Source organism: Echeneis naucrates, chromosome 9 (assembly GCF_900963305.1).
Source record: "Echeneis naucrates chromosome 9, fEcheNa1.1, whole genome shotgun sequence".
NCBI classification, from domain to species: domain Eukaryota; kingdom Metazoa; phylum Chordata; class Actinopteri; order Carangiformes; family Echeneidae; genus Echeneis; species Echeneis naucrates.
In genome coordinates, this window is record NC_042519.1 from 6,031,642 (window position 1) to 6,158,281 (window position 126,640).

Genomic DNA, 126,640 nt, shown 5'->3' on the forward strand with positions numbered 1-126,640 from the left:
CGTATGTGTGTATTTGATTGCGTGACTGCAATGATCTGACAATTTAATGACTTCTGGTTGGAAGAGCTGCACAGTTTCAGACATTATTTGTCTTATCAACCGGTTTTGCTTCTCATAAACGACTGTAGTGCAGCGATTAAAGGTAGCACTACTACACAAAAAGAAAGAACGAGGGAAGAATCACAGAGAGGATCTTGTCCTCTGGACTTTTGCATGAATTTATCCTCCTTACTTAAGATGATTCTCTCACCTCTAAAGTGATCAGTTCTAATTGACAGCGTAATATGCATTTTGGTTCACTGAGGTGCACGCCACTCAAACTAACTATATGTAAAACTCATGAGTCTAATCTCAGGACTTATATTTTCCAAATTGTATAAATCTGTCAGGTCCAGCAAAAGTGGCGTTGTTGATTTTCATAATGACTTTTGTATTGATTATTCCTATCATTATGATTCTGCTTTGTTTGTGTAATATGGGTACTAGCCATTCTGTGTGACAATGACTGTATAATTAAAAGAAAAAATGACAAATTGAAAAATTGTGTGTGATGAGAAAATCGACGTCTGATGCATCACATGGAGAGGAAGACATGACTTGCTCTCCATGAGTTGTGCTTGAGATATTTATATATTTCATTGGATTTGCTGCTGCGTGTGTGTGTGTGTGTGGGGGGGTGACGTGTTTTCCATTATTTGTCTTGTTTCCTGGCTCTCCTCACTTTTCTTGTCTCCTGGCACTCTGGTATCAACAACAGTATTGATCGTATCTGTGTTCGACACCTCAGACTCAGGGCAAGGGGGCCCCTTGCCTGTTTTTTAGTGCGAGCGGAGCCCAAGTGGGCGAAGCCATTCTTTGCTTGCCCATTGGACAAAAAGATGCTTCAGTCTCGATTAGGAACCTCTGCTGTTATATCACAGCCAATTCTCTGTCATTTTGGAAATATTGCTCATGTGCAGTGAAAGGAAAGAGAGGATAGAGGCAGGCTACTGAGAGACACTGTGTGTTACAGTTCAAGGCTGATATGCTATTAGGACGGTATCTCCGACCTTACTCCGGCTTCTCCTCATCCCCATCTTCTGTTTCTCTCACCTGTTTTTCCATGTTTGTTTTTCCACTAGCCCAATGGGAGGAGGAAACGTGAGCCTGCACCAGAGGACATATGCCAGTGTGTTAAGGCAGGCAGGATTAGGCAGTGCTGGTCCAAACACCTAAGAGCTTTCAAAAAGGCAGTTTTTCCTGTGTGAGACTTGTTGAAGACAATAAGCCACTGCTTCGTGTAGCCTTTCTCCACCATACATTTAAACCACAGCTTTGAGGCTTTCTCCCCGACCTCAGGTGAAGTAAATACACGCTTGCCTCCTTGTTGTCTGCCGTGAGCGCACTCATGCATCTTGTCCGAAGTATGTAGAAATTTTCTGTCTGGTCAAAGGTTGCTCCCATATGGATATACAATCTCCCACAATTCACTTTCTCAACATGACTCAGGCTTTCCTCATCCACAAGGCAGGCGTGGAGGCACCCTGCCAACAGTTTATATCCATATATTTAGTTTCCAGCCCTCGCATACATGATGAATTTGTTTTGAGGGCTGGTAGAAAAAATATGCGAGGACAGACAAAAATGTAATATGAACAGGACCGATGATTTGTTGATCCAATTTCGTCAGATATTGTAATTAGTGTTTGATTTGTCATATTGTGACTGATGAAAACCAATTTGCTGTGTTTTGAAATCTTTTGGTCTTGTGTAGCGTAGAAAAGAATGCTGATTAGAGAGCTGTGGACTGCAACTTGCAGATCATTATTGAGGATAGTCGTTTGGATGAAAAATTATAGCAGTGCACAGTACTGACTCAGAACAACAATGCACACACAGAAGAGAACTGAACTGGTAAAATCTGAAAGTGGGGAGAAAAGAAAAAGAAAATGAATAAAGCCCTTTGCAGCTGAACGGCACCTTATGCAGATGAAAGAGGCACATTTGGTATCAGTGTGCCTGGAAACATTGAAAGGTTTGTTTCTTGTGTGCCTCCTGTAAACTCAGTGTACGGTAACCGGCTCTGCCCTCACTAGCAGGCATGAAATTCGGATTTAGGTCTCTCACTGGGGATCTTTTTTGGGGTAACACGTGCAACGTTTTACTCATCAAAGGTTACGTTGGCAGTTTTAAAAAATTGACGGTGTTACTTTTATTGTGAATAACCTAAATACATATTTTCTTTTTATCTTATGGCCTGATTTGCTTTTAGTACATCAGTAATTTAAAGCATCAGCTCTGCTTTGCTTTCTTGAGTGATTGGCTTCTTTACATAAGATGGATATACCATGCTAATCAGTCATCTTTAGAGATAACAAGGTTATCTGCAAGGTGAGTTCTGCTGTCTCGGCTCTTCCCGTTTCCTGTCTTTCTGCTGAGAGAATCAGCAGACATGAGAGAGGCACTGAGCTTTTCATCCATCTCTCAGCAAGAAAGCTAATTTCCCAAAACATTGAACAATTTCAAGAGATCCTTTAAAATAATTACAGGGAAATCAGTTATGCAATTTTTTCCCCCAAGTTTTCGAAATTCTTGAAACTCTCTTCTATGCCATGAGCGTATTTAAATATTGCATTCCCCATTGCTCGTGTATTTACCAGCATACCATCCACTGGATAGAATTTCTTTGAGGCTGATCTCTGGCCAGAGATCTCAAATTGGATAAAGTCAACTCACCAGATAGCAGACTTTCTCTCTTTCTTAGTACTTACTGGAATCACATCTACTCTTATATGAATTTAGGGATCCAACTTGCTGTACCTTTAAGCTTGTCAAAATAATGAGTTTCAGACTGTTAAATTCGAGTGATTAACGTCAGCTGCAAATAGAGTCACTGAAGTATGAAGGCATTCAAAGACAGTTGTCAGAGTTGGGGTGAAGAAAAAAAAATAGGCTCCAAAATAGGATTCCTTTGTTAGTCCACCCTTTTGTGCATGTATGTCACCTGTAAAATTCATTTGAATACTAATGCTTCACAGCTTTTGTTATGTGTCCCAGTAAGGCCGCAGTGGAAGGAGGCAGGGAAAGGAGTGAAAGTACATGGTGGTCAGAAAGGCCTCTGAATGCTGTAAAAATGGGTAACATGGCTGCTCCAATGAGAGGACACTCAGCAGCTCAAGTGCCACAACAAAGAAATCACCTCCAAAAAATGATTTTCTATGATCATATATTCGTTCCCTTTCTTCTTTCCAATTAATAGTCACTTGAAACTCGGACACATACAGGATGCTTACTGAGAAAGAAAAAATTTAGACGGGTCTGCATTTTGTGTAAAAGCAATAGGAGGTCGAGACTTATATACGTCAGCAAATGTATTCACTGCTTGCTCCTGTCCTGTCCTGTCGGTGTGTGTATCTTTTTGTGTGATTTGTGTGCCCATAAGGATTTGAGTATTCACAAGGTTTTTCACAATAAAAGTAACTGTTGGAGTAAAATCCTTTCAGAAGCATTGTATGACCCTACAAGAGGTAGAAATATCTGAGTTGGTATATCAAAGTTTATGAGACATGCTCATATGCATGATGGGTGGCCAAAGAGCAGCTTTGGTTCATTTAGGATTAGGAAGACTTCTGAAGCATAAGCCCAACAGCTTCACCACAGCAGTTTTTTTTCCACTTCCTTCAGACAAAATGTCTGCTACATTTAAAGCCAGAAGTAATATTGGTCTAACTTGTAGGCACAGATTTAGAGCTTAGATGAAGTTGTTTTGCTTCTAACACATGTTCATGTTGACTCTATGATGTAACAGTAATATAGTGCTTTCTTTGGAGATTTTACCTCGTCGTTTCATTGTTTCGTTGATTTATTTCCCCAGTTTCTCCGACATCCTCTGTTTCCCACGCCAGGGAAATCAACAAAGGGTCAACTAAATGTATAAGATTTATAAGCAGCACATCCAGTCATATTGTGGCTTCCTGAGTAATAAAACGTCACCATGTTGCCTATAATAAAGACACTGAGGCAGAATCCACAGAGGATCCACTTTGGAGGTAAAAAAAGAAAAAGTTGTTCTGCAAAAATCACTTTCACTCTGGAAGCCTCACACACTTATTCACGCGAGCACGCACAAACACACTGTTCGTATCAGTCACCCATTACTTTCAGAGCAGGCCTTGTGATTTGACAGCTGCCTAAACGTCTGACAGACAACCTGACGTAACAAAAGCGTAAAAAAAATAATGACAAAAGATAAACTATGGCAAATATGCACAACCAGTTAGCATTCTTTATAATGCCATTATTGGACTTAAACTCAATATGGTTGATCATTTAGAATTAGGATTAATATTAGACCTGACTCAGAAACAATTCAAATATGGAAGTATTTACGCCTCGAATTGTTGTCATTCCAGTACCGGCTCATGTGAGAGCACAACAACACTGCCATTGTAAACAACTGTAAAATATTGCTCTTATTACGTTCTTTCTGCTTAAAGCCTCAGTTTGACAGAAATCCCTCAGGCTCAAAGCTGTGTGCTTCTCTGCTGCTGCATGAATGATGGTAGCATTAGTGCTGTAAGGGCACACAATACCATGGTGGTCTGAAACACCATAATAAGGATAAAAAGTACCAAACCCATCTTTATTACAGCGAAGACCGCACAGTGAAGGTTGTTAAAGGGAAGAAAAAAAAAAAAACACAGGTTACACAGGAAGAAATGGGTGGCAGATTGCTGTCGGAGCACCGGGGTTTGACCGCCTTTAACAACTTGCTCCTCGATACCACTGGGATTTCCCTTACAGGCCGCTCTCTGATCCCCCCGGCAGCAGATTCTTCTTCTGTCTCATCTATCGACCTCTATTGGCAACCAGAGAGCTGTGGCGGCATCAGCATAGGTCTGGCACAGCTAACAGCTGGCATAAATAATAAAACCACATTCTCAGCAATGCCTGTTTGCTAATTACAGCAAAGATCCATCAGCAGGAGCGGATGAGTATTATAATGGAAAGTAGTGTCATGACAATCCCGTATTATCACACAACGTTTTGTTGGCAGGTGAGTCAACGACTTTGTCCCGCCTGTGCACTCCGTTGATGCACCAGCAACGTATCGCACGTTTTTGTCCAGGACACTCACTTGTTGACAAATAATTTCAGCTGGCAAACAAAGCAATCTTGTATTTACATGATTGAAGTGCTAGGTGTGACAGTCCACAGACTTTCAATCACCATTCATTACAAGCATTGCTGTCGCAGACCAGCGTCCAAGCAGCTGATTCAAATTGTCTGCTTTTTCCACAGCTTCTCTGTAAGAGTAGAAAATGGGTCTTTTAGTGAGCGTCGCTGTTGTTTGAAACAGATTATTGTTTCTGTCAACAGGAAGGTTGTTCATTGTCCTTGTTAATTAAATTTCTCGGTGAAACTTCCTCTTCAAAATCTGTGCAAACATTAATTCAATGGGGCTACAATTTGAAATGATTATATTTTGATGACCTCACAGAACACAGATTTGGCAGCTTGAATGTAGTTTCTCAAGGGCCCCTTTCCTTTAGTACAAGGATTCACCGGGACCAAAGAATGAATTTAACTGATAGTATGGTACAATTTTGCAAGTCTTTAAGTTTAAAATTAAGAGATTTTATATTCAGAAGGTCAGGGCTTCACTGTGGCACCGTAATGTTCTGCTAAAACAACTCTAACACTGTAACCTTGGAAGGTTGCAATTGCAATTTGATGGTGAAATAAAATCGCATGGTGGTAATTCTAGTTTTCTGTATCAAAGCCCATTAAGAATCTGTCATCTGGTGAATACGCCTTCTCCACAATTCAGTCCAGGTCAATAATATAGCAATCAGGTGAAGTAATGATTTTTCTGAGCTCCCACAGACTATTCTATAACTCCTGATATTTATGAATAAAGGCTTTATTTTCAAATGTGTCTGGCATTGTGTTTCTCAAAGATGTAAGTAAGCGACTGCTGATCACCATCTATGTAGTAATTACTCCGACACCAAAAAGGGAATTAATGAGAATTTCTTTTTGTTGAAATCAGCACCATGCTTTTTCTCTAAATAATACCATCCAATATTGTTGAGAAATGATTTACTTATTTTCTTTGGATACAATTCACATCAATTCCATTTTAATCACTTGTGCCATTTGTAAATATTCTTTTATTAAAATGTTACTGCAATATTCATGCATTTTGTCCTTAATGCAGTCATCTCTTTAATAATATGATAATTTGTGAAGTGATGTGAAATGAGTGTTGTCGTAGCAAACTGCTTTGCCTGGTCACACTTCAGAGATATTTTAACATTTTAAATAGATGAATTTATTTATTTGAATCCAGGCACACATGTTAAAAAATGCATGTATGCAAGTAGGGGCAGCAAGCACGGTGACATTATATTTGTTGGACTGTGCGTGCGCTGACGTGTGTATTGCGCAAAGGTCTAACAGAGAACAACTACAGAGTCAGGAAGTTGCTGGGAGCTGTGGTAAATATTACCATAACTTTGTAACAAGCTGTTGTCTGTACATGACAGCTACAGTGTTCATTTGAATCACAAAAGCAGCACGCAAATAAATAAAACATTCCAATGTGATACATTTGTAAATTAAGAGCTACACTGATCTGCATATTTACAACAGTGTTAAGTTTCTGTCAGTAATGATGCAACAATTGTTGCCTCATGAAAAACTAAAGTAAAATCAAGTGTCTTAAATTCATGTGCACGCAGCATTTCTTTGGCTGTCTTCTCAAGTCCATGTTTCCAGCAGAGGATATGAAACTTTATTCGTCTACTTGAATGTTTAAACTCGACTGAAAGTTTACGGTGAAACGCGGAGCTCTGTCAGGCCGTATTCAGGCACAGCATTGTCTTGAGGTCGATGCTAATATACTGATAATTAAATTATGTATGGTGTTTACCATGTGCATCATCTTAGTTTAGTGTTAAAAGCTGATTTATTTTTTTTTCTGCCACTTTGAGGATTTTATTTGAGAGAGCTGCATGAAACTAGATATTACAGGAATGGCACAAACTGAATGGCCAGGGATGGAACGAGGGAGTCACTACTGGGAGCATCCACACCCTGGCATGAGCCTGGCACTGCTCAGCTATCAGGTCAACACAGCAACTTAGTATTTTGATGGGGTTACAGTATTGTAATTCATCCTGAGGGCAACATTGTGTGCCTGAGCCAACTTTCATGCCAATCCATGTAATAGTTGTTGAGACATTTCACGCAAAATTTCAAATGTCAACCTCATGGTGCTGCTCGAGGAGAAGTCAGGGGATCACTGAAGTCATTAGGATTCATCCTGTAGCCAACAGACTGACATTCCCATCCCTACTGATGGTAGCATAGCTAAAAAGGCCAAATAATTAGCTGAAAGAGCCTGGCATGAAAATGATTTCTTATTAAAAAAAAAAAAAAAAAAAAAAAAAAAAAAAGAGTGAATTAGTTTTGAGTCATCGTTTGAAGTGGATTAGGAGCTGTATTTACATTTCTTTGCAGCAAGAAAACTGACTACTACTTCTGCATGCTGGATTGACTCAGAAAGAGCAAAAAGAAAAGTGGCCCTGTTTTTTTGTAATGAAGCATGTCACCCAGCACAACAATATGGCTCATTAATATGTGTTTAGACAGCAATAGCGCAGAAGAATAAGCTTAATGAGACTTTGACTACATAGTCAGATACTTGTTAGAGAGATCTTTTCGGTGTTTGTTTATAAAAATGCAAATATAAAATGTCACCAGACCTTTATTCAGAGCTTGCTTTAATGTAGGCTTCGGAAAATACACAGCATGGTAAAGAAATCAAAGTCCTGATTAAAAACCATGCCTCCATGCAATACATCCAGAAATAAACTACACCCATCAGAATTCATTTACATGTAATATTATTTTGAACAAACAACATAGTTATTTGATTAGCACGCAACATGTAGCCACTCACCTGGATACAATTTTAATGCAGCATATCAATATTGCCAATTAGTATTGATTAAAAAGTCAACTGCAGGAGCAACGATCAATCAATAAGATCTGTAACAGTCAGATTCCAAAATAGCTGGACGCCTTTGCAATTTTATATCCTCATCAAAGACTCTCAGCTAATTTGCCCTCAGTCATTAAAACAGTCATTAAACATGCTGATGAGGAGTGACCTATGTAGCTGCTGGAGCGTACAGTTATCACATACACACACATATGCATGCACTGTAGCCTACATTAAACTCAGTGTTTCAACCAGGAAAGACCCCATTTTCTGCTCAGAGCCTTGTGTCAAAATATAAGACCTTATTCTTGATCATTCTTGATCCAATGTGTGGGAGAATATTAGCATTGAAGTGGATGAAAACATAATGGAGTAGTCAAATATATGAATTCATACACTGTTAAGAAAACAATGGTTGATTTTTAGTTTTTTTTTTTGGGGAGGCAGATTTTGCAAACTACAGCAGTGCTACATTCATTTTATCACCTGCTCTCCAAACCTGCTCTATTGTTCCCAACTATTCATCCGAAAAAAGGAGGAAACTGAGCAGATTGGCTGGCAGAGCTGCTGCCCACCTAATCCCCGTTGAACTGTGCAAGATTCATCATCTGTGTGTCCAAAGTGGAGTAAACAGAGAGCTTCTCGTGTTGGGGGTCCACGCATCAGTACAAAGACACAAACTGGGTATTTCTGTCCGATTTATTTCTCTTTGTTCCACCAAGCTCGTGTCAAAAGTCTTTTTTCTTTCCATTTCAAATAGGCTACTCAGCTCTGAGCAGGCACTCAATCCACAACACTCATTCATCTGGATAGGTGACGTGGCTGTGCTTGTGTGTTTGTGTGTGTGGGGAAAGAGTTTAGTCCTTCAGAGTCTTATGTGAGGTCATTTTGTAATGTCTTCTGGGCCAATCTTGCTTCTTAACAGGCTGGTTTATGGGTTGCAGTTTGATTTAACGTTACACACAGGATTTGACTGGGATTGATAATATGTTAAAACTGTTCTACTCAATATTTTTATATTAACAACAGATCAAACGACTGAGTGTAACATGAAAGGTCACTCATAATGACAGACCCGGAGAGGGCATGCTCTACGGAGCCTTTTAGCATCTTTCAGCTCATTCTTCAGCTTTTATAGTCCACAACTTCACTGGTTTAGCCCGTTATTACCACACATATTATCTTGTTTTCAGCTGCAGCAGGCAGATGTTGCGTGGAAACAAGCACTAGAAACGATCTCTGCACTATACCTGACCACAGCTAGAGAGCAAATAGATGAGGTTTTATGAATGTGAAGGACCCTTAGCTATGCCAATATTTGGTGGAGATTAAAACAGAGCTAAAAGAAGAATACATTTTGGATTTCCCCAGAGGTCAAATATACTCCACAGCTGTGTTCACTGATTTGAAGCTGTCACAGAGACCAAGGACAAACAGCAGCAGAAGAATGAATTTCTCCTCCAGAATGTTTGCTTGTGTTTTCAAGAAAATTTCCAATACTACCATGTTGATTTCAAACATCGTGAAGCACACATTTTCAACCGTGTTTGAATTCTGCAGACATTCTTCCTAAAGTACTGTTTGCTTATTTGTTTTCTTGACTAAGATCCCAGACAATAAGCAACGGCGTGGACACTATGATCACCAGTTTTCTGCCCTAGATCAGCGGACCAAGCTGTTATTCCACAAATATTTTTTTATATTATTTTAGAGACCTCATCATTAAATTACATCATTATATCATCATTCCTCAATGTGTGTGGGAAATATGAGCTACCATAGTAGCAGAAAGGGGGAGAGAGATCTGAAATTCTTTATCAGAGAATACAGTATCCATCCCACTTCTGCAAGCGAGGCTTCGGGGACTCCACTCTCCATGGACTCTCTCTGTGTGCCAGACTTCACTGGGTTTTAGCAAAAGAAGCACAACTTATTGGATTATGGGGTCCACCATCTTTGCTCATATCGCTAGAGGCTGTGTGTGTGCGTGTGTGAGCTTTTGTGTGTATGTGCAAGGGAATATGTGGGTGTGCAGCTCCTGAACTGAGGGTGGGGGGTGGAATAGTAAATACAGAGGAAAGTCCCATTTACTTTTCTACTTAATATACAGGCTTTCTTACAGAGCTGTACCTTTTCATGTTCATAGGTTAGAAGTTTAAGAAGGCCCGAGAGCTGCGCACTTTAAATGAAGCAAGAACAGCAAACCTCGTCTTGTTTCACATGGATTAAACTGCACCTGTTTAATTTCAGTCCTCTGGAAGTGTTGTGTCTGCATGGACAGGATAAGGTTTTGGCACACGCTCCCAGTTAGGTACACTGTCTGGTGATGATAATTGGCTGCATGCAGACAGAGATTCGCAAGGGAAGTGATTTGCTGGGACAAAAAAAAAACCCTCTCTATTTGTGTACTTGGTGTGTGTTTGATGTAGTAACCCTGCTCACCTCTCACAGATTTCAACCAAGGTAGTGTGAGATGTTTTATTTCAAGCTGAAGCTAGTCGTCCTCTCTTTTCTTCTTTTGTCCTTATTTCACTGTAAACGCTTTCTGAGCTGCAGACATAGAAATACAGTCATCTACTGTACATCACTAGTTTCAATATCAGAATGGAAGCATTGTGGGCAGCTGGTGGGCTCCTGGCCTGCTGTGTCCAGCATCATTTAAGCGTGCCTTGATGGTAGATGTGCCCTTTCCTTAGTGCTGGGAGGAATCCCTCTCTTTGGCTCCTTGTTATTTATTCTGCAGCACAGCACACTGAAAGCACACAGGGCAGGAGAGAGGCAGTAATGCAACCAGCTCCACTATATAACAAGACAACAGTTAGATTCAGATGATTACTGGAAATACTTCCAATGAAGCGACCTCTGTACTCACTCCCACCACCCAGCCCGCAGTGTGTATGCTGACGATGGGCATGCCTCCTTTGACCAACAGCTGATTGTTGAAAAGCAGACAAAAAATAAAAATAAATAAATAGATAAATAAATTTCACTGTCAGAGTGAACATTTAATTGCAGATATCCTAAGGTCATGAATATATGGTGTGTGGCTCTATTCCTCTCACGTAGAAGGCGTTCCACCTTAAAAAGACGAATATATTCGTCGAACTGGCTCCCTGACATTGACACACCATGACTCACGCTGCCGTGCCCAGCCCTTTCTGTCGCCTCTCTCCTCTCATGTTTAGGTCATTTGTTTGCCTCCCTTACTAGGCTGTTTACTTGTAATTTGGACATCTGTCAAGGAGGTTTGTGTGCTACCCTGCGGTGCGATCAGGCTACCTTTGCCAAATCTGGGAGGATAGATGGAGTGGTTGTAGCAAATCTTGGCTCTAAAGACAAAACCACAGTTTGCCTACTTGTCATCTATTGAGTTTAGTAGGCTAATTAAAAGAAGAAAAAAGGGACACTGTGAAAGAGATGCAACAAGTTGCAAGTCAGCGATCACAAGCATATCCGTCCTGCTTGTTCTCTCTCCTTCGTCTTGGTGGTCTTGTGCAGTGTCCCAGTATTGGCTGTTCAGTCCCGCCTTTTCCTGTCATACAGTCTGTTCAGCACCAGTGCCAGATCCTCCTCTTACACCAGAGAGAAGGAGCGGGGCAATTAACCACCTGCTGGCAGCACAGCTGACATGCCGCACGGCCTGACACACACCCTGACACACACCCAACACACCGCAGGATCACTCGTGAAAGTAAGATTTATAGATGTGCCGTCACTCATGCACTCTGCATGAAGGTGGTGCAACAAAGGAGCATGAAAAAGGGGGGGCTGCTCAAATTTGCTTGCTGATCATGTTTCATCCTGAGCGTTCCAAATTTCTTCATCTCCTTAATGAACATTATTGCCGGGATCACATTAACCCAGCACTTAAGTTTACTAATGGGCTGACGTTGTGAGCTCCATGCTCACATCACAGACTGTAAGCTCTCACACTCAGCTCATCTTACTTCACTCAAAATGTCTTTCTTAGAATTTTTTTTAAATGTATACGTTGAATCACGCAATACAAATATATACACCCCGAAAATTTCTCCAATGACCAATCCTCTGCAGCTACTTAAAACCCTCCAGGTTGGTAAATCATTCATAGCTGATAAGGACTTGTGATATTGCGAGCTGCTTGAAATAACACAGGCTATTTGTGATTCCTGTGATAAGCTTACTCAGCTGGTAAAACATCTGATTTACAGCCTGAACGCTGCAGCAGCTGCACAGCAGTTTCCCTCTGTCACTGCTCTGCAGACCAAATCAGCACACATCTCTGTCTGCCGTCTGTCTGCTAGCAACAGCTACAACAAAGTGTGTGTTTTACGGGTGTGTCTTTAGAAAAGAGAAAAAGTCATTATTTTTTATTTTTATCTGCATTGTAACATACAATCAGTTGATTTTACCTAAAAAAAATATTGAGACTTGTTGCCTCAGAAAAAACAAGTGAACTTGACATCTGTAAGTTTAAATAGCTTGTTTATTTTAAATGCATGGTAATTACATTAACCTAATTATTTTGAGTATTTAATACTGGTGCTAACTGTTATGTGTGCAAAAATTGTTTTCAATTAATTACTTTAAGTGTACAAAACGAACTAATTAAGTAATTAATCGAATACTGTAAAAGACTTCGTAATTTGGGTGTGCAGCACTAAAACTTTTAATGAGAAATACTTTTTGTACCTTTTTATTGAATGTTCAATAGATACAATAATTTGTTTACTTTAAAACTATATATATACTATTAAGAATGTGTAAAATCTCAAAAAATTTATAATACCTTTAAGCACATGCACAATTAACTTAATATTCTAAGAAGGAACTTATAAGGACACTTTCCGGTTGATTTGGCTGCCATAAAACATTTATTTCCTCAAGAACAGTTACAGTTACTGAATGAGTTATTGAATGTGGCAGCTGCTGGACAGTATGTGAAATGTTTCTCAACATGACTTAAACTCAGCCATTTCATTTTCAGAACACAAACATTACAGAGCTAGTACAGTTAAGTGCTTCGAAAGAAATCTTGACAAGGGTTGTCAAATTGAAAGCAAAAAAAGATTATCTCCAAGGCAACCAAAACAAGTTAGTAATCTTTGATTTTCAAACTGCACTTTAGAAAAAGCTTCTAAGCACATGGCAAAATTAAACAAAACAAACAAACAAACAAAACAAACTGTTGATAATGACTACATGACCATATTGCAAATGTGCACCTAGAGGACACATTAACATTTTCTCTGAATGAAACTTGCTAACGTATAGGTGTACGTAAAGATTCTACTCTCTTCATTTTATTAAATTCTTGTTCAGGACATATTGTGGGTGTTTGTGTAGCGACTGTCAGAAATCCACAGTTTAAAATAAACTTTCTGCAAACAGGCGACATAGATGTCTGTGCTGAACTTGGAACACCAACATTAACATAAACAACTTTTATGAGATGTAAAAGAGACATGTGGAGCTTATTTGCTGCCTGTTGAATGAGAGAAGCTAAGGATTTTGGATGAAGGCCAGAGCAGAGACACATGAGGCAGGAACAGGTACCTTCTCGGCAGCTGTTAAAATCCTGTGCCTTTCTGCATTTTTGTGAAGCGGTGTCAATGGCGAAGTTCTTAAACGCAAATCTGCTCCGCAAGAACCAGAAAAATGCTTGTGGTGCTACCTCTCTCTTCTTAAACTTAACATTCATTCCATCACTTTATGCTGTCTCTCTTCTCTGCTTACAGCAGCTTTTTAATTTTTGTGGGATATAAAGATATTTATAACCACAACAGCTATAAAATAGGATTAAGTGGTGGTGAGAACACATAATCAAGCTTGCATTCAATAACTGCAATAGTACGTCAACAATTGGCCCACTACATTGACTCTGTTATTTCCTTTCATAACTATAACACTTCAATCTTTTTTAACCGAACCAACAAGTCACTTTGATTGGAACATAAATATACAAATCAACAAGTGCCCCACCCAAACAGGGTGATTCTGACTTAGTGCATAAGATCTTCAGTGTGTGACGTTTTGGAGTGTGATTTTGTGCCCAACCCAAGTATCATTCTTTGAATAAAACATAATGTGTTTGTCATGCAGTCTGGTTAGTCCAAATGTAGTGCTGAAGTGAGGCCAAACAGAAAGAAAACTGCTTGAGGCAAGTACTTGTACTGACAATTCGTAATTTTCACTTGACGTCACACCATTGTGGGAATGCCCCCCCCGGAGGGCAAAAGACGTTACTTCCACTACCTGGCAGCTGCCCACAAGCTACATTTTTTATTGTTGTTAGTTTTGGCTTAACTTTTACCAAATTGCTGGATAGCTGCTGCGCAATTGGCTGCACAAATTGACGAGGAGACAAGCCTGGGCTGTGCTTTTACAGAATCCCGTCTGAAAAAGAAAACCCAGAGAGGAGGAGATTGTGGAAAGACGTGCCTCTGTTTCTGGGGAGGGCAAAGAATGGCTACCATTGTAGTACACACGTCTTTGCAGCGAACACACTTCCCCCAAACCAGCCATACAGGTACAGTGGCCAAATGCACAAGCTGCCAACTGTGGGTCATTTAAACTGGAGGAAATGGTTCAAAGTTTTGATCAGATTTATGTTATAAGGGACTGTGTGAACCCAACCAAAATATTCATGCATTGTCACTACTGCCCCAGAATGCTGACTGAAGAAGTGAGCTGACACTAGCGACCCATATCAACGTTAGCTAATGCCAGCACTCACCTTTGCTTTGACAACGTGTCTTGTCCTTGACCTCCCAAACGGCAGCATTATTGGCCCATCCAGATTGAAAATAGTTAGAACTGTCTGTACTTTTGTATGCGCACATCCCAGCGGCAGTGTAAAGGGAGGGATACTCCAAAAGATAAATGGAAACGTCGCTGAATTGGAGGTCGGGCAGGGACCTCGCTTTTTTTGACGGCTGGAATATGTCACAAGTGCGCAAAACTTGCAGTTTAATGTTATATCTTGTTTAGAGAGCTGATCTTAATATTCGTGGCTTGAAACCATTTGGAAACTGACAGGTTTGCGTTGTTGTTCTCCTGCGTTTCCAGTGTCAGCCGCCATCTTGGACACGATTTTTTGCCCTCCTGAAAACTATGAAGGTTGAGATGGGCTGAAGGTCTGTCGAGCTTTGATCCACCTGAAAATCATCTCTGCTGAAATCAGCCACAGCACCAAGTGCTGCAGATGACAGGGTGGCTTTGGTTTAAGAGGGCTGATCCGTTGGTAGCTGCTGGGACACAAGGCGGGGCCTGATCAACCCTGGCTGGGTTCGCCTGGGCAAGGGTGTATGCTGCAAAAAGTGAAACACCTCAATCGCCCTCCTCTTGGCTGCTCATGTGACACCCAACTGAGTGAGGACCTTGCAGAAAGAATGTCCTACAAATCCTCTCCAGCCAACTTCCATGAGCTTGTCGAATGTTTTCCAGCCTCATCCCCTGCCCGCCTCCTCCACTCGTTCCTGGCACTTGGCGCTTTTCCTCTCATTGATTCTTCCTCGATGCACTCTTCCCAAGACACTGTCAATTCCAGCATGATCAGGCGTTTCAGGGCCGCCAAGGTGATCATGTCTGGACAGAGTGACACTGTTGCACTGTGCTGTGGGAATGTCAGCCTGCAGCTGCCAATCAGCGTCTGTGCGGAGGAGGCCTATTGTTGTTATTCTATGACATGTAACTAATAATTACATGTCACAGAAGAGAATTCCCATGGTGAAAATACAAAAAAAAAAAAAAACAACCAGAAATAAAGTCACTAGTAATTCAACCATTATTGCAAAGTTTGTGTTAGTGATATATGTTATTAGCAAATAATTAATCACACAACCTTAAACTAAAACTTTTTCATTTCGTCAAAGCGCCTGTAAATTGAGATAACTTAGGTTTTTTATTTTAGCTGAGTAGGGTTAGGGTTACTGCAGTCAAACCTTTGCTAACACATCAGGTCTCCTTTTAAAAAAAAAAAACAAAACAAAAAAAAGAAACCTGCTTACATTTAAAACTTTGCCCACCCCCCAAAACTTTGTAGGATACACAGTGCTATATTAGAGGATCTATATTTCTTTAAAAATATATATGTGATATAATTTCTTTGGCTCTCACTGATGCAAATCCAATCAAAGGACATGGACGTGTTGTGTGATGCCTGCTCGCTTGCCCCAGTTCCACCAACTCTAAATCTGATTGGTTACTGCAGCTGTATGTTTCTGTTCACTTAAAGTGTGCAGGCCCCTTCACTGTTGATTCTAAAGGCCTCAGGGCAGATTTCTTGGAACCTGGCAACACATGATAGCTGAAAATTGATTGGATAAAAGCTCTAACATAACTGGAAACTGCGCAACCAAGAGGAAAGCTATAAATAGGCTATGGGGAACAATTTAATACATATTTATTAAAAATAAATACATTTTAAATGTATATATTTTCTCCTGACGTTTAGGCCAGCAGACAAAGCCTTGCCGGCCCTGACGGCCCACCACCGGCATTTATAATGTGTGTGCATTATAGTCAAACTGGGGAAATTCATTCAACAAATTAAGATCTCAACGCTGATGTTGAAATCTATATTGTATATCCGCATTAAAAAAAGAAAAAAAAAACAGCCCAGCAACATAGTTGTTGAACAGCTTGACAGAGGCAGGTAGGCAGCTGCTGATTAGGAGATTAGAAAACACACTCCCACAGTAGGACAGAGAAAACCTATTTCTGATTATGGTGGTTAAAACAACAAACATGTCACTCGAAGTGAAACCTGTCTTATGGTGTGGGAGGTGAAGAAGGTTTGACAGTTTGCCAACTATTCCAACCTTAGGAGTGGCCCCCACATGGACTATGGACAAAGAGGGTGGGGCCACAATTACTGCAGCCAGTTTCACCTGAGAGCAAAGAAACCGAACATACTGAGACACACAGCAGGTCTTGAAACACACGCTTTGGCTTATTTCTTCACTTTAAGGTGAGTCTGAGCTTTTTGTGTTTTCCGTCCTTATGCCTTTATTGCTCCATTAGATTTCCTCAGTAGTGTGTGCTGTAGAAAGAGACGGGGTTTCTTGTTTCACACTGATATCCACACATTCTCCCACACCAACATAGATCCAGTGTAACTTCAACAGCTTTTCACATGTGTGAAATTCATTTAGAGGAACAAGATACGAGGCAGTTTCTTGACATCATGTCACATTTGTTCTCAGGATTTAAAATGGATCCTGTAGTCTCAGATGTGAGGCTAAAGGTGGCTCTGCTGTTTCTGGTGACACTTCAGCTGAAGACAGGTGAGTCTAATTCCATATCTCAGACCAAATCTAATATTGTACCTGACAGGTATATGATTATCCTTGTGTACCTGTTGAACACCTTTTCCATCAGTCTTAAATATTATGAGCAGAAAATATGTGATCACTGACAGAACAGGCGTTAGGGTTTTTTTTTTTTCCTGCTGTAATCTGTCTGAACAGTGATTCAGTCTGATGTGCTCTTAACTAATGATCACCCATACCTCTACTGGTGCTCGGAAGGGCCATGTTGCCTTCTGTGGCGTAATTGTGGAATGAGGCCTTTTGAATTCATGGGGACTTTATGAGGAAATGCAAAAATGTGCTGCTAAAAAGAATATACATGTAAAGAGAAGTGACATTGAATTGAATGAAAATGAATTCCGAACAGCTTGAAAACACAAAAGGGCTTATTTTAAGGGTAAAGTGTGAAGAGCCTGTTGTATGTACAGGACTTAAATATTGCAGTTCTTTGTATTCATCTTAGAGACTAGTGTTAACTGGCAAGTTAGGTTAGTTGTTGCCTTTCTACATAAGAAACATGGCTTCTGTAGATCAGTGTTTTGCCTAAGGGGACGTTCACAGTGTAAACATTTGAGTGACTAATGTGAGCTTTTTCTAGGCTCCCCTTCATCACATCTGCCATTTACACGCTGTCATAAATACCTCAGGCATACTTGATTTTGTTGCAGTGACATTAAAGTGCTTTCAGAGAGTTATACTGGCTTTAATGAGAGGCTGATTTTCTTTATTAGCATGCTTTATGTAGATATTTAGTGAAGGTTAAAGATCTAAAAAGTTGTATGACCGAAAGCGACAAAGATAAATAATTGGGATATATTTTTTTTAATATGCTGCTTCTTAATAATGATTAGCTCTGGGTCCTTTCTGTAAATGACAAGCTATCAGGAATTATTTAAATCCATGGTCAAAAACAGTGAGTCAGCAGGGTGTGTGTCATCTCCTTCACAGATTTTAACTGCTCATCTATTTAGTTTTCATCATCTTTTACCAATACATTTCTGACAGTAAATACATTTTAAATGAATAGAGGGGTAATTTTAACTGAAATACCACTTTTAATCTTTTCTTTACTCCAAACACAAATCTTCAGTTTGACTTAAGAGGGCAATTAGACACAGATCAGCAGTTGTACTCCACTCTGAGACTGTGTATGAGTACAGGCCTACAGCTTGAATGTCATTAATTGGTAAAAAAAATATTAATGCATTTGAGAGAGAAATTAGTCAGGTTTTTTTTTTTTTTTCCCAGTTTTGTCTTCTGGCCAGGGTAGATGATTATGGAAGGCAGAGGGTGGGTAAGCTGTAGCATACATTACAGGAGCCTGAATATATATTTTTTTCTTGGCCCAGCAGATATTACAGAGGCAATGCGGATAACATCTTCAGGGCCACAGACCATTCAGAAACCTCAGTGGGCCACAGTCACCCTGGGGTGCACCTACACCACCGACCCAGGAGACACAGGAGACCTGGACATCGAATGGTCCAACGTCAGCCCGGATATGACGCAGAAAGACACTCTGGTAGGTACATATTTGAAGATGGATAGAAAACCTTTGTGGGAGGCTAGATTTCTGATATCAACAAGAATTAATCACGTAGGAGTGTGGGTTTATTTGTTAAAGAGAAAAGCTGCTTTTCAGATCACTCAGTGCATCCTTTGCATCTCAGCTCTTATCATATACAGGGGGCCAGACACACCACTACGGCAACACCGACCTCTCCAAACGGCTGCGCTTCATAACAGACCCCACGCAAGGAGACGCCTCCATCACCATCTCAGATGTGAGGCTCTCAGACACAAACACCTACCAGTGTAAAGTCAAGAGGGCGCCAGGCGTCGACATGCGAAAAGTCACGCTGATGGTGATGGGTGAGGAGGAATCCCTTCATACCGGTTTTACCTGCTTGTGTTCATGAGACATTCCTCTTTTAAACACTACTGTCATTTAATAGGAATGTCTGAGCTCACTCTAGTTTCTCCTCTCCCTCTCAGTCAATGTTCACACCTTTCTGTTACTAAAAAAAAAAAAAAAAAAAAAAAACAATTAAGCTTTATCACCGTCTGTTTCTTCATTTCCTTTGACTAGTACCCCCATCAGTGCCAAAGTGTTGGGTGGAAGGTGGTGAGGAGAAAGGTGGCACAGTTACCCTCCGATGTAAATCTTCTCAGGGATCCATTCCTCTCACTTATGTGTGGACAAGAGAGAGCGGTGGTGCAATACCCTCCAGTGCAACCCAAGGTGAGTAAGAACTTAACAAAATTATGTAATATACGCACAATACCCATGCTGTATATCAACAATGTACTTTTACTGAATGATCGTATCTTTTATTCAGACCCAGAGTCTGGGGAGCTTTTGATAAAGAACCATACAGACAGCAACACTGGAACTTACATGTGTGAGGCAAAAAATGCTGTTGGCAAGGAACAGTGTAAATATGAAGTGCATGCATACAACTGTAAGTCTATTATATCATCTTCTAAATTTACTCTTAAGTACATAACAGTCCTATAACCCAAAGGGAATGTTTTATTCTGCTTCTGCATGGTTTGAGTTTCTGCTTCAGTGTGTGATGCAAGTAGCAAAATCACATGTAAGCCTCTTGTTAAAGCTAGAAATTTTGAGTGTAAGGAATGAGAGCAGTCTGTTTGATCCTAAAACACCATATCCTTCTACCAGCTACCAATAAGACAGGTGTCATCGTTGGAGCAGTGATTGGTGCTATCTTGCTGTTCCTCCTCCTCCTGCTCCTCATCTGGCTCCTGATCTGCTGTTGCCATAAGCGTCGCTATCAGAAAGAGGTCGCAAATGAAATAAGGTATTCATTCAGTGCTGGAAAATTTCTGAAATATCCATGAAATCATCCAAATTTCAAGGACGCATGTGTTTTGATACCCGGGTGCCTTGTCTTCTCAGGGAGGACGCCCCAGCACCGGAGAGCCGACCCTCCAGCAGAGCCTCGAGCCTCCGCTCAGTGTTGGGGTACCGCACCCACCCTGGGGTGCAGTACACCTCCGTGATGAACACCATGCCGAGTATCCGTGAATCTGGACACAATGCCACCTACGCGGGTGGGAGTGACAGGACTTCACAGCGAAACACTGCAGGGGAAAACCCAGCTCCCTCTCCATACAATTATGACCACCAATACGGATACCCTGTGTAGCTGGAAACACTCTCTTCCTAAGCTGCACCACCCGAAGACACGACTTTTAGTTTCAAGATAAAATATCTTGTAACTGAAATGAATACGCAATATGCCTGCACAGTAAAGTATGCCTGTAAAAAATGGTACAATGCCACGTATTTAAGTGGAGGACAGCGGGAGTGCTGGGATGTTGGGGCCCTTGGACAAATATAGAGGTTTACTAGCTGACTGCGATGAAGCTCTGAACGACATCACTGCTGTGGTCAACAAGACTAGTATCTCACAATCAAAGTTATCACTGCTCTGATTTCACAGCAGTGTATGTAAATGTATATAGTAAAAAAAGAAGTATTTTAATTTTTTTTATCCATGGTGCATGTAATTCAGTCTATTTACAATTTTACTATTTACTTTTTAAATAAAAGTATTTACAATAAAACATATTTCAATAAGAGGAGCTCGATGGTTATCCTGTCAATAATCAGATTTTTGTGGTTAAAAGACACAATAGAAAAATACACTTCTCCATCTCTGAGGATGCAAAATAGCATATGTACCCTCCTGAAACATATATACCTTAATCAAGACATTTTGTTAGGGCTTACAAAATGAGGTATTGTCTAAATGCTTAGAGCTTTGAAAACAACTTTGTTAAGGAAAGTCATTGTGTTGAAATTTGAGAGATAATTGAAATGGTGCAAACTGGGTGTCAAAATTCTTATTTTAGTACATCAACATGCTCAGACAAGCAGAATCTGTTTTCATATCTCACAGCGAGGGGTTTGGATATTTCCCCGGTTGTAATTGGACCAATATATATTCAACTTTGAGCTGCTCGGTAGTCAGAATATCAGGAGGAAGTGAAGGCAGTGAATCTGATCTTCTCGTGCATTTACCCTTAAGAAAATTTGTTATATGTACAGCAAATGCGCTGCAGAATTTCCTTGTTTGTGGTGAGCATTTCTCTCCTTTTATGCAAAGCGGCCTGTAAAATAGTAGCTCGTAGCTGAGGCAGCGTCAGTACTGTGTCTACGACCCCACCTCAATTCAAAAGAGCCTCTATTAGCTCACCCATCTTCAAAAGCTGTATATTGAGTGAATAAGTGCTGTTAGACCTGTTTGAGGATTTCGGGCCTCCAGTTTAACTGGAAGAATTTCCCTTGTGTTGAAACAGTGAGGGGTTTTGGAGCGACTGCAGCCACGCTAACACACAAACTCCCATTCTGACAAACTGTGAGTTTCTGCTGTGTTTGACCTTCTGATCGGTTTGCTTCGTATGAAGACAGGTTGAAAACTCATTGTGATTACAGATCCGTGACTGTATCTTTCAATCAGAAAAGACCAGTTCGCTGTGAACAAAAGCTCTTTTTAATGTAATCGCACAAGTCTGTCCTTTGATCCATGCATGAACTGGGGCAAGAGACAATAATTAATTTTAAATGCTTGTCCGGCAACTTCAGTTAGAAAACACATAATCTCCTCTTTTAATATATTTCTCAGAGGGCAGAACTTTGAACAGCATTAGCAGGGTAATTATTTGAAGGGCTTCCTCTGCAAAGTTTGCATTCATACAGCTTTTGCATGAAAAAAAAAAACAAAAACCTTTTTTTTTTTTGCCATTGTGCAAAAAAGCAAAATATGGCTTTGGGAATTGGCTTTGGGTTGTTTGGTGTGACATTAGTGCCTAATTTCATTAACAGACTACATCCTTAAGTAAATATTTAAAAATGTCTATGTAAATAGGACCAGATAGTAGTGTATGAAAATCAAGCAAAGAACAAATCTAAATTAACATATACTGAAAGTCAGCATTTTGATAAATGTCTGTCGACAAAGTTTGTGTCCACCACAGAACAGACCACAGCGATAAGGTGCTGCATTAACAAGCCCCTGAAGGTGATTCAAAGGTGATTTGCTTTTCTTATCTGGCAAATAGGAGTGTGTGTGTGTGTGTGTGTGTGTGTGTGTGGTTTGGTGTTTGTAAATATGTGACCATGCAGGAATCATAATTTTCATGTCATGCTGCACTGATAAGCATACAGTAAAGTCACCGGACATCCACAATGAGCACATATCCTGCCGACTTTGTGTCAATGCAAATACGCCCCCACCGCCACCTGTGGTCTGCAATGATGCAAATGACACCTCATGTTCATATATAAAGCTCAGTCGAGGTACATTTAAGTCCAAGGACTTCACCTGTGACTTCACCTGTGTGCGCCACGCAGACAACTCCAGGCAAGGCTTAATGGGAGGATAAACCAAACAAAGGATTCTTCAGCTGCAGCCAAAGGTATTGAGTCAGGCGTCGTATTGTGCCAATAAGAGAATATAAGCAGGAACCTTGAGTAGCTTCATCTGACCCAAGGGAGCTGTGAGTTAAAAATGGAAAATTTGTCTTGCTCTAATTGCTCTAACCATCTTAAATGGAGTGAAAGGTGGATGCTGCATATGACCACCTAAACTGTAGATTTTATATACATATTCTAATCACAGGAGATATTAATCATGTCTTATTGTATTTGTTTTATGTGTTTCAAAAGCTAAATGCGTGAATCTCTTTCCCAGGCCCCAGTGACAGACGGTGTGACTGATTCCATTCTGCGGCGGAAATGAGGAATCGTCGGGTTTGGAGTGTGTGTGCATAATTTTCTGCTTTCTTGTCATCTCTTTGAATAGAGCAAAACAAAGCACTTCAGAATACCACACAAACGTATGGATTAAGTTGTTCTCATAAAGGTTTGCACCGCAGATGTATTTTGGGTAAAGATTATCATTATGTTGAGGGCACATAAATTTGCACTGTGGGTAATGACAGGCGTGTTTGCTGTTACCACAGCCATTTTTAATGCTTATATCTTCTTGATGAGTCTGTGGAACTACAAGCAGAAAAAGCAGTGGAGTCCCTGTGACACCATCATCGTTGCTCTCTCGGTGGCCAACATGGCTCACCAACTGGTCTGTTACTTTTGGATGACCATGGAGGAGCTGGACAGAGAGTGTTTAATCGCTCAGGGGCCCTACACCACCATGCTGCTGATTATCTTCAGCCTCAAGTTCACCATCATGTGGGACACTGGCTTCCTCACTTTCTACTACAGCACCAAGCTGGTGAGCACGCCCAATCACTGCTACACACAGATCCAGGCCACCATCCTCAAGCACGTGACCTTAGTAGTTTTTCTGATCCCCCTGTGCGGCCTGGGCACCTGCATGCCGATGCTCGTGCTGTTTCACACTTACAACGGCAACAACACTAGTTTGAGTAAGGATTGTGGAATCCTAATGCCCGACACTCGCCCTGGCCAGATTTATGAAATTATTCATCTGCTCCTCGCTGATGTTCTGCCAGGTGTGCTCATGATGAAATGCTGCATCTCCATCTCTGTCCACCTGGCCATCCACCTCCACCACATGAAAGCCAGCACCAATGGCGCCCACTGCCCAATGCTGGGTACCCAGATGAGGGTGATCAAGATGGCGTTGTCTCTGGTGGTCATCTTCATAGTCTTCATGGTGGTCGACCTGTATGTAAACTACCAGATTACTGTGAACCATGAGAACATCATCACGCTCACATTACTCTCATTGTCCATCTACACGACTGTGTCCGCCATTGTGCTGATCTATGGGAAAAGGACGCTCTGGAAAACCCTGATACACGACTTTAATGTGTGCCTGAATGAATATCAGTGTTTGGCTTGTCTGAAGGTGCCTGAACAAAAAGCTAAACCCATCACTGCAGCAAAAGTTAAAAAGTAAAAAGCCAATTTTCTTTGCACTGGAAGTCTTTGTGTTGAAATCAATTGGTCCTTGTCTGAATTTAGGAAAAACTTTGAAGTAGCTTATTCTTTTATCTTCTGTGCAAGCAATTTCAGTAATGACTGCTGTCCTGCTGTATCCCCATTCATTACAATTTCCTACATCCATAATGTAATTCAGTTGTTGGTAAGAACAGGGAAGGCAGAGCCGCAGCAGCAGCCAGGTAACAAGTGTACAGTCCAAATCACAAACTCATCAGACTGAGTATAAATATTTCAGTAGTACAAATAATAGTTGGGGCTTTAAGATATATCCCAAAGGATGAGTACCTAGGAATGATGTAACTCAGGACCCATCAAAAAATGTTAAAAAATACATGTGCCTGTGGTGTGAGTACAGAGCATATTAATAAAACAAGACAATATGCACAACCTGAACTCTTTTTTTCCCATAGAGATTTTAAGAGGTTTTACCTGAGTTGGGATGCAAATGGTCTCAACTGCAACCTGTCTCAGTGTGTTTGTAACTGGAGGGCTGCCGAACTAAAGTCAGAAAAATGAAAAAGTAAACTTGGTGGGGAAAAGCACGTATAATACCCACTGTTACTGTTACTGTCTATCTGTTCACCGGCGCTCAACAGGAGTGTGCGTGCCTGCACTCAACAGTGTGTGTGTGTGTGTGTGAAGCTGGGCATTCCTCAAAAGTGCACTCCATTCCCAGCAAAGCTACCGAGTAAAGAGAGGTTTCAAAAATGCTGCAGATCTCCTCGCACTGCTCCATTAGTTCACACCCTCTGGCACCACCTAGTGAGGTTCAAAGCAGAGATACAACAGTGCAGCTAATCCCACTCTACACTGAGGCTTGGGATCCCTCCAGCAGCTAAATGGACAAAGTGACACAGGGCATACTTTCCTTTGATGCGGGGGAGTTAATTCCTACTGAGGGCTTTGCTTCAACCCCTTCTGTCTGCCTCGCTCACTGGGAGGGATTTTTAGCATGAAAGGCGTCAGAATAAGTCAATATGGCAAAATACAGGGCGATGTGGATGCAACACTCATGGCAGATATAAATTTTACCTCCTTGGCATTGAAAACTTCTACTTAAATGAAACCATCTTTAAGTCTAAAGTGAATGTTTCTTTAGTGGAGCAAGGTGAAACAAGGTGAAAACTAGATTGCTTTTTTTCTAAGTGGTCACAAAGCAGAAAGGTTTTGACTCAGTGGTTTAATCTGTACCTGTAATAACATTATTTTTTGTGTGTGAGTTCTTCATAGGAGATTAGTGGTTGGACAAATGTAATAAATAATTCTCTCAGAACTGTAGTGCATCAGGGAAAGTACATAAAAACTGGTTTTCAATAAAAACCTAAATTCACCACAGGGAAATGCTACTTAAGAGTTTGTCACCAACTGTCTGAAAAAAACAACCAAAAAAAAAAAAAAAAAAAAAATTTCACAAAGTGCTGTGTGAAGGTAAAGCTCAGACTCCTATAAGACATAGATGTGTTGTCTTATTGACAGTAAGACGAGACTGAACAGAACATGTCAATGAAAGATCAGTGAAAAGAAGGAAGCTGTTAGGGTGGATGTCATTGGATCTCTATACAGAATCGATTTACGGACATGTGACATTGATATGTTTTCTATGGAGACGTTTCAGAGCTTTGAGCTGACAGTAGCAGTGCTGCTATCCCTGAATGGGTGAATGTTACTTCAAATAGCCATTTTTCCTGGGACATGGGGAGAGAGTGATATCCTGAACTTCACTATCTGACAGGAAGGAACAGGCCATTAACAACTCAGATTAGCGAGACCAGAACTCACACAACTTCTATAAACATCTCATATACTCCTCCCTGCATACACTGTCCGCAGATAATACCTCTTCAACTTTGTGTATCGGTGTAAGATAAAAGGGCATCACTTTCCTACACCTACTGTAACTATACTTGAAATACACAAACCAACTGGTTCACACCAATTTGTCAGATCTGTTGAGCTTAAATGGGTAATTTTCACACCAACAGCAGCATCCAAATGACTGTGTGAACAACAACTTTCTAGTGATGGCACAGGGAGTAAAACCTGCATACACTATGTTGATGGGAGCATACGCCATTGATGAGACACAATATGAGACCAAAAAAAAAAAAAAAAAAGTTTTCTAGTCTTTTCACACATCTTTATTTTTGTTCAGTCAACAAGTTTGCTCATAAAAAAGATCATTATACATCTCTTGAGGCATTGTTTGTATAAAGTATCTTTGATCCTTATTAAGAAATGTGTATTGTACAAAAGACTTTATCCCTTGTAAAACAATTTTACATTTAAAAATAAAACTAAAATACTGACATCTTAATTAGGAATTTAAATTGATCATTTTCAAAAACAGCTTACATGCATAGATTTAGCACTCTGAAGGCACATAAAATTTTCAACAGTGCACATTAGAGCAGTATGGTGAAATTAGACCCAAATTACTCTGCATACAAATAAACTATCTCTGTTCACACCGGGTGTGCAAAAACCATGGAAAATATTAAAATTTAATGAATAACAATAATTTAAATCTCACTAATGACGTGATGATAAAGAAAATCTATCTACACCTGAAATATAAAACTAAAGTGAACTTCAAAAGGTACTTATACTGGACCATATAGCGGTCAGCGCTTTTAAAGGACAAGGTTTTTGTAAATCTGCTTCTCTACTTCCTTGCTCAGAGTTATTTGTGACCATTGCCACCTCTCATGTCTGGACAGTAAAGATGCAGCTGAAGGCAACAGCCTATGATCTTAGCTTAGCTTAGCACAAAGCCCTTGGACATAGTGGGGGAAACTCAGAGCTTGTCTGTAGCTACAGCAAACAAAATATTTTACTACTACGGCTACTAAAGCTAATAACTAATAATCAATATAAAAACCAAGATGTAAAAAAGGCCAAGTTATCTTTTTGACTAGCAGTTTCCCTCCAATCCTGGCCTTTATGCTAAGCTAGGCTAACCAGCTACTCATTGCTGCTCTATATTTATCATTCAGACATGTGCATCTCAAGTGGTATCTGTTATCTAACACTCAGCAAGAAAAGTGTATTTCCCAAAATGCTGGACTATTCCTTAAAGGAGAAACATCCACTGACCATCAACATCAATGTGATGCAGTTTGGAAGCATCTGTTACAGTATTCAGTTCATCATAAACATAGAAATGAGCATAGTCTACCACATTCAATAATGCCATCCAGTGTTTCTGAAACATTGTGGTGTAGAGAAATCAGGGTTTGATCAAAGTATTACTCGACACCATCATCGAACGCATAATAACTACATTTCCAAACATCTATTACATTCTGTGCATTGTGTTCCTTGCTCCTGATCAAGTTTGACAGGCAGCTTTTTCCCGGTCAGATAATGGAATGCCAGTACAGCAAGGGGGGAAATAAGTCATCCAGTGTCACTCCAACACATAAAAAACAATATATTGCAACGTTGGTCAATCCTTTTCCCTGCAAGTGATAAGAAAAAAAAAAACAAAAAAAAAACACCATAGCGACCTTTCTTCAACAAGAGCAAAAAATAAAAACTTTTAATCATTTTTGTTACCTCTTACAAAAAAAAGGGGGCTGAATGTAAGTGTGTCTGCAGTGACCTCATGCACCAGTTATATGCTATTATGACAATAACACCATACATATCCTTCCTTGCTGCTTGAAAACAAAACTGTGGAAAGTCAAAAAAAGGACTGATTTGAATTTTTTTTTCCCCCCCCAGTGAATATCTTGCATAAAGCCAACGTAGATGGTCCCGCATCTGTACCCCACTGTTGCGTTTGCACAGTTACACAAATGAAAGAGCATTCTTCGTTGCAGCCAAATAAGAGAATGAGGGACTCTTTAAGGCCTGTGCATAGGTGTAGCCCTACTGGAGGGTGTGTTCGTAAGAGGGGAACATTGACTTCCGTGTTTTTGGAGGCGGTGGAGGAGGTTTGCTCTCAATTTTCATCGGCAGCGGAGGAGTGAACTGTTGGGAAAGAGAGTTCAGGCTAGGACTTCAAATAGAAATAAAAACATAATATTCAAACATTTACATGGTATTAAATATGCATCAGTGTGAGGGTGCTATTTTCTGCAAGCAGATATACCTCTGAAGAGATCCTGGGGTTGTCAATCTCGTGCGGGTGTTTCTTCGGAGGCATGGGTGGAGGGGTCCCTGGAGTGTCAACTGAATTGGCATCATTGTCGCTGAGAAGTGATGAGTAACCTGCAATAGGAGACAGGAAATAAAAGCTTTTTGGACCACATGCATCAGTGAATATGTGTATGACCTGATTTGGACTATACACCAGAATGTGGTTACACAAGGTTAGCAGGAAGGATGTTCCTGCTTTTGTGCAGGGAGGATTTTAAAGAGAAAATGAGATGAAGACATACAGTGCTGCATTTGTCACAAACAGTTTTTTTTTTGGTACATACTGGAGCTGCGCGGTGTGTGGGGTGTGTGAGGTGTGTGTGGAGAAGCAGGCAGCGGGCTGAGAGGGTTTGACAGGTTGAGCTGGGATGAAGCACCAGGAAACAGGGAGAGGGTAAGTCGGCGGTCTCCTAATTGTAAACTCTTGGGCCTCTGCTGCTTCTCTGGAGGTGTCTGGAACACAAAAATAGGATAGGTGTTTGTTGAAAAACAACAATGGAGGCAATTTTTCTTTAACTACAACTAAAAGAGAGAAGCATAATAGTCTCTATAAGCAAGCAGCTCATAATTACCTCAGTGAAGGCAAAATATGTTTAATATAGGAATGAAAAGATGGAAGATATGCATATAGATTGTACCTCATCTGTGTCTGATTGTCTCTCCAGCAAGACTTGGGATTTGCTTACACTCCATTCCTTCCTGTTCTTCCTGGCAATTCTGTTGTCCTCCTCTGAGCGGGACAGTATAGAGGCCCTGCGATCGCTGGGATGGGACAACAAGGAACTGCTTGTGAACAATCAGAGGAGGAGATAGAAATGCACAATCAGAAAGACAAACTGTGCTTAGAGCCTAGAGACAATCAACGTTTGAAGTGAACAATCTGCAATGTGAAGGCAACACAGAAATACAAACTTAAAAACAAGAGAGGTGGCACGTGGGGGAGTATACAAGGGAAGCAAAGCAAAGATGAAGGGACTGACTCTTGGGAGGAAATGCAGGAGGGCCCTTCTGAGGATGCAGAGCCGCTGGAGAGGCCTGAGGAGGCATTGGAGAGGGTCGAGACAGTGGACATACGACGCAGGGTGGAGGACAGAATATAGGGCATCACCACCGAGCCCACGCGACTCTTCTTCTTCTCAGTGAGAGAGCAGGGCTGGGACACACAAATGGGATTAAGCATCATTTGGGAATCTTGGCAGGGGAGGAGCACAATGACAGGCAAAACACGGGTCGTATTGGACTGGCTAAAGGAAGATTTATGGCCTCCTGCTAATATAATGCACACTCTGCTTTGAATGAGAAGAATTTGATAGGAAGGCAAGAGGGCCAATAGCTTAAGTTGGCACCCCCGTACATTAAATTGAGTTTGCAGTTGGCAACGCACCAGCGTTATGACACCATAATGCTTCTCCACTTTTTCCCGAAGGTCTTGAAAACAAGTAACCAGACGATTGTGTAAGGGCTTCAGCTGCTCTGTTGACTTCTCCCCGTGGATGCGAATCCCATCTGCCAAGAGAGGGATCTGGAGGGGAAGACGGGCACTTGAGCGTTACAGAACTTCTTCTGCTTAGAGGGCAGTGTAAAAATGATGACAGTGTAGACTCACTTGCAGAGCAATGAGATGTTTAAGGACCTCGATGTGCTCGTGGTCTTGTGGATGCTCTTGGATATAGGCGTCTGTAAAGAATGCCTGCAAAGGATGAAAACAGGATGAGAACTGGGCAGCTTTTTGAACGCACTTTAACTTAAAATATGGCTGTAGGCAACAATGAAAAGGTTTTCACAGTGTGTCAAAATAGGCCACTGTGGCTTCCTCATAAATAAAACTCAGCTGCTCATAACAGGCTTGAGGCCAGCCAGATGTCACATACATGAAAAAGAATTCACAAATTCTTATTGATGTTGCAGTTTTATGATTTATTTGGTATTATTATAGTTTGTCAATGTTTAAAATCAGTTAATATTTCAAAATCAAAGACTTAAGAGCTGCCTGCATATACAACCTGAACCTTATTTAGCGGGTGCAGTCTGCTAGCAGCTGGACAGAGAAATCATTTTTGTGACTGATGGCTATAATAGATTTAATTATCTTATTTCTCTGCGTGAGGCAAATAAAGTGGGACAGAAGTGTTCATCTCTCTTCTGTGTATGTGTTTGCTCCAAGGATATTGTAATGTCATCAGAATGGCCTACTTGGATGCAATTGAATATTTCTATAGACATAAGTGTACAAAAAGAAAAGCCAGATTAAAGACAGACCTTCTCATAGTTGGAGAAACCTCCCATGACAGCTGGGTCCACGATGCCGCTGAGCATCATGGACAGTGGGTTGACAGACAGTGAGCGATCACAGGCCTGATGTTGCACAAGGTTACTCAGCTTTTCGTTGGCCATCTCCATTGTTTCTATGGCGTTCTCCAGAGGACTGATCTCCTCCTGCCCATCCGGAGAATTACATGAATACAATTACACAAGGACAATGTGAATTTGAGGATTGTTCGAAAAAGAAAGAACAACAACAGATTTGAGCATCACGATTGCTTCTTACCACTGAGACAGATTTGACCTCAAACCATTTTAGGATCCCTGGGAAACGATAGGCGCTAATGTAAGTTGTTCTCTCAATCCACATGGTCTATAGGGCAGAGTAAATATCAATAACACAATAAAAACTGATGTTAGGCTTTTTTTATATTTGAAGTGAGGTATGTGCAAATGCATAGTTGTTTATACTTCCTTAGCTAGGTGATTAAATGTAAATTAAAAAAAGTTCCTCACTGCAAATTCATTGTCAGGGTCCTTTTCACCTTTCCTAAATGGCCTGGAGTACTGGAACTGGTCCACTTCATTGGTTCTGTAATAGCTGCAAGATAACAGGGAAGGACAGCAATGAGTTAGTGGTTTGACCAGAGAACCATAAATCCCAGTGTGTTCACAAGAAAATAAATCAGAATTTAAGTGTTCTGTTACGCACTTTAATATCTGCTCTGGAACCCCTTTGTCTTTAAACTGGTGTGGTACAGTGAGAACAGGCTTGACAGTAAAGGACTGGATGTCTGCAAAGTTCAGCTAAGGACAGGACCAGGAACAGTGTGGAGCAGATAAACAGTTGTAATGGACTTTTTGAGGCGCGCTTTAAAAAATATATAAATAATAATAATTAAGGGCAGCACAGCGGCGTAGTGGTTAGCGCTGTTGCCGCACAATAAGAAGGTTGTGGGTCTGGTTCCCGGCCTGGGGCCTTTCTGTGCAGAGTTTGCATGTTCTCCCCGTGCCTGCGTGGGTTTCCTCCCACCGTCCAAAGACATGCATATCTAGGTTAAATGGTGACTCTAAATTGTCCGTAGGTCTGAATGCGAGTGTGAGTAGTTGTTCTTTGTATGTTGGCCCTGTGACGGACTGGCAACCCGTCTGGAGTGTATCCTGCCCTCGCCCAGAAGGTTGGCTGGGATTGGCTCAAGCAACTCCCGGAAATGGAAAAGTGGTAGAAGATGGATGGATGGATGAATAATAATAATAAAAAAATTATTATATCGATTATTTCATTTATTTATTTTGGCAAACAGAGTCCACAGCCATGTTAGAAGCATTGCCACTTTGACAGGCTGTGTTTAAGCACACCCATACTTTGACCTAAGTCCAAGCGGCAACCGACTGTGATGTCACCCCTTAGTGAAGCGACAGGTTTGTAATTAAGCTTCTGCCATCTTCGCCAGAAGAAACCATATTTGGAGGAGAAGGTTGGTGCTGAGGAGGAGTGACAGATTAATCTGACCTGCTTTGTACTCTAATCTGAATGTCAGGCAGTTTCCCATTTCTGGCACAGCCTGCCAATCACACTGTTGTCATGCCCTAACACATAGTCTTCTTTATGGTATATTTTCCTCTAAATGGGACTCTAATTTAAAAAAATTCACTTCATGTAAGACTGGTGAAGAAAACTGGAGAATTTAAACTCAATGAGAAAGAAGGTGAGAAGTCAGCCATTTTCTTATATACATCAATGCAGTCTAATTTCTTTGTTCATGATTAAGGCACTTAAGCATTTGGCTTCACTTCTCACTAGTCAGAGTCAGCTTCCACTTTTATACACATTCAGTGTCTAAATGCTAACCTCAGCATGCTCAAAACAGCAATGCTAACATCCCAATCTTAAGCAGGCCGTACAATCCTAAATCATCCTAAATGTGTGTACTGAATTTCATTGTGTCAGCATCACTGCCGTCGCCAACATGGATAAAAATCCTATGTGGGTCATTAGTTAAGGATACGCTGTCCAGGGGAGTTGCAGATGTCGTCTCCAGGGGCGGCTGTGCTGGTCATCCTGACTGCGTTGGGGAACTGAGAAAGCAGCTTTAAGCTGAAGTCTTCCAGCCACTCATACTCTTTGCCTCGGTAGATGAACATCTTGTTCTGCAACAGACAGTATTTAACACAGGAAATAAAATAAAATGAAAAAAAAAAAAAAAGGTTTTTGTGTAGTTATACAATGTTTCATATCAGTTTATTCTACGTGCACTAATTTTCTATGACATATGACAGGACCCTGACAGGACTATATTCATCCTGACATTCTTACATCATTACAGAAAGGCAGTAACCTTTATTGGCATTACTGCATATTACCCTGAGAAATTTTTCAAAAAATCCAGCACACTGCATTGGCACAGGCGTATGAGGGTTTTTTTTAAGTCTCTATTTATTAAAATAGGTAATCATTTTCTTACCCTGAGGAAAGAAGGGAATCCAAGGCCATAATATCCCACAGCAAAGTACTCCGGTTGTGGCCGCATTGCATGCATTATATTTTGATAGAACTGGGCTTGTTTTTTCTGTGAGGCCCAAAAAAAAATGATGTTAAGGTTGCAATCCACACACAGTTTGTTGTAATTAGTCTGTAGCTACAAAATGAAATTTTCATTATGAATTAATTCCAAGAACATGGAAAAAGCTGAAAAACGTGCTCTCATTTCTCTTTTCTTATTTTCTTTTTTAATTTTGAAAGATGATGAGAAGCACAGTCATATCAAGCAATTAACAAAAACACTTAAAAAATTAATCTTAATACACCATTCAAATTATATATCATCATCAGACACTATCAGTGTAGAAATGAATTGGATAAACAGGCAAACAAACACTTATTTCCGTTCCCCTGCCTTGAGCTGTTCTTTCAGCTGTTCTCAAGCTGAAGCTGGCACACAATTCCAATCCCATATCATCAGTGGCAAATTACTAGGCAGGAACAATGAAATCATTTGCATTAAAGTTTTTCCTACACATGTTTATGAGGCTGCCTTTATATGTTTCGGGAGTGACAGTGTTTTGTTTTTAAGGCTCAATTGCATGTATTCTCTTACCAGCAGCTGGCTGAGCTCCATGAAGTCAAACATGTGGCTCTCATGCATCTTGGCCAGCTGTTTTCCAAGCTCAATGGCCTTCTCCCACATCTGGGAAGACATGCATGTTGCTCAGTTAAAGGGGGACATAAAAAACGAGCACAAACATGGGAGCAGAAGGTAGACTTTGCCATCTGGCTCTCTCGTCTGCTGTGAAAGCCCCACCTCACAGCTTCACCATGCAGCAGCCAGTTACGAGATCTAAATACTTACACAACTGAACAACCTGTGGCTAGTGTATGAGCTTTAGTAACTTCCTCTGGAGTGTCACAATCTTATCTGAGAGCGCAGGTTTTAGACATTATGGTGGGTAGTTTACGCAATATGGATTAAAAAAATAGAATCTAAATTCTGGTGCTAGCTCACAGATCGAACAGGGATCACTCACTTTGCCCTTGTCCAAGTAACATATGATCTCCTGGAAGAGCCTCTCTTTCAGCTCCTGTTGGGTCCACACATGCTCCCCATCTCGAGGGATCAGATGAGCAGCGCAGGGTTTGTCAGACCACTGAGGAAGACAAATATAAGTATATAACATATAACAATTCAATATTCAAATAAATAACTAGAAGCAAGTGGATATCAGCAATGGTTAAACAGTTCAAACGTAAAAAAAATATATATATTTGATGTTTAAGATGGGAAAAAAAGACTGATTTGCTAAAGACCTCCAGTAATTCAGCATGCAGCAGCAGTGTGTAGGCTGCCTCTGTGTAGTTCTCACAGTCCAGGTGCAGATCTCTCAGCTTATACAAGTACCTGGTAACGAGGACATCAGTTATATGCAGGTAGCAATTTACCCCACAAACCACACATTCCGCCTTTCCATCTCCCTCACCGGATATAAATGTCCTCCCTCTTCTTTTCTTTGTAGAAATTCTGCAGGAAAAAAAAAAAAAAAAAAACAACACAATTGCATATTTCTGACAACATTCTCACAGAAGCAAAGTGCATGGGTAAGTATGAACACACAGTGTTAACCCTTTGGTAAATACAGGCTCAGAGCATACCAACACATTGACGGTGCAGCTCATGCGGTGCTCTGGACTTTCATCATGTGTTATAGTGCGGTACGCCAGGAGATTCTCCAGCAAGCTGCTCAGCAGCAGAGCCAGCTCCTCTCCCGACTGTGACAGGTATCTGTGGCGTCTGCAGTGTTCCAGTAACCTGCACATACAAACAAATGTCCTTCACGGACTACTCTCTATCTGTAAAGGGCTAATTATGCTTTATCAGTTTGCCAAAACCTGATGAGGGCATTCAAATTCATTTCTTTACTTGTCTGGCTGTATGTTCTGCCCTTAAGTGTTTACTATTGATTAGAAGTTGCTTTCAAATCTAACAGTCCCTCGTGTCCTTTCTGGTTCCTGGAGGACAATCAGAAAAGCTTTTGTTGTACTCTGGAGGCAATCCTATATGAATTCCCTATTACACAGAACTGATCAGTTTGTTGTACAACTTACACAACCCTCGGAAGGAAAGACATTTTTTCTGTTTGATCTCTTCCTTTGCCTTACGTTTTTTCCAGCAGGGCTTTGTACTGCTCATCCCCTTGGCCCCCTTCTACCTCTTGATCCAATTTTGTTATCAGTTCATTTTCAAACTGCAAAGATAAGAAGGGAATTAAACACACCATCACACAAATCACAAATGTCATATTTAGCTGGAAGCGACTTCTGTCAAATTCAAACAGAAAACACGAGAATGCTGAACTTCTGAGATAGCTTTTTACCTTTTCAAATGTTCTTCCAGGGCTGAAGTTGTGCTCACACTGCATCATATCAAAGAAGATTGGGATGGTTGCTTTCCTCAGCTCTGGCTGAGGTACAAGTGTGACCTCCAGAATGGGCCCAACCATTGCTGGGATGAACTTCATTTTGTGGGGGCCTGAGGGACGACATTATCACACTGAAATATCATAGTACGATTTGGGAAGGCAATATGCTGCATTTTCATCTCTCAACAAATAGAGGCCAAATCTAATATTGCAATAAAGGAAAATAAAAGTAGAATGTGAAACGGGACAAAAAATAAAAATTGCATAACTGTCACATACTGAATAAATAATTCCTGAACCCAATGATAATAGTGGCATTATCAGATGGTGCAAAACACTCACCAAGATTGTACCACATATCTCTGATCTTAAACCCAATGGTTTTTCTCATGTCTCCATATCTGTGGCAGATTCAAACCAAATTACTCTTGAAATAAGTTTTCTCGATTAAAATGATATTTTTGATGCTTGTAAATGATCTTACTTGTTCAGTATCTTATTTCTTTTCTCTTGAGAGAAGGATTCCAGTTGCAGTTTCTTGTGAGTGAGAAACGCCACAGTCAAATGAAAGTAGTTATTCCACAGCTGTGGGGGGAGCAGGGTTTTCAAATATTAATGTCATAATTAACTTCTCATAACAGAAGCTTTTGGTTTTCAGCTTAACCAAAAATGTAACCTCTACTGAGGAAGGGGAAGGACAAGACACACCTGTAGATGAAAATGTGCCTGGTCCAGAAAATACATGTTGAGGACATCTGAGTACTGGTTAATGGCCCTCAGGAAAACCTGCATCTGCACCAGGTTCATGACCATCCAGTCAACAGGGAAGACATTTCCCATGAGGTCTTTAAACATGATGAACGTCTCCATGAGGAAGTCCTGTGGGCATAGAAGAAGCATTCAAGCAAATCCACACTCTTACATGTCAGACACGCACACAACGTTACCACAGCTTAATGGTGGCTCAATGACATTCTCATCATGTCCAGTCCACTATATGAAAAATCCATAATCAATATTCCCTTCAAGAGCAGTAAGTGGCCTGGTTGGTTTAATGCCTGTTATTGATGAGATGTTTCAGGACACGATGTAGCCAACTGGAGAGGAACAGGGACACTTACAATGATATCCTGTCTAGTCTTGAAGGTGCCGATGTAGTGGGCGTAATGCATGTCATCCATTTGCTTCAGGATAGCTGTCATACAGGCAAGATAGTGTCCCTGCCACAGAGAAGTCCACTATTAGTCTCATAACTTTACAGAAGAACAACCCTAAAAGCTCCCACCCCCAGCAAATGTTCTTTCTTCAAAGTGCGTTAATGATATATTGATATAATACAGTATTTAGCTGTTGTTGATATCAGTATAAATATTAGAATGGATGCTGAAGGTAGTTGTGAGGGACACATTTCAGCTGTAACATCACAGTGAGCCTCACAATAAGAGGGGAGGATCTGTCCATGCTGATGACAGTGCGATTAACCCTCCGAAGAAGTCGCTCCATTATCAGCTGAACATGCCCCCTCGTTGGACCCTGCAAAGACAAAACAGCCTCAGATACAATTACCAGCTGAAACACAGGCACACTGAAACACAACACACTGCTGTCAGCTGGTTTTATTTGCCAGGGGTCTAAGGCATTTGACATTTAGATTTCTCTCTCCAGAGCCCTGCAGACATTTAAAACAGCAAAGAACTAAGGCTAATCAAGTAAAAAACTGCTTCTTCTGTAAAAAGAACAAACTGAGAGCTGAAACCATTTGTCAAGTGACAGGAAATCAAACTGCATCTGATGACAATAAATGAATTGCTTTTGTCACTTTTCAAGTACAACTGCCATCCATACCACGCAACATCTACTAATCTGTGAAAATTATGTTTTTGCTTGTCCGCAGACAGAAAATATAAAATAAATATGCCCTCTAGTGTTTCAGGGGAATAGTCTTGGCCATTTGTCACTATTTTCCAATGTTTTAATGAACAGCTAACAAAGGAAATTAATCAGCAGATTATGCAACATTGGAAGGTTAGAAACAACTCCCGACTGCTTTCAGTGAGGTCTGTGGATTATCCAAACAATCCAAATATTGACCTCAGGGTAGTGGCAGAAATCCCTAAGATCGATAAAACCCGGGCAAATAAAATCAAACTTATCTAAATGAATAGATGTTCCAACCCTTTCATCCATTTTACTCACACATCCGCTGTGACCTAGACCTACTCACCTGGGTCGCAGTCACAGCCTAAACTGGGGTTCGGATGTTCCCTCCCTCATCTAGCCAGTTGCCTTCAGGAAAATCTCAAGATGCTCTCAGGCCAGATGGGACCTGAACATCCTTCCACAATGCTCTGGGTTTGCCCCGCAGCCTCCATCCAGTTCCGAATGCCTGGAAAACCTCTAGTGAGAGGTCCCTAATCACCTCAACTGGCTCCTTTCAACACTTCAGCTACGAGGTCCCTAAAGATGCCTCAGCTTTGTAGTCTAATCTCTAATGATGAGTCCTGTCACCCTCCACGGGAAACTAATTTGGCTGCTTATATCCACCATCTCATACTGACCAAATGTTATTGTTCTGTAATTTGAGTGTAATGATCCTTTAAACTCGTTATCTGTGTCTTAGTGTCTGAAGGCAAATCTAGACTCCATACCACATCTTTGCGGTCCAAATTGTCCAACACTGTACTGAGCAGTTGGACGCAGGCCTCATAGTCGGGCTTACTGGAGTGATCATCCAGCTGCCCACTCAGCTGGTCAGTAACAAGTGGCAGAAGCACATCTCGACAATCTGTGCCAACAGAGAGTCAGAGAGAGAGAGAGAGAGAGAGAAAACACACTTCACTAGATAAAACATCCCATTTTCTGTTAATGGAGCTGACCTGACAAACTTCTTTTTTCCCTTCCTTTCTCTTTCATCTTGTGCAAAATGGAAATATGTGGTTTTTGAGCTTCAAGGACTCCTACCTGGCTGCCTGAAAAGGTCACTCTCCACCATCTTACACATGCAGCCCAGCTTCTGACGCACAAGCTGAGAGTCTGGAATGCTCTCAATGAACTTTGCAAGGAGGATGCTGAAAAGAGAATAAAAGAAAAATGTTTGACAAGTTTAATGCTATCCACATTTCACATCTAGCACCTAAAACTCCACTCACTATGATGAGCTAATTTTACAGCAAGAATTGAGAATAATACCTCCCTTACTCTGAAGTAAATATGATCATTTGCACTGAGACGTGCAATTATCATTTCCTGCTGTGCAAAGCCTCTGGGGAGTTACCTGAGCTCCACAGGATCAAACACTGTCTGGATGTCATTAATGATGCTTGGGAGGTACTTCAATATTGCCCCCTGAAAAAGAAAAGAATATGGCCTGATAAGGATAAAGCCTATGAATGTTTTTCCATTCATGAGTAAAACAAGCTTTTCACCAAATATTTCTTCTTCAACTCACTAAGGCTGCCAACAGGGAGCCTGCACAGTTGCCACAGTTCATTTGCGAAACTTTTCAATAACTTGCATGGAAGGATGCAACACATTTTCACAGCTTCACTGTTACTGCCATTTACATGCAACTTTGAGCAATGAAAATGTATATCTTAGAATAAATTGACATTTTCTACAATCTGACAAGGTGACAAAACTATTTTATTTTTTTTTTTCAAGCTAAAATAGTGGTGAAAGTTCCTAACATAAAATGTTCATATTTAACTCTATCCCAGTTTGGTACAGTATACCTTGATCTTTACTCCCTCATCAAGTGGCCTGTCCATGAGAGTGTTAAAGGACAAGAAAAGGGTGCGAATGGAGTTGAAGAAAGCATCTCCATCTTCACTGTTCCCATAGAATCTGTTAGAGACCAGGAACTGAATCAGTTGTCCATAGAATATGAGAGTGAACTGCGAATTTTTAAATGACAGTGCTTTCAATACCTGAGATACAGGACCCGGGACTGTACAATGAACCTAAACAGGTACTTCAGAGCTTTGAGTGCTACGTAGAGCCTCTCAGTCAGGATGGGCTCCTCAGCATGGCCCACATAGTAGTTTAGCACCCCAGTTAGCTTCCTGAGAAAGTGAGTGAGTCAGGCATCAAGGTCTGCCGGTAATTTGGGTGTAGGTGGAGAAGAAGAGCAAAAGAACCTCTAAAAATAAACAGCGCAAATCATCAAAGATGGGATATACAGAATGGAGACTCACATGTAAGCCAAAGTGGCACTGAAATGCTTGTTGATGTAGGTTTCCAGGACTGGGTTGAAGTGCTGAAATTTGATGTCCCCAATGAGTGTGATTATAAATACCTGGTTAGAGACAACAGGAGGAAATAAAATTTTAATTAAAACATCATACAGTCCTGCATGTTCGGGGTTAAAGATTTTATTTAAGAGCCCTGTCAGACAAAGTTATCATCTTTAGCAATATCTGGCAGTTTTTTTTATTGCTTATTCTGTTTGCACAGCACTAGAGCTGTATAAAGCTACTGCTAACACTAAACAGAGCATTATCTCCCTACTGCTTCACAAATAAGGACTGAAGGGTTTATTCCAGAAAAGAAAAAAAAAATAATGTGAATGACATTATGTCAAAGCATGTAAAAAGGCGAAAGTGGTTACAGTTCTAGAAGCTACTGAAGCAGCCCAATCATGTGAGCAGCAGTTGTGAGTACTGAGTACCACTTCCTGCACTGACTTGGCGAAATGCAGGGCTGCAGTATTATCATTGTGACAATTGCTAAGGCCAGTACTGTTTGTAACTGCCAAAACAAGTCATGAAAGCAGTGTTTACAGAAAATTCTGAAACACCGACAGTAGGCAAAAATAAAAAAGACACAGAATTTAGTTACTGCCTGACTCCTTAAACGAATCGTGTGACCCCTGATTAGGTCACCTTAGGTGGAGGACCATTTCTGTTTTTAGACAGTATTCAGTTTTCTCACATTTTGTTATATTGTAGCTTTATGCCTCTCCTATTCTCATCTTTCTCAATTATAAGAATTACGTTTTCTTGTTTTTTCTAATGCCATAAAAAACTGAATATTTGCTAATTTACTTCAAGAGAGAAACTGAAATTTCACATAAGGTATTTAGGTCCTTTACTCAGCATTTTTGAAAAACCTCTGATAAAGGTTACAGCCTCATGTCCTCCTGGCTATAACACATCAGAATTTTGAGATTTTCTGTTATTCAGCTTTGTTGTTTGGGTTGGAATTGTTAGTGGGCAGCCGTATTCAGGTTTCTCCAGAAATTCAAGCTGTGGCTCTAGCTGGGTCATTCAGGGACATTCACAGAGTCCATCAGCCACATCAGCACTGTTCTACTTGTGTGTTTAGAGTCATTGTCCTGCTCGAAAGTTAACCTTTCAGCCACACTCAGGTCCTGAGTGATCTGAACCAGTTTTTCATTAAAGATTTTTTCAGCCCTTTCTCAACCCTGAGCAGTCACCCTGTCACTGTTCACCCCACCTTTTCGATGCTGCCATGACCATGCTTTGTGGATGGGTTGGTACTGGGCAGTGCCTGTTTCCTCAAAACAACATTTTTAGTGAAGCCAAACAGTTCAGTCTTAGCTTCATCAGACCAGAGAATCTCACACAGTGTCAGCACAGAGGGCTTGGGAGCTTTTCTCTTTTTAAAAACAAAATCCAAGCAGGTTTTTTTTAAATCACATCTAATCAGCTGACTTCAGTCAAATGACTCCAATCAAGGAATTATCTTAAAGATGAGATTCATTTCACTATTAAGTGGTCATACTCTTTTGAAAACCTAAAAATTACCAAATATGAAATAAGTAATAGGTGCTGGGGTCTGAACTCCTCAGATTGCCATGGCACATCATGAGAAATACTGCCAGCCACCAAAATTGTGGTTTCACCAAGAGCTAACCAAGGCATTGAAGACCAGTGTATCATATGTGTCCTTCTCTGAGGTGTCCATCATGATGTTGAACAGAGCGTCAAGAGTGTCCTGAAGAAACTGCAAGAAACAGAAACCCATTACACAAGTGCCATTACAAAGAACTCTTTGCAACATCTATAAAATCTAGCAGAATGTTATACATTTGGTGTAGCATTTGTGACACAATGGCAACTCACTTTCACAATCTCCCCTCCCTCAACCTCCATCAGTCTCTGCAGAGTCTGGTGCAGATCTTCAGGGTTAGACCTCCAATTTAAAAGGCCAAGAAGATCCACTGGAAAAACATCAGCATCAAAATAAATACAGTGGCAGCAACACTTCCTCTGTTACAATATTAGCATGGGTAATTGATGTTAAAACTTGTGTAATTTCAATAATAATTTAATTAGATCTGCATTCATCAACATGAGCACCATTGATGAGCTTGATTTGATTTTGAGGCAATCTGAGGGGAGGAAAAAACGGTGGAACCGAATCTCTATCTCTATCTCTATCTCAGATTTTTTTTTTTTTAAGATAACTTTTTACAGGACGTTCTTTGAATATCACAATTTTAGCATAGAAATGTGTCCTGCAGATACCGTTCTGTGTGAGTTTAGTGGAACAGGTGAGCGTTGCAATCTGGAAGCTGTCTTTAGTCACAGGAATCACTCCTGAGTGGTGGAACTGCTTTCCCGTTTGCTTTTCCTTTTCCTCCACTTCATTCCAGGTCGCTGGCAAGGTGAGATAAACCTTTGCATCCTCAGCCTTTTTCATATCAACCTAAGAAATTCATAAAGTAGGAAATGAATCATGAAACATACTGACTGATGGGAATCTGATGTGACATTTTTTCGGCTGAGGATGGATTCACTCATAATCCATGTATTGATTTTCAGCTATTCCAGAGACAGGTCTTTATGTAATTAGATTAGATCATTTGCTTATTTAAAACATAAGCCAGATTAATTCAATTTCAAACAAAATAAACATCCTAATACAATACCTTATAGACAATGGGTTCATGTCTGCCATCTTTTAATGTGGTTCCATCTCCTCTCATTAGACGGACAAAGGCCATTCCAAAGGGCTTCTCTGATTTGTCCCTGGCTGAAGGACGCACATGAGCGCAAGATGGTAACATACCCAGCAACAGTCGCCTTAGCTTTATTTAATATGGTGCTAGGATTAAACATGGATGTCTGCAATACTAATAAGGCAGCGGCACTCACAGTCCTGAGAAGATCTGTGTCGAAACATCACCCTGAGGTGACAGCGGCACACGTCTTCAATAGGAATTGTCACCTTGCAGGGAGTGGAGAAAAGTCAGGGGGATTGAGAAGATTGTGAATACAGGATTAAACATGGAAAAAGTTATTTGTATGAGTTGCACATTCTTAGCTGGTGTTTTCCCCAGAAGATTATTACATTATATTGAACCACAGAAAATCCATTTGAAGAACTAATTAGAGAAGATAAGACATCATGTTTAAGGAAGTGAGCTGTGGGTCTTTAACAAGAGCTTACCTTTACTGTTTCATTCCAGCAAGGCTGCTTCACCTGGTAGTAAATGACAGACTTGTACTCTGTGATGCCATCGTAACCAGCTCCTGGAAATATGGCTTTCTAAAGAATGAAAGTAGGGAGATTAGAACAATGTCAATTTCCATTTTTATGTGTTGCATTTAAAAAAATAAAAAAAAACAACTAACTTCTTCAACTGTTTGTGTACCAAGTGATAAGAGGAAATGTTTGAGAAACTTTAAATTTTTTGAAAACTAACAAACAAAAAACAAAACAGAAAATAGGGCCATATCTCACACCTGGTGGAAAGCTATGCAGGGCAGAAATCAAGTGTCTTTGCTAGTGTCAGACCAAACTGGTTTTCATTTTCCTGTCCAGCACCCACATCTTTTAAAAAGGCAAATAGCCATCCGAGTGCCCACGGCCATGAAGTGATTGGGCGATTACCAGCCAAAAAATAATAATAATAAAAAGACATAGTATTTTGCTGTTGTTTTATGGGCACAATACACCCTTACACTGACAGGTGCACAATGTGTGTACACTCTGTCTGGTAAAATGCACCACACCTTCTTCATTACTATCTGTTAAATACACCATTCTTTCCTATTCATTACCTAAAATAAATTTGCCCAGTCACAGTTTCATAATGCACCAAAAATGTATTTATTGTTGCCACAGTAGAACATAAAATATTTTAGAGATTTGTGGCTCTACTTCTGCACCTTATATTGATTTTTTTGTGTTTGCAGGCGCTGGGTTTACTTGTCAGTCAAAATGTGTAATGAACTCACAATAGATCACATACATCACATTCTCTGTTAAGTTCTTGATGATTAAAATAAAAACCGACAAAAGGTTCAAGCATGTCTGGCTTTCAAAGAGAATGGGAGATGGCACGCTGATGGGTTCATCACATGTTATGCCCAAACTGCGCCCACAAGTAATTGAGACACTATGTACAGTGCTATGCACCTGGCACAGTGACTGTTTCTCCACTCTTACATTATCAACAGTGCATATAGTTACAACTTGTGTTCATGCAGCATGCACTTTCAAGAAGGAATGAACCTGTGAATCTACAACCATGCAAACAGCACAGGGAGATATACTGAAATAAATGTCAACCTCCTGGAAGAGGAAAAATTAGTAAGCACTAAAGTCACTGGGATTTCTCCTCTAGAGACTATGAATGCTGGTGTAATATTTAATGGGAATCCATCCAATCATAAAAAGGTTACTTCACTGATATTGCTCTCCATGGAACTATGGAGAGAGCAAGGCCAAAAAGAACAATATTTACAGCAAAATCACAAGAATTGTTGGAGAATAATGTTGGCACAGTTTGTCCATGTCCATTTTGCCTTCAGCACTTTACTTTACCTCCATGGGATTGCCTTCATCATCGTGCACAGTCAGTATGACCTCCACATTTTTTGGGGTCTTCTTTTTACCACGGTCAAACTCCCCTTGTAGTAAGGTTATATAAAAGTCATTCCTCACGTTTCCTGGAGAAAGGACAACAGATTAGTTAGATGTGCCAACAGTCTATGAACCGTATTCTCAGCTTTATATGAAAATAGAATCAACATCACCAAGGCACATGCAGAGCCGTTTCCAGCAAAAAGACTTTAACCAACCTGGGAGGATGATTTCTGGGAAGCCCATTTTCCTGACAATAGCTGTGCTGCGGTCCACAAAGTGGGGGTAGTCCTTTCTGACTTGGGCAAGATCCCCTGGGAGGAGTTTCAGGGTCACAAACAGCCCTGCCAGGAAGCATGTAAAGAAATTCAGTGAGGCAGACATCACAAGTATGCACCCTATAAACCCCTCACAAATCATTTATTGCACTCAAAACAAAAAGGTCAGTTTAGAGCAACCCACTAAAATCATTGGGGGAAGACAGTGTCTGTGAGCACTTCATTTTACCCTGGCCTTTGTGATTGACCTCCCTCGTGGCAATGACTTTGTTGAAGACAGCAGTGAGTGGCTCATTCTCCCCTATGACTCGAGATGGCATGAGTGGAGACATGATGAGCTGCCTCTGACGGATGTAGGTTTCCATAGCTATTCTGAGTGTAAAGCATAGGATAAGGGGGAAATCAGTCTTTGAGGAGCAGCAAAGGCATCATGTGGAAATGTTATGGGCAATTGCTATAAAAAATTTCAACCTCAGTAATTTGGGATTGTCATAAAAAAGTTAGTGTAAAGGCATTCTACTGGCTCTGACAGCTTTTACTTTAAGCAATTTGATGCAAGTGTGGTTACAAGCTAGTGTGAAATGAGAATCTAGTGCGAATCTTAGTTCAGCATATCAGCATGCTAAGCGGTAAATAAGCAGTAAGAAAAAGTACATTTGGGACTCAAGACTGTCATCAGTGTTGCATGTGACTTGACCAGTTTTTGTGCAAATCATCAGGTTTTCAAATTTTGATGCCAGGTGCAACTCATGCAAGTCAAATTTATAATAAATGGGGTGAAACTGCACTTTCCGCGCCACAGTTAGTGAACATGGATGACGCAAAGATGAAAGAGGGGCTAGTTATTCATGCAAAAGAAAATATATAAAAGTATTAGAGTAGTCAAATGGTAAGAGGAAGACGTTAAGACAGAGGGAGGACAGAGTCCATATATTACTTATATGGATGTCACAGCAGAAGCAAAAAGTGTATAATGTATGTGTAATGTGTAATATAAGATGCAAGGTAGACGAAATGCAGCGGTCAAGCAGGAGCATTTTCAAAATATTAACATTAACATATGTTTGTTAATGGAAATGTGTATGTTATTAATATATCTACTTCACTGTGTAGACTAGTCTATAAATACAAGAAAATACACAAGATTATTTTAGAGTTTTTAGAAATACCATTTAAGCTTCTGTTCATATTAAATTAGTCCTATTAAATGTCGTGAAAATGGAGATTTATGTAATTTCAATATTGAGTCAGTTGGTTTGTTTTTCTCTGTACTGTCTAAAAAAAAAAAAAAAAAGCACAAAGAATGATCTTCCACCTAGGGTCTTTGTGAATGTATTATTGTCCTCGTCCTCCCATTGTGGAGGTGCTTTGAAAACACAACCTTAAAGGCTGTCTGTGTGAAGAGCTAACTCTCAGCATTGCACACTATTTTTTAAACTTGCCCTTGAAATGCAGCATAGAAGAATGCATCCTTGAAAAAGACGTGATGGAATGCAGTAAGCAAATATAACCCAGAGCCTATTCCACTTCTTTTCCATTATTAGTTTGTGTGAAGTTATAAAACAAAAGTTAGCCTGTTAGTAGCAAAAGAGCTGTAAGAACATCAAAAGCCTGCTCACTGTTGAAAGGGGATGAAATGCTGTTTGTCCTCATCGTCAGTTTTGCCATGGGCAATATCTGTAATGTCCATCACTGCAATGAGAAAGACGAAGAGCATCACCAAGCGCCATAGACAAGGGTAAACTCCTTTACCAGATGTAATGTAGTTTTATACTTTCTGCCCCCCCCCCCCAGAAAAAAAAATTGAGAATTTCCTAACTTCAATAAAAGTTAATTTATTCATTATAACTCTGGAGAGTGTATGTTCCTCTTTTGAAACAGAAGCTGAGCCAGGTGTTGGCTCTCACTCACCTGTTGCCTGGCACAGCACACAGCCAGCATCAAAAGACAGATTGAGGGGTTCTTGATCTCCAGCTTGAAAATGCCTTTGAATCATTTATTCTGCCCAGCTCTTTTCCTAAACTGTTTTTTTCCCTGCCTAACAATAATTCGACTTCTGACTTAAACACTCTTTCGGACTCTGGTTTCAGTCCATCCGTTCGAACAGCAGAGGAAACCATTTCTCATCAAATCCACTAATCATCTGGCCAAAAACAAAAAGACCATTGCTAAACCAATTTCCACTGACTCCTTTGCCAAGGCAGACTGGAGGCATTTTCTAGGTCAGAAAGCAGGTGTTCCCATTTCTTTCAGCGCATGGATCCTTCATTTCTACACATCGATGGAACTATTCATGCAACTACGCCATCGGAGTGGCTTTTTTTGTGTGTGTGTGTCTTGTGCTAGATTCACTTTTTTGTTGCTTGAACAAATATTGGGACATTTGAAAATCTGCTCACCGGCCACACCGAACGGTCTCCTCAGTCCACCAGTTTGTTTTTTGCCCTCTTTCAGCTCCATGCTGCCAACTCTGATGATCTGACACACCAGGAAGAGTCGCTGCCTCATTAAGTCACTGCTGCTCAGATCCTAGATGCAACGACATGCACAGATGATTTATAATGGGATACTGAGTGATACGGTAGATACAGAAGGCAGTTGACTGTACATATCACCGGCCTGCCATTATGTGTATTCACTGGGCCGGAGCTGCGTACCAGATGGAAAATATGACAGGATGAAAACATGCAGTAAAACCCTCACACATATCACCTTTCCAACATCTTAATGCGTTTATTTCTCTCAGTGCTTTTTTTGCTTTTTCAAGTAAAAGCAGTCCAGTATGCTTTGGAAAAGCAAGTCAAACTACAACGTTTTCACTGTGATTAATGTGGTTTTATCAGATTTCTGAGACACTAATTCCTGGTGGCACTGATGCCTGGGAACACAATGACTTGTTGGCGGTGGAACTGCTGCCTCCGCTATTACATAAACAGCAGCAATACAATGGTGGCAAATGCATTCAAATTTTAAACGATGTGCCGTTAATTTGAGCCATTCAGTGGAACTTTCAGTAAATTAGGAGTAATCCAGGAACAAACTGTCCTCTTTGTCTGTAAATTTCAGGCGCTGTTTTGATCGCTAAATCCGTAGCAGAGGGAATACAGGAAGCGGATTGGGATTTAGTTACCGTGAATAGCGCTGGCAGGTTGTTGAGTTTTTCAATTTCCTTAGGCATCCCCATACTGTCCCAGCGCACCAGGAAGTTCTCACTGTATGAATTTAAATCAGAATCACAGTTAGAGATCACATTATCTAAGGTGTCAGGAGAGAAAAAATATGTATAAGAAACTAATGTAAAAACACTTTCATCTGATAAAACTGATGAAATACTGCAATTGGCTGTTATGTGTAATTGCAGCCTCCAGCCCAGGGAGGTGAGAGGTCAGCTGCTGAGTAGCACCCTTGGGACTAGATGGAATGGACTGCTTTTAGAGTAGAGGTTTAACCATTACCATTAGCAAAAAGGAGCCCCTAATCAAATTTATCACTTCCATTGTACGAACTGGCACCATTTTTACCAAGGTTGGAATAAAGATGTTACTTTGTTGCTCCAGCAAGCAGAAGCAGCAGTTTAATAGAAACCTGAAACAAGCAGCCTTCCAGCTTGAAGTGTTCCTTTCAAACCGTGCTGAAGCTTCTACATCATCAGCTGTGCAGCACCGGTTAGGCACAACCTCCAGCCATTATTAATATCCTTCATTCCCATATTAAAACTAATTATAGTAATTCCTAATTCTGATATTTACACCATAATATGACAAAATACGAATAGTAGCAGCTTTAACTTTTTTACCATTTTTTAATACAAATGATCTGGTAAGTATGGTATAACAAGTCTGTGTCATTTTGAGAGAAATATTGAAATTTGTTATTTTCTCTTTATATCGTGCTAGAGAAAAAATTACATTTCCATCACCTATAATGTTATGTAAACATTCTGGGTTCAAAACTGGAAATTTTGCCTACTCTGCCCTACAGCAAGTGGCTTAGATGATTTTAAATTAATTGTTATTACCCAAAACAGACAATTAACCTGAACTTGATACTTAATTGTGATATGAAGAGAAAAGTAAAGAGCTAACCTGATGAATTCGGACTGGTCTGGGTCATATAGAGACATGAGCAGCTCCGCATCTTCTCCAATGTTGCATACGAAGTTCTTCAGGTTCATGAGGAGACTGTAGGTGTGTATTGTGCTGAACAGCGTTTGACGCCTCATTTCCAGGTTTTGCAGCCGCGTCTGCATGAAAACAAAGCCCCAAGCAGTGCATAGCAATGGGTATTAATTGACATAGGAAGGTAAAATGGAGTACAGAGAGTGATCGCATAAACTAATCCACGTCATACCTTCTCCTCTTGTATCCTGTCATCAACACTGCGGGATGCAGTCTCGTGCGCGCGGAAAAGACTGACCGTGCTTGTCTGGTCAGGATCCAGTGTGTTCCCTGCCTCATCTCGTACCACCAGGTCCAACCCCAGAATCCTAGATAACAGAGAGGATGAGAAAGTAGATGAGTTTGCAGGGACAATCTCGGGGCCATGAATCAAGATTATAAAACTTTACAATGGTGTTTATGTCGATAGGCATTTCATTACAGTACAAAAAGGCGGCAGGACTCATACCGGTTTCCATAATCAATCTTCGCTGTGACTTTCTTTTTCAACTCAACAAGGTCATCTTTGGGCAGAGTTCCTGACACAATCTGAGATCGATATTCGATGAGGCTGTAGGCCATCTGTTGAACCCCCCTGAACAGCGTTGTCTTGTTTGCCTAGATAAATAGGAATATACTTAGAGCAACTTCACTGAGAGAAATAAAAAAAATACTTGAGTGATTAAAAGTGGTCAGAATCAGGGAGGAGCATACCGCTGTTTGTACTCAAAACAGATAGACTGATAAGAGAAAAGCAATCTACACATACCACAAAAAGCTTGTGCCATATCTGTGCCCATTCCCTCAGAGTTGCCCCAAGCTCCTGCACCAGGGGTAGATCTGCTGGAATAATTATTTCCTGCTGGCTACCATCCACAAGAAGAGAATAATAAGATAGTGAAGAAGTGGCTCATCACTCACAGATCATGTCACATAATTTGGCCAAACTCAAGTGCATTTCTATACATGATAAATAGCTGGAAGGTCTCCTTACACAGCCAAGTAAAGCATTACTGAATCCTCACTTATGATAATTACAAGTACACTGCTACATTATTGGCAAATGACAAGGCAGGGAACAAATCAAAAGCAAAATGGACTATTATCAAGATGATATGTTTACTGATATGGGATCTCACCCTAGTCCCTCAACTGTAGCCTCCTTTAAGTGGATGTAGGAAGCTGGGAAAATGCCCTGGGGAAACAATGAGGTGCTATCAGCATATATACACACCTAAATGTATAAATTAGAAAATAATACCATAATAACTAAGCCCTTACCTTCTGTGATTTCTTGCGTAGCACATAGCCCCTGTACCAGCCTGAGGATATAGAAATGAATAGAAAAGTGTCAGACAGTGAGGGAAGGTAGCAGACAAGATAGGAGTGATGACAGTGCAACCTGTCAGGACAACAATGGGATAGACTCATTTACATCATTATGTATTGTACATTGATTGCCAGTAAATTCAACATTTCAACTAAGTTCCTGAGTCAGCTTCCATAGAAAAAAGAAAAAAGAAGGGGATATGTTGGGACGTGTTGTGTATTCAGCTTCACTCACCTTCCAATTTCTCAAGTATGTGCACTGTGTCCCCCACCTGTAGACAAAGCTCCTGCTCACCACTGGGATCATAATTGTAGATTGCTGAAGCAAAAAAGAAGACTTTCTCATTATGAGAAACACACAAAATCCAGTAGGTGCTGTTAACAGAGCCAATGCTTCAGTGGGCAGTTTGACTGACAAGTTTTCCTCCTCCTCGAGGTCAAGTGGATTAAGAAAAACCCCAAATCCCTTTTCAATAACTCCTAACAAATAAGAGAAAGCGTGTTTTTTTAAAAAGCTTTGAATCAAGAGGTTTTTCCGTCCCTCAATGGAAAAGGAAACCAATTCACCTCCCTTGTCACAGAACTTTGACTCGCAAGCATTGAGGATCCTGATCTTTGATTTATTCCTCATCTCAGTGCTCTTTCTCATAGTGCAAGCTGCAAAAGAATACTATGTGACTCAAACCTCTAAAGCATTTTGATGACTCTTAACTGAAATGGAAGCCCTGAGGCTGTGTTTAATGTTTCAGCAAATGGACTATTCTGGAGCAGGTGTCCTCAGTGTCAACAGTGAGAGGCAGGGCTTAAAAGACGATAGTATCACACTCACTATAATTCTGACATCATCATACCTCTTTGGCCTTATGTCACAGGTTACGTATCAGCTGAAAGGATCACCTGCCAACTCCTTCCCTTCCCTACATTCAGTTTGGTAACCTAACAGCTTTCCTGGGGGCAACTTCTGTCCTTTTCTTTCTAAGTCACCAAGCAGCAAAAGCACGTTGGCAGATCACACTAGCTAACACGCAAAACCAGACAGAAGTTTCAAAAGACAAACCTTGCCTTACAATACTGTAGCAAAGGTCTTTGTCATGACTTGATGAAGCAGCAATAGAGCAGAGCCACTTATTCTCATAGTGAGATAGAGAAGCCATGTGCGGAGCTTTGCCCTGACTTGCATGGTGATCGTGCTTGTTGCTCGAGGCCAGATTTCAGAGCACGCTTCAACTGGCTCAGCTTATCACACCTCAGTCTGAATACCAAAACTTGACAAAACAGTGAATGTGACGACCATTTTCTTTTCGTGGCTTCTTCCTCAATAACATCTTTTTTTCAAACTTTTCAAAAAGAAATTTGAACATACGCTTCCGTTCAAAGGTTTGGACACACTTTCCCATTCAAATGAATAGGAAAGTGTGTCCAAACTTGACTGGTAGTGTACATCAACACAGGCAGATGTACACTACCTGATTTTAGTCTGAGACTGTGTGTATAACCGGCCCTTGGGCTCTGAAAATAATAGGTTATACCCATACCAGTAATGTCGTTACAATTGTACAGGCTCCTGTGAATAAAACCTTACTGTGAGATCTCTCAAGGAAAACAAATGCCGAAGCTTTGCCAATACAAATTAGGTCAGTTTGTTTTTTTTTTTTTACTTTTCTTCCCCTTCAAGTAAAACCACTGGGTTTCTTCACATGGTGCTTATCAGTTCTTAAGCACAAATCACAATATTATGAGCAGAAATCAGTCTTGCAGCATTACATTCTGTGTTGCTTTATCGAAAAATAAAGTCACCAACAAACTGCAAGTCCCCTTGAAAAGAGTTGTTGTTGTCACCAGGATATTATTTGTGCAGCTAGAACAATATTGAATAAAACGTGAACTGAAGAAAATGGCATCTGGCTCTTGGCATGCTGAGAGTGACAATGGTCCATTCACCAACTTGACCCAGTGTCCATGCCTGGCAACAGCATGGCAATAAGCCAATGGCAGGCACCCAGTTGAGCATGTTGTGATGCCACACTGTCTCAACTGAAGTCAGCAGTTTGGGTTGTGGCAGAACAGCTCATCTGTATAACTCTGAGACACATCTTCCTCTTAAACTTGAAATATTGAGGCTTTAGCTGCTGTTGTAAATTCCAATAAGGACTCTATCTGCTCAGGTTCAAGTTAATGTGTATACTAATATTAAATCAAAGCAACAAGAATCTATCGTTCCCATCATTGGTTTGGTGTGAGAAAACATAAACACAAGTTAATGCCGTGATGGAAAAACCAAGTGAACAAAAGAAGTGCGGTAAAAATTTAAAATGACACAAGACAGCAAAATCAACATTTGAGCGTGCAATTGTACAAAAAGACAGGTGTACTCAATTATGATTCTCATCTGAGGAACCTTCAGTCCCATTCATAAAAGGAATAATTTAGGCAGTAATGGGACAGATGTGTGTCGGGCTGCAAAAATGGGCTCTAGTGGAACAAAAAGAGCCTTCAGTTTAATTACAGAAATGTTTGAAAGCAAAGCTGTTCATACACAAGGGTATTAAATAATAAAAATCATTACTATTGAAGTGTTGACTTCAAGCCAAAGGGACACTGGTGTTTCATAAAAGCTGATTTCTGTTATGAATTTGTCAAATTTGCTAGGAAGATGCCGCTCAGTGATGTATCGTGTATTTCACAAAAATCTTGTATCAAAGCAGACAAATTTGTGCTACCACAATAGGGTCAGGTACAGTTTCTCTACAAAAAGTCAGTCTCTAGTTCCAAGCTAATAGTGCAAACAGGGACAAAATTAGACCAACAGGCTCATTTTGATTCTAGTTAAAAACCCTGCTGCAACATTTAACAGACTAAAATTACAACTGCATTATGTGAAGGAGAAAGAAGAAAAAAAATCCTTAAAGACTTTTAAAAAATTATGCTAAAATTGAAGTTTTAAAAGTCACACACTGACCCACCATCTGGCCAGTCCAGCAAAACTGATAATAAGGTCAACACCTCCAATTTCCAAATCACCTGCTACAATCAGGTTTGACATTGTAAGATGAACAATCACGGCTGTAGCGATTGCAATCGATGGCAGCTGCAAAGCTTAACCTCTTCAGATTTGTTTTACTAATAAGACACCATGAAGCCTGTAGCACACGCACAGAAAACTAGTCAAAGCTGTGTGTGATATGTTTGCAATTTATTGCATAATTTCATCAAGTCAAAGATGTGGTTGACAACACCCAAAGTAAATGCAAGCAGAGGTGAATGTTTTTGACGTAAATGGGTTGAAATGAAGCCCCCTGAAGACAAATAGTGGTAATAAAGTGAGGCAGTACAGCTGTGTTTTAGTAAGGCATTGTAATCATTATTATTATACAATATATACAAGTAAACACTACAGCTTTGCAACTGTGAGTCAAAAGTAATGATTAGAACAATTATACATTATGGTCTCGTTCTATTCAAACTGTGCCTTTTGTTCCTTCACTTGGATGATTCAGATGTAGCTCATTGTGCAAAATGATCAAAGTATGTTTTCCCAGTCGTCTGCTGACAGGTGAGCACCTTAAATCTCAGTTTACAACCTTTGCATACAGGAGGATTTATGATGTTAGAATAGTATTTGGCCCAATGTACTCCTCTGTAAAGCATGAGTTTAGCTTTTAAAGCAGCCACTCTTTAATATTGATATGAATGTATCAACCACTAGTAGTAATACAAATTCCTGACACATTGTCAACAGAAAGGTTTTGAAAAACAGGATCATTACTCCATATATTTTTGTCAAATTGGTCTTGCCTACATAACCAAGAATGCTAGTTGGGACCTTTTTAAACTGGAGCCTTCGGTCTAAAACAAAGATGAGTAGCAAGTTTCAGCTGTCTGGTCAAATCCTTTACTGAATGTTTTTTTTTTGTTGTTGTTGTTTTGTTTTGGGGTTTTTGTGTGGCTTTTTTTGTTTTGTTTTTTTTAATCTTGTAATCTTCAGACTCAACTGACACTGATTGAAATCACAGTATTTGGAGGTGTCCAGCTCCTCCTGGACTCAAAACAGGCTTTGCACTTTTTTTTTACATAAACAGCAAGATTCACAAACACCTTCAGCAACGCTTGATTTGTTAAATCATCAAACTCCACCTTTAATTTCCTCAATTATTGGCATTTATTTGGGGCATGTAAGGGATGGAGATGTATGATGTTGCTCATGTAAGCTGTCAAATTTGCCAGCTTTATCTTGGTTTGTTAAAATTCATGTGGGCATTTACTCCTCATTAAGAAGACCTTGCCTTGAGAGCTAATAATGCCACAAGATGCCATTATAGATGAAAATAATGTTAAAATAGATGTTTTACACCTGCTGATTTCAGAGCTTAATTTTAGCCTCTAGGACAGTGCTTCTTGTCAGGATCTGAAAAATAGGAGGCTATCACATTACTCAAGTGTTACAAATTTGCTGTAAAAGATAGTTCTATCTTAAGCCCCATAATATCCATATTTCCCTGTTAGCTAGCATGATATAACTGATATTATCAGAAACCTTGCAATCTCTTCTTTCATCCCAAAATGTAGTTCCCTGTATTTGAGCGCAGCCTGGGTTGACTAATCGGATTAAAAATGTAAGACCTTGTACAAGGTCCGATGGTATTTTAAGGATTAAGCATAGTGTTACCGACTCCTGGCCTGTTTCTAACATGAGCGTCAGGAGAACAGCAGTCTACAGGATCATGCACAGCAACGGTTGTGAATATCATACTAGGATTCCAAAGGATTAACATAAAAAAATAAAAAATAAAAAAATCTCTCAACATCAGCTGTTTACACAAGGTCACATATTGACCATGCGTGCATGCTGCAGAACATGACACATTTATCTGGGTTGTGAGTTGAAGAACATTTTGTAATTTCAACAGCAACGGAGCACACAACACATTCTTTAAACCCTGAGATGAAGTCAGTGAGAGGACCCAGCATAGACAAGATATTTTCAGTCCTGGGCTCTGATTCACACCTACGCCAGAAAAACTACACACTAGGTGCATTCACCGTCACCGCATGGGGGATTTTCTTCACGTTAACACATCTGCTGCACACCAGGAAACAGTCTGCTCAATACTTTGTCTCTTTAAGGTTCAGCTTTGGTGAGGTGAGTCAGACCAGCAACCTATCACCTGTGGTGGCTGTAAAGCAATAAAAGTTGGTAACTCAGACAGGGATTGAGCCAAGAGCTGTGCCCATTTGTTTTCAGGGTGTGGAGGTCTACCTGATAGCAAGATCATGCATGTACAGAGGTCTGCAAGCTCACAAACACATATGCACACGCAGACCTAATGAAAAGGGGCACACCTTATTTAAACTCATTGTCAAAATACAATAATAAAAGTAAAACTAAACTATTGAGAGATGTACTTCATGGTCAAAGTCTGTTACACTGAGTTAGGGAAGTCCTCGGCAAAACACTTCTCTATAAAAAGGCTATTCAATATTTATTGCTTTCTACCAAAAACAGTATAGTTACAGCAGTGGCTCCCATGTGGGGCCCTACAGGAGTCCCACGGGGTGCTTCAGGGGTCTTTAAAGCAAAGTGGGGGCCCATTTAAGTTTTAACTACCAATCAGTCAGACTGAGTGCAACAATGAGTGGTATGCCCATTCAAGTTTTGGCTCCTTTCCACCTTTCCTCAGCACCTATCACGGACCCTATTACACAATTTCTTCCTTATCCAGCCCAAATATCTGGAGTCTCCGGGACAAGGCGGACAAAGTAAATATCAACTTGTCTGGAATTGGGAATTAAAAAAAAAAAAAGTTTGTGAAGGCATCGCCGTGCAGCGGGGCTAACGTCGGCCATGTGTTAAAAAACAACCACCACAACAACAACAACAACAAAGTGGCCAATAACTTTGTGTTTCCCAACCACACCAAGTCCCTTTTCCTTCTGAAGCAGTTACTGTGAGTTCACTCGGCGAGTCCTCCACCAACAAAAACACACCAAAATAATTTAAACAGAAAAGAAAAACTCACCGACTCCGTACTTCTCCTTTTTAGTGGGAATCCACCGGGTCATTGCGAGGAAAAGGTGTTGGCTGAATGAATAAATAACTATATACAGTTGCTAAACGAGGGCGGGCGGCGCACTCCTGCTCATACCGAAGTCTACAGTTCCGCCATCATGACTTGTGAACGGGGAGGGGAGACCAGGGCAAACACTGCGGAGAGGGAGGGGAGGTGGGGGGGGGGGCAGGAGTGAACCGCGAGCTGCCCCAACTGCCCCCTCACTCACTCACACTCACACACACACACACAACATCAACAATAACAACGACACATGTCCAGCGCACGAACTTCTCCAAGCGTCTGTCAGTGAGAGGCCGTCCCTGCCGCTGACAGAAATCCTCCAATAACCTGAAATTCAATTCTGAGAAAATTACTGAACTGACTGAACCGGCCGAGCTGTGGCTGCGCTCACCGACCTGCCACAATCTGAAGGAGAACCATTCATCCCAAACCGAAGCATGCATCGCTCATACGTCAGATATAAATGAGGTTATTGCTTTTAATGTCAAGTGCAGTCGGATTGCAAGTTCCTTATTGCTGCTGATCACTCTTGAGTGATTTAAAGGACACTTATGTGACGAGAACTTCCACTCATATCCTCAAATGAGGACACCTTTAACTGATCCGCGCAGAACATTTCATGCGGGCAGCACACATTAATGACACAGCTGTGTTGATAATCCATCAGCTTGAATTTTGAAGTGGCTTCACCGTGGTCAGTATATCCCTGATACAGCCCATCGCTCTCCTTCCCTGCTCAGCAAAGTAAATTACAGCTGCTGGCTGACACCTGGTAGTCCACTTAGCCTTTTGTTTGTGTATGCCCATCATACGTGTAGCGTGTGCGCATTTGTGTGTGTGGCCAGCCAAATGGTGCTGTCAATAATGTTCAGCCATCCAATGCTTTTGTTGTTCACTTTGACAAGATGATGTCCATTTTCCCCCCACCTATTGTGATGCGCCTGCTTTAAAACAGCTTATGGTGAGTTAATACAAACAAAACAGCACAATGTGATTCAAAGCCATTATTGAATCTTATAAAAGAAAAAAAAGAAAAAAAATCAGAAGACAAAACTATTGAGGGTTCAAAAACATTAATTTCTCACCAAAACTTAACATTGGATAACTACTATATATATATATATCTAATATATATATATATATATATATACATATATATCTTACACATATATCTTTTTTTTCTTTTTCTTTTTTCTTTCTGTCTTTCCCTTGTCCAAGAGTGAAACACTGGAGTCAAATTACTAGTATGTTAACACATACCTGGCAATAAAACAATTTCTGATTCTGATACTTCTGCTTTTCAAAACCAGGAGTGTCCTCTATTGTAGCTTATGTTTAACAAATGTCACACAGCCTAATGGTTTGAAACCTAGTGACTGATCTCATCTCTTGTGTGCAGCTTCCAAGTTTAGGATTTGAATTGTAACATGTGATTATCGTGACCGATCTCTGAGCTGAGCTGTAGGTGCTTCATACCCTTGGTAAATTTGCTCACACTCCATATCTGATGATAAGAATTACTTATTGGCTGACATTTGTTAAAAACAATCAAATCTGCAAAAAGGAATACAATATTGCCATCACCTGACAGCTTGGCGGTATTGCAAAAATGGAAGTGTTACCTTCTGTTGTGGTTTTTAATGTTTCCTTACATAAGGTAATTATGGTTTCACAGAAATCTGGAAATTCTCATGTCAGCCGGCTGGTCCTTGTGTGTGGGTATATGTCTTGCATCAGTTTAACAGAACTCTGTAAGCAATAATAGACAGGCCAAGTCTTCACAGAAAAACCTAAAGCCCATCATCTTTTTACTTAGATCAGATTGTGTTGTGTCATATTCGATATTCTTCTCCTCCATTTAATTAAAAGTTCATTTAAAAAGAGAAAACGCTATAACTGCATGTGTAGATAGGTGAGTTGAAGGTGCATATGAGAATAAAGAGTCAAAACAGCCAGACAGTCATATGGATGCTTACGCTTTATGCATGAAAGAGACAATGATGTTCCTGTGAGGGTAGACTACAGAAGAAAAAAAAATTGTGAGTGCTTTTGTCCTTCAACAATAGTATCCTGATTGTTTACTTTGCCTGAGGGCTCCACAGTGTGTCAAATCAGACACACTTTTAGCATGATAGACAACTGGAATAATACCTTCCTGTGCTCTAGAGTATTTGTAGGCATACATCCATGTGGGCAGGTGTGTATATGTGTATGTGTGTGTGTGTGTGTGTGTGTGTGTGTGTGTGTCTGTTTTTTAAGGTTAAGCATGCTTAGCTGCTACATGAAATGTACCAAATAAATAAAGCTTGACATGACTTGACTCCACTGTTACTCGGTGGCTGACATTAATAAACTCGGTGAACTGTGAATTCTATGATGTGGGAACTACACTCCTTTAGAGTGGTAGGGCTCTGGTCAAAGCCCCCACCGAGGTGTTTGTTTCCTGAGACAAAAGCAGACAAAAAACCTAATGGATTTATGGGTCCACTGCCAGGGCCACATGACACCAGAGGCAAATTGGGCCTCATCATCCAACTGGCTGTCTGGCAGCGGAATCAGGTAATAGCCTGGTCCTGCAATGCCATGCAGATAGATCAATGTATTATCTGTAAGCACTGATTCATTCTCCTGAAGCAAGAGTAGATGCTTTGCTGACTTTTGGTGCTGCAAGTTGTATTTAAACTTTTATAGCTCTCCAGAATGTTAAACAAATTACTTGTTTTTCTTGATCTTGCTGCGTAAAAGTCACCATGGTCACTGCGTAATGAAACAAGCTGTCAGTATTTTTTTTGATTCTCTGTGCATTTGCTCTGCTTGTGATCGATCTTCTGATGCTCTGGTCAGGTAAACAGAGTAATTAGGCACAGAAGCTTTTCACTTGTAGCCCAGCTGAAAGAAATAGAGACATGAGGACATATATAATGTTATTGCATGTGGACACATAATCAGTCTGCATGTAAGTTAGGGTTAGCACATTCACACCCACGCATCTAATGCACATACCTAATTTCTAATATCTAGGCTGTGATGCATGACAAAAGATATGGCCTGAGGCTCCCCTGTTTGTCTCCATCTGACTTAGTGAAGCATCCTTTGTAGCGCTGTAGTGGATATGTACACTGGGAGAAGCAAATGTCTATTTTTAGAACAGGAGTGCCACATCCTTAAATGAAATAGACTGCTGTCTGCTTCCAGGCTGATGCAGAGGCCTCGTTCCACAGAGGCTTTTAATTAGGTGGTTCGGCGAGATCAGTAGAGGGAGCCACAACTCTTATCTAAGACTTCTTTTCTTTGTGGAGACAAAGCATGGCTGTGCGACAATGAAACAGCAGACTGCAACGTGACCACCCTGCCTGCACCCTGGACCACTGCCTGAGCAATCCAAGAAGAACAGACACACCCAGTCTATAATTTCAAGAACACAATTGGGATGTGAACTGCTTCTGTCAAAGTGACACCATCTTCAAGTCCAAAGGCATGGAAAAAGAAATGACTGGTTTTTGATTCCTGCCCCCAGGTGTTCATTAAAAGTAATGAATGCAAAAATATACTGTCTTGTGCAATATATTATATTATCTGTATACATTAAAGTGTAACATTTCACCTTAACAACACCTCGGTTATAAATTTAAAGGGTGCTCTGTGAGCCCAAGTACAAGACCAAATAACAAGCAGTAATTTTCATGATCTGAGCTGCAGATTAGATTCCTGACAATGTGCCTGAAAACAGCGCATGACTTTGCTTTTCTGAAATGTAATATGCATTGGTTGTTATTAGAAGCTGATACTCTTGTCTTTATATAGATTAAGTTTAGTCTGTGAAAGAGCCAGTCTGCAGATATAGTTCAACAAAAAAGCCCACTTTCTATCTATCTTGTTTCTTTTTTCTTTATCTTATGTTAAAAACACAGGACTCATATTTAAGTGCAACTGAAACCATCTTGTATTGACTTATTGGAATTGTGACAGAAGTAGGAGTCAAAAGCAGAATCTTACATTGGAAGGAATCATATTTGTTTTGGGATAACTGTGTAATACTTACTATACTGCCCTTGTTTGTTGTACCTTTTCATAGGAAATTCAGCTGCTGCCAGTATTTCCTGCTGCAGTTTCAGCTCTTTGTTTTCCATCAAGAGGTTGGGGGGTAGCTCCTCAGCAGACCTCTGCGATGCCCATCATAAGTGTATATGTGTGTTCCATGTTACAATGTGCATGCAAGCAAAAAGGAGAGAGTTATGTACCACTGTGTTCACAGGCAAAATGAGACAGATGAGACACGGGGTGAAGTTCAATATATAAAAAATGTGCTAAAAACAATACACCCTTTTTTTTATTTTTTTATTTTTTGGATATGCTTCATTTACCAGGGATCTGTTTTCCACTGTACCCAGAGATGCGCAATACACACAAACCCACACAGACCTGCAATCCCAACACTGCAGCACGTGACACTTGTGATACATATGAGCACCTGAGGGAGTATCTGGCTACAGTGCATATCCTGCTGGTGGTTTACAGCATTTATTGTAAAGATCTCTATTACTGCTTCTGCATTCTCTCTGTAGGCAATTTGTGTGTTAAAATCCAGCCAAGAATACATCACTGGAGCACTTTTAATCAATATGAAAACGTTTACATTATTGCTCTTGCTCTGAGTGGTGAAAGGTGTGTGTAAGTGAGGCCAAATTCATTGCAAAGTAGAATTTCTAATGATTAAACTGAGTGCTCTGCTGGACTTGCTCTAGTCTTTCTATAGCAGCTGAGAGCAACAGAGGCAGGGGGATAATGTAGTCTCGCTCAGAGGGGGTTAAGTAGAGGACAAGGAGGATGGAGAGGGAGAGGAGATGGAGATTGCACATAGTCAGATATTTTGCACACCGATCGGACATGTGCCACATGCGCAAAAAGTGCAGTTATTAGCATAGGTTACAATATTTAAGGTGACACAATATGTTTGTTGTTCACACATACACCATAGACTGCTACTTCACATCCACTCTCATGTGGGTTTTGGTCTAAATCTGTCTGCGCAAGAAGAGAAGATATATATGGAGTATGTGTGTGCTTGCTGTTCACTTGGATCTCTGCAGATGCCCAAAGGAAGCCCCTCGGTCTCTCCACCTATTTGCTGGACAAAAAAACCTGTCTGTCCTCTTCCAAGGTCTAGTGCAGCCAGATGCCTCTCTCCCCCCATTTCATACTCAATCTCTCTCTTTCTTCCCTTAATGAAATAATGAAATTGCTCTTTGTCTCTCTTTGCCTTTCTCTTGCTGTCCTGCATGAGTTGACACTAGGCCAGATTCTTTGGTGCAGCCGACTAGCTGAGTCATAAAGATTTCAGTGCACGCTGATTTATGGACAGTGATGTGGATGAGGGTGAGGCAGCAAGAAAAACACCAGAGTCAGCTCACTGATCACACTGAAACTGTAGGCACATCAGAACAGCGACAACCTGCTGACTTTAGATAAAGACAAAAATGCCAAAGTAATTCATCTCTTTTAGTCTAGACTTTAATATAGCAAAGTAAAGAGAAATCTAATGTCAACAACGTGATGCTCAGTTATGTCTGCTACACGGATTCTTTCTTTCTTCTTCTTACCTTTTTCATTTTTTTTTTTTTTTGCATTGGCTTGGTATCATTTAGTGAAAAATTATTTTAAAAATCCCAGACTTGCTGACTTTGTTGTTTGCTGAAGACCTCCCTTACAGTCAGATTTATCGAGATGGTTAAAAGCAAGAGCTCTTTGGCAGCAATCTAGCTACATTTTCCATTAACATTCTCCTGAGAAAGGAACATTTTGCTATAAACAGTGATTGAAAAAAGGAGCCTTGGCTTAATTAACAAGTACAAATATCTGAAACAATGAGTCACAAAGCATGGACAATGAATATAATATTTGCTAATGTGTTTATATGTGCTTAGTTTGACTTCATTTGATACTTCAGTACAAGTATTCCCGTTTATAAATATAAATGAAAATCCCAGAGACAGCTCAAGGTCTTCAAGGCTTCAAGGCTTTATTTGATTTCAGTGCAGCACATTGCTGATTAAAAGCACTCAGTGATTAAGGCATTTTAAACTGGGTATTACACATACAGATGGTTGTACAGGCATATTTTGGTGGCAATAAAGCACATAGGTGTTTGCAAAGACATCTCCACAAAGCCGATTTTCTACTCCAGACTAATCCTGTCTTCAGTTAATTGATTATCTTTTAAGTTATTAAGCAATGACTTTGCTGGCACAGTGGTCATACATGCTGGAAGTCCCCTAAATTGATCATAGCTAGACTTCATTCAATGACAGCTCAGACTTCAAGAGATTCTCATTTGGTACGAATGAGACAAACATCTCTATATAGAGAGCACCAGAGAGATTCTTTAGCTAAAGGCTAGCAGGTGTGATAATATAGATGTTCAAACTTTTTTATCTGTAGGTTTTCCATTTTTCTCTTCTGCTTCCACCTGCTCTTCTTCTTCAGCTTCTTCTTCCTCCCCCTTCTCACCATCCTCATCATCCTCCTTTTGCTCAGGGTCATCCTCCTCTTGAGGTTGGCTGTCATCTCCTCCTTGCTCCACATCTTCCTTTGCGTCATCCTCTGTGTCACCCTCTTCATTTTGTAGATATTGTGAAAATGGATAAAGGTCAGTATTAGTTTACAACTGCATGCAAATGTTAAGTAAACCAAATGACCAAACTAACCTTGTCCATCTTGTTCAGCCTCTTCCTCTCCCTCTTCTTGTTTTTCCTCCTCTTCCTCCTCTTCCCCTTCTTCTCCCTGCTCGTCCTCAGCCTCCTCCTCTTCCTTCTCTTCTCCCTGCTCCTGCTCCTGCTCCTCCTCCTTCTCCTCCTCTTCCTCCTCCTTCTCCATCTCCTCCTCTTCCACCTGCTCTTCCTCCTCTTCTTGAGGTGGGCTGGCCTCTGCCTGCTGTGCTTGGCTGGCAGATATTGTTTCCTCTTTGGAGAAAGATGAAGTATACAAGCGGGAGCTCAGAAGGTAGGGTGCTGCAGAGCTCAGTGGAGCTGACATGGAGATCTGTGTTCTACCATAGGATGGGGTGGGGTAGACAGGCTGGGAGTAGGCAGTGACAGATGTCAGACTGGCCACATTTAAACGGTTCTCTTCACCTTCAAGGAGCTTCCTAATGGAACGAGATATAAATAAAAGAAGAGGAGGGCAGTTATTGAAGTATGAAAAGCAAGCAACTGGTTAAAATCAAGGGATATATGAATTATACTGTAAACCTGTAGGCTGCAATTTCAATATCCAAGGCCATCTTCACATTCAAGAGGTCCTGATAATCTTTCAAGTAACGAGCCATGTCATTCTTGTTTGCTCTCAACTCTTCCTCCAGTTGATTTATTGTATCCTGTGCAGAAAAATAAGGCATTAGTAGCACATCAAGGCCTTTGTACAAATTATAATGATCACTCAAACCGAATGTCCAATAACATTTGTCAAAAAACAGACACTTCACCACTTTTGGGAATTTTCAGGGTTTTTTTGTGGTATTTGCACCCTTGTTCTGAGGGTGTCTCTGTTCCTTACCTGAAGTGCAGATATCTCAGCGCTCTGTTTTTCCTCCACTTCCTGCAGTTGGTTTTCCAGAGCTTGGTTCATCTCACGACAGGCATCAATCTCAAGCATCCTGGTTTTGAGGAGCTGGCGATATTCACCAACCTCATCTTTGGCGCTTTTTGCACTCTCGATGTTGCGAGTAGTGCCAACTGTCATCACATTCATCTTGTTGCAGAACCAATCTTCAGCTGATTTAAGGTTTTGTTGTGCCAGCTTCTCATACTGCACTCGGATGTCACGGAGAGCAGCAGATAGGTCAGGTTTGGTGACCTCCATCTCCACAGACACCTCTGCTCTGTACTGTATTTGGGCCTGCAGTTCTGCAATCTCACTCTCACAAAGACGCTTCAAGAACTCCAGCTCATCAAGCAGGGTCCTAACTTTTTTCTCGAGCTCAGCTCGGACCATTGCAGCTTCATCTGCTCCCTTCCTGGCATCTATAAGCCTGCCCTCTGCTTCTGCTCTGCAGAGCACTTCATCCTCATAGCGCTTTTGCAGGTCTCTCAGCACATCTTCCATCTCATCCCTATGATCCTGGGCTGCTTGCTTTTCATGGCGAGCTTCTTCTACAGCGGCATGGAGCTGGCGGATCTCATGCTCGTACAGGGCCCTGAGGTTTGATGGTGCAGTCTGCCTCTGCCTGAGCAGCAGAAGTTCGGTCTCCAGTAACTTGTTCTGTTGCTCTAGTTCATGGACCCGCTCAATGAAGCTTGCAAATCGGTCATTGAGGCCCTGCAATTCAGCCTTCTCATGGGTCCTTAATGTTTTGAACTCAGAGCTGACCTGGGCTGCTTGGTCAAGGCGTAGCTCAGCGGCAGCTGCAGACACTGGAGCAGAAAGCACGGAGGAGTAGCTGGAGCTTACTCTGGTATGTGTTGGATAACTTCTGCGAGAAGATGCATAAGAAGTTAATGGGGCTGCCTGGCTAGAATAGGCAGACCTTGAGCCTATTCCTCCTCCAGCTCCATATCCTGAACTGCGCAACACCACTCTCCTCTTGTAGGTAGAGGGGAAGTAAGGGTCAAAGCCGGAGGAAGCCATACTTCAGAAACAGGCTGCTCTTTGTCTTGGAATACAGCTGGGTTGACTGCACAGTGAATCTGCATTACTCCAGCTTTTATAGAGCCAGTAATGACTGTGACGTCAGCTTTTTTTTTTTTTTCCGGCATGCTGACTAAAGAAATTGATAATCGTGCCAGCCAGCCAGCCAGCCAGTCTCAGCCAGGGGATAGAGAGGGTGGGGTAAGAGTGAGTGTTGAAGATGGTGGAGGCGGGGATAAGCGGTAAAGTAATAAGGGACTGCAACATCCAGGGTCATTGGGGACAAAAAGCATATATTTCTTAAAACTACATAAGTTTTTGCAAATTCTCAGCATATATCCTGAAAAAGACACTATTTATCCCTCATGTAATTTCTGAAAGGCTGCATGATGGGGTGGGGGGGGGTCAGCTTTGTAAAAGATGACACTGCTTTGCACCACTTTCAACGCCTGCCTGCTTTTGGTCAGAACCATAAAAAACAATAACCATGTATTATTATTATTAAAATAGATTGTGTAATATTATTATGATGTTAGAATCCTAATCAAATATCAAAGGAATTCAATTTTAAGGCAAATGAAGGCAACACGTTTTGCAATATCCTGTAAATAAAAATAAAAAAATCAATCTCAGAGAAAACATTTTACAGTACTGTAATAAGTCTGCCCTCTAGTGGTCGTCAGTTTATCATACAAGTTACACATAAATACTGATTATATTCGATTCTTTATTCTCCGTTTAAACCAGCATAAACTGCATATTTATTCGACTGAGATTATGGCTGTTCTGGAGTGATTCTCCGTATGCTGTTGAAGCTGTTTAGATATGGCCGTCTAGATGTTGTAACATGATTGCATATTAAAAATAAATAAAGACATTTTCACGCTTTCTTAAAATATCTGAATTGATAACAAGCAACAGTGAAAACTTTTCGCCTTTGTACTTGAAATCCTTTTAAGAAACGATTTAACGTCATCTTTGCAGGTTTGAAAACGTATTTTCACAAATGGAATGTGGCCGAGTGAAAAAAAAGTATCCATATTTTCCAAAATTGTGCCCGTTATTTATTTAAAAAGAGGAAAAATAAAATTAGTCACCCAGAAATATTTACCTTTGTGCTAAGTGACATTTCAGTGCTGAGTGTTGATTGTGTAGCTCAACATCATGACATTTGATTGGTCACGTGAATACACATTGTCCAATGAGTGATGGCATTACTACCTGGCGGGTAGCAAACGTCTTGCAGTGACGCAAACGCTCCACACGCTGACAACAACAAAGGATGATGAACAAATGAAGTGTCAACCTTGTTCTGTGCTTCATGTCCACTAATTTCCGAATTGTGTTGAGGGAATTCTAAGTTCTGCTCCAGCAATAACAACGTTAAAAATGCAGATGAAACAGGGATGAACGGTAGGTCAGTCGCCCGGTTTTGCAAAGTGATGGTCACCCCGTGAGACAGTAGCTAACATTAGCACATACAATGAGTCAAGCTATTAAAAGCTAACTGTGGCAGTTACTCGAACCGTTAGCCACTTCACCTTCTTAACCCGGAGGGATATTTACCACCACCTGTCTGCTGCTGGGGTGGATTTATTCCCCAGTGAGGCTGCAGTGGGTCGGGGAAAAACTGCAGCCATGTACCTCTGCACAGCTAGCTAAAGCGTAGCAGGCTAACCAGAGTGAGATTTTGGGAGGATTGGCTGGTCTTTCCCGAACCTTTCTCGACAACTTAACACACATCTGGCGTTGTTCTTCTCTCTGTTGATATGGGGTTAATTTGGCCACAAGGGCTCACTCAGTGTTACGAACTCAATGAATGAATGAGAGGCTTTTCGAGGCAGCCGACTTTGCTTTGGTGAATGAGAGTTGGCAACAGCCTATTCATTCTTTGTTGGTGGCTGTCTGTTGATGAGCCAGACGGTCGCCCTTTCTCTTTATTATCTGCTTTTTTATTTTTCCATACATTTCTGTAGGTCCATTTAAAGGCAGCTATTCTTGAGAGTGGAAGAGTTGCTATCTTGATATCAAAATGGTAAGGCGCTTTTGTCATTCAGTGGTGGCTCTTTGTATAAATAAGATAAGATAGTCCTTTATTCGTCCCTCAGTGAAACATTTGCAAATAAACGCTAAGATGGTGCACACTGTTCTGTTCTTGTTAGCTCCCCTCTTTTGCCCCCTTTGTAAGGTTTTGCCTCCTTGCAATTCTGTTGCAGATTCGCATAGCAGCACTGAACGCTGCCGCGACAGCTACAGATGAGTCTCAAGATCCGTTGAGAAGTAGCAAGAGTCAGACGAAAGAGGCTCAGGTATGGAGCATAATGATTCAGCAATATCCACCACCTGCACTGATGCAGTCTTTTCAGCAGGAAAATCAATGAGTTCTTTGTCCACAGGAAGCAGAGGCGTTTGCTTTGTACCACAAGGCTTTAGATCTTCAAAAACATGACAAGTTTCAGGAGTCCAGTAAGGCCTATCATGAGCTTCTCAAAACTCCACTGCTCAAAGAGGTAAGATTTCAAGTATACTGCTGCATTAAGGTTTTCAAATGTCTTTGCTCATCTCTGTTTACAAAACAAATTGCTCTGCGTTGAGGAAGTAATTGACAGCAATGTCATGAAAATCACAAATGTCACAATGTCTCACAAAATCGAATAGACAAATTTTCAGTCAGCAAGGACAGTCATGCTTTAAAAGACATCTGCATTACATTGTGGTTTCCAAATTTAATCTAACCCTTAATATTTTAGGCCATGCCCTCCGATGATCAGAGAGTTGGACTCAAGCATCCCGGGCTGATGTTAAAATATTCAACTTTTAAAAACTTAGCGACTATGGCTGCATCACGGGAGGACTTGAAGACTGCCATGGAGTTTTATTTGGAGGTGAAACGACAAAACAGTGCCAATTTTATACTTACTTGTTATTCTTGGCATCACAGCACTTTATGCAAATTAATGCATTTTGTCAAGCATTTGAAAAACACCGATGATCATACCATATTTTCACTTTTTTTTTTATTCCCCAGGCTGTTATGTTGGATTCCACTGATGTGAACATGTGGTACAAAATTGGTCAGGTGGCTGTGCGACTGGTGCGCATTCCTCTGGCTCGACATGCCTTTGAGGAGGGCTTGCATTGTAACCCAGACCACTGGCCCTGCCTTGACAACCTCATAACTATTCTTTACACACTCAGTGACTACACCTGTATGTAATACATCATCATAAACACTTTACCTTGTCCTTGCTATCATTATCATTATGAGAGCTCAAGTAGAGTAAGATAAGTAACCTGTCATCTGTGTACTTTTTTCCTAGGTTGTTTGTACTTCATTGCCAAAGCCCTAGAGAAGGATCATTGTTACACTAAAGGCCTGGTGCTGAAGGAGAAAATCTTTGAGGAGCAGCCCTGTTTGAAGAGGGACACGATGCAGATGTTCATGAAATGGTGACGGTAGCACACATTTTAATGCTCGGTTTGTTGTAGCTGTGACTCCATATTTTCCCATCCCTGATGGACCTCTGTGCTGTGCTCTGGTTTATTTGCAGCGATATGTCTATTCACTATGTGGAAGTGGAGGAAGAGGAGCGCAAATCAATTGTTGAAGAGGCTCTGGAAATAAGAAAACGCAGACAGGCGCTGTCTTACTGTGAACCAAAATCAGACCTGATCCTGATTCAGCCCATTCGCTGCTTCTCGTGAGTACTTCTACCTGTCTGAGAATTTTTTTAGCAATTTTCTTGTTTGAGTAGTTCATTTTAAATTGGTTTGACACTTTAAAATAATATTCAAATAAGATTTGAACTGTTCAACCTCACAGCATAGTTCATATTTCTTCATCACTGAGGTTGTTCTATCAGATTTTGACCATAGTGATTTTGTTTATTTGTTAAGACAGGTAATTGTTATTAATAATCAACAGCACTCTTATTTATCTCAGATGGAAGCATGTGGGTGAAATCTTTCTTGCAATGTACACACATCAGACCATGTGTGAGCCACCCCGTCCCAGTCTTGGCCGCAGGATTGATTTGTCAGAGTATTCTGACCCAAACTTCCTCCAAAGTCTGCCCCAGCCGAGCAGTCCTGTCGGTATAGGCCAGACCACAGTGCTGAGTAGCAGCCCAAGTTCATCCCTGCCTCCAGTGGCTCTTACTGAGCCAGTATTGGTGCCCCAGCCTGGCATTCAGCCTCACATCATCCACAGTCACACCACTGTGGAAATCATCACTTCTACTCCTCCTGTTGGTTAGTTCATAAAAATACATTTTCCTCATACCTGCCAACATATCGTTTGCATTATAACTGCATAAGTAGTTATTTAGAGATGTTTTTTTTTAATCATGTTGTATTTTCACAGCTACAGCAGTGGATGTTTCCCTGACAGATAAAGTGAAGAAAACACCAAAAAGGAAACGTGCGATAGATGATAGTGGCGAGACGGCCAAGCGACGCTCTGCACGTGTTCGTAACACAAAATGCAAGAAGGAAGAGAAGATTGATTTTCAAGAACTGCTTTTTAAATATCTACCTTCCAGGTAGTTTTATCATAAGATATGATCTCTAAATGCACAACTTGTTGCAGTTCTTTAGATTCAATTGCTATTTTGCTGGTTTGTCTTTAGGCTAAAGAAGTTTGATCCTGATAATGATGAGGAGAGTCTGAGTAATCTTGAGACACAATGTGATGGAAAGGAGGAGATAAAGCCTCTACATGGGAGTTGCTTGCCTGTTGACTCAGTTGAATACATGGAGTCTGGTATGTCGAGCTTCATGGATATGAATTCACAATACTCTTTTACGCTGTTTTTCTTTTTTCTGTCATAATAAGAAAGTCTATTCCCTTTTTAGAGCAACATGATGTCCACACCTTCCTGCTCAATAATATGGCCAATGGTGGTATACTGGAACTGATGATGCGCTATCTAAAAGCAGTGGGTCAGAAGTTCATAAAGGAGTGGCCTCGAGGGCTGACTGCTGTGGTCCTGGAAGTCTACCAGACATGGAGGAAGCACAGTAGTGGCCTTCCCAACCCTTTACTCCGGGACTGCAGCAACCAACACCTCAGGGTAAATAAACTAAAGACTGAGCTGATTTTATTTATTTTTTTAAATCAGTTTAGCCATTCTTGACAGAAAATATCAAAAACTGTAATTAGGCCTGACTTGCTAGGTGACTAATGGGCACCCTTAGATTTTCTTGCAAGTCTACAATTAGCATTCCAAAAAAGAGGGATCAGACTTTATAGAAATAGCCTGCCAGAGATTCTGCAACTCATTGATTCAAAACAATTTTTAGACTTTATTTAAAATGTTGTCATACATGTGCTTTTAGCAATCATTTACTTGCTATAATATAGGTTAGGTTAAATTTGGTGTAAATTTGAAATGGCACAACGTTGTTGCCATTATAGGGACATTAACCAATGTTTTGAATATGTGTTCAAATTAACATTGACATTTTGGATATTGAGAAGCTCTGTGCATTCCAGGGTTTACCTTTAGTGTGTGTTTTCTTAAATTTGGATCAGCAACATAACTAGTTTTTCATCAAAATTAGCAACAATGATCTGTAATAAGTGTTAATATCTTCTGTTTATCTTATCTTTACAGGAAATGCTGACAATGAGCTTAGTGTGTATGGAGTTGCAGTTGGAGCAATGGTTGCACAAAAAAGGGAAGACTGGTAAGCCAGCCCATGTTATTAATGATTGAATGTGGGAACAGTTTTGTTTAGTGATGCATTATTCTACTGTGCTACATTATGTTTAGACCCAAAGGTGCTTCAGTGTCTGAAGTTATGTCAGTAAGTCAGGTAAATGATAACATGTTAACTAAATGTATTAAATGCTATTGTTTTTTTTTCTCCTAAAGATGCACTGTTTGGCGTAAATGTGGCTTCAAAGACAGCTCTAAATATAATCACATGGATTTGTTAAAGAGTAGTAGTTCACATGTCTGGAACAGCGTTGTAACAACTTTTTTTATTGGTCTAGTGTCTCCAAGAAGAAGCAGCGTTGGTCCCAGCAATGAAGCAGATGACTCAGAATTCCCTGGGCAGTATTTCCAGGGGGATTTATTACTGTTGGCCTTAGGCTCATCCCAAAGGGACCTGTTTGAGGATGGCTGGTTGGATGTCATGGTGCGTGTCTACTGGCTCAAGGCACGGTTCTTGGCCCTACAGGTAGGAGCACTCCCCTTTTCTTTAGTATTCCCTGAGCCCTCACCAATTGGCATAGCCAAATGTGATTTATATTACTGTCTTGTCTTCTGTTAGGGAGACATGGATTTGGCACTGGAGAGCTATGATGTATGTATAGGCCTCTTGCAGAGCAAACCAAAGTCCCCTGAAGGGAAAAATTACACCATCAACCTTCCAAACCTACGTGTAGATGCAACAATCTCTGTGGAGGAGGTTAGTGTTTTCTTGAGTCATTAAACAAAACTCTTTCAACTCTATACATTTCCTCACTAGACCATTAAAGAAAGTAATATACAAACAAGTGAAATTTTTCAAAAATATTTAGCTGCTTTAACTGTGTTTTTTTTTTTTTTGTGCCCTATATTAGATTGACAAGAGGTTGAAGTCTCTGGAGCGTTGTCAGTCTCTGGAGGAGATCCAGCGACTCTTTGAGTCTGCAGACTTTGAGTCTGTTGTGCGTCTGCTGCAGCCCACTCTGAATTATGGCAGCAGGAGTAAATCCCTGGAGTTTGTAAGCTCAGCACCGGAACGGCCTGCTCAGCTCATGTTACTGCAGGTTAGATAGGCTGCATTAGTATTGTAATGTATCTCTTTTGAAACGCACAATGGCTGATGCTGTGATTTGTATCTCTCTGGCTTAGAACTCGCTGTTGAAGCTGCAAGACTACCAGCAGTGTTTGGAGTGCAGCGAGTTGGCTCTGAATGAAGCCCTGCAGCAGCTCAACTCTTCTTCAAGCAGCTCTCCCCCTAGTAAAGAGGAGTGGGTCAGTACCATTGGAACATTGCTAGATGGTATTGAGTTCTGCTTCAATAAAGACACAGAGCTTCTAAGCAATATCCCCCACTTCTCAAGTATGGCTCGACTGGCGAACAACCTAATACAGGCAAGGGATACTCTTTTTTTTTCTTTTCGCAAAGAAAATGACTGATACTATAGTTAGACACTGATAAATCTCAATGCTATTGATGTTGTTTTCAGCTGATTGATCTGAGCATGACCATTTCCGATGATCCCAAGGAGCCTTATTTCTTCTCGGTTCTACCTTGGATTATATTGTATCGCATTATCAAACACGAAGAGGCCGCATTTGACTGTATGCTTCGACAGCATATGTCTGTAGGGGACGATGAAGGTTTGTTGAGTTCTTGTTTTCTTGCTTTGAGTTTTCCCTTGTTTTTCCATGTCATGGTAGCTGTTACAGTGAGTGACCTTCCAGGCCTGTTTTCAGATGACTCAGACACTCCTATGCTGCCATCTTCCCTGATGCTTCTGAACACAGCTCATGAATATCTTGGTCGCCGCTCCTTGTGCTGCAGCTCAGATGGTGCACTCCTCAAATTCTTTGTAAGTTTGTTTGGAATTTTAATTTAAAGATTATAATAACTTATTCAACATGCCATGCAATACTGTGGACTGATGTATTTTTTTTGAGGTATGTGTGTGTGCGTGTCTCAATGAATATGTGTAGTCCATTTGAATAGTTTGACAGAGCTTTATTGTTATATCTTGCTTGAGGTTCGAGTTCTGGAAAAAGAGTTTTCAGCCTCTTCCAGCAATGACTCTCATCCCTACAAAGAGGAATTGGAGATGGCATTGGAACAGTGCTTCTTCTGCCTATATGCATACCCTAGTAAGAAGAGCAAGGCCCGCTATCTTGATGATCACTCATCGCCACAGGTAAAATGCATTGATGCTTCATGAAGTCTGTCGTAATGATTCATTTGAAATGACTGCTTATGTATTTCATTGAAAATGTAAAACTGAAAAGTTCCAAAACTCCCAGCACATATTCAGATGGTATTGAGACGACGAATGAGTGTGCAGAATCGACTCAAGGCTTTGAATCTGCAGTTATGATTTCTCACTTTATGGCTGTGTGCTATGACGCAACCATGTCCCTCACAGACCCTCACATCACAGAGGAAGTCTGCTTTATCCATTAAAGCTCTTTTGTTGGCTTAGATGGTCCACACATCAGTTGTCATTGTAATGAATGAAGGCCCTGAAATAGCGTTAATGGCATAATGGCACTAATTTCATGAGTGCAAATGTGAACACATTTAGAGAAACCACAAAACCATTCCCACAAAATTTTCTTCTATATTCTCTTTTTTGTATTTAGTATTTGTTGGACTCTCTTTCTACCCTTTGGAGACCTTTCTGCTAAGAAATTCCAGAGATTTAAAAAAAAAAAAAAATCCCTTTTATTAGTCTAGCATATTATCACTGTAGGGACAATTTACATTAAGGATTATTTATGAATATCAATAACTGAACTTGCTGTCAATTGAAAAGTAAACTAAAATTCAGAGCTAACCTAACAATGTGGGAACTTGGAGTCCTTAAACTCAGAAGGTCGTGGCTACAATTTGTGGTCTCAAATTTTTGTAGTGCATGTGTCCAGCCACTAGGTGGGTGTCATTCCTACAGTGCATCAATGCATTTAAATAGCTGGCAACTTGATTGTAATTATGCAATGCCACACAGTCAGAGAGTCCTCAGAGACCTTGTTGCCACTAATTTGCTCTGGTGCTGTGTTGCACTCTAAAACAATTGACTAAGATACTCATGTTTCCTCTGGAATTAATCTGTGTTTTGCAGGTTGAGCTGTTGTGGAGTGAGGCCCTGTTCATCTTTCAGTATTTTAAACCAAAGTCATTGCCGGAGTTTGATAGCTATAAGACAAGCACAGTGTCTGCAGAGTTGGCTAATTTGCTGAGGAGATTTGCCGGCATTGCCCCCCAAAGTGGCACCCCCATCCTCACCATGGAAGAGGTGGCAGCATACATCGAGGGCGTAGCAGAAAAGGTCAGGCAGTGGGCGTACACTGCATCTGAGGGTCCCAGTGCCGCACATGCCAAACAATTACCCATTTTCAATGGAGTTCAGCTTTGCAATTATGTTTCCCTTATATCATCATCTGCAAGCTTGATCTGACATGTGACTAGCTTTACAATATTGACTTTTTCTTCTTGAAGGCCCCATGCCTTCCTGAGGGGAGTGCTCCTGCACCTGCTATCATAAATGAGATCTATTACCTCCTGGCTGATTACCATTTCAAGAACAAGGAGCAGTCCAAAGCCATCAAGTTCTATATGCATGACATCTGTGTTTGTCCCAACAGGTAACTTATTTTATCTGCATAAATGTCAGTTCTTATGAGCATTACAAAGAATAATCTTTTGCAGTGACTGTACTTTTGTGTATTTTTCCTAAGGTTTGATTCCTGGGCAGGTATGGCTTTAGCAAGGGCCAGCCGCATCCAGGACAAGCTCAACTCCAATGAGCTGAAAAGTGACGTTCCTATATGGAAACACTCCCAGGCAGTGCTTAATTGTTTTAAGAGGGCCCTGGAGATAGACAGTTCCAACCTGTCTCTGTGGATTGAGTATGGCACCATATCGTATGCACTGCATTCTTTTGCTTCACGGCAGCTCAAGCAGTGGCGCAGTGAGCTCCCCCCAGAGGTTGTCAAACAGGTGAGGCACAGGTTAACATGAGTAGAATCATCCTGTTTGTCATCTCTTATTTGTTGCTTCATGTGAACTGAGCTCAAATGGCAGATTTTCTGTGCGTCAAATTCCTGTTACATTTGCTTTTTACGTTTGTGAAATTTGTTATAGAGTAAATTGATGTCACCTCAAGCAAAATTACTCGTTAAATTTCCACCACATGTTTGTGTGTGCTTCAGATGGAAGAAAGAAGAGACTCCATGTTGGAAACATCGTTCCAGTGTTTCCAGGGTGCTTCCCGTTGTGAGGGTGACAGTGATGAAGAAGAGTGGCTCATTCACTACATGCTGGGGAAAATAGCAGAGAAACGAAAACAGCCTCCAATGGAGTATCTCCAACTTTACAAAAAGGTAAACAGCTGTGGAGACTTAAGGCATCACATTTATCCTAGAATTTAGTCTGAGATTAATTATTAAATCCTCCATTTTCTACCGCTTATCTGTTTCTTGGTCACGGGGGGTGCTGGAGCCAATCCCAGCTCACATTGAGTAAGGGCTGGGTACACACAGGACAGGTTACCAGTCCAACATACAGAGACAAACAACCACTCACATTCACATTCAGACCTACGGACAATTTAGAGTGACCACTTAACCCAAACATGCATGTCTTTGGACAGTGGGAGGAAACCGGAGTATCTGGAGGAAACCCACACAAGCACAATAACATGCAAAACAAAAAGACCCCAGGCCCAGGAACCAAACCAGCGACCTTCTTTCTGTGGGCAAACAGTGCAAACCACTCTGCCGCTCTGCTGCCCTCTGAGATATATTTTTTTAATAATAAACTTTGATGTTGAGGTGTACATTTGGGTAGCAGCAAAAACCTGTCACTTTCTAATAACATACCAGAAAAGTGTGGTTTCTGTAACCTGGCTTATCCTAGGCTAACCCTAGCCCTAACCCTTATCACCATTCTTTCATTCAACAACTTACCGGAACTGAAAGTATATTGTTCCCACCATTCCACCATTATCACTATTTGATTTTTTATAGTAGAAGTACTTTAAAATAGAAACAAGTTTAGAATTAATTTAATACAATACTTTAAAACACATCTTTAACTCCTTTGAAAACCAAGGATATTTTTTCAAGCCCTCTCTGGAGTTATTTCATAATGTTCCTGTAGAGCAATCACTGCCCTTTTACCCTTGCAAGATGTTTCTTCCCCACTGTGAAGAGCGGCGTATAGAGTTAGTCAGAGCTCTGTAGATTTGATTAGATCCGTGGAGGCATCTGAACCTGAGTGAAACATAGTGTCACGGGGGCAGTGCGAATGCAGTGGACTCTGTTGTAAACATACTTACAAGCCTTCTACTCCTTATTGGCCTTCTCCTTAATCCTTTCTCCATTTAGTTGAGCCATTGATTTTATACATACCAGAAAATGGTGTCTATGGCGTCTAAATTGTTGACTTCTTTTTCTTTATATTTCTAGGCAGCGCATTATCTGCATGAAGAAGCTGCCAGGTACCCGCGGAAAATACATTACCATAATCCTCCTGATCTGGCCATGGAAGCCCTGGAGGTAAACTATTTGTGGATGGTCTCTTAAATAATATATAGCTACATTAAATCTAGTCACATGAAAGGTATGTTGTGCAACACAAATGACAACTGATACTTTTTCATTTCTTCTGGACCAGTGAATGTCTTTTCCTGATTCATTTTTTCTAGTTACATTTCCGTTTGAGTGCCACCATCTTAAAACTACTGGAAGCTGTTGACCTTGATCTTGAACATGAGCTTTTGTTCAGCTTGCTGGTTGAGGCAGCAACAGGGCCATTTGCGAGGGGTGAAGAAAAGAGCATGCCAAGCATGCCAAGGTCCCATGAAAAGTAAGCTTCATAAGCCCGGTAAAAAGAAAGAAATATATGATGTTATGGCTGGAAGTTGATTTTCTATGTTGTTCATTCATTCTATACAGGGAGAAACCTCCCTCCATGATGGATGAAGACTTTAATTGCTCATCAGTTTGCATGGGAACTGTCCTCAGCACATCCCTTCCATCAGCTGCCACCCCAGGTCTGACATCTCCTCCTTATGTGGCCACGCCGTTTGACCACGATTACGCCAAACGCAAAACACTTCGACGGCAGCAGTGGCAGCAGCAGCGGCATGAAGAGCAGCAGGCTGATGGTACAGTCCCAGTCCTAGACACTGTCTCTGGGGTTGGGCTCTTTGACCTTTCTGCACTGGGACAGGAAGCCCACTGGGGAGTGCTCAGATTGCTAATCACCATGCTTAATGGCTTTGGTTTCAGTTACAATGATCTCCATGCACTGGGTGATTGTGATATGGTGAAATGGGCAATATGGCTACTGATTATTTGACTAATTTACAATACCTGACAAAACAGCAGATTGAGTTTTGCAGAGTGCATTAAGGCCGGTGTGTGTGTATGTATATGTATGTGTGTGGGAACATCCATTTGTAGTTGCTTCTTTGTTGCTGCTCTTGATATCTATCATCTTACCTCCCCTAATATGTTACAGCTGTTGCTTTAATGTAACTTCTGAAAGCTTATAACCTCAGAGACATCTGCTCAGTATTGCAGGGTTGATTTTTAGCACTAATCGGATGCTTGTTTGTTTAACCACCTGAACTAAACAAAGTGAAGTAACAGTCATTTGAAACGTTTTTGGTGTGATACCAAAGTGTTTTCCTTTGTCAAAAGTGCTTGTTGGGAGTGCTTTTACAGTAATAATAATGTTGCCAGTGATTACACCAAGTATCTTTTTTTGCTAGAACAGTTATTGAAACAAGTAGATTATGGAAATCTAACCTTAGCATGAAACCAAAAGAAAGCACAGACAGGACAAAGTCATAAAAGTCACAATTACATACAAATCAAAGATCGCTTCAATATTAGACATCTCTAAAAAGATTCAAACTAACAAGTTAAAATTCATCTAACTGGATGAAGTGTTTATAGTTTAAAGTAGTTAGTTATATAGTTTAAAGCCCTTCTGTGAATTAAAAGTCCATTGAAATGAGAGGTGATATAATACAATCTTCTAAAGTGCAGTCTAACCTGGAGGTATATACCAAAAATAAGACAGTTATGAAAGTGTTGCACAATGTGCAGAGGGTTGTGAATTTTTCCTACTGGACATGAAAATCACAGACTTTCCATTATTGCTTTCAGCATAGTATCTGGCACAGTATACATCCAGTACATTGCAACAATATACATTATAGTTGAGCTGCTGAGTCATGCACATTAACTATTTTTAATCTAACCACGCGTTCTTGCAGTGTTGCCACCATATCTGTATTGTATTTTTCCGTTGTATGCCTGAGTTGTGTTTTCTTGTATCAGAGTTAACCAGTCCTCCATTCTTGGACATTGACTGAATGTATGCAGAGTTAAAGCAGCCTGGATATAAATTTCAGGAAATGAATTTTTCATTAGCCATAACTGTGCAGGGGTATTGTGAAACAGAAACCATGATGCTGTTTGGTGAAAACAGTCCTAGCCATTCTTGCCATATGACAAAAACAGGTACATTTATTCACCCAACCCATGTGTCATGTTTAGCTTGAATGTACAAATAATGCAGCCATATTGCCCATGTTGCCAGTTTTGTCACCCTTTCCAGATTCCTCTCTACCTACCTACCTATCTACCTACCTACCTGCCTGCTACCTCTTTGCCTGCTTGCTTTTACCACCTGCTTTGCCATGTATATGCATGTAGTTCAAATGGGGTGAATGTCTTCACAACTGGACAAAGTCAGTCCTTTATCGCAATCCACTAAATTGTCTGGTGTATCATGTGGTCGAATTTTATTTGAGTTTGGTGTGGGCTTAATTTGACAAGAACATCAAATTCCCTGGAGTTATTTCAAAATTGTGCCTGAATCATGTGTTTGATATCTTTCACTAATTGGATATAATTTCTAATTATGGCCAATTAGTGTGAAAATGTCAAGTCGGGAAGAATGTGGCTGGCCTAATACTGCCATTCTGAAGTCAGAAAATACCCCACCATGCACATTTTTTCTTGTAGGTGTCCAATTTCTCTGGTATGAGTCCTGCTTAAAGCACTTCAAGGTGGTAAGACTGTGGGGCCAGATTCAGACATACATTTATCAAATCACTATGAAGGAAAACTTTATTTCCATGATCTCCTTTTAATCAACTACTTCTACCTTTGAAGTATTCCCTCTGTATTTTCACCATAGATTTTTTTTTATATTGTCTCCCTATTGGCCATTAAAGGAGATCAGTCATTGGGCTAAGAAACTGTAGGATATGAAACACAACTCTTAAGTGTCTTTGTCACATTGTGGCCATATTTTTTTACTCACTGGTTACATCAGATAATGTCAGCTTTGTGAGGGAAATGTTGATCATAAGAAGAAGAAAAACTTGTAAGACCATTGAAATATTATCAAAACACTGCACAGCACATCTTGCATGGTCTCATGGAAATGAATGGGTGTCTGAATCAGGTTCTACAATTTCAAGGGAGTGGCATTAAATCTCTACTCCTTTGTCAAGAAAATTAAATGATCTTTAAGATAATTGCAGATAATTTTTAACAAGTTTGGAGGTGCAGTTTTGCTTGATTATATTTTAAAACCAGCTCCCCATATCTTCAACAGCCTCACCAGAGTTTGACCATGATTACTGCCTGCCCAGGTCTTCAATGTGGCTGGCTTCCCTGAATGGTACTGATCTTCAAACGCACCAGACTCTTTAAGAGGCTATGTTTTTAATCCAAAATGAAGTGTATTCTCATAGGAAGCACTGAATACACAGTTGTCAATTCATACATTTTTTTTTTTTACGGTACCACAGTAACTTTGCTTTTAAGTCATGATTGTAAATTTTTGAAATGTCCCGTGTGTGCATTATTCTGTGAAATAACAAGAACTTGTTGCTTGATTCTGTTATTTACAATTCCCTCCCAAGGACTATTTATTTTTGCTGACATTGCCGAACATGGCATTTTAGAGGAATGCTGGCATCGTGGTTTTCGACCTCACAAAAACAAACTGTATAGCATTATAACAATGAGTCATTAGTAATCCACTAATAAGGATTTGTGACTCATGACATTTTTTTATCCACCCCCCTTGGCAAACTCACCAACACACACAAACATTCATATAGCTTACAACTCATTTTGGGGCATTTAAAAGCCATTCGCTAACCAACAGCTACAAAAGGCCTACACAGATCTATTAAAGTATGCAATTACCCTTCCTGGGTTATTGGTTAAAATGTATCCGTTAATGGTATTTCATCTTTTTAAGAAGATTATCCCTGAAATTACTGAATTTTTTTTTTTTTTTTTTTTTTTTTACGTAATCCCAACTTTTTGGCAAGAAAGTTGTTTGAAACCCTCTGTAACCATGCAATTGGCTGCATGACCCATGTTTTTTTTGTGTTGGCAGAGCGCAGTCAGGACAGTGAGGTGGTGATGCTCTCTGACTCCAACTCCACACAGGATGCCTTCACAGATCCTACCAGCTCACAAGACAGCACCCACAAAACTGCCTCAGGGAAAGTCAGCTCATTATCATCAGAGAGTACAACCCCTGTGAAGGATGGGCAGCAAGCATCGGAGAATCCAGGTAAAATATATTGATTCACAGACTGTTCCCAGTCTCTGCCACATCTGTATTCTTGAATGTCTTTCCATCAAAAATTGTTAATAACACTGCTTCCATTTCAGTCTCCACACATTGTAACTTAAAACTGTATAAGATATGCACATTTTATGCTTTTTCTGTTGGTCAAAGCAATGGTTCCTAACCATTTTCTTGAAGGACCTGTATTTTCACCATTGTATTCTTTGGTGCCCCACGATTCACTTAAGCTTATGTTACACATGCCCGTATCCTTGCAATTTATATTTTATCAGGCTGTAATTTTGTTAGTTGGTTGAGATTTGGCTGTTCAATATAAAGATTGGACTTTTCGTTCCTTTTTTTATATAGATTATTTGAATCAATCAGAAAATCTTTATTGTGACCAACCAGAAACCTTGGTTGCTGCTACAGTGCGACAGACCGGCTCCTCTTGTAGGGCTATGTTAAATGCAGAACTGCAATCAGTGTCTAACAAAACAAACCCCTGATATGTTTTTGCACAGGGCTAACATCAGTTTTATCATCTTATTGTAATGCAGACTGATTTACCAAACAACAACAACAAAAAGAAAAAAGAACACTGCTTGACTTGAAGATTTTCATTTGACTGACAAGTCTGACAGATGATTCGAGTCATCGACTTTTGGGAGGATGTCCGCTTAATTTATTTTTGATTAAATGAATAAGCTTTTCACATAACCCTTAAATTTTGCTATTTGTTTTTGACAATAAATGTAAATGAATAAAATTTTGACACATACACATTAAAATCATTATACCCCTTTAAAATCAAGGTGATCCCCCACCCCAATTGGATCTTGCGCTCACCAGTTGGAAACCACTGACTTAGAGCCTCTCCTAATCTCTTATGCGCAGTGTGGGAAGCAATGCACTAACTCCAGATGTTGTTGCTGCAGTTTTGTTGATATTTGAATGTATGTTTGTCTTTTCCAACTCCTTAAGTCTCAAATTTAAATCTTACTTCAGTGTCACATGGGGAACATGCTGTCATCCAGACTGAGGAGAAAGTTATCCAGGAAGTCGTCGAAGCTGTTGTGGTGACTCTCCCGGAGGCTCCAGCTCTGAAGGTCTCCGTGGATCCTTGTCCTCTTCCTGTCCCAGCCACCCCTCCGAAGCCAACCATCTCGCAACAGTCTGTTCCTCAGACCGCAGCTAGTGAGGGTAAGAGGAAGCCAGAGCCCCCTGCTGAGGTGATTGAAGTGCCCAAGGCCCTGCCTGCAGATCGTACTGACCAGAGGCGGATGCTGGTGGAGATGTGTATACGTGCTCTGTTTCTCTGCCTAAGCCGCTTTCCTCAGCACTACAAGAGTCTTTATCGCCTGGCGTTCTTCTACACTAACAGCAAGACACATCAGGTTGGTCCACCCCTGATAACAAATGGTTCTAGTCCATTTTCAATGCATTTCAAAGGTCAAGTCATCCTTCAAACCAGTACACATACATTTGGTATCCCCTGCCAATCCCCTGTAATTTCCTCAAAAGTCACATGGGTCTTTTATATTGAGTGTGTCAGTGACAACCATATGAGAGTTGTGATAGCCATACATTACATATTTCTTCCTTGTATTTTCCTGTGGGCCTGTGATCTCTGCTGTGTGCGTGTTGCTGAAACAGCTTGTGATGGCCATGACGCTCTGTGGGCAGAGGTGTGTGTGGGAGGAAGCACAGTGCTCCCTCAGCCAGTTTGGCATGGTGAGGTTGTGTTGAGCTTTACTGTGGTGGCATCCTTCTGTCAGCACTCTCTTTGTCAAACCTTTTAAATTCGGCCTTTGTTTCTACTCTATTGAATAAGGGTGAGTAGGGCATGGAGAGGTCCTAAAGGTCCTCAATTTATTCTGTCTTACATTTTATAAGCAGTCACAAGCTCTAAAAAAAAATCAAAAAAGATAATTTCCTCCGAATCAACTGAATGGAGAATAATTTTTGATAAAGCTTGCATGGTTGGTATGACTTCCCTCAGTTTTTTCCCTCCAATTGAGTTTTCAGCTGCCTGCATGGATGAAAGCCAACGTACTCTGGCAGTGACTTGGTGACACAACAGCTTGATGTGATCCATTTGATAGCGGTTGTTTTCTCACAATCTGACACATCCAGGGTTAAAAGTTTCTGTGCCCCTTTTGTTCTCAAGAAAACCGCTTCACTCACATTGACTGGCCATCTCTATTCCTCTCCAGAGATGGCGCGAGAGTGAGCCTGTAATTTCATGCTATAGGCTTACTGGATTGTAAAAGATACCATTAAATGGCATTCGCTTGCTCTCTTTTCAGACAGGGCACTTGTGTAGACACGGATCTGTGAGTCATCGTGCTGAGAAAAGGAGACTTTTTTTCCCTGATTGCAAATGAGGACAATTGTTTTTTGTTTTTGTTTTTTTTCTTGTTATTATTTAGCATTTCTGTCAGTCTATTCTAATGAAAGAGGGGTGTCCCTTGGGTTTTCACATAAGATTCTGTTGTGTTGTGCATATAAAAATGTACATATGTGGGCTTTTTCATTTATTTATTTATTTCCCAACACAGAACCTACAGTGGGCCCGTGATGTGTTGCTAGGAAGCAGTGTCCCATGGCAACAGCTGAAGCACATGCCAGCACAAGGACTTTTCTGTGAAAGAAACAAGACAAACCTGTTCAATGTAAGTCAGAGTTTAGCGTGCCTGCACATTTTTCTCTAAACATGTCATTAACATCACCAAAGCTTGCTGGCACTTGTCAATCGTGAACCTATTGGTATAACCTTATAGTAACACTTTTAACATTAACATTAACATTTAAGTTCTCATGTTCCACATGATGCAGAAGTAACAAAAGGTCTCACTTGACTAACATGATATATTATCACAGTTGCTGCCATTTCTCAAAGACCATGCCAGAATTTATTCAGTGTAATCCAAGAAATCCATAGATCACTTAACGCTGCAAATTATAATGAGAGACCAGTACGTTTAGGAGCATACTAGGGCAAAAGCCCAATCAAAATTAACCATACTAATAGCTGACGGAAAAGCCTACAATTGCTTTCATTTTAGGCCTTTCAGTCAGATACCAAAAAGATATTTTTGCAGACCCTGCTTAACTGTAGTATCTAATGTATTTCTGAAGCCCTGCCCAGATCCGTCATTAACATGTGTAGCTGCTGATCTGGTCTCAAGGGAACCATTCTAAGTTATACATTTCTTCGTATACAAGCTCTGTTTAAATGGTCTGTCATCTCTGACCAACATTGCATGGATGAAGAGTCATTGCACACCTAATAGAGGGTTTGCAATTTATGTGGTGTTAAATAAACAAAACGCTTATTTCTCACACACACACACGGAAGCACTCATGGTAATGTCTTTAACAGAATCAACTGAATGGAGAATAATTTTTGATAACGCTTTAACTGATAAATAAGTCTATTATGAACGTGAAGTTGGCCTTTATATAATCATCAATCATGTTATATGGGAACAGCTAATGTATTGTCAAATCTTGTGTTTTTGGTGACTAATAATCTCTGCATATTTTCTGTGAGTGAACGATTGGGTGGGTTTACATTGAAGAAAAAAATGGGTCTTAAATATGGATCAGTAGATGCAATTGCTGCGATAACGGAATCACAGAGATTGTTGAATTATCTGCCTCCCAGTGTTACAAGGCCTCTGTTGGGTTCCAGGGGAGGAGATTATGGTGTGAATCTGTCATCTGTTTTGGATTTCTGTTTATTTAATTCTTTCCACTTGAGGAAGATGTGTCCTTTCAGTTTGTTCATAAATTGGCTTCTTAATTTGCTCAGCCCTAAATGTTTTCTCTTTTGTTACAGAGGATCTAATACAAGCAGAATGTCCATCACATCAACACCTCATACCAGTTAAATTTGCACATTGTTGTGGTTATGTAGGCATTCAAGTCAAATGCTGACTTTAGAATACTCCTGGTAACAGACTGCAGAAGTGATGTGGGCCAGGTCTGAGCTTGAGGAGAGCTATGCAATGCTCTGGCTCCCACTGGGTTCTCGCAGAGCCCCTTCTGGAGGCAAACCTGCCACCATGATATACCAACTGTTGGAGCTTTACTGTTCCTTGCAAACCAAGTACTCTTCCACAACTATAGGACAATGTAAACCTTTGTAGAAAATGTCTGTTTTAATCTGTGAGGAAGTGTATGAGTCGATGAATTTGAGGCTGTCAATACATAATTACATAACATCATTATTTTAACATGTTGTGTTTTCAGCTTCATGAAAGCCTTCCTCAGGGTTTAATTCAACCCCTCTACATGGGTCAATCACTATCAGCCAATAGCTGCATTTGACTCTAACGAATCACTGTATTTGACAAATATGTTGTGTGTTTGAGTCATTTGCACAGTGACAGACTGACCACATGCATGGCCTGGACCTACCACTAATCAAATTAAACATATGGCACAACTTATGGCACCTTGATATAAAGGAGACTCGAATGTCAGCTGAGGAAACATCGTTCTAAGCTTGATGCTGAATATTGCCCTACTTTTTCCTCTTTGCTTTGGCCTGGGTTACATTAACTGGGACCTGTGTTAAATAACCTATATACTGCCATTTAGAAATGATCTGCATGAGGTTGTGTTGCATAATTTATTTATGGGGTAGCCAGCACAAGTGCTTTGTAGGGGGCCCAGCTTATAATAAAACTCACTAATAACAGACAGGCAGAGTTGTTAAATTAAAATTATAATGATGTAGATTGAATCAAATTGGTATTTGAATTAACAGACATGGGACAAATGATTGATACTGAATTAAGTTCATGACAGTGTGTGTGTGATGACACTGAGACTGAAGTGGTTCTTTGGATAACTTTACCAATCTGGCCATTTCACATTTCTCAGTGTTTATGATCCAGTTTGGATGTTCACGAGTCTCACTGTTGACTGATTTGTTCATGAAATCAAACCCGCTACTGTTCAGTAGATAAAACCAACATATATTTGCTTCTAATGTAATTATTTTATTACCCTCTTAAACTACAGTATTTATATAAAATGACTATTGTAATTCATCATTGTGGGCAAATTATTTGCAATGGAATTATAGAAAAAAATATTCCCCTTTAAATAGAATCTCTAATGCTACTGGTTCAAATGTGGCCATTATGCCTGTATCTCTAGCTGTTCAGGGCTACTGTTGAGTGATCGTGAGGAGTCCCCGTGTGTTCACTCAGCTTTGGCATTATCTCCTCCCTACACCCACTCTTCCAACTCAACACACCACACACACACACACACACACACACACACACACACACACACACGCACACACGCACGCATACTCTTGCTTACATATACTTCCACCCACTCTCCCTTAGTCTCTACAAAGCCCCAGAGAAAATGGTTGTCCAGGTTGCTGCATTTTAGATCAACGAAAATCAGTCCCAGTCTTGTAACTTTGGTTAACAAGATTTGAGTGATACTGTCTAATCAGAACAAGCTTTCGTTTTTGAATAGCTTATTATAGGGCTCGGCCTCTTGTTACATTAGGCCAGGATAGTGGCGGACTATGACACATATTGCTTGTCTTGGGTTGATATGTGCCTCAAACACTTGTGTGTTCAGCCCTGCATTTTGCTGCAGGGGGAGCTCCACTCATCCTTGCTTTTTGTTTTCTTTTTCCCGTAGGGGAGGAGTACTGGCCCAATGAATACAGTTTACAGAAGTTGATATTTTGATTTGCACGTTGGAGGGTTAAGCCTAGCTGTCTGCATGTTTTCCACTGCCTTCTGCTCTATGTCTAGTTGAGCTTCACATTTTTCAGCAGGTTTTTCTTCCCTCACTCACACAACAGGAAGCAGGAAAAACAAGGTGTGTTTGCATAGTTTGTTTATGGTGACCAGCAGGAGAGGCACAACCAGAGTTGAAAGAGAGAAAAGGAAGAAGGTGAGGGCTGTTGTCACTGTACTTCTGTTTGAGGAAACAATGTGTATTTGTGACACAATTGGATCTGTTTTAGCAGTACTGTTATTCACCCTGCTTTATCTTTGGTTAATTAGGGATTTTTTTCTATGCAATGTAGTTTTTTCCCTTTCAAGTTCTTGCTGGTTTTTTCCACAATTGGTGTGTCATCCTCTTGACGCATCCCACTACATTGATATTGTTGCACTGGGTTCATTTTTCTGCCAGTTTGTTTTCTAGTTCTTTTCCTGTTGCTCAGTCTTCATGATGATCACGCTCTACCCCTCCCCCTGGCTTTTATTCGCTCTGCTCATCTCCTCTCTCTGTTGCACCCGCTCTGTTTCCTCATTACTCTCTCACTCACTCCTCTGTTTGTGCGTGTATTGTGTGGGTGTGAATTAATGGGCAGGAGTTTCTCTGCTTGCCTCTGATTGGCTGGCAGACGCCAACAAGGATTGGTTGGATGCTGTGTATAGTGCAAGAGAAAGCAAGGGAGGCGGGTTGAAGGGGGAGAACTCCAGCAAGCTGGGGTCAGGGGAGAGCGGAGATAGAGTGCGTGGGTGTTTTTGTTTTGAGATGGCTGTGTTTGAGCGCAGGAGAGGAACAAGTCAGCTTGTCTGTCAGTGGCATACTGGACCTATTAGGCCTTGAGTTCTCCGTAGGAGCTATTTCTACTCTTGCAAAGGCAGATGCAATTCTCCTCTTCTTGTATTGCTGTCCTCCCCTGAGCAGCTGTGCTTCACTCTTTTCCTCTTCTGCTGCTCTCGCTGCCCAAGCATCCAAATGCAGCCCACTCCTTGTTCTCAGAGTGTGAACCTCTTTCAGGGTGGAGGTACTGCTAGGGCTGCTGGTGCGGCTACCACCAGCAGGAACCTATCCAAAACAATACCATCACAGGTGCAGTGGAGTAGCTTTCTTTGGTGATGGTGAGTCGTTTCTGCTCTTTCTGTATAATTCTGCAACATTGGGCAGAAATTTTATTTTTTTGTGTTTAGTGTCATTCTGGGAAAGAGTTGTACTAAAAGTGGTACTCCTTTAGAATTATACTGTACTCTGCAAAAGAAAAGAGGCATTCTGGGGCTTAATTCCATTTCTCATGTCAGCCTTTGTGAAACATTAATTTAGAGAGGAATGTAGAAAGATGGAAAGTTATACCCCCAACTTGGTGGTAGCATTAGCAGATAACCAGCCATCTTGGATGGTTAATCAAAAGCTGTATATAGCAAGTAGAAGGGAAAAATTGCAGTCACCTGACACCTGTAGTAGTGACAACTGCTTGCTTCACTTTATATTAATAGTTTGTGAAACTTTCTTGTAGTTAATATTTTGGCCCTTCAACTTTCCTGTCACTGGTGGCATGTTCAGGCATGAAAGATGAAGTAGATAAAGCAACAGGTGGGTGGTTTTCCTTCCAAGGTAAAACCAACAGCCAAAATGTTTTGGCACGTAAAGAAGTAGGGGGAGAATCCATACATACTTCCTGCTCTCATGTTTTTCTCTGTTGTTTTTTGTAATACTTTTGTAATACTCTTTACTTTTGGAAAGGTATAGTCTACTATCTTACTTTTTCTCCTCACACTTGTGAACCCACAACTCTGAAAATAGTTTGAGGAGAGATCAGATTTCCTTTTCTACCAAGGGATTCTCTTGTCATGTATCTGTCAATTGTTTATACCTTGTTTACTGTCCATCTTAATCTTGTTCTGATTCTTCCATAACATATTGGCCACAGCTGTACCAAAGCTGTTGCAGTGGTTATCAAGCAGTGATCATATTTTTTCCCCCTGAAAAAATTAAAAAAAGAAAATGCTTGAAATCATTGGAGTGAAATTCTTCCAAATCTGCTTTAGCTGTTGTGCTACAGCATAATCTGTATAAAGCCGTGGCTCTGCTTTCCCTAAACAGATTTGCTGTGGTTGGTTGGTTGTCTGATGGAGAACAACCCTCCTCCATTAGAGATGTCTTTCTAAGTGAGCAGAGCCCATCCCCTCATCATACTTGTCCTACTCCTGTTGAAGGCTTTCAGTAATCTGTGCATTGAAAGGTTAAAACCATCCCAAGCCCTGCCTGATTGCATAATCATGTAATAATAAATCTTCTAATTTTTATAGGCATTGGAACTATACGGTGGATCTCCAGAACAACTGGCTGTGAATTATGGTCACTCCATACTCATAAATTGGGTCCTATAACATTTTATAACATTTTAACAATTAATGAACATATTCATTCAGAAATTAATTTTAGGAAATGTTGTTAAAGATTAAAGAAAAAAAGCTGTCTTCCCTTTAGCTAAGAATGGAAATTGCTTCCTTGTTTTAAGATTTGTGAAAGTAGGCTTGGAATTGCAGACAAAAGACATGGACTTTCTGTGAGGAGGTCTGTCTTCATGAATGTATTTTGGTTTATTTTGCCTTTCATTCCTGCTCTGCTGTTCTCCAGTGGCTTTGAAAATGCCATCTGATAATGTGGAGCTGTCTATTAGGAAGAGCATCAACCTCCCTAGTGCCTTCAGCAGCTGATGGAGACATCTCATTTGTTTTGTTACATCCTGATATATTCCTCTTTGTTTTGTCTCTAACACTTTTAGCCCCACTCTGTGCCATGTGCTTTATGTGGTTACTCAGCCTAGGCTACCATCTGCACTCGCATCAGTAGCTTCAGAGTGCAGAACCTTGCCTTACCTCACCTGCTGAGAGGACATGTGCTCAAAGAAAAAGTGGACTTGTCCATCAAAAAACATTTCATCACGCTTTCTGTAAAGGAGGACTGCTTAATGGCAGCCAGTCTGCTGGTCTGTTGCATTTCTTGGACAGAACTGAACACTAATGAGGCTGCCTATCATGTTTGCCCAGTGAGACCTCCCCACCCCCACCACCACGGACTGTCACTCCCTCCCACCTCCTACATGGCCAGCTAGACCACAAGATCTCTCCGGCAGCCTCTCCATCCCCTCATTAAGACTCCCTTCTTTGAATGCCATGTTTTTGCTCACATTTATTCCATTCCATCACTCTTTCTCCTTCCTGTTTTTCCACATCTTCTATTAATTGTTTCTGTATGTCACTCTTTCTTTAGACTTTTTGAAAATTAGCAGCAGTCAGCTGTAAAAATATAAATCCTCAGAAATCTGCAAAGTAGCTCCTTCATGTTTCGTCAAACAGGAATCTAGTAACATGTTGACAGTTCCTCAGAGAGACCATTTGGCTTCCTTCTCAAATTTTGCATCATGTTTTTTAATTGAACAATGTTTTCAAATCAAGTTCCTGTCAAACTTAAAGTTACAGCCACCCAGAACAGAGTGTCTGTGCCATGTCTCTCTAGCATTTTATTGAAAACATATTTTTCCTTTTTGTTTGTAGCACATTCTAACATAACCACCCAATTCTGCCCCCCCCTCCTCATTTTTTCCAGGGCATCTGGCGTATTCCAGTAGATGAAATTGATCGGCCAGGAAGTTTTGCCTCTCATATGAACCGATCCATTGTCCTGTTGCTGGAGGTGCTGTCACAGCTTAAGGATCACGACACTCTGTTGAAAGTCTCTTTCATGCTTCAGAGAACCCCTGACCAGGGAAAGTAAGGACCAGTGTTGTGTGATACTATTGTTTCTGTTGCATGTTATGTGTTTGTTCCATGACATCTCCCTTTGCTTCTTTTTCTTCCATGAAGGAAGTATTTACGGGATGTTGATCGCCAGGTTTTGGCGAAGCAAGCTTTTTTCCTAACTGTAAAAGTGTTGGAAGACAATCTGAACAGTCTCACTGGGGTAAGGAAGAACTTACTGTACACACATACATGCACGAAGAGCTGTGAGCTGCTCAGTGTGTTAGACGTCTGGCATGCACCTACTTCATGTTTTGACAGGATCTGTTCTGTTTCAGGTGTCGGAGCAGCTTCTCAAAGCGTCTGCGCCCTCCATGGGGGAGATGACCACAACCGACACATCCAACAGGCCCAGTTCAGAGGACAGCAAGCATGTACTGCCTAAGAAGTCTGGGCCCACAGAGGGGGCAAGTGTCAGTGACACAGGAACCAGAGAAATCTCACAGGCACAGCTCACCCCTCACCTACCACTATCCACAGACAAAGGAAATAACATTCAGGAGGGCTATCCTGGGAAGGTGGAGCCTGCTAAGATTGAAGAGCATAAAGCAGGGCCAGATGAACCCATGGAGTTGGACACTGGCAACTGGAGGAAGCCCTCTACCACCACAGATTCTCAGGGCAATCAAACAGAGGCTGAGACCTCCCTGAGTGCTGTGGAGCCTCAGCAGAAAGTGACTGACAGCAGCCGGACAGCAGAGCTATCTCTGGAGGAGCTAAGTATCAGTTCCAGCAAGCAGCAGCCTCAAGCCTCAGCACCCAAAGTCCCTCTGGCAGCCAGTGGAGTTGATCAGGGTATACTACGAAGACCAAACAGGAAAAGGAAGCTTCTAGAGGATGTTGAGTCCGGAAAAACCCTTCTGCTCGATGCTTACAGGGTTTGGCAGCAAGGCCAGAAAGTCATGACCTATGACCTAGGACGCATTGAGAAGATCATGTCAGAGACTTATATGCTTATAAAACAGGTATACTTTTTCAAGATGTACCACACCAGATCCCTGTGCTGTACACATATGACCACATTGTTGCCACTGAATCTGCTGCAATAATGTTTTGTTATTTTGCAAAGTCACTTTTGGCTAAATGAATTGGTAACACTACTCCCTCTGTAGAATAGGGACTTCCCCTGCTGGTTTAGCTTTGACTCTCAGAAACCCACATCCAACCTGTTTTACTGTGGTCTTTCTGCTTTAACTCTTGAAACAAGTTGCTGACTCTAAATGTAGCCCCACTGAAATATATTTTTTTAAATGTATGAAATGTAGGTGAGGAGCTGCAGTGGATCAGTCATTGTTAATGTAATGATGTAATGGCATAGTGCCATTACACATACAAGTTTCTGGCTCATTAAGATTATATAAATTATTATATAATTTTGGTTTTGCAATCTTTAAAGCATATATATTTTTAAAATTTCTATTATAAATTTTATTGTATATTACAATTGCCCATAGTTTGAAGTAGAAGCAATTCTTTTTTTTTTTTCTTTTTTTTTTTTTTTACATTTCATGCATAGGAGACCTCTACAAAGTCTCCACAGAGCAAATGTGCCTCAGTTGTTAAAAGTTTAACTTCAGTGTTTTCTATGACACCTACATGAACTTATATAGGCGTATTGAGCTAAAAACAGTGCTGGGCCTAAAGAGGTTGCTTTGTCACTGGCTGTGGGCAGTAAGCATGGGGCAGTACAGGAATCCTGAGGGCAGCAGTTATTTTAGGGGTTCGTGTTAAGATCTTTTTTCTGTGCTCTTTGAGAGAAGGCACAGACACACCCTGAGCCACCAGAATCAGCCACAACTTGTTTACTAATGCCAAACAAGTGATGCGCTTTAAGATTTGTGGACATTTACCAGAAGCATCTTGTGTTTGTGCACCTACGTGCACAAACAGCACATGCTTTGTGGTTTTATGGTCTGTTGCATTGCACAGCTGCACACAGTCAAACTTAAAATCTGTACCTGCCTCATTTTCATTTTTGTTTGTTTTGTCAGCACCTCTGCATATTTCAGTCTGATGATTTTACTTTATTTCAGCTCACTATTAGGGTGCTAAAATTCAAAGAGCCAGTAAGTCATGTGCCTCAGACACTCAGAGCAGTTTCTGCTATCAATGTATTTTCAAGTTGATAAGTGAAGCAAAAATGCAGTACAATATCCCTCACAAAGGGGTTCAGCTATCTATCATCATTCCAGCAGCCCCTTCACATTTTACAGCTTTGATCAGAATGTGTTGAAATTACAGCTTTCAGGTGTTAGCAAACAGCGGCTGTTAATGACAACATAGCAGTTCCCATTTCTGAAAAACCATGCTGATCCTTTTATTAAGCCTCAGCCATCTAAATTTCTTTAAATAAAACTCAGTTGAATGGGGATTTACGAAAAATCACAAATATTATTTAAGACAGTTTAGTTGTGATATGTGTGAGAGAAATGCCTTGATGACATTGGCCCCATTACAATGGCATCACCACAGTCAAGTGTGTATTGATTGAAAGGCAGGTTTTCAGTGGGCTAGAATGGAGCGAAAGCATGTGACGTGCTGAAGCTTGACTCAGTCCATTTAAAAACTGGCATGATTTGAATTCTGGATTGAGACTGCTGAATAAAACTCTCCCTTTGGGGGATCCTTGAACCACTGCTTACAACTGGCTGTTGGAGAGAAACATAACAGCTGTGTGAACAAGATTACTGCTAAGCGTACGAGGTGTTGTAGCTCAGTTCACCAGCCCACTCACTGAACTGGGCTCGAATGCAAAGCGTTCTTCACTGGTGCTGTGATTAGAGGGAGATGCCCAAAACAAAATCCCACAGGTTCTGACACAAAATCAGAAGAATGTGTTGTTAGTTTGGCATCATCAACATCATAGGTTCATAGGGCAATGCCCTCAGAAATATAGGGTGCATCAGCAGCAGTACGACTACTCCCTGCTTCATTGTTGAATGGGAATATTTCCTTGACAGGAAAGAGAACATTTTATATTGGAATATAACCACAAGCATATGAAGACATGCTAATGTCCTTGTTCTGCATGCTCTCTCTTCAGGTGGATGAGGATGTAGCTTTGGACCAAGCTGTGAAGTTTTGTCAGATACAGTTGGCCACTTCTGCCCAAAGACAGGTAAAACAATGTAACTGCTATCTCTGTTTCATCCAAATTAACGTGTTTTTCCCCTCATGCAATTTCATTCAATTTTCATAGTAAACCCTCAACAAGAAAAGGCTTTACTCAGTTGATAGACTGGTAATACCATATTTAAATATAATGGCAAAAGAAAAATTCTCTCATGAAATTATCATAAAAAACAGAATTTTTTTATTGCAGCAGGTAAAAGTATAAAAAAAAAAAAAAAATGAGTCTGTTCTCCAGCGTGCTGATGTTGGCAGTTTGAGACCAGCATTGTGTGGGTTGTATTGTGATGAAGAGACTAAGACTAGGATATCTTTGGAAACGATCTCCATTTTAAATCTGACAGTATGTTAGTACACTTCACAGTAAGTTTCAACTCTGACATCTGTAATAACTTCATGCAGTTATTACATTTGTGACACATATTACTGCTGTGTAATTGACTGATATTGTCTCACCCATCTGCCAGGTTAATTTTGCCTGTCTACAATGTTGCTCTTAATATCCAGTTTAAGGATAGACGTTTTGTTGTGTGTATTTGGAGAAGTAATGACATCTCTAATAGAAATGTGCCAAATGAGTAATTTGGTAACTCCCAAACTCTACTCTAGTCCGCCAGTACTAAATATAGCCCAAAGCATGATATGAATGCACCCTGTTGTCTTTTCTGTCTCACATGCTAGTTGCCAAACTTGTCATCAGTTTTAACTGAGCACTGGTGTGCATATAGCTTATTTGCACAGGCAATGTGCATATGATTTACAAAATTACTATGAAATATAAAAGATTAAATATGGATGTCTAAATTTGATAGTGCCAGCTTGTGTTCATATTTCATCAAATCATTAATTGCATTGCCTCATCTTGTGCCGGTGACTCCCCCTCCTGCCCACACAGTCATCAAGGGTCTCTCTGCCCACATCCTGTTGTCACGGAGATGTTCCCTGAAACCTCAGATTCATGAGAAGAAGCTAGGGGAAAATAAATCTTTTCTCCTTGTTTGTTTGTAATATCATCATATTTTCCACGATTCTTTCGTTGACTTTGTTCACTTTGCCTTTTCGTGCCTTTATTTATTTTTCATGAATTTGTAACAGAGAGATAAGGCTCAGCGCTATATTTTAAAACATGGTTGGAGTCTGGATCTCTAATGAAATATGTAATGATATACTTACTACTCATAATAATAATATATTGAACAATTTCAACAGAGTTGACCATAAACCGATGGAAATAAGAAATAAGTGGCAATCAATTAAATCAAAAACTAGTGAAAGAAAACACTTTCACGTCACTGCTGACATGTTAGAAAAGGAAATAAACATTGTTTGTGATAGACAATCGCCTCAGCCTAACCAACACCAAAATTGAGTTCTGCATGTTTATGGTCAGATAAACATGATTTATGCTCTTTCTGTCCAGTGTTCCATGGGTGTTGTGGTATTTAGCCTCCATGTGGTGGTTTGTGTTCTTCTATGGCACGTTGCTTCTACAGCCAAGCGCACTCTGCAGGCTAATTGAGCTGCTGTTTGTATGTAATTATTGTGCTACCAATAGCTAATTTCGTTTTTTGTATTTACTTGCTTTTATATGCAGCAGGAAATGGCATATTGGGGGTTGTCAGTTTCTGGACATTTCTCCAGCTGCTTCTCCCCCAGATTCACACATTCCTTCATACCCCCAAATGTGCAGCACAAAATGAGCCAGTTAATGCTGAGACGGAAAATCAGCTGTGTTGTGCCTTGTGTGGTCTTTAATACCACATCAGGAGAGGAGAGTGTTTGGGCGACATGTCCTTAGTTGTTAGTATTGGTCAGAATATCTGATATATTAATACATTTGTTATTTATGACACAGAATATGCACAAATGTGACATTTGCTTCGCAAAACAGTTCCAGTGTGAGTTCCTTTCCTTTCATTAAAATACTTGGCCAGTCTTTAAATTCTATTGTCAAAATTACCCAACCTGTAGATGGCTTCTGCAGCTGTTCTAATCTGATATAAAGCCCAATCTGGATAATTGCAAAGAACCATCTTTCAATACTCATTGCGGGACCTCAGTTTGGTTGCCAGCAGCCCACTCAGCCTAGAGATTGGCTCTATGCTAGATGCTGCAATATTCCCAGGTATAGCGTTATTCTAATGCACATAGACTGCTGGACTTATTGGTGTCTTTCTACACAATGTTTAATGCATGAGATATGAATCATCAGAGCTTCTCTGGAGCTGGTGTGTGCTTGAAGCTGCTGTGCTGCCCAGCATCGAATTGAATGATCTGTTGTTGTCAGAGGTTTTGGAAGGCTACTTTTGTTTGTTTGGCCTGCCAGTGTTATGCTGTGTAAATCCTGTGGGAAGCTCCATCATACAAAGCTCTGATTCCAAGCACAATTTGACTTCAACTCCCAGCAGAGAGCCTGAGAAAATGCTATGAGAGTCCTGCTAGATTATCTTGTGCTAACATACTGCGTCTGTCAGAAGTTTCTGGTCTTGACAGATTCACAATGTGGCCCTGAATGTTGCCTTAAGGCTTTTGAATTAGTTTTGCAAATAAAATGGCTTTCTAACGCAAAAAATCTGGGAAAATGTGATGTAATTTTTACTTTTCAGCAGCTCTGTGTAGTCTTCCTGTAGATTAGCGTTAAAAAGACTGTTCCCAACCAACTTTTCATTCATTTTAACGTGAAAGCTAGAGGAGGTGTATTTGCTTCTTTTAACTGTGCTCCTCTGTGTTGCCATGACAGCGGCCGTGGGAGCAGGGCGGCTGTTTGTCACAGGTTGTTTGTGCAGCTCTTGTGTTTATAAGTGGTCCTCAAAAGGACACCCAGGAAAGTGGCTCGAGGGGGATGTAATGTGTAGAGCTGTCCTCCTCACCAGCACCCAACACATGGTCCTGTACGGAAGTAAACCTCTGAGCCCCCGGATGAACAACACTGCAGCTCTGTAAAGGACATCAGTACTTTGTGCAAGAGCCCAGACTAATATTGCTGACTTCTATCGTTTGAAATATGCAGTGGTATCGACTGAGGGTCCCTCTGTTTTGCTGGATCCCTTTTCCAGGGAAGAGGATGCACACTTGTCAGAAATCTACCTGAGCAGAGGATGGTCAATGCTGCAGATTAATATCCAAGGTCAGCCACACTTCTTCACCACCTCTGCTCTTCTTCTGTCTCCAACAGTCTGCAGCCGATGCCCCTACCACACCTAAGTATACCAAGGACCACCGAGACATCTTCTTCCCTGCTTCCCTGCAGACACCCGTCCTGCTCAGTCACTCAGCCTGCCAGCCATTGTCAACCCAGGACGGTCAAGCCAAAGTAGTGTACGAGCCTCTGAACAAGCTGTCCAGACCTCAAGCCTCGAGCTTCCACGAACCACAGCACAGGAGAGCAGCCAGCCACCCTGCTGCGCCAATGGCCTTCCTACCACACACAGGTACCATATCTCCTTCTCACCATCTTTTACCAAGATATGGCTTTTTTTCTGCAATTAAAAACAAGGCTATATGCACTGTCCTATGCAGGAGTAATTTCAGAAATGAAAGCCTCAAATTGTACTGCCCAGTTTTCTGAGAGGCCACTAGGGGGCGGCCACAGCTCTGTTACATAACAGCAGACTGGCCTGGGGATATTTTGCCTTTTAGGTTTTTTTCAGGCCCCCAACAAGAGTTTTAGAAATCAGTGTCCACCAGATTTTGACCCATTTTCTGCTTACATCAGCTTCTGGAGGGGATTGGCATAATCATTGCTAATCCTTATAATGAATATTCTTCTGGATGAATATGCTGTTTATTTCATATTTGATATCTAGAGATGTGTATTCTACACTTAGTGTATTAAACCTGATTTCCTTTGTTATTTATGGTTTGAAACAACACCTCAACCAAAGAGCATACATTTTCATATTTCAATCCCTTCTTGTCTGTTACTAGATGTAATTGATATTGTGTTTTTATAGTCCTTTAGTTTACTGTATGATGCCAATATAGCCATTAGAAGTAGTAAAAGAGAGCAAACAGCATTTCCAGACAGTGAAGTCTACCTTGTTGTTGTTGAGGCAGCTTTCCTTTCTGACAGATAAGGGCTCAGTATGTGCAGCTATCATTCTTGGCTCTCATCCAGATTTTTCTTTTTTCTTTTTCTTTTTTCTTTTTTTCTTTTTTTTTTCCATTTTCAGCTAATGGAAATAATCTTTTTACTGTTATCTCTTGAACCACGATTTAAGTTTTCCTCTACACCTCCTTCGTCTCCTATTAGACATCTCCTGGTGTTTAGTAGGTGACAAACATTGCACATGTACTGCTTTTGCGATTGAATACACCACATTGTTCAGGTACACAAAGTCTTTATATCAACCGAACAATCTTACCATGTTTATTTCCATGCAAAGAAAAACCCAAGAACCAATAGAATCATATGGGGTCTGTAATAAAGTGAAGGACCAGTTATTTATTATTCTATGGATAAAAGAAAACATTAAATATATTCACATATATAATGAAAATATAAAACATGAGTCAACTGTCACTGGCAACAAGATAATGCCCTTATTGGGTTGGTTTTATTCACATGGTATATTAAGCTCTTTCAGTATAAGGTTGCTCTTTATGAACAGAGTATACAGTAACTTCGATGGTTAGGGTTAACAATCACTTTAGTGACTTGGTTCTGTGTCCTCTTGAGCAGAATTTACATAAAGATATTTATGGGTGAAGGTTCCACCCAAGAAACCAAAGGGCATGCCTTTAATAAGCTGTCAGAGCTCAGCAACATGACACAGTCAGTGAATCTTGTTTTTGTTCTAAATTGGAGACCCACAACACAATTTCACCTTTTTCGAATAGTCCATTTTATCTTCTTTTAAATCTTGCGATGTGATAAATTTACTGAACCTGCTACCTTCATGTCTGCACAGAGGAAAGACCATTGCATGGTGTAATTATAAGTATTTTATTTGAAAATCTGTAAACAATAATTAGTTAAATGTGTGGATCTCCCCAGAAACATACAGCTTACGACCAAGCCACGCTGAACCAAGGTGTGTTATGTAATGGTTTCCTAGGCAACATTAATGGAGAAGCCTGAAAGAGCATTAGATCATTCTTGTTTTCATTGTGTCAGCATGAGCTGCAAGGGGATTTACTTTACATCCAGTCATCACAATAGACACTGGTAAACTTTATAAACCAATTTGATGGCGACTTGAAAGTGAAAAGTGCCACCCCTCTTCAAAAAAAAAAAAAAAAAAAAAATACAAGAAGTTTTTTGTTTTGTTTTGGAGTTTTCTTTGGATTTTTCACATCAAATCTTCTAATCTTTACGTCCCAGGAGCAGTCAATCCTTATGTCATCTGCCACACTGATAATGCAGTTTATTTAAAAAGATTGTATTCAGCAGTTCTGTTCCTTCTTTCAAATAAATGCTTTCTATTATTTATGTGGAAACATCCACTCAACCGGTTTGTGTACTTGACATATTTTTATGTCTGGGAAGTCTTCCTGTTAATCATGTCCAACAGACAGATGTTAATAGGGGTTCTTGTCATTCATTCATTATCATTTTCTCTTATTGAAAACATTGTTTTCAAATCGTAGTGTTTAAGGTTCTATTTTTGTGAAATTTTGTGATTAAAAAAACTGCCTGATGCCCAAAGGTTTCGATTCTAATAGTATGGTTTGAACATGTATTTTGTTGGTGTTGCTTTTTTCCTCCCACAGAGGAGCGGGAGGAGCCTTCAGAGGGACTCTCATACCGACAGCAGGAGTCGCACCTTTGCCAACAGATGAAACTTGCCTCTGTATCTCAAGGGCAAGAATCCGCAGCAGGCTGGTTCCAGGAGGAAACTGCAACATGTAGCACCGCACAACCTTCCCCAGGTCTGACAATTTCACTCAGCAGCACCAAAAAGACTGTGTGCCTTTAAAATCTTCCAGTATGTTTTATGCCCTCTTATTTTCCTCTCTCAGACCAGCAGCAGTATGCCAGCATTGAGCAGTCCAAGCTTCCAGACCCTAGCCGAATCCGTTCTCGTGTTCCACCCAACATGCCAAAGCTTTTCATCCCTTCCACAGTTACTAAGTTCCCACCAGAAATCACAGTAACACCTCCGACACCCACGCTCCTCTCCCCAAAGGGGAGCATCTCAGAGGAAACTAAACAAAGACTGAAGGTATGCAACCAACTTTGTTAAAATATGTATAAATAACTATACGCACGAGTGAATGTATGTGTGGTTAAAAATATGTACATTTGAACTGTTCAGCACTCTCAACAGTGCCCCCTGCTGTTTGCTCCTGTACAGAACGTCATCTTGTCGTCTCAGTCTGCAGCCACAGTCAAAAAGGACACTCTGAGCCAGCCTGCGCTGGAGGTGCAGGAGACATCCAGCCAGGAGTCGTCTCTGGAGAGTGAGTCAGAAGAGGAGGATGATTACATGGACATCTGAGCCTCTAGAGGCCTGGTGTGCCCACTGAAACTGAACTGTCCTCGCAACCTAGCCTGACTCTGCCAAACCCTGTGCCATTTTCTTTACAAAAAAATGGACTGGTACACGTCACTGCAGTGGTCTCTATTGATGCTTTCATTCCTTCATGTGCATTACAAAAAAGAACAACAGGCCCACATTGGAAAAAAAATGCAGTATTGTCATTGGCTGTCATGTCACTGTGTTGCTGTGATGGTGTGCATGACAGATGACAATGGCTTCAGTCTCACAGCATGTCTGTAATGTGCCATTTATGCATATCCATGTCTTATTGAGCTCCCATGTACCCAAAGGCACGCTGGATGAGGCAAGATTTTCAGCTTTTAAAGCCAACCAGTCTTGTGTTTTTCATTCTTTTCCAAGTTGTGTACTAACTTTAATCTCAGCGCTGCAGCTAAATCTTTGAGAATTTGCCAATCTGAGGTGCCTCAGTCTGGACTGATGCTCAGCAGCATGTATGTTTACCACTTCAGTTACCATAAGCATGAGATTTTTCATTTGCAACACACCTTACCTGGTGAATTGTGTATCTCAATGAGCATAAAGGTGAAATGAGGACGATCCGCTGCATTCGAAGTTCGTCAGTGGACCTAAAGGGTCCACACAGCCTCACATCCTGTAGCAGATTGGAAATGTTTACACTTTACAATTGGGATGCTTTTCTGTTAAGCACTTAACTTTGTGCTATTTTTGTACTGACTGTATTTCTTGTAATAATAATTGTCCTATATATTTTTCTTTAGTTTTATGCATATTTGTAGCTAAGAGGAACAGTTCTTACCAGGAAGATGTCCTGTCACCAGCACTGATCTGAATGATACAGGAATGGGGATTTTGGTTATTTGAAACTAGCTTTTGTACATATCATGATCCAAATATCCATTTTTCCAATGTGTTTGGCTTTAATGTTTCAATTATTGAGCAGAAGACGTGTGCGCATATGTGAGAGTGCAAACCTTAAGGCGAGGGTCACTCTGATTCCAATCAACTCAGGAAACGACTCACCGTTAACAGACACTTCACGTGATCTTTCCTGACTTCAGTGGAATTGAAAGGCACGGCAAGAAAGACTTTCATATACAGATGCCTTTCCACTCAAACCGTTTGGGTAAATTGGTCACAATTCTAGCTTAACTCAGAGGAAGACTATAGAATGTTTTTTACAGATTGTTTTCTATAAATAGAAAGATATTTACTGATTATGTTTCCTGAGAGATGTCTGAAAATGGTTTTTAAAAAATGAGTAATAATTGTAAACTGTCACCCCTGATTAAAAAAAAAAAACTGTTTTGTATTTAATTTCCTAATTTTTGTTCCTTTATTTGGAGTATTGTTCTGCTGATCTTCTTGGGAGTGTATCTCAGCTGAAGAGGAGACTGGGTCAAAGGCTCCAGCTCATCCCGGCTGCTGGAGGGGAACTGTTCTCTGTGTCTGGACTGAATGCATTATAGATGTCAAACCAAAAATATATTTGAGAAACACTATCTGTTGTGTGTGCTAATTATGAACCCACAAGGGTCTTTGCAAACAGTGGCTTTGTTCATATTCAGTCTGAATGTTCAGCAGAGCAACAGTAAGGTTTGATCTATTCCTGTTATCAGACCTATGGACCCACAATTCATACTGCTCTGTTATCATGCACAACTGCCCAGTCATATAGAACTACAATCACTTTTCATGTTAGGTATAAACATATTTGCAGCCTTGGTGCCTCGTTGAAATACAGATGTATTGCCGTTTCTATAAATTACACTTCAGAGTGGAAGTTGAACTCAGTGATGCTTTTGCACACAACAGGAGTTAAAAGGGTCAATTGCGTACTTTTTTTCTATTAACATACATTTCATGCACGTGTGTAACATCTTTATCACATGGCTCCGTTCCCTTCATTTAAGTGTCACTGAGATTAAAGTTTGGGTTTTTTGGGGGGGTGGGGGTTGCAAGAGCGCAACACATAAACATTATAGTGCAAGAGACAATAGAAACAAACAGCAATGGCAACAGTACGCCCTTAGGATGCATGAAATGTGCTTTTCCCCCAAAAACTTATTTAAACTGAAAGTTCCCCACCAAGCTTTTAGAAAATGATAGTCAAACCACATATGTAGGGTATTTTGTCCCCTTGTCACCATCTGAACATTTTTTGTATGTTCAGCTTGTGTAACCAATGAAACAGAAATGTTTACATTTACTCCAACACCATCACTGATATTTGATCATAATGAAACATGCGGTAAAGTAACAAATGCGCTGACAAAGTAATAATGACTCAAACCAACAACTATAAAGTCTTATTGCAGTATGAGCGTATGAATCCCTCTTTCTTTTAAAGCACTCACTGTGTGCTTTAAAAAGAAGAGCTGTGTCATCTCTGGGGTCCTGCAGCCGGCAGACCACCCCGCTGAACACATTGACTTTGTGCTCAAAGGGCTTGTACACTCTGGTGTGAAGTCTCTGACACGAGGGAAGTCATTAGTCTTCATTAGCAACTTCCAGGAGTTTCTTATGAAGTGCTGTGAAGTTGTCATTTGCCCCCTTTGCCAGGCAAGCTAGATTTGAGGTTTGTTTTCTTATGTGGGCGACCAAATGTGAACTCACCAGGCTCCTCGTCGTTGAGATCACCACTCGGGTTCAGGAAGGGGGGCGCCAGCTAGACATTTCAACTCCTTCTATGTTATCTTCCTATTTTTCATAGCCTCTGAAATGTAAAAAGAAACACACACTGAGGAGATATCTAAAAAAAACCAGACCTAGGAAACAGGAGAGAAAACTACAGTTACATAATGGCTGCCAGCTTATTTGGATGAAGCAGCAAATAAAGCTAAAAATAGGGATCTGTTGATAAAGGCATTTCTCTTGCCATGTGAGATTGTTCATTCTCCTGTGACATCATGTTGTTTCCAGCCATGGGGCTGCTATCTCTACAAACCCCTCAAAGTGGCCAATTAAGCATCAAAAGGGCATGCTGCATGGCTAATGTGAGCGAAAGGTGTGAGATTTCTCGTCAGTCCACTGTAGGGGCTCTTTATTGGGCTGCCAGAGAGCCGTCTGATCACCGGGCCCTGGCTGTATATTGGCAGCTGTTAACTGCTGAGCACAAGGGGATCTGTGCAGTTAAAGCAAATGGCCAAAGACCGACACCTGGGAGGTGGAACACCGCTGCCGAAGGTGGTCTGGGAGTAGACACAGGGAGGAAAGCCACAAAGGAGGCAGGAGAGATTGGGATTGAATACCTCTCATCAGCCATTTTGTCCTGGATGATTCTGATGAGATCACGCGTGAACATTTACTGTAAGTAAATACTGGCAAGCAGCTCCATTCACACAGGACTGAATCCTTTATAAAAGCCACCGTGTGTCTGCTGTCTCCCTGATAAACCATCCAGACTGGCTGTTGTGCAAGACGGAGCTTGCTGTCATCCCTCTGTCCCTGGACTTCGTCCCCAGGCTGTGCACTGCGGCCTCGGGGGCCAACCGCCAGTCACACCTGTCACCTCCGGCCCCAGTGTGTAATGGGATTGACACTGCTGCTGCTGAAACGTACACCTCAGCTCTGACACTGGCACACTTTACTGCTGCTGGAGCTGAAGAGACCTGCAGACAATTCATCACCACAATCCTTTTATTTTTCGTGCCATCCTGCTCCCAAACACCCCAAAAAGCCATTGGAGCACTGTGCCCCGTGAAATAGTTGGTGACCCCCGCCTCCTCCTCTCCCCACATGGGCCCCGCAGGGCCAGCTAAGTGAGGGAAGCCACACTGAACCTGTGATTAATAACTCCCCCACAACAATTGGCTTCACATAAGGAGGATAAAAACAAATCACACTTCCTCAAGGCCAATGTTGTGCCACCACGTTCCACAGGGAGAGGGAGGAGGTGGTGGTACGGGGGCTCTTTGCATCTTTAAGTGCATCATTATGGCCCCAATGTTATGAAGCTTTTTATTCTACATCGACCCAACACAAAGAAACTGGTCAATATTTTCACAGGAAAAACTTTCTTGCAGTAAAAATCTCATTTCAACTGCTGACAGTCCAGAGAGCGGTGGGACCATTTCTATGCATGCCGTAAAAATTCTACATCACGCATTTACACCCGGTTTTGGTTATTGGCCTTTTATCCAAACAGTCGCACAAAGGCAAACCGGAGCTTTGTGTATAGGTGTGAGGGAGCTGAGCTTACAGAAGGCAGTGTATGCAGCACACACACATCAGAATACAATGAGGGACGGGAGTGGAGCTGATATGTCTATGCTTGAAAAGACGACTGAGATGTGAGAGCTGCCTCAATTCAAATGTTCATGGCTGTGGAAACAAGGGGGAAGCGTTTTTCACTTTTTTTTTTTCTCTATGCTAATACTGCCAGTGTTTAGCATTTGCTTTGCCCGTGGTAATGTTGCACGCTGCAGGATGAGACGGGGTGGGGGGTGGGGGGTCGCAGCAGGTCTTTATTCTCAGACCTCTCCTGTCCCATTCAAGGCTGACTTGGGCTTGTGGTGCTAACTGGCTGTTAATTGCCTGTCCATACATGGGACTTTCTCCACATGCAGAAACTAGCTCCTTCAAGGGAAACTAGCTTAATGAGATTATCTATCAGAGGCAGGGGCCTGTCTAGACACCCCAATACACAAGCCCACCCCTACTACTGCCTGAAGCCCTGCGACAGAAGGTGCCCCCATGTAAGTTACCTGTAGAAAAGAGTGTATGTTATCATCATTATCACCATTATGGGTTTACACAGTTTCCCACCTACTGTGTCATCTCTCTGATGGAAAAAGCGGAGAATTTTGGGAGTAATGTTGAGCACCTGAAAATAATTCAAATCATATTTTTCGATCATTGTGCGCACTCACGGGTAGATATATTATACTCTCAGTAGCAAATATGAGAGCAACACTTAAAAATCCATCAAATCCAACACGCAATCCGCTGCAGATCCCTCTGCTGTGTTTGTCTCGGGGGGGGGGGGGGGGGGGGGGGGGGGTCATATAAAGTATTTTGTTGGGCCTTTGCTACATTGTACAAACACACTAAATGGTATTTTCGTGTGTGGTTATGTCTGTGTGGATGATATTGACGCAGAGTCTGCTGACGCTCTGAGGCTGGACCTGCAGCGGAGAAGTGCGTCCATATTTGTTTTAAAGTCTCTTAGCAGTTAATAAAGATGCATTTCCTCCGTGGCCCTTCCTGTGGGGATGGTATCAACGCTCTGTTAAGTCTCTTTGATTTCCAGCACCCTCCAATCACAGTGGGACATTGACTCATGATTGTGCCACTTCAAAGCCTGGGAATGGTCCTCTTGACCCCACCCATTCCAGGGCTCCCCTTAAAAGTCATGGTCACCCCATCCTGCAGGACTCAAGATCTCTGAAACAAGACTGACAAAGCTTCTGACTTCCTGAACTGCTGGATATCTGTTGTGTTATGTTTGTTTTTTGGGGGTTTTGTTGTTGTTTTTTTTTTCACATAAAGGAGGGAAAGGAGAGCTGAAGAAACACTTTGGATTTTACTGATATTTGGACTTCCTACTGACCTTCAGCACATGAACCTTTTCAAACATTTTCCGTGCTGCTCCTGAACCTGAATAATGCAGACAATCAGAGGTGAGTGTGATGAATAAATTCAGTTTCCAACCCAGTTTTCTTGGATCATGACTTCATGAATTCTGACATTTTTTTGGTGAAGCATTTATGTGATGAATCGTACAATCCTACCATCTTCTAGACTTTAAGCCCAACTTCAACTGCCCTCCTCCGTCCTCCATGACTGCCGGACCAGATGCTTATCTCCAGGGTAACATCAGGATGACTCTGGAGGACCCTGAACTCTGGAAGACTTTTCATGAATTAGGGACAGAGATGATCATCACTAAACCGGGAAGGTAACATGACAAAAAAAGTTACAGTTCATCCAAAATGTTGGCGTTGCAACATTTTGCTGTGTGATGCTTCGCAGTCTGATGTGTTTGCCTGAACTTCTCGTACGTTATCCGTTATGTTTTCAAGGAGGATGTTTCCACACTGTAAAGTGAATCTTTCTGGCCTTATTCCATGTGCCAAGTACATCTTACTGGTGGACATGGTCCCTGAGGATGGTTTCAGGTACAAGGTAAGACAGCAGTGCTTCTTCTTTCAATGCGTCAAAGCAGCCTTGGCTTTGGCTTTAGATACCTCAGAATGGTTACCATAATCTACAGACAAGACATCCCCTGTTTATCACCCCCCACACACACACACACACACACCACCCCCCTCCTGACATTGTACATCAAAGGCTGCTATCTCTTCCTGTTTTTCTATCCCCTGCTGGGAGTCCACTGTACTACCCCCTATCTCTGCGGGTGGTACAGACCAGCCAGCACTTTCCACTCTATCAGCCTTCACTGACACTGTGGGAAGGCAAGAATCTGTAAATCACTTTGGTCTGTGATAGACAGACTGACCGACTGATTGACTGTTCTCTTCTTTCAGTGGAATAAAGAGAAATGGGAGGTGGCAGGAAAAGCGGAGCCCCAGCCTCCATGCAGGACCTACCTCCACCCTGACTCTCCAGCCCCGGGGAGCCACTGGATGAAGCAGTCCGTCTCCTTCCTCAAGCTCAAGCTCACCAACAACACACTCGATCAGCATGGCCATGTGAGTAATTTGGAAACCTTGTGAAACCTGTAGCTCAGGCTGTGTTGCAGAATACTCATTCTTTTACCCTCCATCTCTGCAGATCATTTTGCATTCAATGCATCGCTACCATCCTCGCTTCCACATTGTACAGGCAGATGACCTGTTCAGTGTCCGCTGGAGTGTTTTCCAAACCTTCACCTTCCCAGAGACTTCATTCACAGCTGTTACCGCCTACCAGAACACCAAGGTCAGTTCGCAGCACTTTAAACCGAAACAAGCTTCTAAGACAATATTACACAGTTTTGTCATTTTAACTGATTTTGTTATTTCCCTCCTGGCAGATTACAAAGCTGAAGATTGATCACAATCCATTTGCCAAAGGTTTCCGGGATGAAGGCACAACTAAAAAAAGGTGAGTGTCTCAGTAGCTGTGTGCGTTTACTGGTGACAGAGGCCTCTGTAGAAAAGAGCAGTGAAACAAATGCATGTAGTGTCTTCATGAACTTGATGCTGCTCTACAGACGTACAAACAAGAACCCTGCCTACCTCGAGAAGCGATCGAAGATGTCCAACATCCTAAACAGAGACTCTGAGGAGGAAAATCCACAAGGTAGAGATTCAAGACTGGAAATTGAGAGGTTTTTTCTCTCTCAGCTGGTTTTCTTAAGTTGATGTGATGATTTATGTCCCCTCAGATTTCTGCCAGTCATCATATGAGAGCTATGATGGGGAGGAACCAGAGTTGCCCAAAAGGAAAGAGGCAGAACCCATCAAAGAGGAGCGTTACTCCCCCTGGACTGCTGAGAGGGAGCAGAGAGTGAGGACAGATTCGCCTCCAGGGACAGATGCCAGGGATATGTACAATGCTGAGCAGCTGGTTCCCGCTCCAGCTTCCTACCAGCCCTACAGGTAAATGCCAGTGACCTGTGCAATATTTGAGAGCATCATCTCGTCCTGACAACCAAAATACTGACTTTCCATTTCCCCCCCAGGTTCCACGAGTACGGGAAGTCTCCCTCTCCTTCCTCCAGCATCGGCAGCTGCAACAGCAGTGTAGGACGCAGCAGTTTCGAGTCCAGAGTCCCTGATGTCGCCACTGTCCCCGATCATGACTCTTCGAAGTCCCGTTTGCATGAGACTGGCCCTTCGCCCTGTGGCCCCCAGCACCTCCCCAGCCCCCAGGACTACCCCGGGGTCCTCAACATGACCATGGCCCAGGCTGGCAAGCCGGGGGTCATCAGCCACCACATCTACAGCCCCTACAGTGCCGAGCAGCCGCTGGGACAGTGGAGCGGCCCCGGTCCCGCCCAGTATCCCCCTCCTCACCATCTGACCGCAGACTACACCACACAAGCTGTGCACCACGGCTATCACCATAGCAACGTGGCTGAGTGGAGCCAGTACCCACTGTTCTCTTATTCCTGCTGGTGAGGGGATCGTCAATGTGAACTGACTGAGAGTGACTTTAACTGAGGCTGCCGCTGCGCCATCTTCCACAGATTGCTGATCCAGTGCTCGCAGCTACAGGAATGCATGCCCAGACAGGCTGAGGGCCAGAGGCCTGCAACAACAATAGAGAAAGTGAGGGATGAAAAGACGTGTAGGGAGCCGCCTGTCTCTGTTTTCTGTTCAGACTGGCAGGATTTAGACTCCAGTTATTTTAAGTGCAACTACTGAATCGTGCTGCGCCATTCTGATAAAGTGTTTTACTGTCTATTTATTTTGTATTTCATCTCATGTTCAGTGTAAATGTTATTTTTGTACAAAAAAGGAAGAATAAAACATAATTGTACAATTAATGTCCTCAAACTGTGATGTGATCTGAAAATAAAACCCTAAACGTGATGTGATTGTGTCATGTGTGAAAATAAATAATAATAATTTCTGTTTTCTAGATTCAGAATCAGATACAGGCAGTGCAGACAAAATACGCAACACCAGGAGAGCAGGGTGAATGAAAAAAAGCATTTTGTTATTTTTGATAATTTGGTTTTGATTGTTAAAGGATGATTAGTTTTTCTTCCCACTTAATATATTTAAATTGAATTTACCAAAAATGTGATACTTGTGAGTGGTAAAAAAAAAAAAAAAAAGCTCAGATAACTTCAGGCCCTGGAAATAAATTCAGCCAGTTATCAAGTTTCTGATTCTTTGCCTATAGTGTAATTTAGATTTTCATCCAATTCATATTCAGAAAGTTTACTAAGTGCCTTTGTCTTTGGTGCATATCTGCATACTCTGCATCCAGAGAGCTCAGATAAGCAGTACTTCCTTTAGTGCTGTTTGTATTTCCTCTTTGTTGGTCTAATGAGGAGCACTATGTCGCTTCGACGGGCCCAGCATGCATTAAAGATATTGTATTACTGTGACTCCGGCTTACCTGCTGAGGTTTACCCACCAGCATCGTCTCCATCTCAATGAGCCTTAAAAAGGATGAAATGGGGGGCTGTTGGCTCTTTTCACCGCTGAAAAACACAGACCTGGCCTATCACTTCCACCCTGGGTGGCTATGAGCTGCTAATGACTGTTGTAAAATCCAGGAGGGGAGGAACGGGGAGGAAGGGGGAGGAGGTCGTCGTTCAGGAACAGTTCTGGGATGGCGTGGATTTTATTCATTACCTTCTTGAACCAACAAGTCCAGGCTCAGACTTCTCCAGCTGTATAAAGCACAGACTTCAGCTACTCATTTTAATGGTGACAAGAGTGAGAGAGATCGATGCGTGAGATTATATCTTCCAGAAGGCCTTTTTAAATGAAACCCAGTCAAAATCAAAATAGGAGGCAGGGAAATGAAATCCTTGCTAAGACGATCCTATGGACGTAAACTCTATTTGAAAACACGCAAAAAGGTCAATTGTACTCAAAGAACCTGGTAGAAACAACTTTATTTCATCATTGGATGGCAACTTAAATGTTTATCCTTCAAATTATAAGACAGATTTTCCTTCATTCTTAAATCAAGTATATTAATATTAACGACTCCTATTTGAATCTATGTACAAAAGGACAGTGATCTGTTTAAGTCCTGCACATCTGTTTGTTTGATGGTCTTGGTTGAACAGTTGGATTTTATTTTTCCTTTATTTATTTATTTACTCATTTATTTATTTTGGTACAGTATTTTATTCTTAGAATGGAGCAGAGATCACTATGCTTCATTTGCTCCAGCTATTTATGTTGCATAAAGACGTGGCATGTGTAATAAAAAATATTAAATGGACAGCTGTAGAACTGGGCATGCAGCTGCTGAATAATTGAAGGTAGAACTGGACTCTCAAACCACATTGGAGGGACCTGGAGCAAAATGAGCAGCATATCTGGATAAAGTAGCTGTTCTGCAAACGTATTAGGGAATATTTCCTGGGTGGTTGTCGCGGGGCTGACTGATATACAGATACGCAAAATGGATTCTGCAGCTTGATAAAATGGCACCCTCTGATCTATTGATCATAGGTGACAATAGTGTGTTGTCTACTGTACTGACTTTTTATATGGAGAAATGCACACTGTTGCCATTTGTATTGCTCTTGTTTTGTATCAAGCTGTTTACTGTCCCCAGTCAATGTCTAAAGATGCTCAGGAGGATTATAGTCTGGCACAGTGAAAAGGGCCTCTCTGAGTCCACATCCTCAGTCACAGAGGACTTCCTTTGTTTGCTATTGACTTATTGCCCGACTTTGGACCTCCTCTTCTCATACACAGTAGGAAAAACAAAAGTGAAAGCAGGCACTTAGTAAGATTCCCTTGAGGCCTGTCCATAACTCCACCGGGTTTAATCTGCATAGCTCCACATCAATGGGTAATTTGGGTCTTTTAATTGCTCTGATAATGGTCCAGCAAAGAGCACCATATCGACCTGCACTCAGATGTCTGTAAAGGCTGCTGACTTGGTTAAGTGCATGACATATGTCTTAAGTGCCCCCCAGGTGGTACTACAGCGTTGGAATGAAAAGGCTGATACAGAAACACAGCAGATTGTTGATCCTGCATCTGCATCTGCTGGTGTCAGCAGATCCAACCAGACAACTTGGCGGGGGCTGGCACAATAGTGTGAAAGAGAAAAGGGTGGAGGGCCACTCACTTAGGGCTGGCAGGGGGTAACAGATGTAGATGAAACAGCCTCGGAGAGGAAAGCAGCAGTCAGCCTTCATAAAGCTGATGGAGTGTTGGGCCAAATGGAGAGGAACTGGTAGAGACTGGGTGGAATAAAGGGCATGAGGCAGCAACCACCTGTGAGTAATTTAAAGAAGGGAGACAACCACCTGTGGAGATTTTACATTACATTATCATAAATGCATTGAGGTACGCAGAAAGGCAGTGAAATTAACTTTCATTAAGCTTTTAACTGTAATTTCTAAACTGAAATTAAAACATTTGCAAGGATTTTAAGAAAAATGAGGTCCTGAGACAACAACTCAACACCTACATGCCAAAAACCAAAAACATATCTAGGTTACACATCTGTTTGGTTAGAAGTCCAATTATATTTCCTGCAGATTTAATGGCATGGAAAAAACTGAATGTCATTGGTCAGAATGTTGTTTCTGCTTTCATGCAATTAGCACAAGATCATAGATGCTCCAGGGAATGAGTTAGGATGTACGGATAAGTAAAATCCAGGATTGCCATTTCTTTGCCCCGACGAATTTAGAAGAGGTGATATTTTGATGGAGAAACACCAAACCATTTGTCCTGTTGGTTTAAACAATAAAATCAGCCTCGCTACTCGCAAGCTAAAGCAATGAAAAACAGTATGCCATTAGATGCTTTTATTAAATCAGAGACTTATCTCGTTAATAGGACAGTAATTTTTCTTATCTTGCATTACAGTGTGTACCAAAATGTTGATCTTATTCTAGGAAAAGGCTGACTGTATTTTTGGACAGAACTGTTCCTGGGGTTTTTCTCTTGACAGACGTTAATTATGCATTGCGGTGGAGATGTCATTTGACATATTGTGGAGTATGGAGACAAATAGAAATACTGTAACACTCCTCCACATTGTGCTGTTTGGTTTCTGCCATGGAAAAACACACAGATCAGTTAAGGGGTACACAGTCTTACCACAGTGCTTTGATTTTCATGGCACAAATATCACGTCACTAATTCACTGAAATGCCAAGATATTGAAAGATTGTGTCAATAGCCTGTAACATGAGTACCTCATCATTCAGTTATAAAATTCTTTTTTTTTTGTTTTTTTTTTTTTTTAACAACACAAGCAACATTGGTAAGGTTCATCTCCACCGAAATGTATCCAGATAAACAAAAACGTGTACACAAAAAAAAGGCACAATTATGTTTAATAACCCAATTATTATTCAGTAGTTCGTGTGTGATAGTAACTTCATTGGTGTTCCTCACAATAATCAGAAGCTGCTAGGATGAGAGGAGCAGCAGTTCTAAGAAACAGACCTTGTAGCTGACTATCTAAGAACCCTTACAAAGGGGAAAGGCTGCCTGTAAAAGTCTAAACCCAATAGAAGAACCAGTATGAAAAAGTCTCAAAAGAATAAGCCCATGCAGCTGAGAGTGCTGAGAGGACATTGCATAGGCAGTAATCTTGACTGCTTTATTTCACTTGAAAGATAGGAAAGAATATGTCTTTGATACTCCCCTCAAAAAAAAGAAGAAATGATTGCACGCAGTAATATGGGATCATTACCAACAGTAGATTTAACATTTGAACATGGCGGCAGGCTGTGAAGTCACAAAAAGTGTGTCCTGAATAACACTTGGATTCAGAGGCACTCAAAGCGGTCAACATGCAAAAAGGACACAATGCTGCTATAGCCACTGCCACAAAAACATCCCCAAAGTACCTCAAATTCAACATGCTGTTCAAAAAAGTGCAATGGCAGCCTTCTGTGTATGGTGATTCAGTTCCACACAGCTGTTTCAGTCCTCAAATGGAGTTATCCAGGTCCATGTCCTCCCATGAAGCCTTGGTGCGTTGCTCCCAGGTCCTGGCCTGGGCCATCAAGGCAGGAGACATGAGCACCACGCAGGCTGCCAGGCCAGAGACACGCTCCTTAAAGTCAGTCTTAATCTCCCACTCGTCTGCGTCAGTGTTGTACACATGAACATACTTCATCCTGTGGCCTTTGTCGTGAGAGCGTCCACCCAAGATGTAGATGCGATTGTCCAGCATGGCTACGCCTGCTTCTCCGTGACCACTGGGGAGAGGGCTCACTAAAGACCATGAGTCAGCTGCAGGGTCTAAGCATGCCACCTGAAAAATAAAAAGGACGGGGGACGTTTCTCGATAAAAGCGCTGCGTATAATAATTCCCTCGGGCTCTTACAGAGCCAATTTACTTCATTCAACAACTGACATCCATTGGCTTTTAAGCACTTGAAAGACATTCAAAAACATAATAAAAGTGTGGCTCAGACTACTGTATGACTTGTAATTTATAGGACTCAGCAGGAGAGATTAAAAAGTTAGAGTGCGTCAAACAAAAGAATTATGTAAAGTGCTCGCACATGAAACGAACGAAAACACAGAAATGTGTTGTAATGCAATCCGTGTAGGCAAAATGTGAAATAACATGAAACTGAAAACGATGGCATCGTACCTTCAAGACATCACGCCGATATCCATGCTCATCATTACTTCCTCCAATAACGTAGACGCGTCCGTTAACAGCAGCCATGCCATGCCACGCCCGCTCCACTGGCCCCTCAGCACACGCCACCCATTCATTCACTGCAGGGTCAAAACAGACGGTCTCTCTGAGATATGCTGATCCTCTGCGCCCACAGGTTATATAAATTTTGCCATCCATCACTGCTCCAGAATGGGCGTACACCTGTGGCGAAGGTTAGACTGGTGTTAAAGGAATCTCAAGATATTGAGAAAAGTTTGGGAAGCCTATTTTACTGACACTCAGGTGAGTATGTAGCACCATCATGTGGCTGTCAGAGATATTGCACTCATTTCCTTCTAAACTTTCCGCTCTTAACTACATACCTCTCTCTTCAGAGGAGACACATATTCCCAGGTGTTGGTCTGTGGATCATAGCGCTCCACCGAGTTCAGCTCATTGCTGTAGTCTCGGCCCCCGATGGTGTAAATAAAGCCTCCCACCACACAAACGCAGTGGTCTGCATGCTGCTGCTGCAGAGGCTGAACAGAGCACCAGCTGTTGTGACGAGGGTCGTATCTGAGGACGAAGGACATCCCTCAACACAGTGAAGAAGAAATGTGACTCAAATTCAATCAGCAGGTGACGGAGTTGGTACTGAACCAACTGACCTATGAGATACATGATATGTTTCATATATTAGAAATATACGCTTAACTGATATGTTATAGAAATATAACGCATCAGTTGGGTTGAGTGAGTTTTAGTCAGGAAGAAATCAAAACGTTTGTTTGGTAGCTGTTCCAAACATTTGGTTGTATTGTTTCTGCTGCATTTACAGCATCTTTACAGCTTCAAGAACACCTTGAATGACACTTGAAATAACTTATTTAACTCTAAATTGAGTTGGTGAAAGAAACATTTAAAAGGAAGCACATAAAGCATTTAAATAGAAGCCAAATTTGTAGAGCAAAAAAGAAGTAATAAATAACTGGATCAAATACTACAGGTTATATCTGAGGATGTCGTTGCAGGCTTCAGGATCCTGTCAAATGTAATCAATATTTTGACATATTTAAACTCTACTACTAATCAAAATGAGCAGATACTGATACTAATTCATAGTAAAAAGTATCGATGGTTGGAGCTGTGAGTATATCTCAATACAAAGCAGTCACTCACATCAGGTCTTTGCTTTTAATAAATAATAATAACAAATAAATAAATAAATAAATGGGAGCTCACCTCCAGCAGCAAGTCTCTGCTCGAAATCCGCTGGTGTTCTTATCTCCTCCAATAAGGTAAACAAAGTTGTTGAGCACAGCAATGCCCTGGTTGGACATTCTGGGTGCATGAGCTGCAGTGAGAGTCCTCCACTCCGGCCAGCTTGGGTGAAACACCTGGAGCAGGTGTTCGCTGTCGGCGTGGGAGCTGGAGGTGAACATGCCGCCGAAGCCCAGTATACAGTGGAAGGTGGACCGGGGCTGGGTGAGGGGGCTCTGCAGGACGGGCTGCCAGATCTCCTGCTCGTGGTAACGCAGGGCAGCTGAAACTTGATCCCTCAGTGGGCACTGGTCCAGTCTGCTGTGCAGTCTCTGCAACACTTGTTTCTCAATCAGGGAGAAACGCACGGCATCGAGCATTTGGAGATTGTCCTTTGGGTCAGAAAAACAAAGTTAATATTTGTAACCCTGAGGGGGCTGAACCTATTGTGGCCGTTTTTTAATACTTTTGATGTTGCTCTTATACAACCACATACAAAGTCTTCACATACAGTTACATCGCCCACATTCAACCGCCCATGCTATCCCACTTTTCCACTTGGATAAATATTTTCACAGTTCAGTTTGAGATGATCTATCAAGATCGAACAAAAACTGGGAGAGTTTCAAATCTGCACTGACCTAGTTTTTTGTTATAATGCTTCAATAACATCTAATGATCTGATCGTGCAGGCCTGATCATAGACCCCTGAGGGTTAAGAATGAGAAAGCTTGAGCAAAAAGTGTGAGTCAGACTAAAGCGCAGGCCTACGAGTACAAAATGCAGACCCAGATCTTTAGACTGACCTGTAAGTACACTTGGTCAGTTTCCACCTGCTCCGGACTGAAGTGGTAGTACAGCGCAGCCTCATACACCTCGTTCTCACTGTTCACCTGCAGCTCATCACTGCTCAATGCCTTGAGGACTTCATCTTGGGGGAGCTGTCTGTACACATCAGTTCGAGACAAACTCTGAATGTTTTTGAGGATGTAGGAGTGGATCCTGTCATTCAGCTGCCGCAGCCCATACAGCTCAGCTAGATGATGCAGTTCTAAAATGTTGCTCTCATCCATCCCGGAGAAGAGGAAATCACAGCAGAAGCCTATGACATTCTCGAGCTTTCAAATACAAAAGGACAAAAGTCAGCTGGGAAAAAAATGTTATACTTCATTAGCTTCATTTAGCAAAATAAAAGCAGCATCTTACCTGTATCAGTGTGGCAGCTACCAGGACATCCTGTACAGAATCTGAGTCTAACTCAATCTCTGAGGTGTAGATGTAGTCGAGTATCTTTTTCATAGCCACGTAGGATACTCCATGGATTGGAATCTCCTTTTGCTGTGTTTCTCGGAGGCCTCCAGCAAACATCCCCCTGGTAAAGAAGAGTGAGGCATTGTTATGCTGGGTCAGCTTTCAGGCCTGTTGACAGTAAAATAATCAATTAATCACTAATCGATCTGCGTTAAGCAGATTATCCACCTCTCTTTTCTATTTTCAACTAGCCAATAAAAACAGAACACCAAGAGAAAAGCTTTGTAATACTGGACAGACACAGTGTGCAGTAAGAGCCAGAGTATTAAAGGATATCAGTGCCTTGTCTTAACTACTTTTACTATCATGATGGGATTGCAGGGTGAACTACTAAAAGAATGGCTCTGGTTTAATTACACAAGGTAAAACCCAAAGAAGCATCTTCTTCTATCCATAAAAAGAAAGACACAAACCAATTTAAAGTAATCCATACTTACTACACAGTGTATGCATCTATTGCTTTCTCGGTCTTGAAGGTCTAGACTTGCTCTCTTTGGAAAGCGCCTTAAGATAACTTTGTGAAACGGTGCTGTATAAATAAAAGCTTGACTACTCCACATCACATATACTGCTAACTACATGTGGAGATCAAGCTTTGCATCTGTGTATGAAAGCGGTAGTTTAATTTACTAGACAATCACAAATAAATGCTAACTGCAAAGATAAAGGCTGATAAACACATGACGATGTTGATAAGCTGCAGCAGATAGTGTGTAAGAGAATGAACTTGAATGGGACTCTGCAACATGCTATCTGGGTCTTTGGAGAAATGGCTGAACAGAATGGTACTCACTGATTAGAGTGTTTTTGTGTGGATGGAATTAAATGAAAAAAATAAAATAAAATAAGAATCTGAGAGACAGAATAAGATGCAGGTACATTTACAATGCATTCCAAATTATTGTCATAAACATTTCATTTTCTGCTTTTCAATTAAACCCATGGATGATATTGTGTCTCAGGGCTGTTTGGATCACTGATATAAATCTGTATCTGTATCTGTATCATTGCTTTTTAGGGTTTTGTCTGGGAATGGAAACCAAAAATGAAAGTTGCAGACTTCCTTATAATAAATGCTGGGACAAAAAGGGCTGCTTCAACATTTTACCTAAAATAATCACAAGAGGCTGCCAGCAGTATACGGTGGGCTTGGATGGGTCGACCCTCCACCAGCAGCACCACATCAAACAGGATGCTGCTCTGTCGGAGGGCCAGCAGGCCGTCCAGGAGGCTGCGGAGGTGGGATGAACTTCTGTAGGTCTTTCGGCCCGGAGAGCCTGACGAGCCAGCCAGTCTTTCCATTGGACTCGGCTCTCCGTCCTCGGCCATGTCAGCACAGTGACGATCAGGCTCCATTGCTTATTATCCGGCCAGAGCTGGCATCTTTCCAAGTTTCCTTCACACGCTGGGTTAGATCTGAGAGCAGTCGGAGTAAACAACAAACAGGAAGTTCAGGGCCACAGGAGGGTGGTTACGGCTGTAATGTCACAGTTAGAGAGCAACGACGAAACTTTGCAAACGCCACAGCTTATGAGCCAAAGAGCGTCATGACAGATGTGAAACTATATCGATGCGTATATCCAACCTGCTGATAAGAGCCGCTGTCACTGCGCGTTTTAGCTGTCAGCTACTGTGGAGTTCAGACGGAGCCCGCTAGCAGCGCGAACAGCTGATAGCCTGCTAGCGGATCTAGCGCTAGCCGCATAAAAATAGCCAGATTCTGCAGAGCGGAAATAAAAACCACCGAATGAAAGTATTCTAATTTGTGTCAAACACTAACCATTATGCATGAGCTGTCTGAGCGGAATGAAAGCAGAGTCTTTGTTGAAGCAGCAGGTCCGTCCTTCGACTTCTGACAGATCAAAACAGGCTTGTTTACTTTTTGGTGTCAGGCGGTGAGCTCAAACGGTATTGGTCGGTTTGTCCCGCCCACTCTCAAAGAATGAACCAATCAGAGACGCGTACGACATGCCAGGTGAATAATATGACAGTTTTTGGTTTTCTTGAAATAATGTTTACTTGTTTCTGAAATGTTAAAGTGGAAATGTGACTATTTAAAATTCTCACTTAGCTGTAGTTATTTACACCGGTGAGGCCAGATTTCTATTTAAGCAAATGTGTAAATAGTGTGACTCTATCTGTCGGACACAAGAGAACGCTGTTTCCTTTGTGATTGGAAAGTTGTTCCTTAAAATATTCTTGGCGTTTCTGCTGTCTCTGAGCATGCCGCACAAATTCTCCAACTCGGGAGGATGAAAGCTGTCTCAGGTACATTGTGTCTACACTGAACTACTTTAGTGACCCACTCGATCTGTATCTCAACAGCTGATTTGCGTTTCGCTATTCCACAGCAGTTTAGAGTTAAGTGAATGACTTTTTACTTCACTAGTAAATCAGGTTGTCATTACTACCGAACTGCAAAACAGTAAATAGGGCAAGCACCGCCTGAGCTACATTAAAGCAAATCATGCACATAGAGCCTGTCTCCTTTAATTCCTGCTCTCATTTCAGGTACTTACATACAGTTTACAGATACATATGTACTTTGAAGTGTCATAACAAAGGAGGGCAGTGTAGTACTGTACTCTTTGATTTACATAGAATAAAATACATTCTCGTCAGATGTTTGTTGTATTAATTATTTATGTCCCTGTAGTATCTGGTCTGCATCTGATACAACGCCACATTTTGATAACTGCATGAGCTGCTAGATAGATCTTCCCAGACAGTCAGTCATGATGCCGTTTTTCGTTTTTAAAATTGAATCTCCCACATTGCTCAAGTGTCACAATCACATTCATCTTCAGCCAAGATTTCAATTTGCATCTATCATTTCCTGACATGAACAGTAAAGATTTTTCCACCCGCGAAAACGCTGTCAGAATAATCCATCACTTGATTTATTTTCCAGTCTAATATACGTTGCAGTAGAGAGACTGACGGCAAAAAGCTCCCTTGGCTTTTTGTCTTGAGTGCAGAAATGCCTTTTTCTGTATGAAAAACGAGGTTTGCTTTGTTTTTTTGTCCTCACACTTTGTCTGCACGTCATCATTTGGCTGAAGATATGGCCCCCCATCATGCCTTTTTATGATACAGCAGCTCCTTGAGTAGCAAATACACAAACTGTTATACACTGCTCACTTACTCTTACTCCACTTGAGTTCATTTCTACTGTATGAGCTTGAACTAAATTCATTAAATGACTTTAGAAAATGTTTCAGTGTTTGCTGATACTCTACAGACCAAACAGTCTACTGATTTATCAATAATGAAAACAAAGGCCTGTTGCACTTGTAGACACAACCTGTATTTTGCAATATCAGTATACTGACTGAAAAATCTAGTATTTTATAATGGCAACAATAAAGGTGCTGGTGATGAAATGGATTAGTGTTGCACCAGTTTCCTGACTTTCATTCTGATTATGTAATAATTATATAATTATTCTCGTGTGATCTTATTTTCTCATGTCGATGTTGACTCTTCTTAGCAGTTTATGTCACAACAGTTGCACATTTTTCCCTCGAATAGTTCAGCATGAATTTTCAGACTTTATTTGATGGTTGGGCTGATGATCACAGGTACAAAATACATAACGTAGCTTCTAAGAGTGTATTACAGTGCTTTTGCTGTGACGTCAGTCAGTATGACACACTGAGTGCATGTTTTTTGTTGGACCTTCCTGTAGGTCACAGAGAGCTTGGGTTTTGTTATTTGCTGAGATTAGAGCATTCCAGTATATTAGCAGTAGTCTGTCTATTCTTATCAGGAAAAACCTGTTCAGCAAGAACTCCGCAGGACAGAGGAAGAAATAAACAAAGGAAATTTACGGAATTAACCAAGATTCATGCCCCCTTTAAATGGGATGTTTGTTGCAGCAGACATTAAATGATCCATGACCTTGAGTTTTTAAAACTATCCCTTGGGACAGAAATGCTGCAATTGCGCCAATGCTTGACCTTCATTAAAATAATTACTGAAGGAGGCCATGTACTCTGCCATTAGGTCTAATATTAAGCCATCCCACTGCCATCAGACTCCTCAAAAAGAGTTAATAATCGAATCAACTACCTCATGGAACAATCAGGCAACTGTTTACACTACATTTCGCACACTTCATTTGCACATGTCATAATCTTGGATGCTTCGTTTTGCACACAGATAGCTTATATATCAGCTTGTTCTATTTTATATATTTCTATTGTATTATATTTCTATTGCTGTTTTTGAGATAGTCCTATTCTTATTGTATTTATTTAATGTTTTATTTTAATTTTTTTTTGTATTGTATTTATCTTTTTCTATATATGCACACATTCATTGTGGACAGTGAAAAAGAAGTTCAGTGTACAGAGAAATGTGTTTCTCCACTCGACATATGACAATAAAACACTCTGAATCTTTGAATCTTTGAATTAGTGACCCTTGCATGATGTGGAGCTTATGAGTTGTGAGGGTGGTTGGGGGCACACTAGGCTCTTACAAGGGCATACAAATTAGCAGCCATGCTCCAGAGAATGGTTTGCGTATCCTACATCTGATAGGAGAAAAACTGACAGACTAGAGGACAATAGGAGTTATTAGTTTGGGACAGAGGAGCTCCAGTGGTGTCATTCATTCAGCTTTCACCCCATTTAAGATGGTTTCCATGCCAACTATCTGCCATCTTGTGTGGCACAGGAGATTTGGCCTGCAAAGTTTGTCAAACACAAAACCAAACACCAAAAAAGTCAGTCTGTATACTTGCACACTGACTGCTATATTTTAACTCTTCATTAAACAGTTTTTTTTTGTGTGTGTGTGCGTGTGTGCATTGAACATGTCTAAAAGTAAAAAATAGCAAAAAGCAAAGAAAAAGCCATTATGTGACTGAAGCAGATTTTCAATATGCATAGATCATGTAGGAATGGCAGCAGTGTGACAAGCTCTGTGATTGATTTACCTGAACGGGTGTGTATAAAATGACTCAGGTATTTTCCTGGCAGGTGCAATTTTGTTGTGGCTGTTTAGTTATTGTGAAGCGAGCAGTCAATTTTCCTCTGTGCTAAAATCCTGTGCACAAAAAGCTTACAGAGCTGGTGTTCGCCACTGCCTGCCAACGGAAGCCACCGCGTGATACATAACTCTCCAAAATTGCTGAACAGAGAGAGGACTTGAACACGTAAGCCTCGTTATGTTTAGTTATGATTATGAATAATTTTGTGAGAAAATACAATGGCACTTCACAATGGGACTGTGTGAAACAATATAATTTTTACTCTATATTCAATAAGGAATCAGAATGACTAAGATCACATGGTAAAATTCTAATATTTGTTGTTTGGCCACAATGGAAACTGGAGCTATGACTCTCTGCTCCTTTCTCAGAGGTCGGAGTCATCTTTGGAAAAAGGTTGGAAGATTTCACTCTCACCTCACTGGGGACTTAGAGAAAACAAACCAATGTTGCTGAAATATTTAAGCCTTCCAACAGTATATCCGGCTTTGCAGGATAGCAAGGATCAGTTAGCGGGGATATCAAAAGGAAAACAGGTAGTAAAGTCATGTTTTATCTGCTTGTTCCACAGGCTTGTTTGTCACTGGTCATTTAAGGCACTACTTCATATCTTCCTGATGAGAAAGGAGATAGACTGTTTCCTCTTTTCCTCACATGGCCCGCACAAGGAAGGAAAATGCAAAAGAAAGCAAACAGAGGCTGGACAATTCCAAATATCTTGGCTGAAGAGTGCTTTGACACCAGCTCTCGAAGGAGATGCTTGGCCCGCATCACGCTCGTTTTCTAGCCAGGCTAATGGAATATCAGACGGTGATAAAACTGCTGTCTTGAGTTTGACATCGACATGAAATGATTCGTTTACAGCATGCCTGTTGAGCCTTGTTCAGTAAACATTTTCAGTGAGATTTCATAAGCATTTCAGCATCCTAGCCGTGTGCAGTAACCATGGTAACAGCTTTCCTTGCCATGATGCCAAGTAGAATGGGACTGATGGTGCATCAGATTTTAATTGGGATAAAGCTAAAATGACCAAGAGCCCGAGTGGGTGGTTGGTCATGTCTGCCATGTGTCAGTGAATCTGGGCTTATATTGAACAGGACACCGATAGCAACTTACTGTCCAAATTCTATCATGTTAATCTCCCTCTGATTTCAGTTTTTGCCTCTTGATATCGGGATGAGGGTTATTTTGGTGTGTGACATCCGACGTCTTATTCACTGTGACAACGTTAGTCTAACTCTGAATCATATGTTGACACTGAGGGACACTGAGGGAGAAGTGAGGCAGTAAAGAAAATTGTCTGTGCCATCACAGATGTGACTGGAGCTGAGCAGAATCTTAACGTGGCCTCAGAAAGCAGGAAGGACATGCAGAACATTTATATGAATTAAAGGAGAAGGGTCAGCAGGTCTAATGCAAAATGGATTGATTGTGCCTTTTGGTCTGCTAATGCAATTGTGTTTTAATGAACCCCAATCTCAGACTCCTGTCTGGTCTATTTTGTTCTATTCTCTCAGTCTCTCCACTGCTTGTTTCTCTACTTCAAATCAGTTTATTCCACCACACTATGTGTAATTCTCGAAGAGGTACACACCAAAATTGGAATCAGTTTATTTTTAGCTGTGTTTCATTTCATGCTTGACAGACTTGATGCTCCAAAACTATAACGCTAAATTTCCATTTTGGCCATGACTTGGAAACATATTAGTAATAGAAATGGGGCCATTTTGCACTGAGAATGATTTTGCATTTTTCAAACATGCATGACTCGATATATGAGAAACCTGATGTTGCTCTAATCTCTGCAATATATATAAAGTGACAACCTGCAGATAGTTATCCTAGATTAGCACACAACTGGAATCTGGGACATAAACTGCTTGGCTGTGTCCGCTGAAAACAAAATATACCGTCCAGCTCATCAAAACCATTCACACTAATTAATGTGTTTATCTTGCATGTTTAGTACCTGCTGGGTGTTTTTCATTCACTCACCACCAAGCTAACAATTTCCCTGTTTCCCTGTCTTTGTTTTCAAAAGCATCAACAAGACATCCTGGTTTGTGGGTTTCATGCTGTGACTTCCGAGTTCAAATAAATACTGAAATGTCTCGTTTCCAACATCCAATTCTGTTTTGTCCCAATTTTCAGCACAACTCAAATAATAAGTAACTTGTTAACCTCTTCTCAAGATAGTAAGGAACAATATTTGGAATTGAACTTTTTTGGCTACTTGGGAACAACAGCATTCGCTTTTTTAGTGACGCAAACAGCTACCTATCTGCAATGTCTACCCATCTAGCAGATGTGGAGTAACGTTACCATTTATTTAATGATTTAAATTTCTACGCCTCTCCTTTTGTATCCAATTTCAACTATATGTCTCCATCACCTGTTGAAGGAAATCTCTTGCTGATAAGGTCTACAGTGTGCAACTGGTAATCGCTTGCTTCATCTGTTTGATGGTTGGGACACAGTGAATGTAAAACGGCTTCTTTTTGTGTCGTGTATGCAAAGACTAGAAAGGTTTGAAGGTGTAGTGAGAATCCATTAAGACCCCAATGAGCTGGATTTTAAAACCAAAGCAACTGAACATTGCCCACGTTGAGAGATGATACTGTGGCCAACCGTGTGCGCTTCTCTTAAAAGTCACATTTCAACGGAGGAGCATCAGGGTGAGCTCCTGTGTCAGATGTGATCTATGCAGCTGATGGGGGTTATTTGTCATCGACGGCTACCTGAGGCATGGTGGCATTTGTTCTTGGCTGGGGTTATTTCCAGCCTTGAGGATTTATAGGGCTGTGCTTCAGAGATGGTGTCAAGGATCACTTCAACTTGGTTCATGTAAGGGGATATAAAACTGTGGGGGAGATAGTCCTTTGCGCGATGAATGGCTTGTGAACACAGTGTGTATAGTGTCAGGGTGGCAGTAAGAGAGTTGAAGCCAAAAAATTGAGCCACCTGATCAAAAAGTTGTATTGGACTACATATATATATATATATATATATATATATATACTGTACCTCTGTGTGTTCGGGGCACGTTATAAGCAGCTTTTGATTGATTTGTGCAATTATGATATTCTCCGTTCGTGCCAACCAATATATGATCAGCACTAAAAAGTTCTGGCACAGAATCAGTTCCTTGTGGTATTATGGCTATAGTTAGCTGTAAATCTTTTCATGCTGACCTTTTACACCTTCACATGAAGCAGGAGCATACAGACAAACAGTTAACTCTTTTTTCTATTTAATTGCAAAATAAATTCTAACAGTGATGACGTTATTGACTATCATCAGATTTGTCGTCGTCATTACCATCATCATCATCATGTATCTCCTTTTATCTCCTCATGCTGGATTTGGATTTTACAGTTTACTGTAGGACACATCTTTCTTTCTTTCTTCTCTTCTTTCGTTCGTCAACCTACTTTGAAACCCAGCTGGAGAAAGTGAAAATTAACAGAGATCCCCAATTTCTTTCTTTGTTACGGCTGGCTGGTGCTATTTTGAAGTCCCATTTCACTGCTGAGGATAATAAGTCTTACAAAATGAGAGTATATACATACATATTTATTTATTTATTTAGTTATCACACATTTATCTCTGCTGTAGCCTCACAGCAAGAAGGTTGTGGGGTCACCTCCTGCTAATGGGGTCTTTCGTGTGGATTTTGCATGTTCTCCCTGTGCTCCACAGCAATGATGGATTTCAGTTGACGATATATGTATGTACAGTACCAGTCAAAAGTTTGGACAAACTTTTTCAATCAATGAATCGGAATGTGTGTCCGAATTTTTGACTGGTAGCGTATATATCACAAAACATGCATTTTGTGCTTAAAAATACACATGAATAATCGCTTGCTAAATACTATTAAACATGGGTATGGGGAACTGCAGCAAAGGAGCAATTCATTGTTAATGGGCCAGAATATTTTATTCATTTACACTGCCAATGACACATAAAACTATTAACAATTTTCCCACAAGAACAAGTTGTATAATTCCCTTATGTAAGATGAGTCTGACTTTCAGTCCAAATATGGCCATATTTGAATGAAGCTACAATATGTATGGTATTGTGTAAATGCTCATAGTTTAAACAGTTGATAGAATAAAACAAATCACCAAAGAGCAGTCAAATACGTCTTCTGACAGCAAGATTAAATATTATTTGTTCTTGTTCTACTTTATCATCTTAGATGGAACAAAAACGAATCTGACTTCTGTTCGTTTATGTGCTCGCCACAGAAATATTAGTGTTAGAAACCCTGCTCCCTTTTCTTGTTGGCCTTGAGCCATTCAACTTGTCATCAGTGACTTTAAACTGCTGGACACACTGCCAGAAACTATTTCTTGTCACCGTAGTGTTCAGTTTTTTAAGATATTTCTTAGGAGTGATTTCCTGTATCTTTCTGTCAAATCTGCCCAAGAAAAGGTGAGGGACAGCACAAGGAGAAGGGTTCAACAACCATTCCACAACCCAAGACATCCAACAGTCGCAACTTAAAGGCCAAAAATAAATAAAACAAAATAGCTTTCTGAAGTAAGCCCTAAGTTTTAAGCATTCCTGAAAAATATATGCATAGACTAATCGTCTTGACTAACTTGGCAACCATGTCTCTCTCAAATAAACGCCCATTAAACAGTTGTTACTGGTGGTAAGCCATTTCGCTGATCTGCCTCAGAGAGAAACAGCTATTACTGTTCTCTCTAACAGCCTCCACTTGTGACAGGAGTGTGTGGGGACCGTGTGAAGAAGCAGTTAATCTGTTGCACAAGCAAGAGAGGTGCAAAAATCAGGTTTAAAATAGTTCAAGGTGCTATCTGCCGGAGAGATCTGGACCGAGAGTTTAATCGTTATGACGATCCAGTTGGTTTCACTGTGGAAAGTGTATACAAAGGGTTCATGCTGCAGGTGCAGAAAACAGAAGCCTTTTTGCACTGTAGATGAATGCATTTGAGACATTTTGACATCTGAAACAACATTCATCATCTACACATATCAGTGAGCGCCCGTTGACATTCATTATTAACTGCTGGCAACAAAAATCAGCTGGGATTTGTTTGTGTCATGTTGTGCATGTTTTATGTGTCAGTGGTTTAGGTGATGAATCACACTTCAGTGAAAGAGGAACAGTGATGGTGATGAATTACACTTCTGCCAGATTGGAAGAGTCCTCTGGAACTGACACCCTATGTTCTGCAACAGTCCGGCTGTTCATTCGCAGTTCACAGACAGACAGGCTGTGAAAACTCAAAATCATTTAATAAAACAAACGCCTGACTCTGTTTGTGAATTCACAGCCAACACATTCCACATTAAAATGTCCCCCCAGTTGAAGGCAGGGGACAATATAGACTACTATTTCACAGCCTGGTGTGCACAGACGTTGTAGAAAGCTCTATATGATTTACTGCACTATAATAACATGCAGCAGTTTTATATGACCATCATGCATGAAAGTTGTGTGGTCAGGTGAGTTGGTGCTCTGCAGCAGGGAGAAGCGGACCGTGGGTGCGCGTTTAATACAAATTCTTTTTCCCCATTGGACCCCCTTGGGTGCTCGTGCCTTTGCGCGCCTTTACGCGCGTCCGTGCGTGAGCAGGAGAAAGGATTATGTAACGCGCCGCTGTGTGTCTGAGGGAGAGAGGTGAGGTCGCTTTAAGACGACTCTCGGCTCCTATCAGGGATCCTGGCAGGACACCTCCTTCCGTCTCCTCGACCAAAAAACTCCTCCGCGTCTCACCTGATGCAGAGCGGAGCCTCCGGTCCCAGAGGAAGGACGTGTCGGTAAGAAACAATGGCTGCTTTCACGGCTCAGCAGCCCAACTCTTTATGTTTTTTTTTTTTCTTTCACCAGGGTGCTGGGTTACCTGAAAGTACACACACACAAGAGAGGGAGATTTTCTTACAGATCTGACAATCTGTTTTCTTCTCCATCATCAGCTCAGCTCTAGCGACTTTAAAACATTTCAGTCTAATATTTCCTTACAGTTTTGCCCAGTTTTAGTAACCTCATTGCATCTGCTGCTGTTTGAGGATGTAGGAGATGTCTAGATGAGATCTGGAGTCTCCAGAGATGCATAAAGTGCAAAGGGAGGCTCTGTGGACTATTGAGGGACAGTAGTGTCCCCCTAATGGAGCAGGAGCAGGGACCACACTTGAGGACAGATGGGGTCTCCTCCTTCACCTGTCCTGAGCTAAGAAAAGTCCTCCTCACTGGAGCAGACACAGCTGCAGATCCACGGTGGATCCAGGACAGCTGAGCCACACAGACACCAACGCTAACCACTCAGACTTTTTGCATCCCTTCATGTGGTGCGTCAGCCACTGCTGTGTGCTGTCTCTAATTCTGTGGCTGTTGTTGTGACATGGAAAAGTGATTTAGTGAGGTGACTGAACAGGACTGATGGTTAGGAGGGATTAAAAATCTTTTTTTAATTATGTACAAACACCTTTATGAGACAGATGTCTTTGTATGTTTTTTTTTTCCCCCACTCGGACGTCACAGTGTATTTTTAAATGTGTCTGTGGGCTGTTATGGGCAATCTGCAGATGA

At 41.0% G+C, this 126,640-nt stretch overlaps 7 protein-coding genes across 12 annotated transcripts; 4 read left to right on the plus strand and 3 right to left on the minus strand.

Moving 5' to 3' along the window:
- The first annotated feature begins 16,831 nt into the window (after positions 1-16,831).
- On the plus strand, positions 16,832-20,878 carry vsig8b (V-set and immunoglobulin domain containing 8b). Of its 2 annotated transcripts, none has more exons than XM_029511191.1 (8): positions 16,832-16,937; positions 17,173-17,253; positions 18,627-18,799; positions 18,948-19,149; positions 19,367-19,519; positions 19,617-19,739; positions 19,961-20,099; positions 20,198-20,878. In XM_029511191.1, the coding sequence occupies exons 2-8, from the start codon at positions 17,181-17,183 to the stop codon at positions 20,445-20,447; spliced, it is 1,113 nt and encodes a 370-aa protein (XP_029367051.1). In that variant the 5' UTR covers positions 16,832-16,937; positions 17,173-17,180; the 3' UTR covers positions 20,448-20,878. The 2 variants fall into 2 exon arrangements, with proteins under 2 accessions (XP_029367051.1, XP_029367052.1); XM_029511192.1 differs by having other exon boundaries at positions 18,630-18,799.
- Positions 20,879-23,207: 2,329 nt separating this feature from the next.
- On the plus strand, positions 23,208-24,534 carry tas2r202 (taste receptor, type 2, member 202). Its single transcript, XM_029509855.1, has one exon. The coding sequence runs from the start codon at positions 23,208-23,210 to the stop codon at positions 24,189-24,191; it is 984 nt and encodes a 327-aa protein (XP_029365715.1). The 3' UTR covers positions 24,192-24,534.
- A 1,822-nt stretch (positions 24,535-26,356) lies between these two features.
- Positions 26,357-56,431, minus strand: dock5 (dedicator of cytokinesis 5). 2 transcript variants are annotated; one of them, XM_029510326.1, is made up of 51 exons: positions 56,165-56,431; positions 50,383-50,466; positions 50,100-50,140; positions 49,958-50,013; positions 49,588-49,684; positions 49,288-49,436; positions 49,012-49,147; positions 48,747-48,904; positions 47,792-47,873; positions 47,061-47,190; positions 46,281-46,353; positions 44,891-45,033; positions 44,602-44,727; positions 44,345-44,469; positions 42,965-43,063; positions 42,670-42,742; positions 42,444-42,547; positions 42,040-42,220; positions 41,635-41,732; positions 41,426-41,515; positions 39,745-39,845; positions 39,478-39,612; positions 39,283-39,394; positions 38,826-38,896; positions 38,513-38,619; positions 38,200-38,336; positions 36,989-37,084; positions 36,673-36,771; positions 36,260-36,430; positions 36,036-36,136; positions 35,894-35,952; positions 35,507-35,661; positions 35,292-35,377; positions 34,785-34,941; positions 34,613-34,653; positions 34,443-34,533; positions 34,163-34,282; positions 33,736-33,825; positions 33,103-33,207; positions 32,647-32,788; positions 31,350-31,431; positions 31,154-31,238; positions 30,924-31,010; positions 30,635-30,811; positions 29,982-30,065; positions 29,760-29,897; positions 29,356-29,528; positions 29,014-29,158; positions 28,660-28,828; positions 28,329-28,447; positions 26,357-28,207 (listed from the first exon to the last, which is right to left on the minus strand). In XM_029510326.1, exons 1-51 carry the CDS (start codon positions 56,205-56,207, stop codon positions 28,106-28,108), a joined length of 5,625 nt encoding a protein of 1,874 aa, XP_029366186.1. In that variant the 5' UTR covers positions 56,208-56,431; the 3' UTR covers positions 26,357-28,105. The 2 variants fall into 2 exon arrangements, with proteins under 2 accessions (XP_029366186.1, XP_029366187.1); XM_029510327.1 differs by having other exon boundaries at positions 29,014-29,137; positions 56,165-56,207.
- A 5,971-nt stretch (positions 56,432-62,402) lies between these two features.
- Positions 62,403-64,840, minus strand: neflb (neurofilament light chain b). 2 transcript variants are annotated; one of them, XM_029510998.1, is made up of 4 exons: positions 63,770-64,840; positions 63,466-63,590; positions 62,923-63,362; positions 62,403-62,764 (listed from the first exon to the last, which is right to left on the minus strand). In XM_029510998.1, the coding sequence occupies exons 1-4, from the start codon at positions 64,838-64,840 to the stop codon at positions 62,637-62,639; spliced, it is 1,764 nt and encodes a 587-aa protein (XP_029366858.1). In that variant the 3' UTR covers positions 62,403-62,636. The 2 variants fall into 2 exon arrangements, with proteins under 2 accessions (XP_029366858.1, XP_029366857.1); XM_029510997.1 differs by having other exon boundaries at positions 62,403-62,830.
- A 1,270-nt stretch (positions 64,841-66,110) lies between these two features.
- On the plus strand, positions 66,111-100,638 carry cabin1 (calcineurin binding protein 1). 3 transcript variants are annotated; one of them, XM_029510625.1, is made up of 39 exons: positions 66,111-66,253; positions 66,817-66,875; positions 67,057-67,149; positions 67,237-67,350; positions 67,591-67,725; positions 67,869-68,049; positions 68,161-68,290; positions 68,392-68,541; positions 68,784-69,091; positions 69,204-69,381; positions 69,469-69,602; positions 69,695-69,912; positions 70,456-70,528; positions 70,839-71,026; positions 71,120-71,257; positions 71,412-71,600; positions 71,686-71,928; positions 72,024-72,177; positions 72,274-72,389; positions 72,561-72,722; positions 73,647-73,853; positions 74,024-74,169; positions 74,263-74,524; positions 74,737-74,907; positions 75,994-76,083; positions 76,233-76,393; positions 76,483-76,694; positions 79,166-79,231; positions 79,961-80,140; positions 81,146-81,534; positions 82,699-82,812; positions 89,504-89,667; positions 89,761-89,857; positions 89,973-90,659; positions 92,738-92,812; positions 95,999-96,254; positions 98,536-98,694; positions 98,785-98,987; positions 99,093-100,638. In XM_029510625.1, exons 2-39 carry the CDS (start codon positions 66,873-66,875, stop codon positions 99,261-99,263), a joined length of 6,717 nt encoding a protein of 2,238 aa, XP_029366485.1. In that variant the 5' UTR covers positions 66,111-66,253; positions 66,817-66,872; the 3' UTR covers positions 99,264-100,638. The 3 variants fall into 3 exon arrangements, with proteins under 3 accessions (XP_029366485.1, XP_029366487.1, XP_029366488.1); XM_029510627.1 differs by having other exon boundaries at positions 99,120-100,638; XM_029510628.1 differs by lacking the exon at positions 79,166-79,231.
- A 4,251-nt stretch (positions 100,639-104,889) lies between these two features.
- Positions 104,890-107,350, plus strand: tbx16 (T-box transcription factor 16). Its single transcript, XM_029511267.1, has 9 exons — positions 104,890-104,905; positions 105,027-105,183; positions 105,308-105,410; positions 105,773-105,937; positions 106,020-106,166; positions 106,261-106,331; positions 106,441-106,529; positions 106,615-106,828; positions 106,912-107,350. The coding sequence occupies exons 1-9, from the start codon at positions 104,890-104,892 to the stop codon at positions 107,348-107,350; spliced, it is 1,401 nt and encodes a 466-aa protein (XP_029367127.1).
- Positions 107,351-110,673: 3,323 nt separating this feature from the next.
- On the minus strand, positions 110,674-116,974 carry klhl22 (kelch-like family member 22). Its single transcript, XM_029510606.1, has 8 exons — positions 116,860-116,974; positions 116,188-116,495; positions 114,975-115,140; positions 114,575-114,886; positions 113,751-114,160; positions 112,892-113,084; positions 112,497-112,730; positions 110,674-112,151 (listed from the first exon to the last, which is right to left on the minus strand). Exons 2-8 carry the CDS (start codon positions 116,433-116,435, stop codon positions 111,825-111,827), a joined length of 1,890 nt encoding a protein of 629 aa, XP_029366466.1. The 5' UTR covers positions 116,436-116,495; positions 116,860-116,974; the 3' UTR covers positions 110,674-111,824.
- Positions 116,975-126,640: the final 9,666 nt, after the last annotated feature.

What these genes read in the sequence shown, in the direction of transcription:
- vsig8b (XM_029511191.1), top strand. Translation starts at nt 17,181, where the DNA reads ATGGATCCTGTAGTCTCAGATGTGAGGCTAAAGGTGGCTCTGCTGTTT. An exon ending in TGACGCAGAAAGACACTCTG is followed by an intron (nt 18,800 to 18,947) that starts GTAGGTACATAT and finishes TTTGCATCTCAG; the next exon opens with CTCTTATCATATACAGGGGG. An exon ending in ACCCTCCAGTGCAACCCAAG is followed by an intron (nt 19,520 to 19,616) that starts GTGAGTAAGAAC and finishes TCTTTTATTCAG; the next exon opens with ACCCAGAGTCTGGGGAGCTT.
- tas2r202 (XM_029509855.1), top strand. Translation starts at nt 23,208, where the DNA reads ATGTTGAGGGCACATAAATTTGCACTGTGGGTAATGACAGGCGTGTTT.
- dock5 (XM_029510326.1), bottom strand. Translation starts at nt 56,207, where the DNA reads ATGACCCGGTGGATTCCCACTAAAAAGGAGAAGTACGGAGTCG. An exon ending in CTGCAACTCCCCTGGACAGC is followed by an intron (nt 31,432 to 32,646) that starts GTATCCTTAACT and finishes TGAACTTTGCAG; the next exon opens with ACATCCAGTCCTTTACTGTC. An exon ending in ACCCCAGGATCTCTTCAGAG is followed by an intron (nt 28,208 to 28,328) that starts GTATATCTGCTT and finishes CTTTCCCAACAG; the next exon opens with TTCACTCCTCCGCTGCCGAT.
- neflb (XM_029510997.1), bottom strand. Translation starts at nt 64,840, where the DNA reads ATGGCTTCCTCCGGCTTTGACCCTTACTTCCCCTCTACCTACAAGAGG. An exon ending in CTGAGATATCTGCACTTCAG is followed by an intron (nt 63,591 to 63,769) that starts GTAAGGAACAGA and finishes TTTTCTGCACAG; the next exon opens with GATACAATAAATCAACTGGA. An exon ending in ATTGAAATTGCAGCCTACAG is followed by an intron (nt 63,363 to 63,465) that starts GTTTACAGTATA and finishes TCGTTCCATTAG; the next exon opens with GAAGCTCCTTGAAGGTGAAG.
- cabin1 (XM_029510625.1), top strand. An exon ending in GTCAGACGAAAGAGGCTCAG is followed by an intron (nt 67,150 to 67,236) that starts GTATGGAGCATA and finishes CTTTGTCCACAG; the next exon opens with GAAGCAGAGGCGTTTGCTTT. An exon ending in ATCTCCAACTTTACAAAAAG is followed by an intron (nt 74,908 to 75,993) that starts GTAAACAGCTGT and finishes TTATATTTCTAG; the next exon opens with GCAGCGCATTATCTGCATGA.
- tbx16 (XM_029511267.1), top strand. An exon ending in AGGATGGTTTCAGGTACAAG is followed by an intron (nt 105,411 to 105,772) that starts GTAAGACAGCAG and finishes CTCTTCTTTCAG; the next exon opens with TGGAATAAAGAGAAATGGGA. An exon ending in CACTCGATCAGCATGGCCAT is followed by an intron (nt 105,938 to 106,019) that starts GTGAGTAATTTG and finishes CCATCTCTGCAG; the next exon opens with ATCATTTTGCATTCAATGCA.
- klhl22 (XM_029510606.1), bottom strand. Translation starts at nt 116,435, where the DNA reads ATGGAGCCTGATCGTCACTGTGCTGACATGGCCGAGGACGGAGAGCCG. An exon ending in GCCTCTTGTGATTATTTTAG is followed by an intron (nt 115,141 to 116,187) that starts GTAAAATGTTGA and finishes CTTCTTTACCAG; the next exon opens with GGGGATGTTTGCTGGAGGCC. An exon ending in CTGACCAAGTGTACTTACAG is followed by an intron (nt 114,161 to 114,574) that starts GTCAGTCTAAAG and finishes TCTGACCCAAAG; the next exon opens with GACAATCTCCAAATGCTCGA.